This window comes from Malania oleifera, chromosome 2 (genome assembly GCF_029873635.1).
Source record: "Malania oleifera isolate guangnan ecotype guangnan chromosome 2, ASM2987363v1, whole genome shotgun sequence".
Lineage (NCBI taxonomy): Eukaryota > Viridiplantae > Streptophyta > Magnoliopsida > Santalales > Ximeniaceae > Malania > Malania oleifera.
Genome location: NC_080418.1, coordinates 140,395,742 through 140,539,920, shown reverse-complemented (window position 1 = coordinate 140,539,920; position 144,179 = coordinate 140,395,742). Strand labels below are relative to the sequence as shown.

Genomic DNA, 144,179 nt, shown 5'->3' with positions numbered 1-144,179 from the left:
AAACCCCCACCCAATACTTAATGGACAACCACACATCTGTACTACTCTCCAATTTTCCTTTAATTTGGCTTGTTTCGCCTTGGCTCAATTATGAGTTCGATTTGAGTTTGTTAATATGTTTAAATTAAAATCATTTATGAGCTAATTTAATAAGGCCAAATTAGACGTGACATTATAGTGAGCTTAAAAGTAGAGACTATTTGTGCATAAGATTATTTAGTTCAAACTCTATAACATGAATTTAGTAGGAATGCTGATGCTCAGGCCACTTTTTACCTTCTTACCTAACAAAATCTCTCGTCTCTCAAAATAAGACGTTTTAAGAAAATCAAACTAATTGTGAGCATTTCGACAGTTCAATTCGGTAAGAGATCGTGAAGTTTTTTATTTGTATAATAAATAAGTTTGAGCAAGTATATTAAAATTTAGTGTGAGCTCGCCTCAAACTCAAGTTCAATTAAAAATTTAGTGAGCAAGCTTGAACATGGTAAAGTTTGACTCAACTAGACTTTTTCCAGACCTAAATTACTTAAATTTACAAATTTAAAATTTTATTTGTTTAAATTTAGAAAAAACTCAAGGTGATTTTGTGCTATATTTTATTTGAATCTATAGAAGTTTAAATTTAATATTTTAATTTCATGCTCCCAGTTAAATCAAGAATATTATATATTATATGTGTGTGTGGCGCAAAACGGACCAATGCACCGAGAAAAAAATCAGTGCGACTCTTCTTCACCTACTACCGATTCAACTCAACTCAAAGCGACTCTTCTTCACGCCGGCTGTGGAAAATTGTGGAGCTATTGGTGCTGCTTCTCTTCCACAATGTGAGATGAAAAAAGAAAAGACTTCCATGTGATGATTTGTGAAAACCTAACAAAAAAAACATGACCTAAACTCTGTTTGAGAGAGCTTAAAAGAAAAGAAAAGAAAAAATTTATATCACTTATTTATAATAAAAAAATATTTGATTTCTATTGTAAGAAGCACTTAACATAAAAGGTGTTCTTTTCAAAATCACTTTTTTATTATGATATGTTATAAACATATATCACTAGCAAGAATATTGTTAATTAAAATATAATATGATGGGTGCTTATATATGTGGTTGAACCCAAGATCCAGTAGGTTTAAATTTTTGGGTCAAGTTACTGTTCACTCATGTGTATCAAGCCCACCATGAGCTCCTCTCCTCCTAAGAAGGTGCTGTTTAATTTTGGACAACAATGTTTCCCAATTGTTAATGTCACAAGGTTTAACTTGGTTAGCTCCTTTCCATTCTTCTTTGTCTCATCTATCTTGTTGCTCCTAATTTCTATAATTTTCTTCCTCAAACTCTTCATTGATATCAAACTACCAAAACTTGTGTAAGACTCTTATCTAACATTTTGGAGTACAAATTTCAAGTCTTTATTGGATTTGTGTTGATTTAAACAAAATCTAATATAAAATTATATTAATTTTTTTTCTAATCTACAAAAATCTAAATCAAAAGTTCAAAATTTGTATTCCCAAATACATTACTTTTGTTTTCTTTTACTCACCTATGTGGTGAGAAAAGTAGGTAGAACACAAGGGAAGATAAGGAGAGTGTTTCATAGGAAAAATATGGAGAGGATTCAAAAAAATATATGACATCCTTACTTTAGGCCGAAGATGAGAGGGGAGATGAAATTACAATGTCCTTTTGTAGCACAAATATAACCTAAAAATAAATATTTAAAGGACTAGCAACAACAAGAAAATCTTGATTATTTCTTCCATGTGATACCCCATGGTATCACATGGAAGAAAGGCTTAAAAAATGATTAGATGTTACTACTTATATCAACAAGGTGCATCATTCTTTTCGGGAGCCTTCCATAAGAACTCCACGGTTAAACGTGCTTGACTTGGAGTAATCTTAAGATGGGTGACGTTCTAGGAAGTTTTCTTAAGAAGTGTATAAGTGAGGACAAAACACACTGAAAAGGACATGTGTTGGTTTGTGAGGCCAGTCATTAAGTCCGATAAGGCCCACCCTCTATTGTCTGGTCCAATTGGAGGAGGAGAGACGTAGTGCTTCCTAGCAGACTTAGGTTGAGGCGTTACAAGAGAAGCTGAGAGGAGGTGGTGGATGGCGGTGAGTCGGCTTGAATCTAGTAGTATACGACATGTACAAGTTTGATGTTATACTAGGAATGGATTGGTTATCTTTTAGTTTTGTAGTGATTGACTGTCGTAGGAAAGTGGTGGTGTTCAGACCTCCTAGGGAAACGAAATATGAGTTCGTAGGATCGTGTGTGCGTTTGATGCCACAGATTTTGTCTGCTATGCAAGCGAGAAGGTTACTCTTGGACGGTTGTCAGGGGTACCTTGCTTGTGTGAAGGAACCACCACGGGATAATCTGAAACTTGAAGATATCCAAGTGATTAACGAATTTTTGGATGTATTCCCGGAAGACTTACCCGGTTTACTTCCTAATCATGACGTGGAGTTCGTTATTGAATTGTTGCCAAGCAAGGCACCAATTTCTAAAGCTCCATACTGGATGGCTCTAACTGAACTTAGAGAGTGAACGAGTGGCTACAGGAACTACTGGATAAGGACTTTATCTGACCTAGTGTTTCGCCCTGGGGAGCTCCAGCATTATTCGTGAAGAAGAAGAACAGGTCAATAAAAATGTGCATTGATTACCGTAAGATCAACAAGGTAATAGTGAAGAACCAATACCCGTTGCCTCGTATAGATGATCTATTTGACCAGCTGCAGGGAATGTAGGTCTTTTCGAATATTGATTTATGTTCAGGGTATCATCAAGTGAAAGTCAGGACAGGGGATGTTGCAAAGACTGCTTTCCGAACCAGATACGATCATTATGAGTTCCTGGTCATGTCATTTAGTTTGACTAATGCTCCGATGGAATTTATGGACCTAATGAATAGGGTTTTCCATGAATACCTGGATCAGTTCATAGTGGTATTCATCGATGATATTCTAGTATATTCTAAGAGTTTGGAAGAGCATAAAAACCATCTGAATTTGGTACTACAGGTACTACGAGAAAAGAAGTTATACGCCAAGTTGAAGAAACGTGAGTTCTAGTTAAAGCAAGTCGCATTTCTTGGCCATGTCGTTTTGGGATGTGGTATCTTAGTTGTTCTAGGTAAGATAAAAGCAGTGGTTGACTGGGTGAAGCCAAAGAGGGTGCAGGATGTTCAGAGTTTCCTAGGACTGGCTAGGTACTACTAGGGGTTTGTGGAAGGATTCTCTAGATTATTTGGCCCTTTGACACGATTAACGAGGAAGGATGTGAGATTCGATTGGACTGACGAGTGTGAACAAAGTTTCTAGGAGTTGAAACACCGACTAGTCATTGCTTTGGTTTTAACCATCCTATCTGGGGACGGGGATTTTGTGATTTACAGCGACGCATCGCTGAAGGGTTTGGGATGTGTGCTGATGCAACAAGGGAAGGTAATTGCTTATGCTTCTCTACAACTCAAGGAGTACAAGAAGAATTACCCCATGTATGATCTGGAGTTGGAGGCAGTTGTATATATGTTAAAGATCTGAAGACACTACTTGTATGGTGAACAGTGTGAGATCTTCACAAACTATAAGTTCCTTAAATACTTTTTCACGCAGAAGGAGTTGAACATGAGGCAGAGGATGTGGCTAGAACTAATCAAGGACTATGGTTACACCATTAGCTATCATCTGGGGAAGGCTAACATGGTAGTTGATGCATTGAGTCGGAAGCCAGAGCATGCAACAGTATCTATAGTGACAACTTAGCATTATATCAGATAGGATCTTGAAAGCCTTGGCATGTAGTTGGTGGATGGTAATCATCGGACTTTCATTGCTAGCTTAGTGATCTAGCCGACATTATTAGAGAGGATTAAAGTCGCGCAGGCTAATGATGAGGAGTTAGTCGAAGTTGTAGAGAAGGTGCAGCAGAGGCTAGCTGCAGATTTTAATATCTCCGAGGGAGGTGTATTGAGGTTTAAAAACAGAGTGTGTGTTCCAAATGACAAGGGGATAAAGAAGATGATTTTGGAATAGGCAGTTCTTTGTATATGGTACATCCGGGTAGCACAAAGATGTATCGGGATTTGTGCGAATCTTTCTAATGGAATGGCATGAAAAGGGAGATTGATCGATTTGTGGAGCAATGCCTAATGTGTCAGCAGGTAAAGGCTGAACATCAGAGGCTGGTAGGGCCATCACAACCATTGAGCATCCTAGACTGGAAATGGGAGCACATCTCCATGGTCTTTGTCACCGAGTTACCACTAGCATTACATGGGTAGAATGCCATCTGGGTAATCGTAGAAGGGTTGACCAAATATGTTCACTTTGTACCAATGAAGGTTAGCTACTCCTTGAGCGGTCTAGTAGATCTATACCTGCAGGAGATAGTCAGAATACACGAGGTACCGGTGTCCATCATTTCAGATTGAGACCCGAGATTCACTTCTTAATTCTGGAAGAGCTTACAGGAAGCACTGGTGATGAAACTTACTTTCAGTACAACATTCCACCCCTAGACTGATGAACAGTCAGAGAGGAGAATACATATCTTGGAGGATATGTTACGGGCTTGCATATTAGACTTCGGCGATAGTTGGGTTCGATTCCTATCGTCAGTGGAGTTCGCCTATAATAATAGCTTCCAAGCTTGTATTGGTATGACACCGTTATTGTATGGTCAGAGGTATTGACCTCCTTTGTATTGGGATGAGGTCGATGAACAGCTGGTATTGGGTCCCGAACTCGTACAACAGGCTTCTAAGAAAGTCAGATTGATTAGGGATAGAATTAAATCAGCTTAGAGTCGGCAGAAGAGTTACGCGGATGTTCGACGACGAGAGTTGGAATTCGAGGTAAGAGGTAAGATATTTCTGAGAATTGCTCTGATGAAAGGGGTGGTGAGATTTAGTAAGAAGGGCAAGTATATTAGGCCATTCGGGATACTTGAACGACTAGGTCCAGTAGCCTACAGGATTGCACTACCTCCGGTGCTCTCTCGGATCCACGATGTATTCCATGTATCCATGTTGAGAAGGTACGTGTCGAATCCATCACATGTGATTAGTTATGAACCCTTAGATATTGGGGATGCTTTGGTGTATGAGGAGATACCTACTCAAATTCTAGACTAGAAAGTTCAAAAGCTGCGTACCAAGGAGATATCGTTAGTGAAAGTGTTGTGGCGGAATCACGCGGTTAAGGAAGTTTCTTGGGAATTAGAGATAGAAATATGCTAAAAATATCCACATTTGTTCTGAGGAGTAATGTTTACAAGATCGGTTTATGTAAGTATTTGATGTTTTGTTATTTAGAGTGTTAAGGTGCGGTTAGTCTCTAGGAGGGTTTTGTGAAAAATGTGAACTCCTAGAACTCGGTGTATGTAACCATGGTATTCTTCTGCCATAAATGAGGGTATGTAATAAATTTGGGATGGAATTGTTACGTGGGTGGCCGTCGGCTCTTCCTAGAGTTGGGTGTGCGTTTGGGTTTATGACGAGTTAGCTTGTGAGAGATTGCAAATTTCGAGGACATAATTTTTGTAAGGATGGGAGGTTGTAAAAACCCAACCCAAAAATTTTGAATTAAATAAATAAGAAAAGGGAAGGAAATTTAAAAAAGGAAAATCAGCTGGGCTCGTCAATGAGATTCCTTTTCTCGTCAACTAGTTGCCTTCTACAGCTCGGCGATGAAATTCAAAGGTTCGTCGATGAGAGGATGCCAAGAAATTTTGGAAAATTCTGAAGTCTCAGACTCGTCAACGAGGCAACTTTGTTGTCGATGAACTCCCTTTTTATGCTCATTGACGAGGATGTTGTCTCGTCGACAAGTCTGGCTGAGTCAAAGGGGTTATAAATATCTATTCATTTCTTCATTGCTATGTAAACTAAAATCCCCCCCCCCCTCTCTCTCTCTCTCTCTCTCTCTAGGGTTTTGGGCCGTCTATTACCCGAATCAACGATCTAATGTTACCACGTGGATTAGGAGGGGAATCTCTACGTTTATAGCGGATTAGAATTTTGTTTCGAGGATTTTCAAGTTTTGATCCAAAATCGAGGTAAGAGTCCAATTTTATTTCTGGTTCGGTCGATGTGTAGTAGTTATGAATATATTGAAGTATTTTTCTTCGATTTTTAGGTTTTGGGGATTCCATGTCGTTGTTTTGGACGGATTAAGTTCGTGTTTCAATTTTCTGGAAAGGTAAGGGGTTTCTATTTATATCAATTATTTTTGTAATTTGAATCGGTAAAACTATGATTTACGATTCTGCGGATGTTTTAGTTACTTATTTGGGAAAATCTATCGAATGAAATTACGGGATTTTTAGGTTTACGATTTTTGGGAAAATTAGGGCTTTCGGGTATCATCTCGATTTCTCCCTTACTGAGAGGTGTCTCACCCCTATCATACAAATGTTTTTCAGGTCCTTCGAGTAGCCGACACTAGCGTCCTAGCGTATCAGGAGCGTGGTGGTTGGTTAGTTGTATAGGAGTACTTGTGTTAGTATTGATCCTTGGCCGGGTTATCATTTTGGGTTATGCAGATACTCAGGGTATGTTATGTATTTTGGGAATTAGATCCTATTTTGTATAGACTCTGGTATGGTTTTATGGATGTATTAGGTTGGGTTTTCCACTGTGTATATATTGTGTATGTGATGATGGATAGGGTACACGTGAACCCTATGAGGTTGGACCCTTATATTATATAGTATCATGGACTATTGTATGATATAGGGACAAGTTAGGTTACTAAATCACACACTGAGGCCCATTTTCGGGTTTGGAGCGTGACAACCTCATTCGACCAAATGTAGGGAAACTCAAAGTGTTGACTTGACTTCGGACAACCGAACCGGAACGAACTAAGTATTCTTGATCGACCGAACTTATAATCCTGACTTTTCCAATAACCCAGGCACTCAAACTTCACGGTCATTTTGACCTTGAGTGACCAAAAGTTGAAGTTTGGCAGACCGAACTAAGGCCTAGGCGACCGAACCTCGAGCAGGTTGGGAAATCGCCTAGTTCAGCCGACTGAACATGTTTTCAGGCACTCGAACATGAAATATTCACTTTTTCTCATCTATTTGTTTGGGCAACCGAACCTATGGCTCAGTCGACCGAAACTCTCGGGTTGGCCTAGTTTTACTGCGAGTTAATTGGTGTTAAACAAGGTTAATTTTATTAAACTCATTTAAAACAATTTTAATAATTCCCCTTATGTCCCCAACCGTCATAATTTATGTCATGTCTACATATATGTGCTCATTTGGTCAAATTAAGATGTGATTAGTATTTTTTTTTTATTAAGAAAAAATTCTCTGAAATCTTTCAAAACTCATTCTTCGAAGAACAAAGCCTATACACTCACCTTTGTTATTCATTTGCTAAATCTAGTTTGGTGAGAGTGCCTTAAGTGATTTTACATTGATTCTACTTGCTCAAACTCTCATTGGTTTTCTTGATACATTGATTTTTATTAAGAGGTTTGGTCTAAGTTTTTCCCACGGTTTATTTAATATCTTCATTGCATGGGGAAAACTTTGAAACTTGTGAGTCTTGGTATTTGTATTGCAAGACTCTGAGGCTTGTATTTTGATTGTGCTAAATTTATTTTTTGACAAGTCTATACTTCAAATATCTCTTGAGCAAATATTTTGAGATAATCATTTTTGAGATATTTTGAATAGGAACTCTTTGAAACCCTAGTTGATTAATATTGATACATAATTTCAAAGATAGATTGATTATACACACTTGAACTTGATTGCATATTGACATTAGATTGAGTGACAACACATATTGCACTGAACTTATAACTTCTATCTTCTTGATGTGCATTGATTGATATTGGTACAAATGTGCTTGTTGGAGAAGCATTCTGTACACAATTTGTATTTCATTGTTGTATTCCAGGTGTGGCCCGAGGGGGCGTTGATCTAGCCCGTAAGGATCGGTAGAGCTTTCTCCGCCCCCATAAGGAGAGTGTGTAAAGGTTGAGGTCAGCCCTAGTGTAATTTGACCTGGTTGTAAACGGTGTTGTTCCACTCATTAAGTGAGTAATAATGATAATCCTCGAGCTTACGACTTGAGGTGAGGACGTAGGCAGTATTGGCCGAACCCCAATAACATTTTTTGTGCCTGCTTTTAATTTCCGTAATTTGAATTTCAGCACTTGAATGTTTGTGATTTATTATTGTGAATGATTAAGTTTATAAGTGCATAGACAGACCCTAGGTTGCGTAACACTGCTGATTTGGATCAACCTAAGAGAAGAAATTTTTAAATACCTAATTCACCCCCTCTTGGGAATACACTAATTCCAATAGTATTATTATTATCTTTATTATTATAGTGGTTATCCTTTTTTATTATGTTTAGTTTATTGTGTGATGTTTATATTTACGTTTATATTTATTATTATCTTTGTAATTATGTGTTGGTATTATGTTTATATTTATTATCATGCCTATATTTATTATTACGTTCATACTTATTATTGTGTTTATCTTTATTATTGTATTATTAATTGTGTTTATATTTATTATTATGTTTACATTTACTATTAGGTTTATGCTAATTATTATGTTTATGTTCATTATCATGTTTAGTTTATTGTTATGATTCTTTTTATTATTATATATTGTGGTAGTTTAGAGTTTAGCTCATTATTACATATTGTGTTATTATGTTAGTTTAGTATTTTAGTTTATTATTGTATTATTATCTTTATTATAGGGCATTGTGTTTGTATTTTTTTTTTTAAAAAAAAAAGAGGGCAGCACCTCCATTTATTTATTAAAATACCCTTACATTTGGTGGAGGAATACCGTGGTTACAAGATAAAATAAAAGAGAGAGTACAGAAAAACCCTTCTAAAAAAAACCAACACCAGCAACCAACCAAATTAGGACAACAAAACTAAATATAACTAACAAAAAAGATAAAAACATAAGCACAACCAAAAACAAAACAAAATATACCAAATGAAACTCTAAAATTGAACTAACGGCGAATGGAAATGAGACTCCACCTATTCATTCGAAGAATACCTTTCAGATAACGTGGTAGAAGGTGTTATTCTTCGTAGATTACATTATTTCTCATTTCTCATTTTTTAGTAAGAAAATTAGCCGCACTATTGTCTTCCCTATATTGATGCATCACTATGATGTTCACTCTTTCTAATTCCACCACAAGTTCTTCCCAAAATTTCCAAAGATACCACAAAGTATCATTATTCTGTAGAAAGATAGTTTACTATTATGGTATTTTATTAAGTATTGTGGTAGATTATTATTATATAATTATTATTATTGTTTATGGTAGTTTCTTATTATGGTTGTATATATGTGAAATTATGGTATTTCAGTATTGTTACTATGTTTATATTCAGTACTACATGCTATATTATTTTTAGCATTTTAGTACATTATGGTATTCTTGTTATGGTATGTTTAGTATTACACATATATTAGTTTATTTCTATAGTAGTTTATTATGTAGTTTATTGTTATGATATTTTATTATGTATTATTTATTATTATTGTATTGTTATGTTATTATGTAGTTTTATTATGTATATTAGTATGGTGTTATTATGATATTATATACTACTATTATAGTATTGCATTGTGTTATTAATATAATATTATTAGTACAAGGTTGTTACTATATTGTTTTTAGTGCTGTTACTATTGTTTCTACTTTATTATTACTAATATTAAATATGTTTAGTATTTGTATTTATTTTTATAGTATTATTTATTTTCGTGTGTGTATATCCCTATGATTGTAACAAAAGGGTATGAACTTTTCAAACTCCCTGTGCCCAAGTTCTGAGGGAATATATATATTATATATATATATATATATATATATATATATATATATATATTTTGTGTGATTAATTTCTTTGCATGTATATTTCACAAATTCATGAAAGGGACTAATTTTAAGGATTTATTAAATTTAATTGGTGGGATAATTTTTGATTAATTAGGTATCGTTCGTAAGAACGAACGCGTAGAGGGTGCTCATACCTTCTCCTCGTATAACTGAACTCTTGATCCCTACTTTGGTAAAGCAGATTGATTCTACCCTTAATTGGGTAGTAATCAAGTGTTCTAATTATACTAAAAGGTTAGTGGCGACTCCATTACACCATTTTTCACGAAAATTAAACATCTATATTTTTCATTTGCCTCGCGCTCCGGGACGTTGCGACAACGATAATGACCTCATGGATGACTAAAGGATTTTTATTTCTATTGTTTTCCTTCTTGTTTAAGGCAAATACATACATACCCAATGGAAATTGTTAATTGTTCCTTGAATGAATATTATAGAGTGGTACATTCACTAATTTCTCTTCAAATGGTTAGTTAACCATCTACTTATGCACAAATATACTTTTGAAACTATTCTCTATTTCTTACAAACTTTACCCAATGTTGGTTATGTGGGAATAGAATGGATTTGGAGTGCAATAATGAGAAAATTATATGATGAATGTGTAAAATTATGAAGATTGATTACTTTCCATTCTTGTGCATCAAACAAACTATTGAGAATATTCTTTTGTTTTCTTTCAATAAATAAATAACTAAATAAAGTGGCAACTCCATTTTTAATTTTTACTTTCTTTTTGTCGCATCCTTTCTTTTTGCTCTTCTTATATAAGAGCCTAATTCCATTCTTGTTGGTACTCTAGGAAAAGTTTAGCATCAACGTATCCAAAAAAAAGCAATGGAATAAGAAGAGAAAATGTGTTTTTACGAGGTGTTTAACTAGTTTTAATATGTTATCTTAAATTTTATTTAGAAGTGTTAGAGAACTCATCTTCAAAATCTAGGTATTAAGGAGAGAGGGCTAAGAGGATCTTATACTGCCTTTGGAACTGCTCACAGAGACGATGTGGGACTGGATGCACATGAATACTCCCCCTCAAACCCATAGGGGAAATGATGCTAGGAGAGCCCATAGGAGGAAATGAGGTGAAGAAAAGTCCAACCCATGGAGGAGTCATGTAGCCCAAGGCCCAGCTCTGTTACCATGTTAGAGAGCTTATCCTCAAAACCTAGATATTAAGGAGAGAGGGTTAAGAAGATCTTATACTGGCTTTGAAAAGGCTTACAGAGACAATGTGGGACTAGACGTACATTAATAAGAAGTCTATTATTATTATAATAATATTGAAAAAAAATTCCTAAACTCTTGAATTAATTGTGTATATTGGTATATAATAATATTTAATAATACATTTTAATAGTAGTCATATTATTAAAGAAAGATAACAACAACAACAAAAATAGTAATAATAATAATAATAATAATAATGGACTTTGTCTAATAGTAATAGAGGTAGGGATATTTTTATCCTATAAATTTATTTCCATATAGATCTAAGACTATCTAATTAAGAGGACACTATGAATACAAAATACTCATGTTCCGAGAGTATCTTGCATTCATAACCCTCCTATGTGGAAGATGGGCCACCTATACAAATTGGTTTAGTTGGAGGTTTTTGTTAAGAAATTTAATAAAATAAAAAATAATAAAATATTAAAATTAAACACAAACAAAAATACAAATAAAACTATGATTCATAAATAGGCTAAGACACGTATATCTCGTTTTCTTTAATTAGATTCAAGCCCTTTATAATTTATTGGCTTAACCCATGAACTGGTGCAGCAAAACTCTTCAAGACTTGTCTCCCCCATGATACAACAGTCCGATTTGAATCATATGACTCTCTCCAATTCCACACAAACGGAGGAGTCCAAAGCTCCACTAAAAAAATACCTTTCTTTGCTTATTAAACTCTCTAAACTCAAAAGAATAATGATTTGATGAGAATGAAGAGAAGAAATTGTTGTGTTGTGCTAATGCCTCAAGGGTCTATTTATAGGCACAAAATAACCTTTCATTCTCCATGTACTTAATAAATAAGATATGTATATATTAAGTAGATACAACCCTAGATTCAAGGTACATTTATATAATTAATTTTATACATTTATGAGATACATGAATGAATGAACATAATTCAATCCAAGGTACATCTTCTTTTCCAAGATAACAATAAAATAACAATATAATAATAATATTAAAAATCACTGACAACTTTAACCAATGCCTAATTAGAATCACGCCTTAAGTGGAGGTAATTAAAACACATTTATGTTTAGGGTAGCCAACTTAGATATTATGCTAGAAGGAGTTTATTGACAAGTTTGTTGTGATTTGTTTGGAAGATAAATGATAGTTGTCGCGACGTCCCCACGAGCGAGGGTGCCCCGGGTGGGCTAAATAAAAAAAAAAAGTGATTTTAAGTTTAATTTCCATGAAAAATGGAGGGTGGACTTTGTTAGCTTTACCGTGATCCCAAAAGGGGGGAGAATTTGTATTTTTAAAATTTATCTCTTAGGTATTTCTCCTAACAGCAGTATGTTCACAAGTCTATGGTCAATCTAATGCAAGAAATATAAATGTATCAGAAATTAAGTAAAGCAATTTAATAACTCACACAAGCACCAGAAAGCAATAAAGAGAGTGTGACATGCAGATATGTTATTGAGGTTCGGCCAACTGCCTACATCCCGTCTTGGTTAACCAGCACAAGGATTATCACAATAACTTACTCACTTAAACGGGTGGAGCGACACCTATACAAATTAGGTCAATTCCAATCATTACCGGGCTGGATTACCGCCCCCTCAGGCCACACCTGGAATCACTCAGATATACAATTAAAAGGTACAATATAAAGGTACTTTCACATTAAGCAGATTCGTACCCCAAATGCGCACAATCATAAACACCACAGATGATTTAAAATGTAAGTTCAATGTGGTCTAAATAGTTCAACTCTCAAATGTATTTTCTATCAGTGTAATACGTACGTGAGAGTGTTAACAACAATCTGTGTATTTCAAGGTATTCAATCAAACGTGCTCACACAGAATATCAAACAAGCCTCAAGAGTATCGATCAACAGAATATCTCAATCACATAAATATGTATATGCTTTGACTTGCAAAATATATATGATCTTTGTTTTCAGAAAAATATATATGAGTGAATAAATATTGCAACAAAGATGTTTCACCTCAAAAACAAATATCTCCTCAAATAGTTTTCAAAATAAAGAGCAATAGATATTTGTAAATGATTTTGAAAATATTTCGCAACCAAAAGCAAATACAAGTTTCTAAAGATGTTGCAACGAATATGCAATCTCAGAAGATCTAGTAAAGTCTTCTTAGGATGACCTTATCAGCAAAGTCCCCTAAGAATCCTTTTCGTTTGGCTCTTAATAAAAATGGGTCAATGTCACAACAACGAGAGAGCAAACCTTCCTATCTAAACATTCAAGAACACTTACAGATGATTTAATGAGTTTTGAATGTAAACTAGAGTGTATTTGGAAGAGTATGAGCAATGAAAAATATTTTGCTTGAGAGAGAATTTGATTTTCTGTTTTTGCTAATCCTTCCTTAATTCTCCCAAATGAAATAGTATATATAGACATATTATAATTTTTGACCGTTGGGTACCTATTTGGGATTGTTAGAAAAGTTTAATGACGTTTAAAACATTTTAACCCTGTTTAAAAATATTAATTGCGGTAAAAAATTAGGTGCAACTCGAGAGATCCGATCGACCAGAAATGTTTCGATCGACAAAGTTTCATATGGTTCGATCGACTAGGGGGATTTTGAACTAAAGGCTCGGTCGACCAGGAGAAGGCGATTTTCAAATTTTCGAGGTTCGGTTGACAGGGTCATTTTGAAAAGCCTAGTTCGGTCGATCAAACCATTCGGATTTTTCCTAAGGATCCTTAGTCGACCAGGTAGTTGGAGTACAAAGAGGGCTCGGTCGACCAGATGGTCAAAATGTTGACCCAGGGAGGTTTTGGTCGACCGGAACTTTTTGAACTACCTAGTTCGGTCAACCAAGACCTTGGTCAATTGTTGACCTAGGACTGGTTCGATCGACCAGGCCAAAATGAATTGAGTTGGCCGGTCGACCAAAAGTGCACAATATGTGCATTTCAGTCCTATTTCAACAACCATTCACCTTATTCAAGTTCCTAATACATGTAAGTGTAGATGTGAGTGTCCTAGAGTCATTTATGTCCAATTAACGACACCGAAAAAGTCTGGTGTCGGTCGACCAAAGGGAAAACCCTAAGGTCTTTCTACGGTCATTTTTTAGTTCGTATTTGGTTTAAGCTTACAAAATAAACCATGCATGTGTTGTGTGTGTTTATTACAAACCAAATATCCTAATTATTATTACAGACCAATTTCCCTACTGAAAATATATATTACAACTGAAAAACTTGAATTAGTCTATAAGCTTTAAGCTTTCACATGTCATCGGTGTGTCTGCTAATATAGACTTGCACATGAACTAGATACCCATTAAATACATGAATATTTGTCATTATCAAAACCGGACATGACCTATAAGATCAATAAAGTCGCCACTAATCTTTTGGAGTGTGGTTAGAATACGGGATTGCTACCCAATTAAGGGAAGAATTGATCTGCGTATACCAAAGTAAGGATTGGGAGTTCGGTTACGTGAAGAGAAGATACTAGCACCCCCTACACGCCCGTTCTACGGACGGTACCTAATTAATTGACAATTATCCCAAATTAAATTTAATAGCCTTTTGTTTTACTTCCTTTGAACAATTTACAAAATGCACATGCAAATAAATAAACCACACAAATATTTACATAATATACATATTCCCTCAGAAGAGCCCATGCCCCCTTTTGAAATCATAGGAAAAGAAATTGAGAAAATATATTACAAAAATAAACTCCTAGAATTTTTGAAATCTATAGGATTATTTCTAAGTATGAAATGATATATATATATATATATATATATATATATATTAAATCTTGGGAGATTTTTGAACTCATTCGGGATGAAAATTTTACAAAATCACATTTGTGACCTCAAAAATATTTTTTCTAATTTTTCTCTAATTTTTCTGAATTGTTTGTGATTTTTCCATATTTTCTCAAATTTTTAAACAATTAAATAACATAATATGAAAAATAATTAAGGAAAATAAAGTGAACCAAGTCAATTTTTTTTTTTTTAATTTTCCCTTGATTTTTATGAATTGTTTGTAATTTTCCCAAAATTTTTAAATTTAAAACCAGATAAATAATATATTACAAAAATCATTAATTTAAGAAAATCAGAAGAAAAAAAAATCGGTTCAAAATCGGCTCTGTGAGTCAACTGGTTTAAAGGGAACCGGTCTGGATCAAGGGGACCGGTTCGGGTCAAAGCCGTGCCACGTGGCGGATGGGAGCGCATGGGTGAAGATCCCAGACGCGGCATCACCGTAGCCATTGCTAGGAAGTGCACATTGGATGGCTCCCTGAGAGCACTGTAGTGCTGGGTGTGTGTGGAGGTGGAGATGCCACACGTCGGCGGTTGAGTGGGGGAGCTCACGCGGGTGTAGATTGGTGACGTGGCTCAAATCCAAGCCGCTCCCAAAAGGCACAGATTGTGCGATTGAGGGCTGGTTCACTCAGACCGTGACGTGGCGATATCCTCACCGTCTTAAGAAAGCACAACACAGACGACCAAGATTTGACCGCGTAGCCCCTTTAATGAATGGAAGGCACTGCTCCACATGTCAACTTCCGGTGGCTCCATAGTCAGAGATATTTAAACTAAATTTTTTCGTTTTTAGCTCATTTTCCTCTTCCCTCTCTTGAAGCACTCACTCTCCCTTCTCTCTTCTCTGCAACCCTGCAAACCGTACCCTTACCTGCAAATCCCCCTCATTCATCTCTTCTCTCTCTCTCTCTTTCTGTCTATTCTCAAGCTCCGGTTCTGTTCTCCATCTTTGCAACTCTTGAAACCTTAGGGTTTCATACCTCTCTATAACTTCCATATCAAATATCCTTTCTTCTCTCAAGCAACACCACTCTGAAACCCTAGGGTTTTATACAACTCTAAACCTAGCCTCATCTCAGTTCTCTATTGCAAACGAAAAACCCTAGCCTCCTACTCCTTCTTCTCAACACTTCCTCGATGCTTCCTTTGAAGAGGGAATCTCAAAAACCCTAGCTTCGAAAACTCGCTTTGTTGAGATCTCAAACCCTCAAGGTCAGATCCATCACTTTGGGGCCCTTCGGTGAAACTATGGTGCATCAGCGAACACCTGGGGGGTGTTTCGAGATAGAGGATCAATGTAAAACTTTGGGAGGCTCCTTCAGTTTAAAAAAATGTCACAGGAAAAAGATAGTTTTTTTTTTTATAACTTACTTTTAAAATTTTTTTTTTTTATAATTTTTATATGTATGATCTGAGTGTGATGTTGTTTGTGATCTGTATGCGGCTTTGATGATCCTGGGTTTCAGATCTTGGATCTGTTAGGTTAGGGTTTGATTTTAGGGATGGGGTTGAAGACAAGTTACCTCGTCTCAATCCAGTGGGTCATACCATGGTTGACTCACAACCCCTAGGGTGTGTTTATTTTAAAATGGGCTTGGATTTTGAAAATTTAGTTTTGGGCCGATGGGCCCGGGTAGGTTTAACAAACGGGCTTGGGTTAATTTAAATAATGAAAAAAAAAGGGCCTCAGTTAATTAAAAAAAAAAAAAAAAAGGCTTCAGGGTTATTTTAAAAACGGGTCTAGGTTAATTTTAAAACAAATGGGCTTTAGGTCATTTTAAAAATGGGCCTGGGTTTGAAAATGTGAGTACAGGCCCGGTGCTTTTTAAAATAGGTTGTTGAGCTTTGGGTGAGTTTTAAATGGGCCTAAGTTGATTTTTGGAAACGGGCTTGTTTCTTTTAAAGAAGAGTTAGGCCCCGGGTGTGTTTTAAATGGGCTTGGTCTTTTAAGACAAAATGCTTTTAACAAAATGGGCTTTGATTTAAATGATAGTTTGGGCCTTGAGTTTTGTTTTCCTCGGGTATTGAAATAAAACAGGGCATGGTTCTTGGGTGGTTTAGAAGGGAAGTTGGGCTTTAGTCTGAGGGTCCGGGTATAGTTCAGGCTGAGGCTCAGGTGTGGTTCTAGTTGAGGCTCAGGTTTGGTTCAGAGGGCTTGGTAAGGGCTTGGGTTCCTGGTTCGGGTCAGAGGTTTGGTTTTGATCACTGTTGAGTCAAAGCTCGAATTTATGTATAAACCTGAAACCTGAGAGGATATACATGCCTGCATTCAAACCTACACACATAGTTATTGTTTGGATTGAACGCGACAAGAAGGAGAGTTTAGATTTCATCTTTCCCTTTTCCTCTTGTCCAGTCTTCTTCTCCAATGGGTAGGTGATTGGGCGTTAGCTCAGGATAAGCTTCTGGGCTTCTGCTTCTAGCCTTCCACTTCTGGGCTCTGGATTTTGAATAGGAAGGCACCACTGAGTGACTCTCGGTTTTTGTCTGTTTGCTCTTTCTCTCTTTCTGTTCTCTAGCTCACTGTCTTTGCTATGCTCTCTATCTCACGTGGTTCTCTCTAACCTTCTTTTCCTCAAGGCTTTCTCTCGCCACTTTTGCAGAGCTCTCCCTTCTTTCAACTTTGCAGAGCTCTCTTTATTGCTCTCTCTAATGCCTTATTTTCTGTATTTTTTTTTCTTTCTCTTTCTTTCTATTTTTGCAGAGCTTCTCTAATGCTTTCAAATTTTGCAGTACTTTCTCTCTTTTCTAATTCTAATTGCTCGTATCTTGCACTGTGCGAGACTCCCTAACAAAATTCCCCTCCCCTTTATTCTTGCAATGGAAGGGAATATTTTAACCACCTTCCATCACTGCGCACATGTGGATTTTTATTTGTTTATTTATTATATTTTCATGAATTTCATTTGGCAAGCTGACTCACTGATTCTTTTCGTGCCCAGGAGGCTTCGGTGCCTTCAGCTCTTCCAGCTGGCAACAGGGGATTGGGTCTATTTTGATTTTTTCATTTTCCCTGTATTTCTTTCAGCATTTCCTTGCATGCGGACAATTGTGACTTCCTGCATGCGTGCATATTTTTTTACTTACATTTTTCACTGTTTGTATTTTGCAACATCCCTTTGTATTCCAAACTTTGGGCACGTGCCTCTGCCCCTTTTAATAAAATATATGACCTCATGTGTGCATTCTAAATTTTGACAAGAATCCCATATCTACGTTTGACCAATCATGCATAAGAATTAACCGGTAATAAAGCGTGACTTTAGTTTCCAAGAAATAAGCGGGCTCGAAAAAGAAATAAAGGGACTTGATTTTTTTTTTTTCCCCTTAAAAGGGCCGGAACTCAATTTAAAAATAAGGGAACTCAATTTTGGAACTTAAAGGAACATCAACTAAAGTTTTAGAGGAGCTCAGTTTAAAATTAAAATTAAAATTAAAAAAACTTAATTTTGAAAATGCTGGACTTAATTCACAAAACATTGCCTAATAAAAGAACTTAATTTTGAAATTAAGGGACATCAACTAAAGTTAGAAAAACTCAATTTAAAAATAAAAAATAAAATTAGAAGGACTCAATTTTTGAAAATGCAGGACTTAATTGACAATTCTAAAAGAAATTTATTTTGAAATTAAGGGACCCAATTGAAAGTAACTGGTACTTGAGTTTGAAATAAAAGGATTCAATTTTGAAACCTTGGAATAAAGGACTTGATTTTTGAAAAAGGGTTTCATTTTGAAATAAATCGGAACTCGCTTATCGACGACTAGGACTTGATCAGATTTTTCAAAAAGAACCCTTCAATTTTCGGGATTTAAAATCAATTTTATTACACCAGGTTTTCTTAAAAAAATGGCATGGTTAAAATTGGGGTGTCTACAACTGTCTCTCTTTATAGGTTTTGTTGTTTCAATGTAACAGTAGCAATTCTCCTACGTTATTTATAGTAACAAGTTTGTAAAGATAAACGACATATATTTTAACTAGGCCATTTTTTTACAAGTCTGTATTGTATCCTATTGGGCATGTGCCTCTTTATACTCTAATGACAGAATTATAAAAAGAAATGCTGACTTCTTCTTTTTGCAGCCACATGCCCCTCCCCCTAATTTCAGGAATTTAACACTAGACTAAAAAATGGAACTCATTGGTAATTAAAATAAGAACTAGGACTGGTTTTTAAAAAAGTTCACATGAATTAGCCATGACTCAAAATAAAGACTTAATTTCAAAAATAAAGAAGACAACCTGGATATATTAACAAAAGACCCACTTTCGCCTCAATAGGCATGGCGCGGTGGAAAGACATCAGCAAGTAAGAAGAAGCATCGGAGGTTCAATTCCAGGTAAATACACTTACGGAACCAGCTGTACCTGTGGATGGTGAGAGTTTACTCTGTGAGCCAATAGGGACTGTGGATGGTGAGAGTTTGTTCTGTGAGTCAGCGGGGATCGTGGATGGTGAGAGTTCTCTGTGAACTAGTGGGGATCGTGGATGGTAATGGAGATGTGTCTCGGGGGTCGGGTTGGCCGAACGTCCAACTGATGCACAGAAACCGTATCCGCATTCTGAACTTTACCCTAATCAGCAAGACCTAAGAGTGGAGGACGCTGATCCGTAGGTTTGGTGTCGCACCAGGGGCTCCGAAGGGCTCGTTGGTGGTTGGTGTTCTTATGTAATAATAATAATAATAATAAAAGACCAAAATTCAAACATGTGACATTGATTAAATGAATAGGACTTAGCTAATATTTTGGCAATTTGGACTCGGGTATAATTAACATGGAATTGACTTAAAGAAAAGATGATTAAATGGATGACTCAAATGATGGAGACTTTAATAACGAGGACTTGTTCTCAAGGGTTCATAGGTGAGATTTTGCTTTCAAACCTAGACTTAGATGAATGTTCCAAACGGGAACATCAACATTTCACTGATCTTATGCACATCACCTAATAGGGAGAATTGTAAAATTTAGGGCGTCTACAATACTTTTTTATTTTATTTTATCATTTTAATAATTGGGTCTCGTCCTATGACAGGACAACCCAACAATTTATCCATTCTCCCACCCTAAGTGTTGATAAATTTAAAACATCTTTTTCCTAGTTTGGTACTAGTCTTTTAAACTTGGAAGTGATGACTATAACTTTATAATTTCGATAAAATTTGTATATCTAAATTGAGAGAGAAAGAATTGCAGATTTATTTAATTAAACAAATAAATAAACAAATAAAAATTTATATCTAGTGATCAAGAGTTGCAGCCATTTTTGACTCACAGTCTGAATGCGTGACACATGATTTCATGTTCTTTTTTAGGTTTCTTGTTGACTTGGGGGGAGAGTGCGTGGACTTTAGAGTTCAGGCTTCTCACTCAAAGATGTAATCTTATTTCTGCTGATGTATCACAACCTCAAGACCAGTTGTACTTGTACATGTTTAAATCCCAAAATGTCCTCATCGTGTGCGTTTGGGACCTTATTTGTGTTCGAGGACTGAAATTTAAATAAAACATAATATAAATTCATATTAATTTAGATATATGTATATTTGTGTGTATGTGTGTGTGTGTAAATTTAAGTTCAAAGTAAAGAAACATGAAGAATTAATGGTATTTTTATTGCAATAACTGAACCGTGAACACTAAGTGCATAAGGAGGATAGTAGCTGGGGTATTTAAACAAGTTTAAAATATATAGTTAACAATAAAGGAGATATCATAAATCTCATAAAATATGAGTTAAAGGGATATAAAATTTGCGTTGTGACATATATGCTCCTTCAATTTTTTTGAATCAATAGACTTTGATTTTTTTAGCATATATGATCCTTAGAAAATTGACTTTGGATCTTTGATGCTCCTCACACATTATTGTGATGATTTGCCTCAGTTCTTCGATATTTAAATCTGCAATCTTCGACATTTAAATTTGCAGCAGACAATACCGTCGACGGTTTCCTTCTAAGTTTGTTTCTGCCTGAAACCGTAGATGTAACCGTCAACAACATCACTCTCATTGAGGGTGCCAAGCTATGATGCATTGTTAGTACAAAGCTTGAAATGGTTTAAACACAACTTGGGCCACTTAGACAGTGTTTGGAAGTATAGATTTTGGGTCTTAGATTTAGATTTGCATATATTTATATATATAAAAAAAAAAAAACTCAATACAATTTTATATTTTATTTTACTCAAATCCAAATAAATTCAAATTCAAGTCATGAAATTTATCCTCTTAAAGGCAATGTTAGAGTTTGGACTTTAGATTTGGATTTGAATTTGTGTAGAATGTAGTACAAAATTACATTAAATTTTGTTTATGCAAAAAAATCTTACCCCACACATGCAATGATCCTACAACCGAGAGAAAAATAAAAAGGTTAAGAGTTAGGGAGGTCCATGGTGGCCATAGGGGTGGCATGTTTCAGTTAATTACCAAACTATACTTTTCCATTCATAACTAAATTTATTTTGATTCACTAGGAACCAAAGCTGAACCTCTTTAATGGTTATTCAAAATTCAATTGACAAGGTTTCATTGTTAAAAAATATGTTTATTTTTATTTATTTATTGTGGCTTTTATCACTGTTGTTGTTGGATCGTCTTTAAATCCAACGGTTGTGTGGTGGCATATATATGTATTCTTAACCTGTCAAAGGATCACACCCCACACTGGAACAATTTTAAGAAAAGGTTCAGTCCAAAATGGAATTCAAATGAAAATGAAGTTAAGATTCTTTCATAAAAGGAAAAGTAAAAGTTGCGGTAAAAGAGAAAAAAGAAGAAAAGGAAGAAGAAAGGAAAATAAGGAACATGCTACATATGTGATCTTTGACCAAATTACCCTTGATAAAAACAATGATTTTGAGCCTTATTTAACTCTTTTCTTTTAAAATCATAAGGAAAAAAAATCAAGAAAATATTTTAAAAAATACGCTCCCAAATTTTGGAAATCTCATAGGTTTTTTTTTATAGGAAAATACTAATATGAGAGATTTTAATATATGGTAATAGGGTAATAACCAACACATACCTATTAAAATATTATGAATGTAAAAATAAGTAATAAAATACCATAATACTATAAAACTAAATACTAGACATAACCTATAATATAATAAGCATAATAATAAAGTATATAACCACAACAACACCATAATACTAAATACTAGATATAACATATAATACACTAAGCTTAAAGTATATAACTACAATAATACCATAATACTAAATACTAGATATAACCTATATTATAATAAGCATAATAATAAAGCATATAACCACAATAACACCATAATACTAAATACATAGATATAACATATAATACCCTAAGCATAAAGTATATAACTACAATAATACCATAATACTAAATATTAGATATAACCTATACTATAATAAGCACAATAATAAAGTATATAACCACAATAACACCATAATATTAAATACTAGATATAACATATAATGTACTAAGCATAAAATATATAACTACAATAATAATAAAGAGGATGAACATGAATATTAATTATAAGGACAAATATCATAAATAAAAACAATAAAAATTTAAATATAAACAAAAATCCTGCACCCAAGAAGAATAAATTAATTAGTATTTAATATGCATAAACAAAAACAACAAAAATTTAAATATGAACAAAAAATCCTGTACCCAAGAAGAATAAATCAATTAGTATTTAATATGCATAAACAAAAATAATAAAAATTTAAATATGAACAAAGATCCTGCACCCAAGAAAAATAAATCAATTAGTATTTATACCAAATAAAAGGTTAAGCAACAAGGAAACTCTTTTTTTTTTTTTAAATGAATATTAATAAAAAGAAACCTACAACCCACACTTTTAATATAATAAACAAAGAAAGATTCAAGCTTTACATAAGGTGTGTGTCTGTTGCTGTTTCTGTGTGCGCGTGCATTTATATACAGCAGAGAGACTTACCACAGGCCGTCGGAGTTGCAGAGGGTGGAGACTAATTTGGCTGTTGGAGCGGGGAGTAGGTGGCCTCGGGTGTTGCTGCAGCGGCAGAGAGGTCGTGATTGTGTGGACGGTTGCAACAGATGGAGGTGGTCTGGCCAGATGGTGGCTCGCTGGCGGACGCTCTTGGAAGATGTGGATTGCTGCAGAGGCTCTTGGTGGCTGTGAGCAGGGAGCGGTGGCGGGAAGAGGGGCAAGGGGAGGCCACCGGTGGCTGTGCATGTTCGCAGCGTGGGCTGGAGGGGCTATTCCTGGTCGCCGGAGTTGTAGCGGTGGCCGGAGAAGATGGTGCTGTGGCCTGAATGGCGTGGCATGAGGCTGAGGGGTCCGTGGACTACTGGCAGCAAGGTGGCTGTCGGGTGTGGCTTTGGAGTGATGGAGCGGTGTGGCTGCGGCTGGGTGTGGCTGGGTTGTGGCTGACAGGGATACTCGGGAGAGCGACGGAGCTGTGGCCGTCGTTGCAGCAGGATAGGTGGTGGCTGAGGATAAAAGAGGGCGCCGCTGCTGTTGCAGAGAGAGAGAGAGAGAGAGAGAGAGAGAGAGAGAGAGAGAGAGAGAAATTGAGAGAGTTAGGCTTTTCTTTTTTTTTTTTTGCTTGGCTCCGCCTGCGCTCCCCTCAAAGTATGCGAGCCTAAAGCCTCTTTTATTGGCTCCCCGCAAACCCTAATACTACTACTACTACTACTAATAATAACAATAATAATAATAATAATAATAATAATGATTGTAATAATAATAATAATAATAATAATAATAATGATTGTAATAATAATAAGGTAATAAAAATATTGAATAATAATAATAATAATAATAATAATAATAATAATAATAATAATAATAAAACTAACAAAAATAACAATAAAAACAATAATAATAATAATTATGGTAATAATAAAAACAATAATAATAGTAATAAAAATAGTGATAATAATAATAATAATAATAATAAATATGTCCTAAATAATAATAGTAAAGTAATACTAATAATACTACTTGTAATAAATAAATAATACAAATAATTATAAGAAAGTAATAAAGATAATAAAAATACTAATAATAATAATAAGAATAAAATAAAAAATAAAAATAAAAAAATAATAATAATTATAAAAGGTAATTACAATAATAATATAATGAGAATGACCCCTTATTCTATTTGGTTAGGGTAAAAATAGGATGTCTATATTGTGAATTTAAGAATCCGAGCCGTAGCGGATACGATGATCCCAACCACATGACACAATGGTGGCTTGTTTCGAATGTAAGAATTCGAGTCATAGAGGATACAATGATTTAAGTCATACGACACAATGATGACTTGCTGCGAATTTAAGAATTCGAGTCATCACGGATACGATGATTTGAGCCACATGACACAATGATGGCTTGCTTCGAATATAAGAATCCAAGTCGTAGCGGATACGATGATATAAGCCACGGGACCCAATGATGGTTTCTTGTGAATGTAAGAATCTGAGCCGTAGCAGATACGAGGATCCGAGTCACAAGACACAATGATGGCTTGCTTCGAATGTAAGAAACCGACTCGTAGTGGATACGATGATCTGAGCCACCAGACACAACAATAGTTTTCTTCGAATGTAAGAATCTGAGTCGTAGCAAATATGATGATCTGAGCCATACGCCACAATGGTGGCTTGCTTCGAATGTAAGAATTGGAACCGTAGCAGATACTATGATCTGAGCCACTGGACAAAATGATCGCTTGCTGTGAATGTAAGAATATGAGCCATAGCGGGTACAATGATCTAAGTCATACAACACAATGGTGGCTTGCTTCGAATGTAAGAATCTGAATCGTAGTGGATACGATGATCCGAGCCACTTGACATAATGATGGTTTGTTGCGAATGTAAGAATTTGAGCCGTAGCGGATACGATGATTTGAACCACAAGACACAATGTTGACTTGCTTCGAATGTAAAAATCTGAGCCATAACGGAAACGATGATCTGAGCCATACGAGACAATGGTGGCTTCCTTTCGATTGTAAGAATCTGAGTCATAGCGAATATGATGATCCGAACCACAGGACACAATGATGGCTTGTTGCGAATGTAAGAATCCAAGCGTAACGAATACGATGATTCGAGCCATATGACACTGTGGTGGATTTCTTCGAATGTAAGAATCTGAGCCGTAGTTGATATGATGATCCAAACCATTAGATACATTGATGGCTTGCTGCGAATGTAAGAATGTGAGTCGTAGTTGATACGATGATCCGAGTCATACGAGACAATGGTGCCTTGCTTCGAAAGTAAGAATCCAAGCTATAGCGGATACAATGATCTGAGCCACTGGACACAATGATGGTTTGCTGCGAATATAAGAATCCGAGCCATAGCAGATATGATGATCCGAGCCATACAACACAATGGTGGCTTGCTTTGAATGTAAGAATTCAAGCTGTAGCGGATACAATGATCCGAGCTACGCGACACAATGATGGCTTGTTACGAATGTAAGAATTCGAGTCATAGCGGGTACGATGATCCAAGCCACACAACACAATGATGGTTTGTTACGAATGTAAGAATCCTAGCCGTAGCGGATACAATGATCTGAGCCACACGACACAATGATGGCTTGCGTCGAATGTAAGAATTTGAGCCATAGCGAATATGATGATCCGAGCCATATGACACAATGGTGGCTTGCTTCGAATGTAGGAATCCGAGTCGTAGTGGATACGATGATCTGAGCCACAGGACATAGTGATGGTTTGTTTCGAATGTAAGAATCCGAGCCATAGTGGATACAATGATCCAAGCCATAGGACACAATGATGGCTAACTGCAAATGTAAGAATTTGAGCTGTAGTGGATACGATGATCCGAGCCATACGACACAATTGTGGCTTGCTTTGAATATAAGAATCTGAGCCGTAGCGGATACAAGGATCCGGGCCACTTCAAGTAGTAATATGGTGAAACCAAAGTTTGGAAAATGGTTACTCTATTGGGGAAATGCACTTGGGTGTAGGGTGCTGATTTCAATGAATGTGTCCACTTGTCCCTAGGATGTGCTGCCTCACTTTCAAAATAAATCAATGCGTGTCTAGGGTCACCTGCCTCAGTTTCCAGGTAAATCAATGTATGCCTGGGGTCGGCAACCCCAGTTTCAAATATTATCACAACAGGAATTGCTTAGTTAAGGATGCCAAATGATCATTCAAAAGCTTATTCAACAAGACAAGTGTGAAGGGTGTTCTATGGCTGCTTGTGATGCCAGAATGCAGTGATATGTTCTTATATGTATGCATATTGCTATCTTATGATGCTAGAATGCAGTGATATGTTGCTATGTGTATGCATGTTGCTAACTTGCGATGCTATAATGCAGGGATATGTTTCTATATGTTGCTAACTTGTGATGCTAGAGTGTAGGGATATGTTGTTAAATGTATGCATTCATTTTTCCATTCAATGCATGAAATGTTGGGTGATGTATGAAATGCATGGCAATAACCCCATATTTTTTCTTGGCCATGTTATAAATTTTCCGCATGAAATCTGTCCCATTTGAATGGATTTGTAACTGATCTTGGTTCAATTTCTTGATTCATCCGGTCATAGAGGTGATTGACTTGGCTCAAATGAAGCTCAATCACAAAATCTGCCCCAGTTGAATGGATCTATAACTGATTTTGACCCTGTTTTTATATTACAATTCGATAAGAAGGTGCTTGAATGGATCCCACTGAAATTCAACTCGGAATTTGCCCTAGTAGAATTTATCCACCACTGATCTCGACCCTATTGTTGGATTCTTCTTGAATAAGTAGATCTCTGAAACCTGACATGACATTTGCTCCAGTTAGACTGCTATTTCTCTAAAGGAAACCACTAGTGATTTTGAAACCTTTTGACTATCCATCATCCTTTAAAGTTTCGAAGGGCAAGGAATTTTTTTTTTTTTTTTGTTTTGGAAATGATGAATGATTATGCAATTATGACATCAACTTGCTAAATCAAAAGGTCACCTGTACAAACTAAATGTTTTACCATATTTTAATGCTATTATAGGGAAAATTCATACCAGTATTCAAAAACCATATGACGTTGATGTTGATTTACCAGACTAAACAACTGTATTTTTCTTCAACTGCCCCATTTTTATTGAGGACCACTTCTCCCCCTTTTGTCTCATTCTACTATGAAACCACTGGAAATCTGTTGTTTACTTGTTGCCTTTAGTTTAGTCAAGTTTAGTCCTATGTTTTGATCTCAAGGTGGTCTTTAAAACTCAGGACGAAATGTGGGCTTAAGGATATAGGTTTTCAAAAGAAAAGGGAAACTAAGGCTAAAAAATCCCCTCCCGTGATAACATTTTTTGCCCCAATTTGAGTTGAGGCACTTTTCAAGATATTGACCGAACTTGTCATTTGAACAAACTGCCTATGTACCTTTTCAAGATCAGATCATTACTTAGCTCAGACTTAACATTGAGTCTGATAATTCATTTAGAGACAACAATAAATACCAATCTGGTTAGAACTTTCATTTGAACTGTAATGTAGGCTCGAGGATATAGGTTAAAGAAGAAAAGGATTAAATAAGACTCAAAATTATCGATTTTATAAAGGGTAAATTGGCCAAAGATCACATATGAAATATGTCCCTTGTTTCTTTCTTTATTTTTCCTTCTCCTCTTTTTTTTTTTGCATATTCTTCTTTTACTGCACTTTCTGCTTTTCCTTTCATGAAGGACTTTTTAGCCTTTTATTTGGACCTCATTTGGGAATGATCTTTTTAAAACTGCCCTAATGTGGGGTGTGATCCTTTTACGGATTAATCAAGAATTGAAATTTTTTTTTTTTTAGGCTCAAAAGGGTTTGCAAGGGATTTCTTCTTTGCCTTTCTTTTGGATAGTAGAAAATTGGCCTGCTATCCTTTTGGTAATGATTATTGTCTCAAATGACTTGTCAAACGCTAAGGGATCCAAACCCAGGTTAAATTTTTAGTGAACTGACTTTTAAGAAAATTTTATTTAAAAATCAGGCTCAAATAGGTTAACAAATGGTAAATCAATATTTGGTTCTTTTTAGGGATAAATGGTCGGCCAAAGATGAAATTATCGGAACAGCACAGCCACTTTGTTGAATTCCTTCGAGAGTACAATATTTTTTCCTGAAAATCTGAACTCATAAGGTGAGAACAATTATTTCATCTTCCTCCACTTCTGCCTCATGGCTTGAATATTCAAGATTAACATCAGTTTCAGGCTTATGGGTACTAGTATTGTTGTTTTCCCTATTCTTACATAAAACACAAGTAAACAAATTTTGGCAATTGACCTTATGATGCAAATGATATTTGGAAATGCATAATTCATTTTATCGATGAAATAAAAACTTTCGAGACAAGGGTATCAACGAATTACAAAAGGAAAATAACAATAAGGAAAATAAAAACATCCTATGAAGGGGACTAGATAATCAAAAGCTTGCTAATCCAGTATTTTAGCCTCTGCGGTTGACGAGTAAAACCATTGATTTAGGAATCTTCCAGATATGTTAATCACTTCCTTCCCTGTGATTGGGTAGAGGATTCCTCTGGACTCCTAGTTCCTTGTCGTCAAAAGCTAACCATCCTGCATCTTTTAATGATTGCACTTTATGCTTAAAGGCCTAGCATCGGTCAATAGTATGGCCGGGAGAGTTAGCATGGTACTCACAACGGGCCTTGGGATCATACCATTGTGGAGGAGGGTTCGTAACGGGCATTCCAAGGATTGCAGATACCATTACTTTTCGCAGCTGAGGAAATAATTCAGCATATGTCATGGGAATGGGGTCCACCCTTCAAAAGTTACTAGGTATGTTCTGGTCTTGTGCTTTCTAATTTTGAAGGGTTAGCATGAGCCTAGGAGCCATGAACTGAGACCTCATGCTTGTATGCACCATTTGATTTACCGCAGGTTCAAAAACAAAGTTTCTCTTTGGCCATTGGTTCCGACCTCTTGTGTACTGATTCTTCCAATTAAACTACCCCTGGATCATTTGTGTCTCTTCCTCCTTCTTCCTATTGGTTCACTTTTTGCTCGGACCGATTTCTGTGCCACCATCCCTGACTAGACCCACCTTGATGTCGACTTCAATTATCCCTCCTGTAGTCACAATATCCATGAAATCATGGGGAGTTGTTCCCCAAAGATGCGTGCGACAGGAGTCTTTTAGTGTGCTCACGAACAAAGAAATGGTCTCTCGGTCACTTACCGAGGGGTCCACCTAGATCAACATATCCCTTCACCTATAAGCATACTCTCTGAATGTTTCACCTGATTTCTTATCCATTTCTTGCAAAGTTATTTGGTCAGGTGTCATCTCCGTCACATGGCGGTAGTGAGTGACAAAGGCATTGGTCAAGTCCTTCCAAGTGCAGACCCAGGCCTTATCTTACTGAGTGAACCAATGGATAGCAAACCTGGTCAAATTGCTTTGAAAGTAGTGCATCATTAGCTTTTTGTCATCTGAGTAAGCTGCCATCGCTTGATAGTACATCACTAAGTGGGTTCAAGGACATCGGGTTCTGTCGAACTTTTCAAAGTCTGACATCTTGAATTTTTACGGTAGAGTGACCTTCGGCACTAGGCAAAGGTCATTAGGATTAATGAAGTCGAATGTATAAGATCCTTCAATGGCTCTCAAGCATTCCTTCAGCATGTCACAATGACACTCAGCCTTAGATTTACTCATCCCAATATCAGAAGCTACTACTTAGGGTGTTCCTGCCACTGGGAACCCCTGTGCTGGTACAGTAGGGATGAATGGAGATATATTTGGCATTGGACCCTCCATGACGACAGGTGGTGGAGCTGATGTTTGTCCATGATTTGGGGAGAACCCTGGAGGATGAGTGGGGTTTGCATCTATCTCAAGATCAACCTGCGCTGCTTTTCCTTTGTTCATCAGCAGCTCCAAAACCTTACTTATTTTATTGTTTATTTCCTTTTGTCCTTGTTCCACACCCATAACTTTGTTTTCTAGTTGTTCACTCATTTCTCTTGCCTTTCGCTTGGTGTTTTACGGGTGCGTAGTGGTCTCAATATTGCTTTTGATTACTCGGGCAGCTTCTTTCCTTAAGAGAGTTGCAGATCAAAACTTCCCTTTTTAGAATCACGAATGCATGATTAAGTAATGCATGAATGCGTCAGTATTTAATGCATGACCATGGGATGCAATGGGTGTTTATGCATGGGTGTAACTAGTACAAACATACATATAAATAGAGATATGAATATGCATGCAACCTATCGTGCATGGTTGTGTGTGAAATTATGCATGAAGTGGATGAATACAATGCTACCTAGATAACCACTTTGCCAGAATTCTAGAAAAAAATTCCACTAATGAAAGATTTCAAGATTAAGACGACCATTGATGGACCACTATTTCAATTCAATTCCTCCATCACCCATTCCTTTCCTTGAGATGGTCCATGTACCTTAGATCCTATGATGGATCAGGTTATGATCTGGGTTTGGGGTTAACTTGGGCGAGTCAACCCATTGGGTTAGTTCATTGTGGGCTTGTAGACTCTGATGTGCACTTGGACCTCAGTTATTTCAAAATATGGGCTTCAAACTATTTTTTGATGGGTCGAGGCCCGAGTTTAAAGAGAGTTGGGCTTGGATTGCTTTAAAAATATTGGCTAAGTGGTATGCATGTCTAAAATGGATGCAAAATGTGTGACACGTATAACACAAATATATATATAGACACACACACACACACAAAAGACTCGATTACATAATGTGAAGAAGGATGTGACTTTTCTCCTAACCCCAGTAGGTGACTTGCTAAAGTTTATCAAGGCTCTATCCTATGGAGGGAATCTTAGGGGTGATCACGTGTGGTTAGGTTCTAATCCCTATTGACAAAAGGTTCCCAATTTGACCCTCATCGTCATCCAAAAGGGGTTTGGACAAAACTGAAATTGAGCGGAGTGAAAGCGTGTGAATCCAAGTTTAGCATTATCTCGCTACCCCACATGCATGTCACACGCTTATTCACAATTAATCACATGCTTATTCAAACAAGGATGTAAATAATTATTCAAAAACAATGAAAGATATTTACATGCTTATTTAAACAAATATTCATAATTAATGAAATATATTCACATGCTTTATTCAAACAAACAAGGAAACAAATATTCTCATTAAATCAGGGATATTTTCAAATATGGGAACTAAATATTCATATTAAATCTAGAATATATATTTACTTAATATAATAGCAAATATTCACATAAAATCAAGGACATTCACAAATATGGAAACTGAATATTCACATTAAATCCATAATATTTAAAAATATAGTAACAAATATGTACGTCAAATCAAGGATATTCAAAAACGTGGAAACTAAATATTCACATTAAATCCAGAATATTTACAAATACGGTAACAAAATATTCATATTAAATCAAGGATATTCACATATATGAAAATTAACTATTCACATTATCTCAATGATACTTGTGAATATTCACATTAACTCAAAGATATTTACAAATATGGAAACATATACCCACACTAAGTTAAACATATTATAATTTTCACAAAGCAATTATTCAAATCTGGGAGTATATTATTTACAAAATAAAGTAGAGTAATTAAAAGACTTAATAAATTTAAAATTTGGGATAATTCCTAATTAATTACTAGCTCGACTCTCTAATGTCCCCAGCGGAGTCACCAAACTGTCGCGACGTCCTGGGGCGCCTATGCCCCAGGGTAGCGAAATAAAAATTGTGATTTTAATTTTTAGGAAAAATATGAATATTTGAGTCGCCACTAACCTTTTAGTATGGTTAGAACACATGATTTCTACCTAATCAAAGGTAGGATCGGTTTGCGTTACCAAAGCAGGGGTCGAAAATTTGGTTACGTGAGGGGAAGGTATTTATTAGCACCCCCTACACGCCCGTTCATATGAATGGTACTTAATTAATTAAAAATTATCCTACTAATCCAATTTAATAAATCTTTAAAATTACTCGCTTTTACAAATTTGTGAAATGCACATGCAAAATAAATAAATAAATCATACAAAATATATACGTCATATATATATTCCCTTAGAAATGAGGTATGTGAAGTTTAAAAAAGCATGTACCATTTCGTTCAAATCATAGGGATAAAAAATCAAAAATATTTAATAACAAAAATATAATAACACTAAAATAATAATAGGTTAATACAAATACTAAAAATAACACAATTGAATATACATATACTTCAAAATATAATAATAATAATAATAATAATAATAATAATAAAATAAAATAATAATAATAATAATAATAATAATAATAATAATAATAATAATAATATTAATATAAACACAATAATGGTGATAATAATGATAATAAATAATAGTAATAGTAATAATAATAATAATAATAATAATAATAATAGTAATAATAAATAATACAATAATAATAATAATAATAATAATAATAATAATAATAAAGATAATATACATATTTTAATAATACTTACCTCAATATTAACACACAGTTAAGGATATACATAATACACACATATGGAAGCAATTACCAAGATTAAGGAAAAAATTCAAACTTATGATCAAAACATGGAAACCAATTAAATCTAAATTTAGTGAGTAATTATACAATGGTAAGCAAATAGTGAAATTATGGAAACAATTTAAAACTAGTACTAATATGTAAATATTAATATGACCACTAAATGGGAAATTATTGAAATAAATCGAATAAAAAATTGATGTACAACCCTAAAAATTAATATGCTAGATATGAAATAAACACTAAATATGAACAATAATAATGAACATTATTTATGAAAAAAACCCTAAATACTAATGTTGAATAAGACCCTATTGTGAACATTAAGTATGACATACAATAACAAAAGCCCTAAATATATAAATATCAAACAACAACGCCCCTAATTAAACAAGTATAACAATAAAAACTATCCTAAATACACAAACATTAAACATACAACAATAACAAAAACATTAGTTATGCTAGACTGTGTGTGATGTGTGTGCGTTCAGTGTGTGTGTATGGTGTATGCGTGTTGTGCATGCGAGCCTAGGGAACTCGCCAGGGGGTGCAAGGACTGAGTATGGGTCACTAGAGTTAAGGCTAGAGCCGTGGTGGTGCGTTGGTAGTGGATCTCCTGTGGTTACTGTAGCTACTATAGGTCATAATGATCATGGGGACCAGATGCCGGAGTTGAGGCCGGAGCCATGGTGGTGCGTAGGTATTGGATCTCCTGCGGCTGTGCCTTCAGCGACTGTGAGGTGGGGAAAATGGTTGGGTTATTTCTGCCAAAGGAGAGGAAGAAGCTGGCAGTGGGGGGCCGGTCGTGCTGAAGGAAAAAGTGGTGACTGGGGGCTGTGAAAGGTGTGTGAAGATGGAGAGTGAGGGTGGCCGGCTGCCGTGAATGGAGAGGGAAAAAGCGTGAGAAAGAAGAGATCCGAGAGACGAGGCGAGAGTTAGGAGAGGAAGAGGAGTTGTGGCTAGGGTTTATTTTTTCTGTTTAGCCTCCCCCCCCTCCCCCCCTTTTCTTGTTTTGCTTTTTATTTATAAAGCCCAATGTATCTAAACCCTAAGCTCCTTCTTTTCTTTTCTTTTTTTTTTTTATTTTTTTCCTTTTTTGTACTTTTATGGTAATAATAATAATAATAATAATAATAATAATAATAATAATAATAATAATAATAATAATAATAATAACAATACTAATATTGCTAATAATAATAATAATAATGATAATACTAATAAAATGATAATAATAATAAAAAAAAATAATAATAATAACCCCTTTGTTATATTTGGCTCGGGAAAAAAATAGGGTGTCTACAATTATTATTATTATTATAAAGGTATTATACTATTGTATTAGTAATTATGTGTCATTAATATTATGAGATATATATGTGTTATTATCATAATAGTATTATTATTACAGGTAATGTGTTATTATTATGATAAATTAGTACTATGATTATCACATATTTTTGACATTTTTAACTATATTGTAATAACCCCAAAAATGATTATACAATATTAGTGGGGTGATTTCAAAGTTACTGGTAGTCCTTTCATGTATAGACGAGTAGAAGGTGTTATTTGCCCCATTTAAATTGACTGGGGAAGCAAAGCGCTGGTGGAGGTCGGTGAGATTATTGGAGAAGTAGAGGTTTGACCCTATAGTGATGGTGTGGAATCGCTTCAGGGAAATTTTCTTCGGGCGGTACTTTCCCGCTATGGTCAGGAGTGTAAAGGCATCAGAGTTTTTGTATTTGACACAGTGGCCTTTGACAGTGCAACAGTATGCAATGAGATTCATTGAGTTGTTCTGATTCACCCCATATCTGGTGCCAGATGAGGAGAGGAAGGCGAGGAAGTCTGAGAAGGGCCTGAGGCATAACCTATATGAGCAAGTGGTAGGCTTCCGGGCTCAGACCTTCTCAAAGATAGTACTCAGGGTTGTAGTGATTGAGAGCGGCCTATAGAGAGGCATAGCAGTGCAGAGCCAGAAGAAGAGGCCCGTGCCTCCTGATTTTTAGGCAAGGTCTAGTCGAGGGCTGTGGAGGAGATATGGTAGCAAAGGGGGATGATGATAGAGAGGAGGAGATCAAGTAGTACAGAGCATACATATGCCACTTTCTTGTCCTAGATGTTTTAAGAGGCACTCGAGAGAATGATGAGTAAGGGAGGTTGTCTGTTATCAGTGCCACCAGCCTAGACATATCGTGAGAAATTGTCAGACACCACTAGCGTTAGTAGCTGCCCCTCGACCATATAGAGGAGGCTATCAGGCACCTCAAGGCAGACAGCAAAGGAATACTGCTCCAGCGTGAGTTTATGCACTAACGCTGGGAGATGCTGAGGCGGTAGGAGATGTGATGATAGGTACTATTTCAATAATGTCATATAAAGCTACAGCCATGTTTGATTCAGGGGCAACTCAATCTTTTATCGCCTGGGAATATGTTAAGTTGCGTGGGTTTGAACCTCAGTAGTAGATATTAGTATGTCTGTTACTACATTGACTAGGGCTATAGGGATATGCAGAAAGGTACTCAGGGGCTTTCTAGTAAGTATTTAGGGGAGGTCTTTGTCAACTAATTTGATGGTTTTAGAGATGTATGAGTTTGAGGTAATCTTGGGAATGGGCTAACTAGCTTCCCACTATGCCAGCATTGGTTGTCATCAAAGAGAGGTAGTGCTCAAACCTCCAAAGGTACTGGAGTATAGATTCATGGGATCATGTGTGCGCACCCTACCTCAGTTACTATCCGCTATTCAGGCACATAGATTGCTTATTAGAAGGTTGTTAGGGATATTTAGCTTGTGTAAAGGCGGTGTCAGAAAGGGAGCTGAGGGTAGAGGATATCCCAAAAGAATAGTTGCAGGAACTGTTAGATAAGGGGTTTATTCGGCCTAGTGTGTTGCCCTTGGGAACACCGGTTTTATTTGTGGAGAAGAAGGATGGGTCAATGAGGTTATGCATCGACTACAGGGAAATAAATAAATTAACTATAAAAAATAAATAGCCCCTCCCTCGTATCAATGATTTTTTTATCAGCTATAGGGGACACAAATCTTTTCAAAGATAGACTTATGCTCTAGGTACCATCAGGTGAAAGTCAGGGCAGAAGATGTTCCGAAGATGGCATTTAGAACACATACGGTATGGTCATTATGAATTTCTGGTTATGTCATTTGGTTTAACGAATGCTTCTGTGGTGTTTATGGATTTTACGATCAAGGTCTTTCACCAGTATTTGGATCAGTTTGTGGTAGTATTTATTGATGATATACTAGTATATTCAAAGAGCCCAGAGGAGCATGAGGAACATCTGAGTATAGTGCTTCAGGTACTGTGAGAGAAGAAGTTGTATGCAAAGCTTAAGAAGTGTGAGTTCTGGTTGAGCAAGTTACCTTCCTTGGACACGTTATATCCAAGGGGGTATTTTTGTTGATCCGAGTAAGATTGAAGCGATAGTAGACTGGGTATGACCGAAGAATGTGCAGGAGATTCGGAGTTTCTTGGGATTGGTTGGGTACTATCGCAGGTTTGTGGAGGGCATCTCTAAACTATCAGGCCCATTGACCATATTCACCAGGAAGGGAGTAAAGTTTGAGTGGTCTAACGAATGTAAATAGAGCTTCCAGGAGTTGAAGCAGCAACTCATTACTGCGTTAGGGTCTCCTCCACCCATACTGGGAAGTTTTGCTCTATCACCTCCTACACTCATGTTACTGTTCCCTGGATCCATCTTACAAAGGGAACAACTAATCTCAGCACATAATTACTATCACACAACCAATACACTGCTATAACTCACAAATTACTCTTCTACGACTATTTCTCTCCACATCCTCAATTCCCATCTAAGATTCAGTCCCATACTGGGAAGTTCTACTCTATCACCTCCTGCACTCGTGTTATTGTTCCCCGAATCCATCTTATAAAGGGAACAGCTAATCTTAGCACACAATTACTATCACACAACCAATACACTGCTATAACTCACAAATTACTCTTCTACGACTATTTCTCTCCACATCCTCAATTCCCATTTAAGATTCAGTCATACCACTTAGAAACAAGACCCAGCGATGGTATCCATGGTTTTTCTAAAATCGTTACCCTAGGAAAAACACAGAAACAACCTAGGTACTCCTGTCTCTAGGCCACAAGATAAAACCCTAAATTCTCACCTCATCCTTTATAATGACTGACCCATATTTCAATCTACCCATCTCTTATTTTCCTCAAAATCCATTCCTATACTCTGGTATTGTATTCCACTATTTACTAAAGTCTGCAGAACCTAGCAATCTAGGCTCTAATACCAAACTGTGATGCCCCGATTTTTCATACCATTTTTTTTACATCATATTTATTGGACACGTCAATACCCTGATACCATACATATCACCTGACCCGCAGTGGGCATCAGTATACTGGTCACATTACATTTCAAATACTTTTCTGTGGAAGACAATATATACATACGCCACAGCAAATATACATACCAGAGTATAACCCATCCAAAAATACATACATTAATAAATATCCCAAAATAACAAAACTCTAGGGGAAACATCCATCCCTAGATCAAACACTCACCCTATATATCAGGGTCCCTACTTCACTCTATCAGGGAGCTCTATTACTAACTCAATCTCGGTTTCTTGAAATATTTAATACTTGGGTGAGACACGTCTCAGTAAGACTGTAATGACCCCGACCCATCACGTGGGCCCAAAATGCTACTTTAGTGACATCTGTGTATCTGATACCTTGTTCATCAAATATAAAACACATATACACAGTGGAAATAAAATATAAAATCCTCAAATTACATTACCAGAGTTCTTACTATCTTTATACACAAATATATCCATTTCTACATAACTACATCCTATAAAACTAAACAAAAATAAAATCTCTACCTACACACTACCTACATAAAATTTACATCACTAGCCTGGCTCCTCTAGCCTGCTAGACCCGATCTCTAGGATTCTCTAAAAAGACAGTTTGTAAAGTAGGGGTGAGGCACAGTTCCGTAAGGGAAAGACTAAGTTAATGTCAGTGATTGGCTAGCATGCATTTAGTGTATAGAAAATAACCAGTTCACCAAGCAGATAAACTCATTTATGAAAACATTCTTATTTCACACTCACACACACAATTAGCCGAGGATAGGGAAGATTACCCACCCATACAAGTAACTTCCCTCTACTCTAGTACCATTACTGCTACCAGGGTACTCACCTTTCTCAGTAAGCTCTCGAAATTATCTTATTAATTAACCGTATTCACATAAATTAACATATATGCATATAAGACACTCCTTGTGACAAACACGCCATTTACATCCCCATGGCATGGGTTGTGCAGCCCGAAGGTTGGGCTAAGCCTAGGTGATCAGTCTAAACAAAGTCAAATACAACATCCTAAGCAAACACATCTGCAGGCATCCACAGCAAAGCTGTAGGTCCGATGCCCTTACTTCAACCTCACGCAGGTAGTCGGCTGGACCCCCTACACTTCTATCCAGATAGTGTGGGTGCACATGGTCTAACTAGCAACGGTACCGTGCTCACAATACATTGGTCCCCAGGGTTCCTAAAGCATATAATGCAATTTGGATAATAAAAATCACCATTTAAAACATTAATTCATATATATTTCCTGTTATTCCAAACACCTGGCACTCGGCCACAAAATATAACCCATCAATTAAAACTTGGCCCTCGGCCATCAAATAATAATCATGGCCCTTAGCCAATCAAACAATACCTAGCCACCAGCCGTTAATTCAAACACTTGCATTTCATAAACAGTTCCAATATTTTCACAAGCATTTCCAGTATTTCACAAACAATTCAATATTTCAAAATCTCAAATCCATATATACAATAATCCATACAAATTAAATCATCTGCCACATGATTTTTTTTCACATTTTAACATATCCATATAAACAAACTAGCTTTCCACCGTTCATTTTATTCAAAAATACCATACCATATATCCTAGGTTTGTAAAATCCATTTGAACGGTTGGTTTCCAAAATAGCCTTTAAATTCCCAAATGAATAAATAAATAAATAAATAAATAAATTTATATAAACATAACAATTTAATTGATTCAATTTTCATAAAGTTACTGACTTAACTTAATCTTTTTACCTGATTCCTGAAAAAGTCCGATAACATCCCTACCTACGCCCCGGGTGTTCAAAAAACCCTGAACCCTAAAATTAAAATTTCACCATATTATTCATCATAATTCTTAGAGTAACTTTCCCTAAAATTTCCCTAAGTTTTGAATATCTTAAATAGCCTAATAAAATCCTAAATTATCAAACTTACCCCCAATTTATGATTGGTACCCCGGAGCTCAAATTCAAAAACTCGCTTCGGCTAGATTGTAGAGAATCTCCCCACGAATCTCCTGGTAATTTCCGTTTGTTAATGGGGCTTATAATTTAAGAGAAATTGAGGTAAGTTTGAGATTTGGCCTTACCTCAGGAGATATGCCTACGTCGCTCCCACGACAGATCCGCTCTAGTAGAAATGTCGGTGGCGGCGAGCAGAGCTTAACGATATTTTCGGATTTTCGATCAACCAAATATCGGAGACGAAATTGAGGATAGTGGGAGAGAGAAGACGGAGGAGACGGAGACGTGAGAGACGCCCTTCTCTCTCTCTATTTCTTTTCTTAATCTTGAAGGATCTCAGGATCCTTTAGGTTATTTTATATATACATCATTATAATATTATATTATTATTATTATTATTATTATATTATTTAATTAATAATAATTAATTTTTTTTTTAAATTTTAATTTTAATTTTTAATAATATTTTTAATTTTTTTAATTTTTTATATTATTTTTATTTTTATTTTTTTAAGGATCACTACATTCTCCCCTCCTTACAAAAATTTCGTCCTCGAAATTTGTTAACTATTACCAATCACATTTTTAACTCACGATCCCTGTCTGCAGAAGAGTCGATAGCCTCCCACATAGCGGCCCCGTCCCAAATTTATTAACTACCCTCACTTATGACAGAGGAGTATCGTGGTTACAATACTGCCTTTGGTAAATTACAATAATCATAACAAAGTTTCCCAAAGATTATCCATAATTAAAACTACCAACAATTAACTACACAACCTACTTTAATTCCTCCATATGTAACCACACTCTTACTTATCTGGCACTAGCCCTCGCTGAACAGCTGTGGGTATTTCTAGCAAATTTATGTTTCTAACTCTCAAGAAGCATCCTCAACTGCATGATTTTACCACAACACCTTTACTAACGGTATATCTTTAGTACGCAATTCCTGTATTTTCCAATCCAAAATCTGAATTCGTACCTCCTTGTATGCTAGAGTATCCCCGATCTCCAACAATTCATAACTGATCACATGCGAGGGGTCTGGAATATACCTCCTCAACATGGACACGTGGAACACGTTGTGTATCCTGGACAGCACTAGGGGTAGTACTATCTTGTACGCTGCTGAACTAATCCTTTCCAGGATCTCGAACAGTCCAACGTATCCAGGGTTCAACTTGCCCTTCTTTCCATACCTCATCACCCCCTTCATCGGAGCAATCCTCAAGAATATCATATTACCTACTTCGAATTCTAGCCCTCGTCAGTGAGTATCCATATAACTTTTCTACCGACTCTAGGCTACTTTAATCATTTCCTTGATAAGCTCGACTTTTACAGAGGTCTGTTGAACAAGTTCTAGTCCCAAAAATCTGCCGCTCGCCTACTTCGTCCCAGTACAACGGAGATCTGCACTGGAGACCATACAAATCCTCATATGGTGTCATCCCAATGCTGGCCTGGTGACTGTTATTGGATGCAAACTCAACCAACGGCAGATATTGGATCCAACTGCCCCCAAAATTTAACACACATGCTCGTAACATATCCTCGAGAATCTGAATGGTTCGTTTGAATTGTCTATCCGTCTAAGGGTGAAATGTAGTACTGAAAGTGAGTTGAAATGTAGTACTGAAAGTGAGTTGAGAACCCAATGCTCCTTGTAAACTCTTCCAGAAACGGGAAGTGAAATGCGGATCCCGATATGAAACGATGGACATAGGCACGCCACGAAACCTGACTATCTTCTGAACATAGAGTTCTACCAGCTTATCCATGGAATAACTGGTTCTAATCGGAATGAAATAGGCAGTCTTCATTAATCTGTTAACCACTACCCATATGACATTTTGCCCATGCAACGCTGAAGGCAATTTCGATACAAAGTCCATCGAGAGATGCTCCCACTTCCACGTAGGGATGTCCAGTGGCTGAAGTGGTCCAGCTGGCCTCTGGTGTTCTGCCTTTACCTGCTGACATGTCAAGCACTAACCCACAAATTTAGCAATTTCCCTCTTTATATTACTCCACCAAAAAGATTCTCATAAGTCTCTATACATCTTCGTGCTACCTGGGTGAACAGTATAGAGAGAGCGGTGAGCTTCCCCCAGAATCGTATTCTTTATCTCTACGTCATCTGGCACACACAATCGAGTGTGAAATTTGAGAACTCCATCCTCAGCAACATTAAATTCTGTGTGTTGTCCATCTTGTAACTTCTCTACAATCTCCATCAACTCTGCATCTTTCAATTGAGTTGTTCTAATTCTCTCCCGTAAAGTCGGTTGAACCACCAGACTAGAAATGAGTGCCTGATGATTCCATTATACCAATTCTACACCCAACCTCTCCAGATCCATCACGATATGATGAGAAGCCATAACTGCTGAGGCTGACGCACCCCCAAATTTCCAGCTCAATGCATCAGCTACCACGTTCGCCTTTCCTAGGTGATAGCTAATGGTGCAGTCATAATTTTTTATTAACTCGAGCCATCTGTGCTGCCTCATATTCAATTTCTTCTGAGTGAAGAGGTACTTATGACTCTTATGGTTAGTAAAGATCTCGCACCTTACACCATAAAGATAGTGTCGCCAGATCTTCAACGCAAACACAACTACTACCAGTCCATGCCCAGAATAATGTCAAAACCATGCATATCAAGGACTATCAAACTAGTAGGCAGCACTCTCCCCTGAATCTCTACTGGATAATCCCTGATCACCTTGCTACATATTAACACTGACCCTATCGGTGTGCCCACTCCTAACTCAGTCTCTAACAATTGAGCCTCTAACCCACATAGTTTAACAAATCTCGAAGACACAAACGAGTGGGTTGCACTTGAATCAAATAATATAACAGCACTATCTGACAATATGGAAATAGTACCTGTCACCACATCGCTGGCGTTCTCTACATCACCCGACGTAAGTGAGTATACTCGTTCCTAAGCCACACCTTGCTGGTAACCACCTCGAGGTGCCTGTGGACGTCCTCGATTCTGCGATTATGGCGGCATGTAGTTTAACACCGCACGGCAATCCCGCATCCGATGTCCTGCCTCTCCACATTGGTAGCAGACAACTGGTCCTCTCCTGCACTGGCCCTAATGCCTCTGATGACATCTAGAACATATAGGATGTTGGGAACCCCCCTAATGGCATTGGTACCCCATCTCCGGTTGCTGGTCCGAGAAATTACTAGGCAGCTTGTAAGAACCCTGGCTAGTGTTGGTCTGGAACCCTTGAGGCAAGGGCCTCTTCTTCTGGTTCACTACACTATCCCCTTCTTGAATGTTGGCCTCAACTACCATGGCCCGATCCACTAACTCAGCAAAGCTCTAAGTCAACAATGCCACCACTTGTGCGCATATGCTCTGTATCAGTCCCCTCTCAAACATTCATGCCTTCAGTGGCTCGTTCAGAACCATGTGTGGAGCAAAACGGGACAACTCCACAAACTTGGCCGCATACTGCTGCACAGTCATAGGTCCCTAAGTCAGCTGAAAGAATTCCTCAACCTTAGCTGCACGGGTGATAGTAGGGAAATACTTATCGAAGAAGACCTCCCTGAACCAGCTCCAAGTGATAGCCGCCGACTTTGGGCGTTGCTCCTTCACTAGTTTCACCGATCGCCACCATCTCTTTGCTTCTCCCACTAATTTGTAAGTAGCATACTTCACCTTTTGCTCCTCAGTACACTCCAACACCCCCAGCAGCTCCTTTATTTGTAGACTTCTTAAATAAAAGTTTCCTCATTTAACATGGAGTATTTAGGCAACTTTTCAAAAGATATTAAATCTTAGAATTATTTTTGAAAAGATTTCCGTATAGTTTGAAATTCAAGATCTCTGTAGAGTCAGTCGGCTGACTTGCTGATTGGGTCAACATTTGTATTGGTTAGTTAGTTGGACAGATGACTAAGGACATTCTGTCTACCAAAAATTTATTTCAAGAAAATGTCAGTCGATTGACTGAACCATGTTCAAAATGGTCAGTCGACTGGGCAGGCAAGGATCTCAATTGGTTGATTGATTCTAGTTCAGAAAGGTCAGTCGGCTGGATAGGTTTTCAAAATATAACTTGGGTTGTTTTCAAATATAACTTGTGTCAGTCGGCTGACTGAACCACGTTCAAAATGGTCAGTCGGCTGGGCAATCCTCTCTTTTCAAATATTTTTTTTTTATTTTTGATTTTTAAAATCTAACTTACTTGAAAAACTCAAATACAAATTTTAAAAAACATTTTCAAGGGTTTTTCAAGTGCTGGTCTTTAAGTCTTTGTATTTTAAGGGGCTTCACATATCTAAATAGTAATGACTTGAAGTACTTACAAATATCCTTCTAAGTATGATCTTTTTAATCACTAAGTCTTGTAGCCTCTTGAGGTTCAGTCTTTACTTCAAGTCCTGCTTAGCCTTTAAACTCTTCATTTGTCGTTCATTACTTCAATATACTGAGAAGCTTTCATTTGATTGACTTTTATTTCCAACTTACTTCCATGATTAACCATGAGTGTTCTTGTTATCATCAAAATAAGATTGAAAAACCCTGTTAGGCTAACAATCTTATCCTTTTTGATGATGACAAACGAGGAGCAAAGATGAGGGTTCCTATGAAAAGGCTCCCCCTTATTATAAGCGTTCTTTAACATGTGACATCAACTATGTATAGCATGTGGAAATGTTCAATATGCTCCAAATCAAGGATAACAATATGCTAAACATCGTTTAATATGTTTATCATAAATATTTCATATTCCATACACATTATCAATATAAAAATATTCCATGTGACATCAACTATGTATAGCATGTGAAAATGTTCAATATACTCAAAGTCAAGGATAACAATATGCTCAACATTGTTTAACATTGTGACGCCCCAAAACCCGCCAAGTGGGGCCCGGGTGCCACGTGTTCCAATCACCTGTATCTGATACCATAATTAACATGCACGCAGCGGCACATAAATAAATAACCTTAAATAAATACTTGAGTTCTATATAACAACCCAAAAACGAACACTACAACATCCAGATATCCATATCCACATCTAGCATTTAAAACATAACCCAGTACAAATACATTTGTATATATATATACTAGTATCTCACAATACCCTAAAAAGAAACCACCAAATACAATCCCAGCCTAGGCCTTCAAACTCGGTCTCTAGAAGAACTTGAAAAATTGTTAATCCACTAGTGTGAGACACTTCTCAGTAAGGGTGGAATAAATTATAATAGTGTGTGACAAATGAGTTTTAATATTTACATATCAAAATAAACTGCTTTTCACATAATATCAATAACAACTGATAAAATTTACCTTTAATAACATCCCTGACATCTAATATCATACACACATCTAATATGCACAAGTACATAATTTTTATGTAGGTGAAAGTCCTCGACGATGGGGAAGATTACCCGCTTATACAAGTAGCTTCCCTCTACTCTAGTACTAAAAACTATCTACCGGAGCACTCACCTTAATTAGTAGGCCCTCAGGTGAAGTATTACCTCGCCGCCAATACACACATCTTTATTATTTTAAAGGCAAAGATTTCTGAGGATCGGGATGTCTACCCGCCTATACAAGTAGCTTCCCTTTGCACTGATACTAAGAAACTACCTAGCAGAGCACTCGCCTTTCTTAGCATGCCCCCGGTGGTGTGTTTACCTTGCCGCATGCACACACATGCATTCACAATATGCTATGCCATTATTTTTATGCTATAATTAAATTCACATGCGCACAACACATCCATACAGGAATCACGCAACTTATACTTTGTCTTCCAATGTCCTCAATACGTGGTCCACACAGATCAACTGCGTACATATCAGTATGTGGCCCACACAGGTACCTACATACTTCTTATCTACACGTGGCCCATATAGGCACCACTACCCACACAGGGTACATAACATGACCCACACAGGCGCCATTATCCACACAAGATATAACGTGACCCACACAAGCACCACTAAGCACACAGGGTACATAACATGACCCACACAGGCGCCATTATCAACATAAGATATAACGTGACCCAAACAGGCACCACTCCAACTTCCGTGACACGTGGCCCACACAGGCACCACTATTCACTAATCCAGTCCCTATGACCTACCTGTCATACATCAGTAGAGCAAGCTCCTCGACCTACCAATGCCCTACCCCATACAAATTACAGTATGATGAGCTCCTTAACTTGCCAACGTCATATCATGATTTATATCTAGGAAATATAACAACCTCTTCATGCCAACGTTATATTGAGATGCATATGAATAACCACACCACTTAATTCACACTGATGCATCAATGCATTTCCACACAGGATTCCAATAGATCAATTCATTTCCCACACAGTATCCCAACAGATCAATACATTTCCATATAGGAGTAAAACATAACAATTTATTCATCATGTCATAATCATTCCAAACATTCCCATATGCAAACCCAAATGCCACAACAATTTATATTCAATTTATTAGGAAAAATTATTCCCATGTTACACGAATTTAATATCATATGCAATTATCCCAAATATAAATCTTAAACAAAATCATCATTTTCTAGTACTCAAGCAGTTCTAAAAATCATATAGATAAATAATAAATTTCATACGCTCATAAATAACCGGTTCACCTTAATAAAATACTGATATAATTTTATTTCCCCTTACCTGATTCCCTGGACCACGTCTGTAAAGCTCCCAAAATTATACCCGCAACACTTACCCAAACCCTGATTCAATCAAATCAACCCCAATAAAATATTATTTTAACCTTTCCTAATTTACAATAATTAAATAATAGTTAATTCCTAAATAATTCATTTATCCCAATTTTGGGGCTATCTCTACAATGATCTCACGAGAAATCTGCTCCGCTAAACTTGTGGAGCATCATCCCTAGATTCTCGTGGTGGTGTTTGATCATCAATTTGGCTTAAAATTTAAGAAAAATTGAGGTAAGAATGAGAATTCGCCTTACCCCAGGAGATATGCCCACGTTGCTCCTACAACAAATCCATTTCGATAGATATGTCGATGGTGAAGAATGAAGTCTAGTGGTATTTTCGGATTTTCAATTGGATGAGAATCCGTTGCGAAATCGTAGAGAGAAGAGGAGTGGAGAGCGTGAGCTGAGAGAATTTTTTTTTTCTCTTTCTTTCTTTCCCTGCTGTGTGTGCGTGAGAAGGAGTTTTTTTTTTTTTTTTCTTCTTTCCTCTCCTACTTCTCCACCAACTTAACCACTAAGTTTCCTTTTTTTTTTTTTCTCTTTCCTTTATCCTTTACTTTTACTTTTATATATACTTATATATACTTATATATATATATATATATATACTTACATATATACTTATATATATATATATATATCCAAAATCCTCAAATTTCTTAATTTAATTAATTTTCTTAATAATAATTAATTAATAATAATAAAATTTTAAATTTTTTTTTATGTCGTTACATTCTCCCCTCCTTAAAAGAATTTCGTCCTCGAAATTCACTAATCAATCTTTTTACAAAATTCTAAAATTACCTAATCATCATTACACCACAAATTTAATATACTCCACAATTCTAAGTAAGCATATGAATCTAAAATCAAATCAATCTTTAATATAAAACCATACTTGCTCCTGCACCACGAGCAATATCCCTATCAGCCGAAACCATGGTATATACACGCGCTGGACCACCATGAGGCAGTGGCTCATTCCTCTGGTGCTGATCAGGAGCAAGTGCGTTGTTCGGTAGTCCCTGACAATCTCGAGCCATATGGCCGTATCTGCTGCGCTGATAGCACTTTAATGTTCCTGGCTAGGCATTCTCCCCAATGCCTCAACTTACAATGAGCACAATAGGGAGGTGACGAATCGCTCTGACGTCCTTGATTACTTCTATTAGATCTCTGTCCCCCAACATATTTGTCCCTCTTCCACGAGCCCTGCCTGGCATCATAAGAAAAATTAGGAGGCATAGGCCTCTTCCTTTGCTCTGCCATCTCTGCACTCCTCTGCAGACTCAATTTTGCCATGGTGGCTCTATCCACCAGTTCTGAAAAGTTCTGTACCTTCAGAACTACCACTTCTTCGTGAATTCTTGGTTTCAATCCCCTCTCAAACCACCTCGCCTTCTAGAACTCATCTACAACCATAAAAGGTGCAAAACGAGATAGCTCCATGAACTTCGCAGCGTACTGCTACATAGTAAGTTGCCCCTAAGTCAGGTGGAAGAATTCCTCTACCTTCGTAGCCTTAGTGGTGACAAGGAAGTACCGATCGTATAAAAGCTCCTTAAATCAACTCCAAGTCATATCTGTGGGTACTGCTCGGTGTTCCTCTAGCAGCTTTATTACTTACCACTAGCGCTCGACCTCCCCTGTTAACTTAAAGGTAGAGAAGAGAACCTTTTGTGCCTCAGTGCAAGATAACACTGCCAACATTTTCTCAATTTCTTGCACCCAGCTCTCTACTACGAGTGGGTCAACACCGCCCGCAAATGCAGAAGGTTTTAGGTGAGTAAATTGGTCAATCGAACAGTCGTGGTTCACAGGTGGGCAGTTCTGTCCTTCAAAGTCTCACCTAATTTCTTCCCAAACCTGTCAAGCTAAACCCCAAAGTAGAGTGGAGGTGTCGATCTCTTCCTCATCGGTAGCTCCTACATCATTCTCCTCTGTAGTATCAACTTCCTTTCCCCTGGAATCCATCATGTAGACAGGACAGAGGCGAATTTAGAACCTTCATATCACATTAGATACAGTTATAGAACAATGAATCAGCTTAACATTTAAATCCTCAATTAAAACATCAAACAACCAGCTTATCTCCAAATCAACCTAACTCTCAAGTTCTAATTCTGAGTTCCAATCTCTCTGCTAAAAAACATCACCGTCAACGGATTTACTGTGGCTTTTTGAAACTGGCCAGATTCAGAAACTCGAAGAAGTCCATTAAGGGATTTCTGCCTCTAAGCTATGAAACAAAACTCAAAATATCTTATCAACATCCTAATATACCCATTCCTATCCTTAACCTTATTCGTACCTATACTTTAGTATTAATCAATCCTAAAGTCTGTAGAATCTATAACCTAATGCTCTGATACCACAACGTGATGCCCCAAAACCCACTAAGTGGGGCTCGGGTGCCATGTGTTCCAATCACCTGTATCTGATACCATAATTAACATGCACACAGCGACATATAAATAAATAACCTCAAATAAATACCAGAGTTCTATATAAAAACCCAAAAATGAACGCTACAACATCTAGATATCCATATCCACATCTAGCATTTAAAACATAACCCAGTATAAATACATTTGTATATATATATATATATATACCAGTATCTCACAATACCCCAAAAAGAAACCACCAAATACAATCCCAGCCTAGGCCTTCAAACTCGGTCTCCAAAAGAACCTGAAAAATTGTTAATCCACTAGGGTGAGACACTTCTCAGTAAAGGTGGAATAAATTATAATAGTGTGTGACAAATGAGTATTAATATTTACATATCAAAATAAACTGCTTCTCACATAATATCAATAACAACTGAGATAATGTATCTTTAATAACATCCCCGACATCTAATATCATACACACATCTAATATGCACAAGTACATAATTTTTATGTAAGCGAAAGTCCCCAAGGATAGGGAAGATTACCCGCCTATAAAAGTAGCTTCCCTCTACTTTAGTACTTAAAACTATCTGCCAGAGCACTCACCTTACTTAGTAAGCCCTCAAGTGAAGTATTATCTTGCCGCTAGTACACACATCTTTATTATTTTAAAGGCAAAGGTTTCCGAGGATCAGGATGTCTACCCGCCCATACAAGTAGCATCCCTTTGCACTGATACCAAGAAATGACCTAGCAGACCACTCGCCTTTCTCAGCAAGCCCTCGATGGTATGTTTACCTTGCCGCATGCACACACATGCATTCACAATATGCTATACCATTATTTTTAGGCTATAATTAAATTCACATGCACACAACACATCCACACAGGAATCATGCAACTTATATTTCGTCTTCCAATGTCCTCAATACGTGGCCCACACAAAGCAACTGCGTACATATCAATACATGGCCCACACAAGCACCTATGTACTTCTTATCTACATGTGGCCCACACAGGCACCACTACCCACACAGGGTACATAACATGGCCCACACAAGCGCCATTATCCACACAAGATATAACGTGGCCCACACAGGCACCACTACCCACACAGGGTACATAACATGACCCATACATCCACCATTATTTTACACAGGACATAACGTGGCCCACACAGGCACCACTCTAGCTTCCGCGACACGTGGCCCACACATGCACCACTATTCACCAGTATCCAATCCCCATGGCCTACCCATTATACATCCGTAGAACAAGCTCCTTGACCTGCCAATGTTCTACCTCATATAAATTATAGTATGACGAGCTCCTCAACCTGCCAACGTCATATCATGATTTATATTTAGGCAATATAACAACCTCTTCATGCCAACGTTATATTGAGATGCATACGAATAACCACACCACTTAGTTCACACAGATGCATCAATGCATTTCCACACAGGAATCCAACAGATCAATTCATTTCCCACACAGTATCCCAACAGATCAATACATTTCCACACAGGAGTAAAATGACAATTTATTTATCATGTCATAATCATTCGAAACATTCCCACATACAAACCCAAATGGCACAGCAATTTATATTCAATTTATTAGGAAAAATTATTCCCATGTCACACGAATTTAATATCATATGCAATAATTCCAAATATAAATCTTAAACAAAATCATCATTTTCTAGTACTCAGGCAGTTCTAAAAATCATATAGATAAATAATAAATTTCATACGCTCGTAAATAACCGATTCACCTTAACAAAATATTGATATAATTTTATTCCCCCTTACCTGATTCCCTGAACCACGCCTGCAGGGCTCCCAAAATTATACCCGCAGCACTAACCCGAATCCTGATTCAACTAAATCAACCCCAATAAAATATTATTTTAACATTTCATAATTTAAAATAATTAAATAACAATTAATTCCTAAATAACTCATTTATCCCAATTTTGGGGCTATTTCTACAATGACCCCATGAGAAATATGCTCCCTTAGACTTATAGAGAATCATCCCTAGATTCTCGTGGTGATGTTCGATCGTCAATTTGGTTTAAAATTTAAGAAAAATTGAGATAAGAATGAGAATTTGCCTTACCCCAGGAGATGTGCCTATGTTGCTCCTACAATAAATCCACTTCGGTAGACATGTCACTGGCGAAGAATGAAATCTAGTGGTATTTTCGGATTTTCAATTGAGCGAGAATCCGTCGCGAAATCATAGAGAGAAGAGGAGTGGAGAGCGTGAGTTGAGAGAATTTTTTTTTTTTTCTCTTTCTTTCTTTCCCTGCTGTTCTGCATGTGTTAATAATTTTTTTTTTTTTTTTTTTTTCTTCTTTCCTCTCCTACTTCTCCAGCAACTTAACCACTAAGTTTCCTTTTTTTTTTTTCTTTCCTTTATTATTTACTTTTACTTTTATATATACTTATATATATATATATATATATATACTTACATATACTTATATATACACTTACAAATATACTTTTATATATATATATATATATATATATATATATCCAAAATCTCAAATTTCTTAATTTAATTAATTTCTTAATAATAATTAATTAATTAATAATAATATATTTTTTTACTTAATTATTTTTTTTGGTCGTTACAAACATGTTCTTCATAAATATTTCATATTCCATGCACATTATCAATATAAATATATAAATATTCCATATAAACACCATACACATTCCATACACATCATAAACATCATAAACATTCCATATTTCATTTTCCATATTCCATACACATCATAAACATCATAAACATTCCATACACATCATATTCCATCTTTGCTTTTCACAACCTCTCCCCTTTGGTCATCATTAAAAAAAAAAAAAAAAGATGACAGAAACAAGCAAAACAACCAAGCTAAGTGTTTTGTCATACAACATATCAAAGTACAAGAAAAAAAATTACAAATGTCAGATTTTTAAGAAACAACATCAATTTTCATCATTAGAATAATGTTCTTCTTCAGCTGCATTCCCTTCTTCTTCTTTAGAACCATGCTCTTCTTCTGTGTCATCCATATCAGCATCATCTCCATTTTTGGAGTCCTCTTCATCATGTCCATCATCACTAGCAGGAGTGGAACTGATTCCATAGGATCAGTAGGACGAAAAGAACTGGCTAAGTGATTCTCGATACGACTCAAATAGTCATCAAGTGAGGAGTAGTTAGTTTGAAGAGATGAAAAGTTGGTTTAAAGGGATTGAAGCGCTGTTTGTATGTTTTGGCTAAAGGTGGTGAATTGTTGGTAGAATGGATTAAACCATGTAGGAGGAACGGTAACACGAGGTTGGCGTACTTGACCTCCACTTCCCTTAAGAATCCATCCATCTTCGTACTTTTCATACCCCATTAATTTAAGAGTAGTGGAATTGAAAATGTCATAATGGGTGTGTTTGACAGAGATCAGAAGAGGAGTATATTTGAAGTTTTGCAAAAAGCATATTTAGGATGTCTCCATAAGGAAGGGTAACTCGTCGTGCCTCTACACATGATAGCATCCATTTAAGCATAAGGCTTGGTAAGTATATTTTCTTGCCCTTAAGCAAGCATCAGAGAACAAAACAATTAGTATAAGAGATATATGCATAGGATCCATCTTGAGGGAGAATATTATATGTAATGACTTTTTGCAAAATTTGAGCTTGAAGATTCAAATATTTATATAGTGGAGGATTATAAAAAAAAATGGGCTCGGAATCTAATATCAAAGGAAGAAATTCTTCCGAAGTGAAATCTTGTTCTAGAATCCAAGACGTACCAAATGTAGGACATTCAAAATCTCCATCAGTGATTTTAAAAATTTTGGCAAGGGATTCAGGAGTGAGAGAGATGGATTTTCCCATCACTTTGGTCAAAAGTCCATATTCTTCTTTAACAAGATTTGCATAGAAAATTTTGACAAGATTCGGCAAGTGTCCCTTAGCTTGATAAAAAACAAAATTTTTCCATCATAAGGCTTTAAAAAAAAGAAATAATTTGCGGGAAATCAGATGTGAAAAAAGATGCATCAAGTACTTTACTTTTGATTGGGTCCATCGTATTTAGATGATTGCGGTAAAAGCTTTTTGGCGCGTGGGGCTATAAGCCATTGCTTAATGGACGGATCCTTAAAGGGTTGAGATGAGGTGGAAAGTTTCTTACTTCCTACAGATTTGATCCTTGGCATTGTGGATCTTTTCTTGTGGAAAAATGAAGGTGGTAGTGCTGGATTTGGGAAATGGAAGATCGAGTTTGGTGATTTTTGAAGGAGGAGGAACGGAGGGAAGGAAGAGAATGAGAGCACGGGAGAGTAGAAACCCTAAGTTAGTTGGCTGACCACTCGAATGACTCGTGTTTTATAAACGAGGCTAGGGTTTTTCCGTCTATTAGTCGGCTGACTGTAAGGTCAGTTGGCTGACTGCTCTTTGTTTTAGAAACCACAACTCAGTCAGTCGGCTAGGTCTTAAGTCAGGCGGCTGACTGCAATACTCTTCTCATTCATTTGTTCAGTTAGTCAACTGGGCCTATGATTAGTTAGCTAACTATTTAATCTTTCTTAATTTTTGAATTTTTGCTCTATTTCTCTACTGTGCAATAGGTTGAGCTCTCTTCTAATACTTATGAATCTATCTTCAGAAAGAGGTTTAGTGAAGATATCAGCCTATTGATCATTTGTATTGATAAATTATAGAATGATATCTTTTTTTTGAACATGATCTCTTAGGAAGTGATATCTTATGTCAATGTGATTGTTTCCCTCCTAAGATTTGAGTTCTAGTAGGACCAAACAAGTTTAAGTGCAGGAGTTCTAGGAGTCTACTAGTTGATATATGTTTCTTCCTTTTGAAGCTTGTCTTGATTTGTTTTCCTAGTTGACAGGCATCACAAATTTTATCTTTGATAAACTTTGTATTAGGCAAGCCTATAACTAAATTCTTTTTGGAGAGTTTAGATATGAGATCCATACTAACATGTCTTAATCTTCTATGCCAAAGCCAACTATTTTCACCCATGGCTGCTAAGCAAGTTATATCTTGAGTGATTAGGCTATCAAGATTTATGCAATACACATTATTCATTCTATGTGTAGTGAATAGTCTCTTATGATCCTTAGAATTATGTATTATGCATTTGTCTTTCTTAAACATTATTTCAAATCCTTTGTCTCTAAGTTGACTAATGCTTAATAGATTATGCTTTAGACCATCTACTAACAAGACATCATTAATAGTGAGTGAAGATTTTTTACCTATTTTACCAATTGATGATCTTGCCTTTTGCATTGTCACCGAAAGTTACATATCCTCGATCATTTTGAGTGAGAGAAGTGAACTTGTATTTATCTCCCGTCATATGTCTTGGACATCCGCTGTCCAAGTACCATTTTTCTTTAGACGGAGTAGACCTAAAGCAAATCTACAAGAGAGCATTCATGTGGTTACTTTTGGAACCCAAACTTTCTTAACTGTCTATAAATCTTGTTTAGTTTTTGTGTTTATCTTCCATTCATTTTTCACTTTGATGTACTTTTTCTTGAGTGGATGATTAAACATTGTATGTCCTTTATTTTTACACAGGTAGCAAGTAGTATACTCATAAATGTTTGTGGATGAAGTACTTGCATAGTGTTTAGATTGCTTTACAAAATACCCTATAAACAATTGTTTCTTTCTTTTGGTTGGTGTTCCATTATAACCAATTCCTTCTCTATTGTTAGCCATCCTTTGTTGTCCTATCATTTTTTCAAAGTTTACTTTACCTTTAGTGATGTTGTAAGTAGTATTTTCCTATCTTGAATTGAGCTTTTAGGATCAATTATTTCTAGCTCTCTCTTGCCATTTTCATTCACTTGAGACGTAACTAATTTCAGAGACATGTCATTTACTTTCTTCTCAAGATCATCAATTTTGAGTTCTTTTTATTCTTCAACAATTTTCAAAGATTCAACTTGATTTCTAAGTGTTTCATTTTGTTGTTTCAAGCTTATGTTCTTTTTTAAGACCTTGATGAATTTATTTTGAAAAGAGAATGATTCAGCTTGAAGTTCTTTATAAGAAGGCATACTTTCACATGAATCATTACATGAATCTACCGAAAGAGAGTAGTGTTAGCTTTGGTGCAATCCCAAGAGGGGGGGGGGGTGAATTGGTATTTAAAGACTTTATCCCCTAGGTCAATCTACTAATCAATAGTATTACACAAGCCTAATGTCAAACTAGTGCATGTAAAATAAATCAATGCAAATATACAATGGAATTTAAACTACAATAGAAATTTAATCAAGCATGCACACTAAAGTAGTAAAGGAGATGACACCCAAAAATTTTATCGAGGATATGCCAAATTGCCGACGTCCCTGCCTTGACTAACAAGCACAATGATTACCACTATAGGCTCACTTAACGAGTGAAGCCGCACTTAAACAACCAGGTCAATTATCATAGGGTTGACCTCAACCTTTATAACCAGGTCAATTAACATAGGGCTGACCTCAATCGACACAATCCTTACCGAGCTGGATTACCGCCCCCTCAGGCCACGCCTGGAAGTACAATAATATTCATTCAATCAAATGGTACAGTGATTGTGCTTTCATGTAAAACAGATATGTACCCCAATACACACTGTATAATCAATAAACTATCAAGAGATAGGATTTGATAAGCTTAATGTAGTCTAAGTGTCTACTCTCAAATAATTATATGAGCGATGTAATTAATGCTTGAGAGTGCAAATGATATGATCTTTGTATTACACAATATATTCAATCACAATGCACAAACAAAGATCTCAAACACACTTCAAATATCTCAACGAATAATTTTTCTCAGTATATTCCACATAAGATATTCAAAACATTGGTTTGTAAAAAATATTTATTTGATCTTTGTAATAATATGATAATTTCAATGAAAAAGTATAGTAACAAAGATCTTTAGCACGCAAGCAAATATCTCAAAATATTTCTCAAGGATAAGCACAAGAGATATTTGAAAGACGATTTGAAAAATATTTTTGCAACCAAAACACAATAGGAACTCTTGAGTATTGCAATGAAAATGCAAAACTCAGAAGCTCTAAGAAGTTTTCCTACGGAAGGCTTATTTACAAAGCCCCCTCAGAGAACTTGAAGCTTACTCTCTATGAAAAATAAATTTCTATCAGACCAACCAAGAGAGAGTTTAAGCTTGGTGAGATAAGCACAGAATACTATTACAAACAAGTATTTTCAATATGGACGAGTAAGAGGAGTAGTATATGGCTTGAATATGCAAAAATGGGCTTTTTGAGATTCAGAGGATATTTGCTAATTATTTTGTTAATCTCTTACTAATTTTTGCAAATGAAGGTCTTATAGAGATAGGAAAAATTATAGTCGTTAGGACATGTAAGCAATTATTAATATTATTTTAAACCAATTTAACCCTAATTAACCCCGTTTAAAAAAGTTAAAAGTGGTAAAAAATATGGGGCAACTCGAGAGCACCGGTCGACCAGGACAAGTTCGGTCGATGGAAGTTCTTGAGGTTCGGTAGATTGGGCATAATTTGAACTACGAGTTCTGTCGACCGGACTTGTAAGTCCAAAGGCAATTTTCCATTTAGTGCGATTCGGTCGACTGGGAGCATTTAAACTATTAAGTTCAGTCGACCAAGGCGTTGGGGCATCTCTTGAGGCCTCTCGGTCGACTAGAGTATTGGAGTACATTTTGGGCACGGTCGACCAGGTGGTCAAAAAGTTAACTTCCTAGGGGGTTCGGTCGACCGGATATAAATGAACTATATAAGTTCAGTCGACCAAGCTATGGTCAATATGTTGACCCGGTATCGTTTGGTCAACCGTCAGGGAATGAATTGGGAAGTTCAGTTGACTGGGCCATGGTCAAACTATTGACACGGCACCGTTTTGGTCGACCAAGGGAGTTTGTACTTGAACAGTACGATCGATCGAACATGCAACTTAAGTGCATTTCGGTTCTTTTTAAGCATGCAAACACCCTATTCAAATGACCATTCATATATATGCATGTGTGAGTGTCCTAGGGTCATTTCTAAGTCTTTTTGAAGACACCGAAAAAATCCAGTGTCGGCCGACTGAGTGTTCCCTAAGGTCCATCTATGGTCTTGAGCTTATCCATCCTACCATGCAGGTAAGACATTCATTATCATTACAGACCATTTCTTCTAATTATTATTACAGACCCAAATAAATGATTAAATTACAATACAACATAAAAAGGGTCTTCAGGTCTTCACTTCATATGCCGTGTGCATGCGCCATATAATAATTTCGATTGGTCCTGCACACAAACTCATTAACCATTAAATATCAGAATATTTGTCATAATCAAAACAGGATATGACCAATATGGTCAACAATCTTTCCCTTTTTGATGATGACAAATACTTGCCTACTTCTCCCCCTTTTGGTAACAGCAAAAAGGGCCTAAATAAACATTTAAGAGTATAGGCAAATAATCATCTGAATATAGGAAATGTTTGAGAAAATATTTTTAGAAAATTCGGCTGCATGCCATTTGAAAATAGAAAATTTCCCAAAAATTTCTGTATGCAAGTGACCTGATCGAGTAAAAATATTTTCAAGATATCCACAACTATGTACTCAAATAGTTTAGTATTATCAAATGAAATAGAAATATAACTCTTAGTCATTCAAGAGATAGAACAGTCATAAAATGCAAAATGAATGACAAAGATAACTTCAGCAATTTAGCACACAAACAACACAGCTGGTCATTTAAATGATTTAAATGACATGAAAAATAGAATTAGACTACAAATATGCACAAACCATTTCAGTTGACACATATCATAAGACCCGTGAAAGATTTGAATTAAAAACATACAACATATGATACCAAAAAGGAAGTTTGAGCATAAATACAACTTAACTAGTTCGCACACATTTTTATGTGTAGTTCTAAAACCAGTTATGCGACTTTAAAACATATATGTATATAATAATAATAATGAGGCAAGAGAAAAAAGTTTGAGTTTTGAAAATAGTTTTTGCCATAAAGTATTACAATAAATAAATATATGTATATATATATAAATATATATATCCCCCTTATGATGTTTGCAAAATGGTGCTGGGGGTTGCTTGCCAAAAACAATTTAAATATGATGCAAGCAATTTTTGTTGGTCAATTAAGCATATACAAGAACATAACTAGAAAACTGCAACCATGATGATCGTAAAGATTTAATAATTCACATGCAAGATCATATGGCAAAACACAAACAACTTGTGGCAACGCAATGAACATCAGCTTAAGATTATTTTATTTAAGCACATGCCACACTATGTTTAAAACACATCTAAGCCTCAAAAGTTTGTGAGCATAATATGATAGGCAATTTAAGTTTAGATGCTCCCCCTATCAATTTGAATTATTGCTTAGATACTATTAATTCCTTATACTTTGCGAGGGATTGATTTCATTAAATACGCCAAAGTATAAGTGAGCACACAAACCATTCTTCGACAACTATACTAGATATTTATTAACTTTATTTATGTCTAATCAGTATAGTCATCCCTATAGACAACAATTGAATTGGAAATAGATATTAAGGCACTCTATGCAATTCATGACCCAAGACCATTTCATATCAATTTATAAATATTTAAGTGCTGGATATAATGTTTAGGGTATTCTTAAGAGCCTCAATATTTCAATAAACAATAGTGATGCAGGTAATTCCTATAAGTTCTTTCTATAGGGTAGGTCTCTCTAAGTGCCTGATGATTATGCTAGGATGAAACTTATTTTTCATTTAGTTTTCACTCATCCTTTTAAAAATGTTTTAATATTAATTTTATCATAATCATCTTTATCACATGGTTTTATATGGGAAATCCTGGTGAAATTTTGGCAGCATGTCATTTGTATATAGGATATTTTCCCATAAAACCTGTACCTGATAATGGGTTATTTTTTTTTCTTTAATAGATAAGTCATATAAAGCAAGCAACAGCCTAATATCCACAACTAGCATGCAAATTATATCAATGCATCCGCCATGCAGGAGGCTTTCAACACAAGCATGCTTTCCAGTAGTTCAATCAACAACTCATAAAAGTAATGAACTATCCAATAGATCATATGAAAAATAACTAACTGAAGTTAGGAATAGTTTCCCAAGAGGGGGGGGGGGTGAATTGGCTTTTAAAAATTTCTTTTTAAAGTCCTTAATTTCTTTTAATATTTAACTAATTCTTTGACTTGTTTATCTATTTTGTCAATCAAACAAGAACTTGGTTTCTTTTTAACAATAAATCAACAACACAATTAAACATTCAATCTTCAACCACACTTTGAAAGTAAAAACAATCAAACAATTAATCACAATTTCCAAACCAACCCAACCACAATTTATTTACAAAATATAAGTTCACTGTAGCACTATTAGATTGATGAAATCATTCAAGATTTAAGACTCTTGGAATATAAAACAAATCTTTATACCATCTAATCACAATCAATATAATATATGTAATTTTCAGCTTTTGATGTTTTTCAACCCTATAATGAATGTGAGTTTTGAACAAAGCCCTGTATATATGAAATTTCTTCTTCAATATGATGTTCAATATAAAATCCAATTACTCTTTTCAAACTTCAGAATTCAAATAAACTCTTAAGTTAATTTATCTTTGGGATATTTAGCCAAGTAACGTACTCCCGTATGGTTTCCGCAAAAAATGGTTCAACCAATGTACTCCCTTTCGGTTTTCGCAACCCAAATCAAAATCAAAATTTAAAGTTTACTTGATTTCCAAATATACGTAGTTTATATGATTTTAAATTTAAACCATCCATGCAATTTAAATATGTACTGAAAATAAAGAATAGGGAAAGAGAGAGTGAGACAGAGGTTTTTACGAGGCTCGGCTTATACCCAGCCTACGTTCTCACCTTTGGAAAACCACCAAAGGATTCACTAAACATGTTCCTTTAACGGGTAGAATAATACCTTTACAACACTCTTTGGGTAAGGCTAGAGCCCGTCTTCTCCAAACGATATCCCCTTGTCCAGTCACTCCTTACATAGGCTAGAGCCCGCCTCTCTAAGTAATATCCCCTTGCTTAGCCAATGATCCAAACAACCCTTGGAATCGTCAATCTACAAGAAATAATTCAAATAGATGCGTACAAATAATGCTCACACAAAGAGCTGATTAATACACTTTAGAAACTAAATACTTCAAATTTAAAATATCAAAAGAATGAAGTAAGAAGCTCAATATAAATATCACTAGTTTACTTCTCTTTGATGAGGATCAAGAACTTAAATTAGATACTTTAGAGAAGCTATAAAAGCTTAGAGATTTCTCAAAAATTTTGCAGCAATTCAGAGCTTTAAAACAAATAGCAAGAAGCTTTGAGCAAAAGAGATCTTGAAAGAATTTTCAATGCTTGGTGTTTTTGTTTCTCATAAACTATGTATATATAGGCTTCAAAAACACTTTCATTCGTGCTCCCCAAGTTTACTTTGAGTGCCCCCAAAGTTTCCAAAAATATTAGGGCGCAAGTCAATTAAATTTGAATAAGAGAAGTTTGAAAAATTTGCCTGTTGCCGTACTTTAGTTGCCTGAAGTGCAACCTCAGTATCCTGAAGTAGGTTCAGGAGCCTGAAAACACAGGGTCAGGCACCTGAAGACACACTGTCTATTGTTATTTTCTTCAATAAAATCCTCAGTCGCCTGAGGGTAAAACCTTAGTCGCCTGGACAAAACAAAAATCAGATTCCTTCATTCTTTTTCAAAGATATTTGATTTCCTTACTTTCTTACTTTTGAAAAACATTTTTTGAGGTTTTAAAATAAAGTCTCTAAGTCCATCTTTATCCCCAAATGAGCTTCATTTCATTCACAATGACATTTTTAACTTTGAAGTACTTACATGAAGATTTCCTAACAATATGAACATTTCTTGTTCTTTGAAACTTCACGATCATCTTGAAGCTTTAGGTTCATTTCATCTTCAGATATCTTTGTGCTTCCTGGTTGATCACTTCATGACACACCACACACCTTTAAGCTTGTTGGTGATTTTTTGAAGCTTTGTTGAGTTTGGCTTTTTCAGATTCCTGAAAACATCATTACTTGAACACATAATGTCATTAACCTTTTCTTCATTTGTTATCATCAAAACAAGAGGTGAAAGCCTTGTTAGGCTAACAATCTCCTTCTTTTTGATGATGACAAATAAGGAGCAAAAATTTAGAAAAAACTTGTAGAACGCTCCCCCTTACATTAAGCATAGATTCAAGTAATATTTCCTAATATTTGCATTTGCATAGTTTATTTATATAGTTAATTTTCATATTGCATTTTTCAACATTCAGCATAGTATTTCTATAAATCATTTCATATATTCAGTTCAACATTTTATATAGTCAACATATAATGTTTTCAACATTCAATTTCGTGCATATTCAATTCAGCTCAATATTCCATTCAGCTCAAATATTCAATTCATATTCTTGCTCTCTAAACCATCTCTCCCCCTTTGACATCATACAAAAGGGTTACACAATTTTAATACAAAGAGCAAAGAACCATATAGATATGCATCTAGAGAACCATAAGTAGTACAACTCAAAAACACATACTAATATGTGACCTATAGTAGTACAATGCATCACAAAAAGAGCTGTTTTTAAGTTTACATCTTAAAGCTAAGAAATGTCAATCATCATGTCCTTCCAATTTTAAAATATAATGCACTACATCAATTGATTAATAGCAAAATGATTATACACATGTGATAAATCATAACACTCCCCCTGTCAATCAGCATACTCAATAATTTCTTTTAAGTCATAAATTCAGAAGGTTCAAAGTTTCAGATTTAACATTAACATTAGAACTTATAGTACATCAAACTTATAACAAAACATTTCATAGGTTTAGAGTTTCAGAGCTAGAAAAAAATACATGTAAAGACTCATAGACTTTGCTAACACATACTTCCCCTTTTTACATGAATAAAAAAAAAAAAAAAATACATTCAGAATTTGAGCAAGTGTAGCATATAAAATAACAAAAACACCATCAAAAGTCTATGTATCAGAGTTAGTGTCACTATCTTCAGCAATTCCTTTTCATTTGGATTGCTGTGAGCCTTCTTTTTCATTACCATCTTCCTCTTCTTCTTCATCATCTCCTTCTTTCTCTTCTTCAGATTCTTTAGCTGATGAATCATCACTACGGGGTATAGAGCTGGTGCCCATAGGATCATCGTGTGAGGAACTACCCCGAATCTTCTCAATGTGCATAAGACGTTGATCTAAGGAGGAATAGTTATCCTTTAGAGTTTTAAAACCCTCGCTCATATCTTGGCTAAAGGAGGTGAATTCATTATAGAATGGTGTGAACCATGAGGGAGCTTCAAAGGCTGAACCTTCTGGTTGATCCTGAGGTGAAGGAGGAGATGCGGTAGTTGCCCTTCGTTGTCTACCTCCTTTTAAGAACCACTCTTGATTTCATTTTTCATATCCCATCTATTTGAGAGTGGTTGAGGTAAAAAGTTCATATCTGGTCCTTTTTATTAAAAAGTCTGATGAAGATGTGATATTCTAATTTGCAAAGATCATATTAAGAGCTCCCCCGTATGGAAGAGTGACTCGTTTTGCATCCATCTTGCCCACATCCATTTCATAATAAGACTAGCCAAATCAAGCTTTTTCCATTTTAATAGACACCACAACACAAAACGGTCGATATACGAGAGATGATCATATGGTCCAGCTTATGGCAAAATGTCATTTGTGATGATCTTTTGAAGGATTTAGGCTCTCAAATTTAGCTGCTTATAGAGTGGCAGATCTCCAAAGTAGATAGGTTCATTCTCCATAATTAGTGGAGAAAACTCTTCTAGTGTAAACTCTTGTTGAAGTATCCAAGAGTGGGCAAATGTAGGACATTCAAACTCTCCTGGAGTAATTTGAAGAATGGGAGCCAACGATTGAGGAGTGAGAATTATTTTCCTACCCTTGACTTCAGTTGATAAGCTATTCTCTCCTTGAACTAAATTAGCATAAAATATTTTGACAAGATTTGGAAAAAGTCCTTTAGCTTGGTAAGCAATGAAGTTCTTCCATCTTATGGTTTGAAACAATAGCAGAATATTTGGAAACTCTGTGTTAAAAAGTTGAACATCAAGGACCTTACCAAATATAGGATCTATGGACTAAAGACGGGTTCGATAAACATGCTTTGCATAAGAGGATACCAGCCATCAATCGATATTAAGATCATCTCTACCAAAAGATGAGCCACGATTTGTCGTTTGCTTAGTTCGAGGCATTGTGAGGTTTTCTTGGAGCAGCAGAAGCCTTCTTTTAAACCCTAGAATACGTATGATTGAATTGAGAAGGTTGGAATCGAAAGTTTTAGTGTAGGAGATTAAAGGAGGTTTGGTGTTTGGAACATCGGGTGAGTGATAGAACTTGGTTCAGGAGCCTAGAGTTTAGAAAAAGTAGGGTTTCGCGCATTTAAAATATATGGACTCCGCAACTTCAGGCACCTAAAGAATAAGTACAGGTGCCTGAAGAATTTTCTAGGCTAAAATTCAACAGGCAATAGCTGTTCCATTACTAGAGGTCTGGATCCCAGGCGCCTGAGGTACATGTAGGAGCCTGAAGTTATCAGCTCAGTCAACTGAAGTTCTTCAACTTCTGAAATTTCCTTATTTCCTTGTTTTGAACCTTTCTAACTTATTTCCCTTATTGTATAATGGTTCAAGTTTCTCTTTTTATTGATGTATACCTATCTTTTAACGACACTTATGTTATTAGCTTTTAGAGTTTCTTTTTGTTTCATTTAAACATCCAACCTTTATTGATCCTTTTACTCTCTATTTTATTTTTTTATTATTTCATTTTTGGCACCCATATCTTCTTGGTTCCTTTCGATTTGTCAAGGGATGTTTCTTTTATTTTCCACACCTGTTTAGTCTTCACACTTTTTCTCTTAAATGGATATTCAAATTTGATATGCCCCTTTTTCTTACATTGATAGCATATTGTATTAGAGTAGGCATTGCTAGATGTGGTAGCATAGTCTTTGGATTCTTTTGAAAAATAACCCATATAAAGTTTCTTTTTCTTTGTATTTTCAACCCCGTTAAAACCAATTCCTTCTTTATTTAAAGTCATCCTTTGTAAGCTTATCATTTTATCAAAATTAGCCTTCCCTTTAGTGAAGTTATGAATGATCTTCTCTTTATCTTCAATTTGATTCTTGAGATAATTTATTTCAATGTATTTCTTATTATCAACCTTTTTTTGTAATTTCTCTAATTCTAAAGATAATTTTCTTACATTATCCTCTAATTTAGAAATATATATGTCTTTCTCATATACCGTAGAGGATAAGGATCGAAGGTCTTCTATCATTCTTTCATTCTTGCTTTCTAATTCTTTGATTTCCAAGTCTTTTTCTTTTTCAACGAGATTTTTGGATTCTAATTCTTTTGTCATAGATTCATTCTTACTTTCGATTTTCTTGATTCTAGAATCCTTTTCTCTTTCTGCAACCTTAAGGGTTTTTAACTCTTTCATTATACCTTCATTCATATTTTTCAATGAAGTATTTTGTTTAGTTACTTTAACTAGCATCTTATGAACTTTGAATAAATCATTTTGAAGTTCTCCATATGATGACATGTTCTCATCATCAGATTCACTAGATGAATTACTACAAGAATTATCTAAGGGTTTGGATGAGTAGCTTTCCTCATTGTCTCAAGCCATAAAGCATGTATAAGCAACCTCTTGGTCACTTGATTCATTTTCTGAACTACTTGTACTCATCATGTCCCAAGTAGTGGCTTTCATGGCCTTTTTCTTTTTCTTCTTAGATTCTTTCTTTAGTAGTGGATATTTTAGTTTTATATGTCCAACTTTATTGCAATTGTAGCACGTAGGAGTTTTGTTTTTTGATTTCTTGCTAGCTTCTTCTTCTGATTCATTTGATTCACATTTTTTATTTCTTCTTTTGAATTTGTTTCTTCTTCTTAGTATTCTTGTTAACCTTTTAGATATGAAGGCTACTTCATCTTCATCCATTTCTTCTTCACTACTTGAATTGTCTTTTAAGGCTTTGAAGGCTATTGAATCTTGGGTTTTGGATTTTCCATTCTTTTCATTCATAGTCATTTCATATGTAAGTAGAGAACCTATAAGCTCATCTAAGGAAGTGGTTTTCAGATTTCTTCCTTCAGTTATGGCAGTGGCTTTTGGTTCCCATTTTGGTGGCAGCTCTCTGAGAATTTTCCTAATCATCTCATAAGTAGTGTAGGTTTTTCCTAATGCATTTAGGGAATTGATTTTGTGAGTGAACCTGGTAAACATATTAGTTTTGGATTCATCTGGGTTCATTTTAAACGCTTCATATTCACTTGTAAGCATATCAATCCTATTATCCCTAACATCTATAGTTCTTTCATATGTTACTTCTAGTTTGTCCCATATCTCCTTAGTTGATTTGCAAGCCATTATTCTATTAAATTCATTGGCATCTAAAGTACAATATAGAGCATTCATGGCACTAGAATTTACTTGTAGCATCTTATAGTATAAGTCTATCATATCAATTTTCTCCTTAGGGACTTGTTTACCATCAACTATCTTAGTGGGAATTTGGTCACCTTCCACGACAACCTCCCATGCTTTCCAATTCATAGTTTGAAGATATATTTGCATTCTCTTTTTCCAAAATGTATAATTGTGTCCACAAAAGAATGGATGCCTAGTTGAAGATTGTCCCTCTCCAAAGGGAGCTACGCTTAAGTTAGCCATTACGATCTTTTTATAGCTACTAATTAAGATTTGCTATAACCCCGCTTTGATACCAATTGAAATTAGGAATAACTTCCCAAGAGGGGGTGAATTGGTTTTTAAAATTTTCTTTGTAAAGTCCTTAACTTCTTTTAATATTTAACCAATTCTTTGATTTGTTTATCTATTTTGTCAATCAAACAATAACTTGGTTTCTTTTGAACAATCAATCAACAACACAATTAAACATTCAATATTCAACTACACTTTGAAAGTAAAAACAATCAAACAATTAATCACAATTTCCAAACCAACACAACCACAATTTATTTATCAAATATACGTTCACTACAGCACTATTAGATTGATGAAATCATTCAAGATTTAAGACTCTTGGAATATAAAACAAATCTTTATACCATCCAATCACAATCAATATAATATATGTAACTTTCAGCGTTTGATGTTTCCAGCCCTGTATTGAATGTGAGTTTTGAACAAAGCCCTATATATATATGAAATTTCTTCTTCAATATGATGTTCAATATAAAATCCAATTACTCTTTCCAAATTTCAGAATTCAAATAAACTCTTAAGTTAATTTATCTTTGGGATGTTTAGCCAAGTAACGTACTCTTGTATGGTTTCTGCAAAGAATGGTTCAACCAACGTACTCCCTTTCGATTTTCGCCACCCAAATCAAAATCAAACTTTAAAGTTTACTTGATTTCCAAATATACGTAGTTTATAATTTAAACCATCCACGCAATTTAAATATGTATTGAAAATAAAGAATAGGAAAAGAGAGAGTGAGACGGAGATTTTTACGAGGTTCGGCTTATACCCAGCCGACGTCCTCGCCTTTGGCAAACCCCCAAAGGATTCACTAAACCTATTCCTTTAACGGGCGGAACAATACCTTTACAACACTCCTTGGGTAAGGCTAGAGCCCGCCTTCTCCAAACGATATCCCCTCTTCCGGTCACTCCTTATATAGGCTAGAGCCTGCCTCTCTAAGTAATATCCCCTTGTTTAGCCAACGATCCAAACAACCCTTGGAATCATTAATCTACAAAAAATAATTCAAATAGATGCGAACAAATAATGCTCACACAAAGAGCTGATTAGTACACTTTAGAAACTAATATACTTCAAATTTAAAATATCAAATGAATGAAGTAAGAAGTTCAATATAAATATCACTGATTTACTTCTCTTTGATGAGGATCAAGAACTTAAATCAGATACTTCAGAGAAGTTGTAAAAGCTCAGAGATTTCTTAGAAATTTCACAGCAATTTAGAGCTTTAAAACAAATAACAAGAAGCTTTGAGTGAAAAAGATCTTGAAAGAATTTTCAATGCTTGGTGTTTTTGTTTCTCATAAACCATGTATATATAGGCTTCAAAAAAACTTTCATTCATGCTCCCCAAGTTTACTTGGAGTGCCCCCAAAGTTTCCAAAAATATTAGGGTTCAAGTCAATTAAATTTGAAAAAGAGAAGTTTGAAAAATCTGCCTGTTGTCGTACTTTGGTTGCTTGAAGTGTAACCTTAGTAGCCTAAAGTAGGTTCAGGAGCCTGAAGACACAGGGCCAGACACCTAAAGACACACTGTTTGTTGTTATTTGCTTCAATAAAATCCTCAGTCGCATGGACAAACCAAAAATCATATTCCTTCATTTTTTTTCAAAGATATTTGATTTCCTTGCTTTCTTACTTTTGAAAAACATTTTCTGGGGTTTTAAAATAAAGTCTCTAAGTCCATCTTTATCCCCTAATGAGCTTCATTTCATTCACAATAACATTTTTAACTTTGAAGTACTTTTTTGAAGATTTCCTAACAATATGAACATTTCTTTTTCTTTGAAACTTCATGATCATCTTGAAGCTTTAGGTTCATTTCATCTTCAGATGTCTTTGTGCTTCCTAGTTTGATCATTTCATGACACACCATACACCTTTAAGCTTGTTGGTGACCTTTCAAAGTTTTGTTGAGTTTGACTTTTTCAAATTCCTGAAAACATCATTACTTGAATATATAATGTCATTAACCTTTTCTTTATTTGTTATCATCAAAACAAGAAGTGAAAGCCTTGTTAGGCTAACACTAATAATGGATAGTTATGGGATTAGTGCAGAGTTGTTCTCACAAAGGCATACAAATATATAAGCATAAACAAAAATTTAGAGCATTTAATATATATAGATATGAAAGATAAATGCTCCCCCTCAATTATGCACTCTACTCATTTAATGTTTTTTTTTCTTATTTTTCGAATCATTTAGCCAAGAGATCTAGATTTTTAATGATATATGCTTGGCTTTGAGTTCTTAGGCTTAACAGACCAAAAAGTCACAATTGTTATTTCTTCGAGAGTTCTAAGCCTATATTGCCTATATTGATATGAATTTCAATGCATGTGAGAGGCCTAAGTTCAAATGGCTTTGAATGTTAAGGTTCGTGCATAGGTTTCTTTGAATTTAGTTCTATTTTCTATATTGAAACGTATAATAATCATTTTAGCCATTTAACTTAATTCACAAAGTTGAAGCTCTAAAGAATTTGATTTAATGTTTGAGAGCTTATAAAAGAAATTTTGAATTAATACTCTTGAAAATTAAAATTTATGTCATGTTCAAAGAGTATTTATTGTGAATGGACATGATTCAATATATTTGCATGGAAGAGGAAATGTCTAAATAATTTAGATAAAGAGCAACTAGAAGAATATGAATTTTGGAACATTGCTCTTTGGTGATTGAAAAGTATCCTCTAGGTATGATCACAAATTTGGAGCAAGGATACAAACCAATGAGAGGATGAATCTTTACTTGATGTGATCATAGTTTGGTAAAGATTTCCTATGGAGGATATAAACCAAAATTAGAGGATTTATAATTTAAGCTCAAAGGGAACTTTTTAATTTAACAGTGAAACTTGAATCCCCTAGTGGATGCCTCTAGTTTTGATAATAATAAAAAATGTCTTTTAATAAGCACCAAAAATATTTGAAATTTATGATCAATAGTGCTTTAAGCCTAGAATGATGACTAAACATTTTATTAGGCATTTTAGGCTTTCAAGATGAGTTTAGGATATAATTTTTAACTTCATTTCCTAAAACTCAAACTTATGCAATGGACAAAGTATGCTTAACATTAGATATTCATATTTAAGCGTGAGTTAAGCAATTTGAAATTTAAATACAAGGCAAACATGCCATGTCCATTTGGAAGTGAATTTTTATTTAAACATCCAATAATTTCATATTTCAACCAATGAATATATGCATTAATTTCAGATTGGTTATTTTGCTTGAATTTCTGAATTGGCTTGATTTTTCAAAATACTTAGTATGTAAGATTTTAAATAGTGGAAAAATACTACGATTTTACATTTTTAGATCGAACCACTTCCTAAGCCAATAGTTGACACTACCCCCTATGGCTAATCCTAGATGCTAAGGAAGAATTATGTGATAATGTAATTCCTATTTGAGTAAATTCTTCCTTGAGTTTCAAAGGGTTTGCTTTCTTGACAACCTATACCGTTTTTCTATCTCTGATTTTTGAAGAGTTAGGACTAGGTGGTACTTTGACTCTCTAGACTTGTTTAGGTTTTACACCTTTTCTTTTAAATGGGCAATCAAATTTTGTGTGCCCCTTCTTTTTGCTTAAGATGCATGTGGTGTGAGTGTATGGACTGGAGGAAGTACTAGCATAGTGTTTCGATTCTTTTACAAATTACCCCATGTATAGGTTCTTCCTTTTCTTATTTTCAACTCCATTAAAACCTATACCGTCCTTATCTAAGGTCATCTTTTGTGAACCTAACAATTTTTCAAAGTTTTCCTTGCCTCTAGTGAACGAGCATATGATCTTAGATTGGTCTTCTATTTTCTTCTCTAGATCTGGAATTTTTGAGTTTTTCAATTCTTTGCAAGCATTCTAAAGTTTCATGAGTTCTTTAGACATATTGTTTGCTTTATTTTCAAGATTTGCAATCAAGTGGTTCTTTCTATCATCATTAGAAACTTTAGATTTCAAAACATTTAATTCCTTTTCTAATGATTCATTCTTGCTTTCTAGTCTTTTGATTTTCAAATTATTTTCTCTTTCAGCAAGAACTTTTAAGTCACATTCTTTAATGCATGCATCATACTTATTTTTCAGCACAGAGTATTTCTTATTTGATTTAACAAGTAACTTATGAGTCCTAATGTACTCAACTTGTAGTTCCTCATAAGATTGCATGCTTTAACTATCACTACTATCATATGATTCATAATTAGATACATCATTAAAATTAGCACATGAATCATTTTCATATTTATCTATTAAAGCAAAAGGAATAGAGATAACCTCATCATCAGTTAACGCAATAAACAATGGTTACCTCCTTTAAGATCAGTGGAGCTTGAGTCGCATAGAGAGATGACATCCTTTTGCGTGGACGCACCATATCTCCTCTCAAGTTCATCCCATATCTGCTTAGCATTGCTACACGCCATAACCTTATATAAAACATTAGAATTTAAAGCATGCAGCAAGGTATTCATGGCATCAAAATTTACTTATACTAAGTTCCTATCATGATCATTCAGTTCACACTCAAATTTAGGAACATTAGTACACCCAATAGATTTCATAGGCACACAATCACCCTGATCAATGACATTCCAAAATTTCCAATTTAAAGTTTTCACATACACAGTCATTCTGAATTTCAAGATAGCATAATTATCACTACAAAATACTAGTGGGTGTGTGACCAGTCTTCCCTCACATGAAGGGGATGCACTAATACGAGACATTATGATCTTTTAACTAAATAACGTCTAAGTCTAAGTTACGAGACTCTGATATCAATTGTTAGCTTTGGTACAATCCCAAGAGGGGGTGAATTGATATTTAAAGATTTCATCCCCTACGTCAATCTACTAATCAACAATATTACACAAGTCAAAGGTCAATCTAGTGCATGTAAAATAAATCAATGTAAATATACAATGGAATTTAAACTACAATAGAAATTTAATCAAGCATGCATAATAAAGCAGTAAAGGAGACGACATCCAGAATTGTTATCGAGGTTTGACCAAATTGCCTACGTCCCCGCCTTGGCTGACAAGCACAAGGATTACCACTATAAGCTCACTTAATGGGTGGAGCAGCACCTAAACAACTAGGTCAATTAGCATAGGGCTGACCTTAACCTTTACAATCAGGTCAATTAACACAGGGTTGACCACAACCTACACAATCCTTACTGGGTTGGATTACCGCCCCTTTAGGCCACGCCTAGAAGTACAACAATATTCACTCAATCAAATGGTACAGTGATTGTGATTTTATGTAAAAGAGATATGTACCCCAATACACACAGTATAATTAATACACTACCAAGAGATAGGATTTAATAAACTCAGTGTAGTCTAAGTATCTACTCTCAAATAATTATATGAGCGACGTAATCAGTGCGTGAAAGTGCAAATGATATGATCTTTGTATCACACAATATATTCAATCACAATGCACAAACAAAATCTCAAACACACTTCAAATATCACAACAAATAAATTTTCTCAATATATTCCACATAAGATATTCAAAACAATGGTTTGTAAAAAAAATTTATTTGATCTTTGTATAATATGATAATCTCAGTGGAAAGGTATAGTAACAAAGATCTTCAGCATGCAAGCAAATATCTCAATATATTTCTCAATGATAAGCACAAGAGATATTTGAAAGAGGAATTGAAAAATATTTTTGCAACCAAAACACAATATGAACTCTTGAGTATTGCAATTAAAATGCAAAATTTTGAAGCTCTAAGAAGTTTTCCTACGGAAGGCTTATTTACGAAGCCCCCTTGGAGAACTTGAAGCTTACTCTCTATGAAAAATAAATTTCAATCAGACTAACCAAGAGAGAGTTTAAGCTTGGTGAGATAAGCACAAGAATACTCCTACAAACAAGTATTTTCAATATGAATGAGTAAGAGGAGTAGTATATGGCTTGAATATGCAAAAATGGGCCTTTTGAGATTCAGAGGATATTTGTTAATTATTTTGTTAATCTCTTACTAATTTTTGCAAATGAAGGCCTATATATAGAGATAGGAAAAATTATAGTTGATAAAATATATAGGGTATTATTAATATTGCTTTAAACTAATTTAACCCTAATTAACCCCGTTTAAAAAAGTTAATTGCGGTAAAAAAAATGGGGCAACCCGAGAGCAGCGGTCAACCAAGATATGTTTGGTCAATGGAAGTTCTTGAGATTCGATTGACCGAGCACAATTTGAACTATAAGTTCGGTCGACCAGACTTGTAAGTCCGAAGGCAATTTTCCATTTAGTGTGGTTCAGTCGATCTGAAGCATTTGAACTACTAAGTTCAGTCGAACAGGGCATTAGGGCATCTCCCGAGGCCTCTCGGTTGACCTGAGCGTTCGAGTACATTTTGGGCTCGGTCGACTAGGTGGTCAAAAGGTTGACTTACTAGGGGTTCAGTCGATCGGGTATAAATGAACTATATAAGTTCGGTCAAACAGGCTATGGTCAATCTGTTGAGCCAGTATCGTTCAGTCGACTGTCAAGAAATGAACTAGGAAGTTCAGTCGACCAGGCCATGGTCAAACTGTTGACCCGACACCAGTTTGGTCGACCAAGGGAGTTTGTACTTGAACAGTACGGTCGATCGAACAAGCAACTTAAGTGCTTTTCAGTTCTTTTTAAGCATGCAAACACTATATTCAAATGACCATTCATATATATATATGCATGTGTGAGTGTCCTAAGGTCATTTTTAGGTATTTTTGAAGACACTAAAAAAATCCGGTGTCGGTTGACCGGGTGTTCCCTAAGGTCCATCTATGGTATTGAACTTATCAATCCTATCATACAGGTAAGGCATTCATTACCATTATAGACCATTTCCCCTAAAAACTATTACAGACCCAAATAAATGATTAAATTACAATACAACATAAACAGGGTTTTAAGGTTTTCACTTCATGTGCCATGTGCGTGCGCCATATAATACTTTCAATTGGTCCTACACACAAACTCATTAACCATTAAATATAAGAGTATTTGTCATAATCAAAACGGAATATGACCAATATGGTTAACAAGTAGTAAGAGTTTACCTCTTCATTGTGTGCCATGAAGCACATGTTTGCTACTTCTTGTTCGCTGGATTTGCTTTCCAATTCACTCGAACTTGTGTCATCCCAAGTTGCTTTCATTGCAGGCTTCCTTTTCCTTTTTTCCTTCTTGAGTTGTGGGCAGTCCGACTTGATGTTTCTGGTCTTTTATAGTGATAATAGGTGGGTGGTTAATTTTTGCTCTTGTATTCCTTTTTTATTTTTTCACCTTTTTCATTTTTTGATCTGTTGAATTTTTTAGTGAATTTCTTGTTTCTTTTGAAGAATTTTCCAAGCCTTTTAGTTATGAAAGCTAATTCTTCATCTTATAATTCACTAGATTCATTATCTTCTTCACTTGAATGTTCTTTCGAGGCTTTTAGAGCTATATACTTCTTATTTTTTTTTTCAGTTCTTCTTTTTTTTTTTTTTAAAGCCATTTCATAGGTTAGAAGTGATCCTATGAGTTCATCTAATGAAGTTGTTTTCAGGTTTCTACCTTCTGCTATGGTTGTGGCTTTTGGCTCCCAAATTGGTGGAAGTGCGCTTAGAATTTTGTGAATCATCTCATGAGTAGAATATGTTTTTCCTAAGGCACTTAGTGAGTTTATGATATGCATGAACCTAGTATACATGCTTGTAATGGTTTCATCGGTATTCATCTTAAAAGTTTCATACTCACTAGTCAACATATCAATTCTATTGTCTCTAACATCTACTGTGCCTTTGTAGGTTACTTCTAATTTATCCCAAATTTCCTTAGTTGTTTTATATGCCATTACTCTATTGAATTCATTTGCATTGGGTGCAAAATATAGGGCATTTATTGCATTTTGTAATATGATTCGAATAGTTCTTTTTCTTCTTTAGGTACTTCTTTTCCATCTACTAGTTTAATAGGGATCATATTTCCATTTTTGACAACATTCCATGCCTTCCAATCCATTATTTGAAGGTAGATTCTCATTCGTTGCTTCCAAAAGGTGTAATTGAGTCCACAAAAAATGGGCGGTCTACTTGAGGATTGACCCTCACCACAGGGAGCTACTCCTACTCCTATAGGTGCCATATAGATCTTTATATAACTACTTGTTAGGATTTTCTATAACTGCTCTAATACCAATTGAAACCTAAGGTGTAGTCCCAAGAGGGGGGTGAATTGGGTTATTTAAAATTTTTCTTTTAATTCCCTTTTCGAAATCTCAACCTTTTACAATTCTTTTTTAAGACTTCTTATTTTCTTGTTGATTAGGCAATCCACATGAAAATCTTACGTATTCTATTCAATCCACATCCACAATATTAACAACCAAATAATCAACTATTCAAACCAATCAAACACAATACAAGAAATTAATTAATGTATGCTTTGCAGTATTCAGCTTAATTATTAGTAGCCCTATATATGAATGTGTAAGTCCTGTAGTTGGCATTTGATATGAAAATTAAAATAACATCCAATCACTCTCAGATTTTAAATAAACCCTTATTTAAAAGAATTTAGGAGTTGATTAACCAACGTACTCCCTTTGGTTTCCGCAATCAATGATGATTAACCCAATCAATTTTTAATTTTAGGTTTATTTAATATCCAAGGCTGTTTGTAACATTAACACATCCACGTAGTTTATATTGTTGCTGAAATTTAAAGAGAATAAGAGAAGAGAGTGAGACGACATTTTTACGAGGTTTGGCTTACCCCAACCTACGTCCTCCCCTTAGGTCAACCACTTAAGGATTTCACTATACCTTGTTCGTTCCGGGTAGAACAAAACCTTTACAATAACCAACCTCTTTTCCATGAAGAGAAACCTCTCCAAGCAACAACGTATGTTTGGTGCAACGATCCAATTACACCTTGAACCTTCAAAGATCTAATAGAAAGGAATGTGTACCTACGTACAAAAACAATCTCAAACACAGAGCAAGTTGTACAAGTTAAATCACTAATCATGCATCAAAATCAAAACTAAATAGAAAATATGAAGCTAAAGGTTAAGAATTCACCAATGGTTCTTTCTTATTAATATAGAAATTTTAGTTGCAAATCAGAACCAAAGCTTTTTAATCAACCAGCAATTTCATAGAGTTTCCCCCAGCAAGAGTGTGAGTAAGTATGAGCTTTAGGAGAATTTTAGCGTAGAAAGCGTGTTTTGCTTGAGCATATATTTTCATTAAGTAATGGAGGTATTTATAGACTTCTTAAAGAAAAGTTTCCTCATTTAACATGGAGTATTTAGACAACTTTTCAAAAGATATTAAATCATAGAATTAATTTTGAAAAGCTTTTTGTATAGTTTGAAATTCAAGATCTCCATAGAGTCAGTCGACCGACTCACTCGACTGGGTCCATATTTGTATTGGTCAGTCGGCTGGACAGGCGACTAAGGACATTCTATCTGCCAAAAATTTATTTCAAGAAAATGTCATTCAATTGACTGAACCACGTCCAAAATGATCAGTCATCTAGGTAGTTCTCTCTTTTCAAATATTTTTTTTTATTTCTAATTTTTAAAATCTAGTTTACTTGAAAAACTCAAATACAACTTTTCAAAAACATTTTCAAGGGTTTTTCAAGTGCTGGCCTCTAAGTCTTTGTATCTTAAGGAGCTTCACATATTTAAATAGTAATGACTTGAAGTTCTTACAAATATCCTTCAAAGCATGATCTCCTTAATCACTAAGCCTTGCAGCCTCTTGAGGTTTAGTCTTTACTTCAAGTCCTGCTTAGCCTTTAAGCTCTTCATTTGTCATTCATTGCTTCAATATACTGAGAAGCTTTCACTTGATTGACTTTAATTTTTAGCTTACTTCCATGATTAACCATGAGTGTCCTTTTTCTTAGACCTGAAATAAACCCACTCAACAACACATGTTAAACCAACCTTTATTTGTTATCATTAAAACAAGATTGAAAAACCCAGTTAGGACAACAAATACAATACTAATGAAGTTGGTTAGTCAGCTATGATCAGTGATTGAACATTGTCTGGCAACATAAATCTTGTGTGAAATTAACTAGGAAGGAAAATGTGATATTCATTTGTGCTAGAGAGTTGCTAATGGTAGAATGAAGAATTTCATTACAAAGTTGGAGTTAGATTTTGAAGATGGCTTCAAAAGCCAGAATCAACTGTAGATCACCATAGAATATTTCACATTAAGTTGTATACGAATAAAATCCCAATCGAGCCGATGCCTAAGCGATAAAATTAATGTCCCATTGCCAAGTAGGAATCGCATAGAATTGAGCAAAAAGATAAAGCTCCAGGTCCTGACATGCGTGGTTTTCTTTTTGGATAGCAGTTTGCTAAAGGTCCAAGTGTCATTATGATTTTTATTCTAGGTAAGTTACTAAAGATGATTCTGTTAGGTGTTATTTGGTTCATAGGACCCTTCGGAATACTTGGCAATGTGATGCCCATGACATCTTGTTCTCTTGTTTGTTTTCAAATTATGGTGATAACATCACTTTCTAGGAAATAAATATTTTCCCCAAAACATAGGAGTCCAATTGTTGCCCACTTAGTATCTTACATTCTTATGGTCATCTTAATTTTAGGATTAAACTTTCCCCACTATTTTGACCGACTTATGAAAATATGAAAATATGTAGTCGATGCACATTCTCATTGACCCATCTTTCTTTTTCACAAACAATACCGGTGCTTTAGAAATTGGCGCTGTCCCTAGAACTAAATCAATAGTAACCTCCACCTCACGATCAGGAGGTGGTCTTGACTGATCCTCAAGGAATATATCAGGAAAGTCCCTCACTACCAAGATATCCTCTAATCTAAACTTCCCTTCTGGTGACCCCCGTCGGGGTGCCTAATTACCTCCTCAGTACGGATGTTGTGGAGGTGGATTGTTCAATGTCGCGCGACGGTACCACGCCATATGTCCAGCCCCACCGCACCGATAGCAGATAGCTGATCCTCCCCTGCACTTGACCTAATTCCTTAGATGGCATCTGAAATAGATAGGACGTTGTGAACTCCCCTGACGGCCTTAAGATCCCGAATCCTTTTGTTGGCTCAAGAAATTACTATGTCACCCCCATGAGCCCTGACTAGTGTTGGTTTGAAACCCCTGAGGCAAGGGCCTCTTATTTTGGTTTGTGGCTCTTTTCTCCTCCAAACTATTGGCCTTAACTGCCATGGCCTTGTCCATCAGCTCAGAGAAACTCTTAGTCAACAACACCACCACCTGGGCACATATTTCCTACCTTAGACCTCTCTCGAACATCCGAACTTTCCTCGACTCATCTAGGACCATATGAGGATCGAAATAGAATAGCTCCATGAACCTGGCCGCATACTACTATACAGTCATGGGTCCCTGGGTCAAATGTAGGAACTCCTGAGCCTTCACCTCTCTAGTGGCAATAAGGAAGTATCTATCAAGGAAGACCTCCCTAAAACGGCTCCAGGTGATAGATATATGCCCTGGATGCTGTTCCTCAACCATCTTCGTCGATCCCCACCACCTCTTCACTTCCTATACCAATTTAAAGGTGGCAAACCGCACCTTCTTCTCCTTTGTGCACTCCTACATACCCAGCAGTTCCTCTATTTCCTGAACCCAATCTTCAGCAGCGATCAGGTTCGCTTCTCCTACAAAAATCGATAGATTTGTCCAGATAAACTACTGAAAAGTGCAGCGCCGACCAATCGGTGGCTAATCCTACTCTTTAGAGTCCCTTTGGCTCTCCTTCCATGCCTGCTGTGCTATACTTTGTAGCATTACTGAAGAATCGACATCATCCTCACTAGAAGTATCCACATGATTATCCCCTCCAGCTATGATGTCATGTCCTTGGGAATCCATCCCGAAGATAGGATAGAAACCGACTTGGAAACTCCTCATTTATCATAATTGAAGCAAGTATAAAATGAACAAACTACTAATACGTATGAATTCTTGGCTTAAAGATTCATTCCCTTAGTTCTGTCACAAAACTGACAAAATATCAGTCTCCAACGTGACACTAACTCCACACACGTACTCAACTGTCCTAACATACCAACCTAAATTTCTAAGCTCCAATCTCTCAATCCAGAAATGAAACCATCGATGGATTTACCATGATTTTTCTAAAATTATCATTCCAGGAAAAGCACAGAAAATTGCCAAGGATCTCTGCCTCCAAGCTGCTAGACAAAAACTCGACCTAACCTACCCATTCCTATCCTTAACTTATCTGAACCTATACTCTGGTAATTATGAACCATCAAAGTTCGCGGAACCTAGCAAACCTAGGTTCTGATACCACCTGTAATGCCCTGACCCGCCACGTGGGCCCAGGGTAATACTTTAATGACGTCTGTGTACCTGATACCAAACTCATCATATAAAATGTAGCAAAAATAAAAGATACAATCGCCAAAAATCCATTACTCGAGTTCTGTACTACCTTAATACACAAATAAATCCATTTTCTCATAATTACATCCTATAAAACTAAACAAAAATAAAATCTTTATCTATACACACTACCTACATAAATTTACACCACTAGCCCAGCTCCTTTAGTCTGCTAGACCCAATCTCTAGGATTTCTTGAAAATACAGTTTGTAAAGTAAGGGTGAGGCACAACTCAGTAAGGGAAATATTAAATTAATTTCAGTGTGTGACCAACATGCATTTAGTGTACAGAAAATAACCAGTTCACTAAGTAGATAAACACATTTATGAAATCATTCTTATTTTATACTCACACACAATTAGCTGAGGATAAGGAAGATTACCCGCCTACACAAGTAGCTTTCCTATACTCAAACACCATTACTACTATTAGGGCACTCACTTTTCTCAGTAAGCCCTTCAAGTTGTCTTATTAATTATCCGTATTTACATAAATTAACAGATATGTATATAAGACAATCCTATGACAAACACGTTATTTACTTCCCCCATGACACGGGTTGTGCAGCCCAAAGGCTTGACTATTGTCCTAGGGGATCCACCTAGATAATAGTGATTTGTACTCTCCGCCAACATACTCCGCAAGTATATGCAGCTCAACTATTGGTTTAATTGCGCTAACAATGGGGGGTACATTCTCCTCACGTAGCCAAATTGGACAAGGCCACCCTACTCTCAGCATAGGTGTGGGCGCACATGGCCACATAATAAATCACTAGTAACTGTACCGTACTCACAATACACTGGTCCCCCAGGTACCTAAAGCATATAATGCAATTTAGATAATAGAAAATACCTTTTTATACATCAATTCACACATATTTCTTGTTATTCCAAAAACTCGACCCTCGGCCACAAATACAATTTGGCTCACAGCCATTTAAAAAAAACCCCGGCCCTCGACCGTCATATCAAATCCTTGCATTATTCATAAGCATTTCCAGTATTTCGCAAATAATTTCAGTATTTCACAAACAGCTCAGTATTTCAAAATCTCAAATCCAGATATATGATAATTTATACCAATTAAATCATCTGCCACAAGATTTCCATATTTTAACATAACCATGTAAATAAATAAGCTTTCAACCATTTATTTTATTCAAAAATACCATACCATATATCCTAAGTTTGTAAAAATCCATTTTGAACTGTTGGTTTTCAAAATAACCTTTAAATTCTTAAATAAATAAATTTAAACATAACAATTAAATTGATTCAATTTCCATAAAATTACTGACTTAACTTAATCCCCTTACCTGATTCTTGAAAAACCCGATAAAACCCCGTCCTATGCCCCATGGCATTCAAAACCCCTGAAACTCTAAAACTCAAACTTTACCACATTATTCATCACAATACTCAAAGTAACTTTCTCTAAAATTCTCCTAGGTTTTGAATACCTTTGTTGACTTAACTGGAGTTTTCAATCCTATTTTGATGATAACAAAATGAAGGATGCTTTAACATATGATGTTAAGTGATGTGTTTTAGGTAAAAGAACTCTCAAGGTTGATAAGTTGAAGCTCAATGTTAATCTAGTGAAAGCACCTCAGAATATTGAAGGCAATGAATAACAAATGAAGAAGCTTAAGGGCAAGCAAACCCAAAGTCAAAAGTAAACCTCAAAAGGTTGAAGGAGGCTGAAGGATTTAAGAAGACCATAATTAGAAGAACTGTTAATTCTACAATTCTGGTAGATTGAAAATATCAAAGTTCGGTTCCGGGTTGCAATTCCATTTCTCTTTTAAACGAACCATTGGTGACTTCTAAAAACTTTAGAGCTTCATATATTCTATTTTGTTTTGGTTTTTTTTGAAGTACAATTTACATTTCAATTTGTACAACCTGCTCTAAATTTTGGGAGTATTTTTTGTACGCAGAATTTATATTATATTCTTGTAGATTGTGACGATTCTAGGTTTGCTGGATCGTTGGCTAGGCGAGGGATTATCGCTTAGAAAGGTGCTGCTCTAGCCTTCTGAAGGAGTGTACAAAGGTATTGTTCCACCCGGTAAAGGAACAGGTTTAGTGAATCCTTTGGTGGTTTTGCCAAAGGCGAGGACGTAGGCTGTGTTGAAGCCGAACCTCGTAAAATCCTGTGTCTCACTCTCTCTTTCCCTTACTCATTATTTTCAGCATATTTATATTGCGTGGATGGTTTAAATTTGAAATCATATACACTACGTTTATTTGGAAATCAAACAAACTTAAAGTTTAATTTTGATTTGGGTTGCGGAAACCGAAAGGGAGTACGTTGGTTAAACCATACTTTGCGGAAACCATACGGGAGTACGTTACTTGGTTAAAACACCTAAAGAAAATTAACTAAGAGTTTATTTGAATTCTGAATTTTGGGAAGAGTGTGGATGTGTGATTGTAAATCATATAAAAGAAGCAAATTTATTTTAACAAGCATATCATTCAACTATAAGGCTTGATTCATATTTATAAGGCATACATAAACAAATAATCATCCTAATTTCTTACTACTGTATATCTTAATTTTGGTTTGGTTGTTTGCTTTCAAATTGTGTTTGGTTAGTTTGGATAGTGTGGTTAATTGAAAGGTTGATTGGTGATTTAGTTGTTTAAGTGCTTGTGTTGTTGATTCTATAAAAGAAACCAAGTTATTGTTTGACAAATTAAACAAACAAGTAAAAGAATTAGATAAACAATAAAAGAAGTTAAGTATTCTTAAAAGGAATTAAAAAGAAAGTTTTTAAATTCCCAATTCACTCCCCTCTTGGGAAGCTATCCTAATTTCAATTGTTATCAGAGCCTAATTATAGCAAAACCTAACAAGTAGATATATAAAGATCTAAATGGCACAAATAGGAGTAGCTCCCTTTGGTGAGGGTCAATCCTCAACTAGGCCACCAATTTTTTGTGGAATAAATTACACCTTCTGGAAGCAACGAATGAGAATCTATCTTCAAACAATGGACTGGAAGGCATGGAACGTTGTAACAAATGGAAATCTAATCCCCACTAAACTACTCGATGGAAAAGAGGTACCTAAAGAAGATAAAGAACTAAACGATTCAGATTATAAAATGTTGCAAATTAACTCAAGTGCAATAAACGCTTTATATTGTGCACTTGATGCAAATGAGTTCAATAGAGTAATGACATGTAAAACAGCCAAAGAGATTTGGGATAAATTAGAAGTAACCTATGAAGGCACAGTAGATGTTAGGGAAAGTAGAATTGATATGTTAAACAGTGAATATGAAGCCTTTAGGATGAACTCCGATGAAAGTATAACAAGCATGTACACTAGGTTCACCCATATCATAAACTCATTAAGTGCCTTAGGAAAAACTTATTCCACCCATGAGATGATTCGTAAAATTCTAAGAGCACTTCCACCTATTTGGGAACCAAAAGCCACAGCCATTACGGAAGGAAGAAATCTTAAAACAACTTCCTTAGATGAACTCATAGGATCTCTTCTAACCTATGAAATGATATTGAAAGAAAGAAGCACTGAAAACAAAAATAAGAAGTCTATAGCTCTAAAAGCTTTGAAAGAATATTCAAGTGAGGAAGATAATGAATCTAGTGAATTAGAAGATGAGGATTTAGCACTCATAACTAAAAGACTTGGAAAATTCTTAAGGAGAAACAAAAAATTCACTAGAAAATTTAACGGATCAAAAGCTGAAAAAGGAGAAAGTAATAAAAAAGAATACAAAAACAAAAATGATCCTCCCACTTGCTATCATTGTAAAAAGGTAGGGCACATCAAACCGGAATGCCCACAACTCAAGAAGGACAAGAAGAAAAAGAAGCCTGCAATGAAGGCAACTTGGGATGACACTAGTTCGAGTGAATCGGAAAGTGAACCAAGTGATCGAGAAATAGCAAACATGTGCTTCATGGCGCATAACGAAGAGGTAAACTCTTATTATTCCCTCTCTGAAGATTCGTGTAATGAATCTTGTAGTAATTCGTGTGAAAGTATGTCCTCTTACAAAGAACTTCAAAATGAATTACTCTTTTTACATAACAAGTTTATTAAAGTCTCAAAAAGAAACATTAGTTTGAAACAACAAAACGAGGCACTTAAAAATCAACTTGAATCTACAAAACTTGTTGAAGAAGAAAAAGATTTAAAGATTGAAGAACTTGAGAAGAAAGTAGATAACTTATCTAAAAAATTAGCTGAGTCTCAAGTGAATAAAGATAGCAACATTATGCAAGAAATAAATAATCTCAAAAATCAAATTCAAGAGAAAGAAAAGGTCATCTATAACTTTACCAAAGGTAAGGATAACTTTGAAAAGATGGTAGGACAACAAAGGATGACAAACAACAAAGAAGGAATTGGTTATAATGGAGCCTCAAACAAAAGAAAGAAAAACTTGTATATGGGATATTTTGTAAACCAATCTAAATATAATGCAAGTACTTCATCAACAAATATTCATGAGCACACCACATGCTACATGTGCAAAAAGAAAGGACACATAATGTTTAATTGTCCACTTAAGAAAAAGTATACAAAAGTAAAATATGAGTGGAAGATAAATGCTAAAAATAAACAAAATTTAAAGAAAATTAAGAAGGTTTGGGTTCCAAAAGTAACAACTTGAATCATTTCTTGTAGGTTTGCTTTAGGACCACTCCGTCTAAGGATAAATGGTACGTGGACAGCGGATGTTCAAGGCATATGACGAGCGATAAATCTAAGTTTACCTCTTTCACTCCAAAGGATGGAAGATTTGTAACCTTCGGTGACAATGCAAAAGGCAAGATCATCGGAATAGGTAAAATAGGTAAAGACTCTTCATTTTCTATAGATGATGTCTTGTTAGTAGATGGTCTAAAGCATAATTTACTAAGTATTAGTCAACTTAGCGACAAAGAATGTGAAATAATGTTTAACAGAGAAAAATGCATAATACGAGATTCTAAGAATCAAAAAACGTTATTCACTGCACTTAGAATGAACAATGTTTATTGCATAAATTTTGATAGTTTAATCTCTCAAGACATAACTTGCCTAGCAGCCATGAGTGAAAATAGTTGGCTTTGGCATAGGAGGTTAGGACATGCTAGCATGGATCTTATATCCAAACTCTCCAAAAAGAATTTAGTTAAAGGATTACCTAAAACAAAATTTGTCAAAGATAGAGTATGTGATGCTTGTCAATTATGAAAACAAACCAAGAAAAGTTTCAAAAAGAAGAAACATATATCAACTAGTAGACCCCTAGAACTCATACACTTAGACTTGTTTGGTCCTACTAGAACCTAAAATTTAGGAGGAAAACAATACGCCTTTGTAATTGTTGATGATTACTCAAGATACACATGGGTGTTGTTCCTAGCTAACAAAGAAGAAGCTTGCAACTCATTAATCACTTTATGTAAGAAGCTTCAAAATGAGAAAGGGTATTATGTCTCAAATATTAGAAGTGACCAAGGAAGAGAATTTAAGAATCAAAATGTTGAAAATTTTTGTAATGAATATGGCATAAATCATAACTTTTTGGCACCTAGAACCCCACAACAAAATGGAGTTATGGAAAGAAAAAATAGAACCCTCCAAGAAATGGCAAGGACCATGCTTAATGAAAATGACCTACCAAAATATTTTTGGGCCGAAGCTGTAAATACAGCTAGCTATATAATTAATAGGGTTTCCATTAGATCAAACCTAAACAAAACACCCTATGAATTGTGGAAAGGAAGAAGGCCTAACATAAAGTACTTTCATGCTTTTGGATGTAAGTGTTTCGTCCTAAATAACAAAGACAACTTAGGAAAATTTGATGCTAAATCGGATGAAGGCATTTTCCTAGGATACTCCACAAATAGTAAAGCCTATAGAGTTTACAACAAAAGAACTCTAACCATAGTTGAATCGATTCACGTAGACTTTGATGAATCTAGCCCTCTTTTAAGAGAGGTTAAAAATGAAGAAAAAGATTATGTATTCAAAAAGGAGGATGAGATAGAAATCAAGGAGGAAAATGAAATAATCAAAGAAAAGTCAAAAGATGAACTCATAGAAAATATGGAATTTCCAAAAGAATGGAAATATAAGAAAGATCACCCTCAAGAACAAATTATAGGTGAACCATCTAGAGGTGTGACTACTAGATCTTCACTAAAGAACCTTTGCAATCATTATGCATTCCTATCCCAAAATGAACCTAAAAATATTGAAGAAGCCCTTAAGGATGAATCTTGGATAGTTGCAATGCAAGAAGAATTAAACCAATTTGAAAGAAGTCAAGTATGGAAATTAGTACCCAAACCGGAAAATCATTCGATCATAGGAACTAAATGGGTATTTAGAAATAAAAAGAATGAAAATGGTATAATCACTAGAAACAAAGCTAGACTTGTAGCAAAGGGGTACAATCAAGAAGAAGGAATAGACTATGATGAAACCTTTGCCCCTGTAGCTAGAATGGAAGCTATTAGAATGTTGTTAGCCTATGCTTCCTATAAAGAGTTTAAGTTATACCAAATGGATGTCAAAAGTGCATTCTTGAATGGATATATCAATGAAGAGGTATATGTTGAACAACCCCCTGGTTTTGAGAATATTGAAAATCCTAACCATGTATTTAAACTAACTAAGGCTTTGTATGGACTTAAATAGGCCCCTAGGGCTTGGTATGAAAGACTTAGTGGATTTCTAATTGAGAAAGGATTTTTAAGAGGAAAAATTGATAGCACCTTGTTCATTAAAAATAAGGAAAATAATATACTTTTAGTTCAAATCTACGTAGGTGATATAATATTTGGTGCTACAAATGAACATTTATGTAAAGAATTTGCAAAATGTATGCAAGAAGAATTTGAAATGAGCTTGATGGGGGAATTAAACTATTTTCTTGGACTGCAAATTAAACAAACAAAAAATGGGACTTTTATAAGTCAAACAAAATATATAAAAGATATGATACAAAAATTTGGTATGGAAAATAGTAAACCCATAGGCACGCCTATGAGTACCTCCATCAGCCTAGACAAAGATGAAAAGGGAAAATCCATAGACACAAAGCACTATAGAGGCATGATTGGAAGTCTATTATATCTAACAGCTAGTAGACCTGATATAATGTTTAGTGTGTGTATGTGTGCACGTTTTCAATCAGCACCTAAGGAATCACACCAAGTTGCTGTTAAAAGAATCCTAAGATACTTAATAGGCACAATGGACTTAGGACTATGGTATCCTAAAGACACTAGCTTTGAAATGATCAGTTATTCAGATGTGGACTATGCCGGTTGTAAGATAGATAGAAAAAGTACTAGTGGCACATGCCACTTCTTAGGAAGATCTTTAGTTTCTTGGTTTTCTAAGAAACAAAATTTCGTGGCTTTGTCAACTGCTGAGGCCGAATATGTAGTAGCTGGTAGTTGTTGTGCACAAACTCTTTACATGAAACAACAATTAAGAGATTTCAATTTAAACTACACAACTGTACCAATTAAGTGTGATAACACGAGTGCGATTAACATATCTAAAAATCCTATTTCACACTCAAGAACAAAGCACATTGACATAAGACATCACTTCCTAAGAGATCATGTTCAAAAAGAAGACATAAATCTGGAATTCATCAATACAAATGACCAATGGGCTGATATCTTTACTAAACCACTCTCAGAAGATAGATTTATAACCATAATAAGAGAACTTGGTCTACTACATAGTAGAGAAGTAAACTAAAAGGAACTAGACTTAAAGAAATATCTACAATCTCTAAGATCACTTAGGGTTTGTCTCTTTTAAGTGATCAAAATTTGTTTTGGCATGTACTTCGATGTGTTGTATAATTCAACACTGAGTTTGAATTGCTTTCCTTGTCTCTTAGGCTCATGATATGTGATATGCAGCATGCTACATGTGGATGTTTAAAAAAAAATTGGTATCTTTAAATTTATATTTTGGAAAATCTAAGCATCAAAATTACTAAGTTGAGCACCATATGCATGATTGAAAATTCAAAAATGTCACAACACATATGAAATAAGAATGCCCAATTTGAAATATGATGTTGAATCTTGGCATGATTAAGGAGTATGTGGTCATATGTACATTTTAATGTTTACCCTTTTTGATTGATGTCAAAAGGGGGAGTAGTATTTGAGCAAAATCTTGGCATGATTGTAAGCTTGATGGGCATGATAAAGATTAAATTGATTAAAAGCATGATAAAGCATGATATTGATAGTCTGATATTGAAACTTGAGCATGTTGAGTATGATTAGAATGAAAAATAAAAGCGATAAGAAAATTGAGCAATGAGCATGATTGGACTTGAATTTACAAATTGTTAAAGAAATGCTTATCGTAAGGGGGAGTAGAATAAAGCAAGTTGTAAGGGGGAGATTTTTTATGCTTATTCATATTTTTTTGCTCCTCATTTGTCATCACCAAAAAGGGGGAGATTGTTGACTTAACTGGAGTTTTCAATCCTATTTTGATGATAACAAAATGAAGGATGCTTTAACATATGATGTTAAGTGATGTGTTTTAGGTAAAAGAACTCTCAAGATTGATAAGTTGAAGCTCAATGTTAATCTAGTGAAAGCACCTCAGAATATTGAAGGCAATAAATAACAAATGAAGAAGCTTAAGGGCAAGCAAACCCAAAGTCAAAAGTAAACCTCAAAAGGTTGAAGGAGGCTGAAGGATTTAAGAAGACCATAATTAGAAAAACTGTTAATTCTACAATTCTGGTAGATTGAAAATATCAATGTTCGGTTCCGGGTTGCAATTCCATTTCTCTTTTAAACGAACCATTGGTGACTTCTAAAAACTTTAGAGCTTCATATATTCTATTTTGTTTTAGTTTTTTTTGAAGTACAATTTACATTTCAATTTGTACAACCTGCTCTAAATTTTGGGAGTATTTTTTGTACGCAGAATTTATATTATATTCTTGTAGATTGTGACGATTCTAGGTTTGCTGGATCGTTGGCTAGGCGAGGGATTATCGCTTAGAGAGGTGCTGCTCTAGCCTTCTGAAGGAGTGTATAAAGGTATTGTTCCACCCGGTAAAGGAACAGGTTTAGTGAATCCTTTGGTGGTTTTGCCAAAGGCGAGGACGTAGGCTGTGTTGAAGCCGAACCTCGTAAAATCCTGTGTCTCACTCTCTCTTTCCCTTACTCATTATTTTCAGCATATTTATATTGCGTGGATGGTTTAAATTTGAAATCATATACACTACGTTTATTTGGAAATCAAACAAACTTAAAGTTTAATTTTGATTTGGGTTGCGGAAACCGAAAGGGAGTACGTTGGTTAAACCATACTTTGCGGAAACCATACGGGAGTACGTTACTTGGTTAAAACACCTAAAGAAAATTAACTAAGAGTTTATTTGAATTCTGAATTTTGGGAAGAGTGTGGATGTGTGGTTGTAAATCATATAAAAGAAGCAAATTTATTTTAACAAGCATATCATTCAACTATAAGGCTTGATTCATATTTATAAGGCATACATAAACAAATAATCATCCTAATTTCTTACTACTGTATATCTTAATTTTGGTTTGGTTGTTTGCTTTCAAATTGTGTTTGGTTAGTTTGGATAGTGTGGTTAATTGAAAGGTTGATTGGTGATTTAGTTGTTTAAGTGCTTGTGTTGTTGATTCTATAAAAGAAACCAAGTTATTGTTTGACAAATTAAACAAACAAGTAAAAGAATTAGATAAACAATAAAAGAAGTTAAGTATTCTTAAAAGGAATTAAAAAGAAAGTTTTTAAATTCCCAATTCACCCCCCTATTGGGAAGCTATCCTAATTTCAACCTTAAATAACCTATAAAAGTCTAAATTTTACCCCCAATTTAGAGTTGATGTCTCGAAACTCCAACTCGAAAACTCGCTCCAACTAGATTGTAGAGAATCTCCCCACGAATCTCCTAATAATTTATGTTCGTTAATTAGACTTAAGATTTAAGAAAAATTAAGGTAAATATGAGAATTGACTTTACCCCAGGAGATATACCTACGCTATTCCTACGACAAATCCGCTCTAGTAGGAATGTCGGTGGCAGAGATAGGAACCCAATGGTTCCTTTGGTTTTCTAATCGGCTGAATATTTATCGAGAAATTGAGAAGAGTGAGAGAGAAGAGACGGGGGAAAAACGAGAGTGAGAGAGACACTTTGAGAGAGAAAGTAAGGTGCAGAGAGAGAACGTCTCTCTGTTTCTCAATTCTTCAGGTAAGTAAATTTCCTGAAGGTTATCAAACCTTCAGGAAGTTTATATAAACATATATATAATTCATTGTTCATTTTAATTTTTAATTTAATTTTAATCAATTAATTTTTTTCAAAATTATTATTTTTATTTTTATTATTTTATTTTTTTGGAATCACTACATTCTCCTGTAATGATTATTTTTGGGGCGTTACATGGTATGTGCGAGTAAATGTGTGTATATAAATATAAAATTTATTTTTTATTTAATTGCTCATAGCTTCTAAATATAATTATTTTATTTTACTTTATACTATTATACAGGAAAGGTTATTTTATGGACAATATAATTAAATTAAAATAAGATCATTTTAAAAATTTTTAATCATATAAAGGTGATATATGTGTGTTTTTTTTTTTTTTTTTAAAGTTGATTTTTTTTAAAAAAAATTTTGGGCGAGACTGATTTGGATCTCTAAAGGAAGATGTATCTCATAGTTAATGAAGTGTAAATTGAGACAAATAATACTAGATAGATGCGAAATTGATTGTATACTTTTTGTGCACCTCCTCTAAATGTGATGATGATCGTTTAGTTAGGACACTCGTTTTAAAAAATAGGTCTTCTAGGTAAGATGAATCACATATTGCCTCACTTCATAAGTTACTAAGTGGAGAATCATTTAAAGGAGACGTAAGTCAAACATTGTAGGTAACAGAGAAGTCACCTAAGGGATGAAATCGTTTATCACCCATTGATCTTCATAATTTTACATATCCAACATATAATTTTCTCATTACTTTACACTTCAAATCCATTCTCTTCCAACATAACATACATTGGGTAAAGTTTACAAGAAATTGCATAGGGGTGACTCATAACCCCTTTTGCAATCATGCATTGTAGCACTGGGCTCATAATGAAAAGTGCAGTTCATTTCTAATGGAAGTTTCTTCAATTAATCATCAACATCTCAGTTGTCCAAGCATATCTAATTCCTCCAAGAAGACTTGACTTGAGAGAAAAACACATGAATGAGATCCCTGCAATACAAGGTGAAACATTATTTTTGGAAGTGAGTATTCATCTTAGATATTTTCTCCTTTCTTAACTTTCATCATTCTTGATTGTTAGTCCTTTTCGTTCATTTGTATGGTTGAAATGACTTGACTTGTTCATTTTTATGTGCATTTTGAATGAGTCTGTTAGTATGATTAATGAAGTCCCATAATAATCTAACTTCTAGGGACAAAAATATTCATACTGTTCATCATTTTGAATAACATTATTACAATTATTTAAATTCTATAATTAATAACAACTAGTATAACTATTAATACTATGTTATTTTAATTAAATGATACTATTAAAAATTGTTATAATTATTTTTGTTTTATATATGTATTCAAGATTAGGTCACTTTTCTCTTGCTAATATTAGATTACTATGATAACCTAACTTTATGGGACAAAAATAACTCTATTATTCGTTGCTTTCAATTAAAATTATTCAATTAATTATTTTTTAAAAATATAATTAATAATAACAATTACTCAAAATAACCAGTACTAATTTATTACTGTTTTAGAAAATGTATTATTAAAAACTATTTTAATTAGCAATTCTAAGTAACAATTGGCTGCTCACCGCTTTATCACTTTTCATTGTTCTTCATTTTTGTAAAACAATAAGGGGTGGCATAAAAAAATTTATATAATATGATATTTACACCACATTTGAGCTTGAAATTTAAATTTTAGGTTTAAATTTCTATGAGTATAGATAATATATTATAGTAATTGAATTGAATTTCATTTTAATTTAGACAAATTTATGTCCATTTTTATTTTTTAAAAAAGAAGTCATATTTCTAAATACAACCTTAGAATAAGCATATCAAAGGCTTCTTAAATTATTTTTGAATAATGCACTGCGGCATTAAAGGGAAAAATCTCTTTCATGAAGAAATTTTCTAAATATTGCATTTAATTTCAATGACCTATAAGTCAACACACTTCACTCTCTTCCTTTAATAAATGTAGTAATTATATTTCTACATTGATTCCATTCCTCTATTGAATCCATTCATCATAATCGATTCCTGCTTTAATTTCATTCCGCAAATTGCAGGAACTTCTACTTGATACATGCAATATTATATAACAAGTCAACACACTTCACTTTCTTCTATTAATAAGACGCGTTATGGTCCCCTTAGTAGAATGAAAATGAATTGATAAACAAATTCACATAAGAATGAAATTATGAAATGAATTTGGTCATGGTTGAAAGAAAAGTATATTGTATTTGACTAGTAGCAAAGAATAACTATGGTAAATTGAACTTTTTTTTAAGTGTTTTTTTTCTTTTTATTTTATTTTATATATTGAATATTATTGGAGTGAGAAAAAATTATTTTCAAAACTCCCATGATATAAAAATATTTAATTTATAATTTTGTTAATATATGGATACAGCTTATTTATTGAAGTTTTTTTATTTTCTGGATCATGATATTTAATATATTTAATAACAATAATAAATGATATTTTTATTTGACTTCTCTTGTTGTCTTTTAGAAATAAAAATAGTGACAATTACAATTATTATTATTATTATTATTATTTTTTGATTACATAGGAACTCCAGCCACCAACAAGCCCTTCAGACCCTCTTGTGCGGCACCAAACTTACGGATCAGCATCCTCCCCTAAGGTCTCGTTGATCACGTAAAGTTCGGAATGCGGACATGACTTCCGTGCATCAGTTGGACGTTCAGCCAACCCGACCTCCGAGACACATCTTCATTACCATCCACGGTTCCCGCTAGCTCACAGAGAACTCTCACCATCTATAGTTCTCACTGGCTCATAGAGCAAACTCTCACCATCCACGGTCCCCGCTGACTCACAGAGTAAATTCTCACCATCCATAGGTATTGCTGGTTCCATGAGTATATCTATCTGGAATTGAATCCCTAATACTTCTTATGTGTTGATGCCTTTCCACCGCTCCATGCTCGTGGGGGCTACAATAACAATTATTCTTGTTGTTGTTGTTGTTAGTTTTTATGACTACCATAATAATTTATTAAATTTTACTTTAATTTTATTTTAATTTCGTTAAATAGTACTCTCTATGCCAATTAAAATGCAAAGTAATTATTTTTAGATAGTTATTATCGAATTAATAATGGTAGTTTGGAGTCCGTTCTTGGAGATTAGAGATGTATATAGAATCAAACAGGTGAATATCCTATCTTAATTTGTTTTACTAAGAAATATTTAGTAGGTCTTAGAAATATTAAGGGCAGTTATTGGGATCACTTTTGTGAACCCAACAATTTGAGGCAATAAGTAGAAATTGTATTCTTAGCTTGAATTTTACCTTGATCAGCAAGACCTGAGGGCGGAGGACGCTGATCCGTAGGTTTTGTGTAACACCAGGAGGTCTGAAGGCTCGTTGGTAGCTAGAGTTCCTATGTAATAAAATAAAATAAAATGAAATAAAATAAATATATGTGTAGACATCCCAATTTTAACTAGACCCCTTTCTCGAGAAAACTAGGTGCAATAAAACTGATTTTGAATCCTGAACAACCCCGAGTTCCAAAACATAAGCCCTTGGAGTCCTAAGTTTAAATTTGAGTCCTTTTTTTAGAGTCCCGATTTATTTCAAAATAGTCTTTCTATGTTCGAGTCTAAGTCCCTTTTAATTTTCATTTTAAACCAAGTCTTACAAAATATAGTTTGTGAAATCTTCAAAATCAAGTTGTTAGATCAGGTTTTTAATTTAGTTGCAAAATTAATCTCTTTCATGGGTTTATGTCCTAAAATTCAAAACCAATTAGGCTAGGTATGGCAGTTTGAGTCCTAAAATATAAAAAAAAAATCCAAAAAAAAAAGAAATAAAATTTTGAGTCCCTTTGAACAATAGTTTCTCTAACTTTAGAATTTGTTTCATGTATTAGGTTTAAAAAAAAAATCGAGCCCTCATAGTTGAGTTTTTTGAAGTTTTAGTTGAATTCTTTAAGTTTCAAACATTCAGTCCTTTTGCTTTGTCAAATTGAAAATCGAGTTCTCCATTTCTTTAGTTTGAGTCGAGGAATTTTTAAATTAAATCATTCAAATTTTTGAATTGAGTTTTAGATTTTAAAATCGAGCTTTTCAATTTTTGAAATTGGGTTTTAGTCAAGTCTCAAAGTCATTTTTATTACTAGAATTTTTCTTTTAAAAAGTTGGTCAACTACTGATTTGGGTTGCTAGTCAAATTTCAAAAGAAAGGAACATTCATGGTATCATATTTTGTTAGGAAGGTGCACATGCACTCTATGAGGGTGTAAAGAGAGCCTGCAAATTATGGTACAAATACATTAGCAAATAATACCAAAGTGAGCAAACAAGAAAGTTACAATTGAGAAAATACAAAAGGAAACAATACAAAAAGGCTGATCTTTAGTGACGAAACTATTAGTTTCGAATTCAATTTTGTCACTAAAAGTGGGTATTAGTGATGGTTTTATCAATTGTCACTAATATGGTACTATTAGTGATGGATTTGTGTTAGCTTTGGTGCAATTCCAAGAGGGGGGGTGAATTGGTATTTTAAAATTTATTGCCTTAAGTCAAACCACTAATAACAGTATTACACAACCTTAAGGTCAATCTAGTGCATGTAAAATAAATCAATGTAAATATACAATGGAATTTAAACTGCAATAAACGTTTAACCAGGCATGCACAATAAAGCAACAAAAGAGACGACACCCAGAAATGTTATTGAGGTTCAGCCAAATTGCCTACGTCCTCGCCTTGGCCAACAAGCACAAGGATTACCACTATAGGCTCACTTAACGGGTGGAGCGGTACCTAACAATCAGGTCAAATTAACACAGGGCTGACCTCAACCTTAACCAGGTCAATTAGCGAGGCTGATCTCAACCTACACGCCTTAACAGGACAACGCACCTAACTTTCCTAACCGGGTCTGAGCCAATCCGAGACTATTCCAGGGCTAGTCTCCCTCTTCAGGCCGTTCCTGGAAGTGCAACAAATGTGTATAAAATTTGTACACGGAAATATGCTTCTAAAAAAGCAGATGTGTGCACCAATACAGCTTAATCAATAAAGTAAACACGAATGATATGTAGATATGCTCAGTGCTCTAATGTGTGCTAAACACTCAATCAAGTATGATAATCAATCAAGATCTAGAGTGTGTATCTAAGTAAGATTTGAAACACAATATTCGAATATCACAAAATCAGATCAGGGTTTTAAATATGTTAAACAAGTAGATCAAACAAACTCAATACGATATTTCAATGTCTAAAGCATAATGGAGTTGTTTGAAAGATTAGCTTTTCACAAAATGATTTTTGCACACAAAATCTAGGTTTAGGTATCTTGCAACAACAATGCAAGAACCACAACCCTCAAAGTCTTCCCACACAAGATTTATCAAATGAAATCTGTGGAAGAACTTTAGGCTATACTCTCAAATAAAATCAATCAAACTTTATACCAAAAGAGAGTATTAGCTAGAGAGATTACACACTATAGCCTTATAGAAATACTCACAATGCTTAGAGAAATAAAGATTGAAGAGTATGTGAGTGTTTGTAAGAAGTTTTTGGCTAATATAGGGTTTTGAGAGTTGAGAGAGTTTTGCCCTAATCAAATTTGCTAATCCCCACTAATAATGATAAATGAATGGGTATATATAGGCAAGGAGGTATTTTTGACCGTTGGGGACTTATTGGGCATTATTAAGAAAGTTTTAAATCATTATAAAATAATTAACCCTGTTTAAAATATGTTTAACCACGGTAAAAATCAGGGCAACTCGAGAGGTCCGGTTGACCAGAAAGGTTTCGATTGACCAAGTTTCAAATGGTCCGGTCGACCAGGGGAATATTGAACTAAGGTTTTGGTCGACCAAGAGAGGGCGATTTCCCAATTTTTTGAGTTTCGGTCGACCAGGGCATTTTGAACTGCCTGGTTCGGTCGACCAGACCGCTAGGAATTCTCTTGAGGACCCTTCGGTCGACCAGGTAGTTGGAGAACAAATGTTCTCGGTTGACCAGATAGTCAACTATTGACCCAGGAGGGTTTTGGTCGACCAGGGCCTTTTGAACTACCAGTTTCGGTGGACCAGATGGTCGTACTTTGACCCAGGGAGGTTTCGGTCGATCAGGGTTTCTTGAACTACATGTTTTGGTCGAGCAGGTGGTCAAAATGTTGACCAAAAGGAGTTTCGGTCGATCGGGGCCTTTTGAACTATCTGTTTTGGTTGACCAGATGTTTCGGTCGACCGGGGCCTTTTGAACTATCTGTTTTGGTCGACGAGATGTTTCGGTTAACCGGGGCCTTTTGAACTATCTGTTTTGGTCGACCAGATGTTTCGGTCAACCGGGCAAAAATGAACTGGCTTTGCTGGTCAACCGAAAGTGCACCATGTGTGCATTTTGGTCCCATTTTGAAACAAACAAGCCCTATTCAAGTACCTAACAAACATATGTGTAAATGTGTGTGTCCTAGGGTCACTTGGGATCTAATTTGAAGACATCGGAAAAGTCTGGTGTCGGTCGACCGAAGGTCGACTGAAGGGAAAACCCTAAGGTCTTTCTATGGTCTGTGTAGGTACCCAATGTCCAACTAAGATCGATTTGAGCATACCTACCTATCATGCATGATGCAAATTATTACAAGCCATATGAGTGTACAGTCCATAATAAAATTACATCCCAGAATGAAGAAACTAAATAATAAATACAAATACATCACAAGATTCTTCATTCATCGACACGAACACCGCACGCCATCATGATAAGTCTTTTAGTCCTGAAGTGCGCACAAGGTGAACCTGCATGCAGTTCTCAGTACAACCATCAGTACCAAGAGTATTTGTCATTATCAAAACAGGGCGTGACCAATCAGGTTAACAATTTGAATCTGTCACTAATAGTTTTGTCACTAAAACTCGAAAAAAATCGTGAGAAAACATTTTTTGTGCAAAAATTATCTCGAAAAAATATTAGGGACGATTTATGTGGTATTAGTAATGAATTAAATCTATCACTAAAAGATAAACATTAGTGACGATTAAATAACCGTCAGTACTATTATTTAAAAAAAATAAAAAAAAATTATTCAGAGTATTAGTGACAAATTTACAAATTCGTCACTATTGACCCATTATTAGTGACGGAATTCAGAATTATCACTAATACTTACCTTTAAAAAAAAAAAAAAAATTTAGTTCAAATTATTTGTGGCGAATCTGTAAATTCGTCACTATTGGTCCATTATTAGTGACGGATCTAAGAACCGTCACCAATACTTTCCTTTTTTAAAAAAAGTAAAAAAAAAAAAAAGTTCAGAATATTAGTGACAAATTTCAAAACTCGTCACTATTGGCCCATTATAAGTGACGGATGGGAATCGCCACTAATACTTCCCTTTAAAAAAAAAAAAATTAGTTTAGAGTATTAGTGACGAATTTCTAAATTCGTCACTATTGGCCCATTATTAGTGATGAATTTGAGAACCGTCACTAATACTTTCCTTTTTAAAAATTAAAAAAAAATATTTTACTTCAGAGTATTTGTCACGAATTTGTAAATTCGTCACTATTGGCTCACTATTAGTGACGGATTTGAGAACCGTCACTAATACTTTCCTTTTTAAAAAAAATAAAAAAAAATTACTTCAAAGTATTAGTGACGAATTTGTAAATTCATCACTATTGACCGCTTATTAGTGACGGATTTGGAAACCGTCACTAATACTTCACTTTTTTTAAAAAATAAAAAAAATTTATTTGAAACTATTAGTGACTAATTTACAAAATCGTCACTATTGGCCCTTTCCCCCCAATCTCTATTTCCCTGTCTTTTCCCCCAATTTTTTTTTATTCCTTCAATTCTGTCGCAGCCCCTCCCTCCCTCTCGATCCTCCCCTCTCCCGATCCTCCTCTCTTTGTCACTGTTCACCGTTCCCTCGCCCGTCACCGTTGCCTATCGTCGTTGGCTAGTCGTCACCGTCACAGCCCAGCTTTCGTCTTTCGTTGTTCGCTACTCCAACCGCTGCCACCATCGCTCCTCGCCAAGATTTAGGTTTGCTTCTTCTTCTTGATTATATGTATCACTTATTTTTTTGACACTGGTGAATCAGTTGCCATCATGTTTAATGATCTTCTGGAACATCAACTTTGATTCCTACATCATAGAATATTTTGATTTAAGCTTGGAGCTCCAATTGAGTTTTTAGAATATGGATTCTAGTTGCCCAACCAGGTATAGGAGCCACTATTTAGTTATTTATTCATATTGGGATTGTCTAATGTAATAAAACATAATTGGGTAGACTTTAGATGGAGTAAAGTAAAAGCATGTAATTTGGTATTCAGACCTTAAGGGAGTTCCTAGAGGAGTCTGAGACACTGAGTGAGAATGCATTGCATGGCAGACACTTGAGATTGTTGGTGGATTCAAGGAAATTATTGTTCGACTTATTTTCATTCAATTTTAATTATTTTTGTATCCTATATAATTTTCTTATGTATAACTTTTCAATAATTAATATCTTACATTTCATTAAATGTACAATGAAGCAAAATAAATTTTTTTAACGATTTTTCTTGACAAAAATGATGTTTCTAAAATAACGTTATATATTATTTAATGCCACGTTAGTGATTTGCATGTAGTTTTTTAAACATGGGTGAAGATTATTCAGGTTGGCACTATCAATTCATTCTCTGTCTTTAATTTCCTATTCACTAATTTCTTTATAAATGCTTTTGCCCATTGTTTCATAGGCATTGTTGCTGATTTTATATGGGTTGGAGAAATTTTTGTTTAATTTGTGATAGGTATTATTATTATGTAGACATCGTAGATTGGTAGAAGTCTTTAGTTTTACAGAACTTAATTCTTTACTCTTCCTCCAACTTCTCAGAAATTAAAAGCTTCCCTTTGTAATTTTTGTTAAGTTTTATTAATTTTTAAATTTTAAAGTTCTTAATTTTTGTGTGTTCAAACACATAACCTTATACCCATTTGACAAATATTATTAAATATGCACAAGTAATATTATTGTAAGGATTTAGTTTGTAATGCCTCGAACCCGCCACGTGGGGCCCAAAGTGTTATGAAACTAACACGCATCTCTGATACCATTCACGCAGCGGAATTAATTAAATAACCTCAAACAAAATACTAGAGTTATATATTTGCATAAGCAAACCCAGAAAGTACAACCACGTTCTCCATATTACATGACCAAATTAAATAAGCATAAAACTATACATATCTGTTCTTTTTATTTACTCACAAAACTACCCCGCCCTGGAGCTATCCAAGCTCGATCACCTGGAAAACCTGAAAAGATTGATAAATCAAAAGGGTGAGATACCTTTCAGTAAGGAAGAAATAATTTACAACAGTGTGTGGCTGAAATGTTTAATATATATAATTAAAATATCCATACAATTGCATTTCACCACTAATAGTAGTTAAGATAACGCGTTCATAATCACAAAACATTGTCAATTTCTCTATCACCCAATCACATGCCCACATACATAATTATTCTTACTGATAATTCATGAAAATAGGGAAGTCTACCTGCTCATACAAATAGATTCCCTCTACTCTAGTGCTAATACTAGGGCACTCACCTTTCTTAGTAAGCCCTCGGGTTATGTATCCAGGTAAATTCTCCAAAAATAGGGAAGGTCACCCGCCCATACAAGTGGCTTCCTCTACTCTGGTATCCAAAAACAATCACCAGGGTACTCGCCTTCCTCAGCAAGCTCTCGGGTGGAGTAATCTACTTTAGCATAAATACTTAAGTAATTAAAATTACACGCAACCAATAACAATTATTTTGTAGAGTTCCACACATATATGCATACCACAATCAATCCACACAGGATAATCCACACAGTCATTAATCATACCCACACAGGGTCCATGAACACATAGAATACAATGTCCACACAAGACTCTAATCCATACAAAACACGTGTCCACATAAGACTGGTCCACACAAGACTATCAACCATACAACATACATGTCCACACAGGGCTGGTCCATACAGGGCTATCAATCACATAGATTGCACTGTCCACACATGACTAATCATCACACATATTATAGCACAAACCATTTTATTCATGGTAAATAGGTAAACAAACTCCTCATACCACTGCCAATGTTTATCTCCAATATAAACGCCCATATAACGACCTCGTCATATCACTACTAATGTTATATGATGCTTATACCAGGTACGATATAACGACCACCTCATACCATTGCTAATGTTATATCGCAATTTACATGAACCACAACACAATTCAATAACAAATCCAACCATTCAAACTTATTCACACAATTACCACAGTATACACAATCAAACAGTATTTTCAACCAACCAGAATTTGCAACCCAACAATATTCGCAATCACAATAATTCATCATTCCATAGTACTCACAACCATTTAATTAGCAAAGTTGGTTTCATGCCACACGGTTTTTCTCAATAAAATATATAAACAAAACCATATTTTCATTTCCTGCACCATTTAGTATAATTTACCTAAATATATAAAATTTTACACTCAAAAATTATCTAGTTAAAAATTAGTAAAAATATGTTATAAAGTATTTCCCCTTACCCACTCCTTGAGATTCCTACCTAAACTGAACAAAACGAGACCCGGTATTCCAAATATCCCAACTTACTCAAATCTTAGAAAAATACCCATTTAATACTTCCTAAACTCCAAATAACTATATTTATTAAGAAATTTCCAAAATAACTCACTTACCCTAATTTTGGGATGTTCCCCAAACCTCTCAAATCAAAATTCTAATCCACCTATGTTGAAGAGAATCTTCCTAAGAGTCTCGTGGTAGTTTACGATCATCAAACTAGTTTAAATTCGGGCCGAATTTGAAGAGAGAAGGCAGAGGGGCTGTTTTTAGAGAGAGAGAGAAACTGAAGGACAAATGAATTTCTTTGCTATAATTCTGATTTTTGCCTATTTATAGGCAACTTGCCACGTGGCCTTGTCGACGAGACATTAGGACTCGTCGACGAGCCCAAGAACACCGCTCGTGGATGAAACTGGGAACTCATCGATGAAATTTAGAAATACTGAAACCTCTCTCAAAAAACCCTTGCCGACAAGACATGCATACTCGGAGATGAGGCTCAAAAGATTGCTCGTTGACGAGAAAATCCAGTTCGTCACCGAGTGCCTACATGTTTCCTTTTTAAAATTTCTTTTCCCTTTCTTCTTTTTCCCCTTTTCCTTTTATTATCTTTCTTATTATTTTAAATAGTTAAAATTTTTCGGGTCGTTACGTGTTCATTGGCTCTTTTCCTTTGATAGCCGTTGTGATCTTTGCCCTATTGTATCTTGTTGAGCTAGTTTGGAACATATGGTGGGATCAAACTAATAAAAATGGTAAATAAAATATAATAAAAATCAAGGAAGAAGGGTGTTGGAGTTGATTATTGTATAGAGCATAAATGTTTGGTTGTCATGCTAAACTTGTATTCAAAATTAATTTATGAGTCTTCAGAAGACTCCTATGATGTGTATAGCTTAACTTCCAAATCAAGCAAAAGTATTTTCAAAGTCATGTCTTGACTTTGGGGTTACTTGTTTTCAATTGAGTGGTTTTGATATAATTTTTTTTTCTTAATTTTTTTTTTCGTAGGTGTCTTTATATAACTTTTTTTTACAAGTGTTTACGTGTGATATACTTTTTATTTGCATTTTTTTTTTGTGTCCTCTAAGGAGCATCTCAGCATAAGACTTTAAAATTTTTATATTGTACGTTTCAAATTTAGATCTTTAAAGAGACTAAGAAGGGTATCAAACCATAGAGATAATCCTCGATCTACATCCTCCAGATTCCAAAGTTTGTGCCATCTAACATGTTTGCAGATTAAATTTTGATCTAATTTTAGACCATACAAGCTCTTTCTCAGTTTGCAGATTAAATTCTCTTGTCCTTGGACAATGAACCCTTTTGGCTGAATCATGTAGATGTCTTCCTCCAAGTCACCATAAAGGACTTCCGTTTTCACATCTAATTGCTCAAGATGTAGATTTTCTGCAACCACCATTCCCAATACTAGTCTAATTGTCGACATCTTCACAACTGGAGAAAATATTTCTGCGAAGTCAATGCCCTCCTTCTATTGGAACCCTTTGACAATTAATCTGGTTTTGTAGTGCTTGCTACCATCATGTTCATTGTTTATTCTGTATACCCACTTATTGTGCAAAGCCTTCTTCCCTTCTGGCAATTATGTCAGTTCCCATGTTTGATTCCCCAATAAGGAATCCATCTCATTCTTCATGGCTAACTCCTACTTGCTTGAACTTTCATCCTGTAAGGCTTCATCATAACACTCTGACTCACCACCATTGGTTAGCAAGAGATAATTTAGAGCAGGTGAATAACACTGTGGAGGTCTAATGATCCTGAAAGATCTACGGACCGCAACTACAGGTGTATTATGATTTACCCGTGATTTTACATTCTCCTTATCATCTTCACCCCTTTCTTAGATAGTACTTTTAGTTAACTTATCTATGTTAAAAAACTCATATTTTTTCTGATATATATCTGTGACATCTGACACTACAGTTGACCTGTCCTTGTACATAACCTGTTTATTAAATTTCACATTTCCACTTCTGATGATTTTCTTATTTTGTTCATCCCAAAATCAACAGCCAAATTTCTCATCACCATAGCCAATGAAATAACATATTTTGGACTTTACATGAAGTTTACTATGAGCATCAAAATCAATATGAACATAAAAAACACAACCAAAAACTTTTAAGTGAGAAAACTTTACCTCTTTATCGCTCCAAACCTCTTCAATAAGTCTAAACTCCATGGGAACTGAAGGTCCTCGGTTTATCAGATAAGCTGCAGAACTAATAGTATCAGCCTAAAAAAGTTTTTGATAGTCCAGCATGCAACCTCATACTCCTAGCATGCTCATTGAGAGTTCTGTTCATGCACTCAGCCACACCATTTTGCTATGGTGTCTTAAGAATGGTCTTTTCCATTTTGACTCCATGTGTAGCACAATACTCTCTGAACCCTCCATTTATGTACTCTCCTCCATTGTTCGACCTCAAACACTTTACTTTCAAACTTGTCTCTGTCTCAACCATAGCCTTCCACTTCTTAAAAGTTTCAAAGACATCATATTTAATTATTTTTCAGAAAATAGACCCATACCTTTTTGGTTAAGTCATCAATGAAAGTAACATAATACCTTGAACCTCCAATGGATGCAACGGGAGAAGACCCCCACAAATCTGTGTGCACTAACTCTAATTTCAGCCTTCGGTGTTCTGCCACTTTTTAAGAAACTCACCCTTTTCTGCTTTCCTAAGATGCAGCTTTCACACAAGTGAAAATCAACGGACTTTAATTCTGGTAGTTTCCCTTTTGATAGCAGCATCTTTATCCCTTTCTCACTCATGTGACCAAGTCTGTGGTGCCATAAGCTTGTATCAGTACTTGCTTCAGCAACTGCAATTGTGTCTCTTGGACTTGAGGTCATGTATAGAGTACCAGATTTCATTCCACAAGCCAATACTCTGGCTCCCCTTATAACCTTCCAAGTGCTACCAGCAAACAACATTGCATGCCCTTCATCATCAAGCTATCCGACAGAAATCAAATTCCTTCTCAGGTCAAGAATATGTCATACCTTCTCCAGTAACCAAACAGACCCATTGGGCAACGACATCCGAACGTTTCCTATACCACAACATCCAAGGCTGTACAATCAGCCAAGTAGACCTTATCAAAATCTCCTGCTACATAGTTCTGTATGATTTCATGGTGTGAAGTGGTATGAAATGAAGCTCCTAAGTCCAAAACCCAATCATCAAGTGGACTTTCTACTGCAAGAAGTAATGCATCCTGCACCTCTTATGTTACAGCATTAGCAGAATCATCCTCATTCTTCTTCTCAAGACTTGCATTGTCTCCTAAAGTGACATATTTTTCCACAGTTCTAGCATTGTCTGTTTTGGCCAGATCTAGATTTACTTCTATTTCGATTATAGTTTCTGGATTTTGATCTACCCTGATCTGAATACCTCTGTCTCTTATCTCAAGGTTTAGGGCAGAACCAGATCATGAGGTTTCACCTGCATCTCTTCTACAAATCTCTTCAGCTAGAATTAAATCTCATATATCATTATACTTTAGTTTTTCTTTTCCAATAGAGTTGCATACTGCCATCCTCATTGCCTCCCAACTGTTTGGCAATGAAACCAAAACGATCAGTGCACATCAAAATCAATTTCTACAGACGATAATTGATTTGTGATAGTATTAAACTCATTAAGATGTTGTGTCACTAATGCATTCTCTACCATTTTCAAATTAAACAATTTCTTCATCAGATGTATCTTGTTATTTGCTGACGATTTTTCATACACACTAGACAAAGCCTTCATCAGATCTACTGTAGTCTTCTCCTTCACAACCTTGTGTGCAACAGACCTAGACAGAGTTAATCTTATAACACCTAGTACCTATCTATCAAGGAGAGTCCATTCCTCGTCCCTCATAGTAGCAAGGTTTTCTCCTAGAAGTGGCAGATGTAACTTCTTTGCATAGAGATGATCCTCGATCCGCATCCTCTAGAATTCAAAATTTGTGCCATCAAACTTTTCTATTCCAGACGTCTTTCCTACTTCCTTTGCCATTGCTCCTACTCGAACCTAACCCTAGGCTCTGATACTAGTTGTTGGGAATTAAAAATAATTTCCTAAATCCTGTGAGAAGCAAAATAGAGAAAGAATACACGCCAAAGAAAAATTAATCACACACACAAAATAGTATTTACGTGGTTTGGGAATTTTGCCTACGTCCATAGAGTTGTAGGATTCATATGAGAAAAAAGACAAGAGGCGGCGTACAATACTCCCTCTCTCTCTCTCTTCCTCTCTCGTATTACTGTTGGGAATCTGCCTCTTCCTAGAGTTGTAGGGATTTCACTATTATGAGGAAGAAAAAGACAGAGAGTGCGGCGGTACAATACTCTCTCTCTCTCTCTCTCTCTCTCTCTCTCTCTCTCTCTCTCTCTCTCTCTCTCTCTCTCTCACGAAGTGTAATCGCATTACCCTAATCACCCAAAAATAATAATTTTATATGCTGCGCATAGGGTTTCGAATGGGCTATAAAATGGGCCCAAAAATGGACTAAGTTTTAGGATAGAAATCTCTCATTAAAGAAAAGTCAGGTCATCATCCAGATTGAATGAAACTAGGCTCCACAAAAGCCCAACAAATCTCCCAAACATGAGGTCCTCCTAAGTAGTGACATTGTTGAGGGTAGTTGCATCATTAAGTCTAAGCCATTAATATTCACGTGGTTTTAACATCTCTATCTATTTCATGATTTTTTTTTTTTTAATAAAGATAGTACTAACATAGCTTTTTAAGAACCTTTTTGATATCATTGTGGTTCTCTTTGTGTTTCTCCATAATGAAGAAAAAAAAATTATAAAAACTAGTTTCTTTATGTTATTAGTTTTCTATTTCTGTTACTAGTTTTCAACTCTTTGCAAAAAAACTAAAAATCAAATTTTATGATTTTCATTTATTTTGACAAACTATTATCAGAAATTTTGATATTCAAAAATATTTTCTTTGGATTCAATTGTTTATTTTATACACTTTTAAATTAAAATCAAAATAAAATGAACATATTAATCAAATACAATTGAAAAAATATATACGTGCATTTCAAAAAATAATAATAAAGGCAATTACAAAATACTTTTACTCTTTTTCAATTGTCATGTCCAATAAATTTTATTGTAAAGCAAATTTTGAAAATAGAAAAAATTACATAAAATAATTAAAATAAAGTTTATTTTTATTATATTATTTTTCAACGTGGATTATTTGTAATTTTATGATTTTGATCATATTTTTATAATATTATTTGATTTAAAGATGAAAATGAATACCTTTTTAATTAAAATTTTAATTACTATTAGTGTTATAAATGTTAACCAAAGGGGTTGATGGTTTTAAATTTTTAGTTTTTGTCTTTGATTTTTAATTTTTATTTTTGATTTCCGTTTCTCTAACTTTTGTGTCAATACATGAAAATTTAATTGAGAGCACATGACATTTAATTTCAATGACCTAGTAACTTAAGTCTTGATAAGAGATGTGGAATTGAAGCAAGTAACAAAGGAATTACAGAAACAAAATTAAAAGGTCCGAATGAATCTTTGTTGTATGGTGAGCATTGCATTTAAATTAATAACACAAAATGATTGTTAGGATTCTTTATGGACGCTTTATATTTTTTAATAGCGACTATCATGAAAATAGAAAATGTCATTTTTAAAAAATAATCCTAATACAAAATTATTTAATTTTGTAATTTATCAAAAGTATTATTTTAATTCAACCTTATTTTTTATTGAAAATTTGTATTTCCTCTGGATCATAATATTTTTATATTTTAATAAATATTAGCAGTAATAACAATAAAAAAAAAAAATGATATTTTTGCTTTGACGTGGATGAGTGGGTTTTAGCTAATGAGAGCATTTATCATTTGAATGGATTGCTTTTCAATTGAGTGGTCTTTATATAATTTTTTTTAAAGTGTTTACGTGTGATATATTCTTGATTTGCATTTTTGTTTTGTGTCCTCTAAGGAGCATCTTAGCATAAGAGTTTAAAATATCATGAAGGAATTTTCTAAACATTGCACTCAATTTCAATGACCTGTCCGGCAACACACTTCACTCTCTTTTGCTAAGGTCCCCTCAGTAGAATGAAAATAAATTGATAAAAAAATTCTCATAAGAATGAAACTATGGCATGAATATGGACGTTGTTAAAATAAAAATACTGTATTAGACTAGTAGCAAAGAAAAATTATAATAAAATTTAACATTTTTTATTCAGAATTTGTTTGTTCTATTTTGTATTTTTTTTTTGATAATGACTATTAATGGAGTGAGGAAACTTATTCTCAAAACTCTCATAGTATAAAAATATTTAACTTATGATACTGTGATTATATGGATTCAATTTAATGTTATTTTATTGAATCTTTTTTTTGAGTATTTGTTTGCTCTACGACTTTTGTGTTTTAATTTTTTGAGAGATACGAACTTTAGAATGGTCAAAATTGGGCTTCTTTGCTGGGAAACAAAAAAAAAAGGGAAAAGAAAAAAAATATATATATATAAAATACGTGGATTCATATTGTCATGGATAAATTATAAGAATGTGTATGTCTGTGCGCACGTGTGTCTGTGTGTGTATTAAGCATTTATAGAATCTTAAGATCGAAAATAAAAAATAGGAAGAGAGGGAGGTAAAAAGAAAAGACTATTACCACTTAAGTTGGAATCCTGCTCCAAACTCTAGACTTGCAAACGGCTAGTGTCACACAAAATCGGTCTTTTGTATCTATCAAAAATTGGAAGTAGGCATACCTCCAAGTAGGTTTGAGCAATAAACTGCCGCAAATTGCCCAAAACCCTGTGATGAATCCAAGCGCCATACTCACATAGAACCATGGAGTTTCATATTCGTCTTCCTCATCTTGAATGCTCCCATCTTCATCGACGCTGATAGCTTGGCATTGGTATGGAAGTGGGAGGCCACAAAGTTTAGGATTCCCCTCGTATGCAGAAACATTAAAGCTTTGAAGTTGAGTGCCCAATGGTATTGCTCCTTGAAGATTGTTGTATGAAACATTAAACGTTGATAAAAAAGTGAGAGCTTCTAATGACTGTGGGATCTCACCAGAAAAATTGTTTTTGGAGAGGTCCAACTTTTCTAAGTTAGAAAGGTTGGACACTTGATGTGGAATGTTGCCAGAGAAGTTGTTTTGAGAGAGAATCAAGTACCGAAGAAACTTCAATTGACCAATCTCAATGGGGATATTGCCACTCAAGCTGTTGTTACTCACATCAATTACTTTTCCCATGTTCGAGAGTGTATTGTATTGTCTAATACCACTTTTTAAAGGTGAGTTATTGACAAAAAATAAAGGCACAAGCATTTGATCAACTTGTTCAGAAGCCTGCTTAATTGTTAATGTAGGCAGTCTAGTAAGTTCCGGTGGAAATTCTCCAGAAATGAAATTATTTGACAAGTCAATGTAGAAGAGTCGTGGCAAAGTACCTAAGAAACTAGGAATTGGACCTCTAATTTGGTTCCCTTTTAGTATGAGAATCTCTAGCTTTCTAAGCTTTAACAACCATGTCGGCACTAGTCCAACGAGTTGGCAGAAGCCTATACTCAAATATCGAAGATTTTGAAATCCAACTGAATCAACCAAGCTGTTATCATCTGGCATTATCTCATTTACAAAGCATTCTGCAAGCGAAAGGACCCTAAGGTTGTGTAGACCCATTAGAATTTTGATTGCCTCTGAGATGTTGGTTAACTTAATTGCACGAAGTGAAAGGAATGAAAGAGATTGCAAAGCAAGAATGTCAGGTGTGATCTGTCCTTCTATCATGTTAAAGGCAAGTCTAATTGCTTTCAGGGACTTGCATGTGTAAAGGCTTACTGGCAATTGACCTGTGAAGAAATTAGCGCCAAGGTCAACAATGACAAGTTTGGGAAGCTTAGAGAAATTAAAAGTGGAGATATCACCTCCTAATTTGTTGTGCAACAAACTCAATGTTTTCAAGTTGGTGCAAGTCAACAAGGAAGGTGGTATTGTACCACTTAAATTGTTCATTTTGAGGAGCAGGTGTTCCAAGTTAGAAAGCTTCCCGATATTTTGAGGGAGCATGCCATTCAATTCATTGTTGTTGAGCTCAATGATGGTGAGGTTGATGAGCCGAACGATATCGCTGCCAATCGGTCCCGAGAGATGATTGGAAGGTAAACTAATTTCTCGCAATTCTGACATGCGATAAATGTCAGCTGGAAGCGATCCAAATAACGAGTTGAAACCTGCACGAAAAACCTCGAGCTTGGAGCATTTCCCTAGTTCACGAGGGATTTGGCCACTGAAATCATTGAAAGAGAAATCCAAGAGTCTAACAAGGCTGGAATTGCTACAAATGGAGGAAGGGATAAGGCCAACGAAGTCATTTTTGCTAATATTAAGACTTGACAAATTCCATGCTGCCTGAAGAAATGGAGATTGGAATAATGACCCTTGAAAGTAATTGTTGGACAAATCCCATATTTGGAGGGAGATGGGTGAACCATTTGATGTAACAAGTGACGGTAATTCTCCATGCAGTCTGTTGAAGCTGAGATCAAGGATCTTGAGGTGATTTAAAGATGAAAAGAAATCATCTGGAAGTGGTCCAGCAAAGGAATTGTGGGAAAGATTGAGGTGAGAGAGTTGTGTGAGGTTTCTTAAAGACGGAGGGATGCCACCGCTGAGGCTTCTAGAGGGTAGCCAAATATGGGTGACCCAACCATTATGATCGCATGCAATCCCTTCCCAGAGACAGCAATTGGCATTGGATGGCCAATTCAGAGGAGGAGAGAAGCTGGGAGAGATGGACAAGAGAGAGTTCCGATCATGTTGGTTGCAAGCATAGCTCAGGGAAGGAGGGATAAGGCAAGAGAATAAGATCCATGGGAAGATGGAGAACATGGGCAATCGGTGATGATGCTCAAGCATGGCTCTCGTTTGATGACTCGCAACCCCTGTTGCAATCATGAACTGTAATGAAAATTGCAATTCATTTCTCATAGAAATTACTTTTGAAAGTGACTATTCATCCCAGATATTTTCTTCTTTCTTAACTTACATCATTTTTCATTATTAGCCTTTTTTTTTTGGGTTCATTTGTGTGGTTGAAATTACTTGACGTGTTCAATTTATTTAGCAGAACAATAATGGTGCATTGCTTTTGAAAATGACTTGACTTGTTCATTTTTATTTCATTTTGCACATAATAATGAATGCTGGCTTTTTAACATGGTGCCTTCTTTCTTGAAATGAAGACTCCGTATAGTTAACTTCCAAATCACGCAAAAGTATTTTCAAAGTGTTTGCGTGTGATATATTCTTGATTTGCATTTTGCTCTAAGGAGCATCTTAGCATAAGAGTTTAAAATTTTTATATTGTACGTTTCAAACTTAGATCTTTAAAGAGAATAAGAAGGGTATCAAAAGGGAGATGAGCTTGCTTATTTTACAGGTTAGGCTGATCGGCCTCCAATGAACTGGGGAAAAAAAAAAAAATTCTTATTTGGTGCGTCAACATTTTGAAATGGTGTGTGCGCATTCCATGCATGTGGTTAAAAAAATATATAATCTAAAAACAACATGTAATTATATTAATATTTGAAATACGTAATAAATTTGTTATAAGATTATATAGCAAGTAAATTTTAATGCCAAAATTAGCAATTGATTGTAGACTAAATTAAAGAAGACAACTTGTATGCTAAATTAAAATTATTAGGTGAGAAATAATAACTTTTCATTGTTCTTCATTTTGGTAAATAGTAAGGGGGTAGCTTTATAATTTCTATGTAATATGATATTTACACCACATTTGAGAGCTTGAAATTAATTTAAATTTTAAATTATATATAATTGAATTGAGTTTCATTTGAATTCACACAAATTTAAGTTCAATTTTTTTTAAAAAAAAAAAATTCATATTTATAAGTACACTTCACTTTCTTCTGCTAATAAGACCATTAAGTTTAAATATTAAATAGTAATTAGCTTTGAGTGTTTTTATAGTAATCTTACCTTCAAACTTCTTCTTATTTCAAAAATGCCACAAGTAATAAACTGTAGCAGCCTCTAGAGTTGTTGGGGACCTTGTCATTGTTGAAGATTAAACTTGAAGACCGGCAGCCCACCTCCATTGAAGACCGGCAGCCCACCGTTGTGGACATTGGAGATTTGCAGGCAACCTACTCCACCTACCAGCCCACCTCTATTGAAGATTTGCACCCACCATTGTTGATTATTTGATTTCTATAATTACTATAAATAGCTGAGTTGTGTGTGAGTAAATGTGAGCAATGTGGTGTGTGAGAGAGATTAGCCAGTGAGCCGTGAGAGAGATTTTATTCCTCTGTAATTTATTTTCAGATTGAAATTACTGATTTGGCAATTTATCCTCACTGAGTTTCAGCCACAACCAGTGGCTGAGTGCTCCTCTCCACCCATCAGTGGTATCAGAGCATCCAGGTACGTCGGAATTCACCAAACAGAGGTGAACACAGAAGAAATTCAAGTTTCTTCTCAGTTTTGAAGTTGCTCCAAATATCAAATTGAGCCTACCATTGTACAATTCAGCTCGAGACGATTCCAACGGTGAAAATCACGTCTCAAACGGACACAGGGAGATCTCCCACGCGCCCCCACGCGCCTCCCACGTAAGCACCGTTCTTCCCACGCGCCGGCAAGACTCCGGCGACCGCGACACGCGCCTGCACGCGTCTTCCTCGCCCGATTGGCGAGATCCTACCCGCAAAGCGACCCGCGACCCGGATCTACGACCCGCGACCCGGTCAGCGACCCGCGTGCCAAACCCGCAACCCGGATCCGTGAACGAGGTCCGACCCGCCTCCGACCCGCTCCTAAGCGCCGACACGCGGCGCGCCCAGAAAGCGCCACGTGGCCTAACGGAGGGGTTAACGCCGTTTAAAGGCCGTTAAGTTAAACCGGTTAGTTCAAAAATTCACCAGAATTTTCCTATAGCCGGTTCGGTGATTTTTAGACCGGTTCTTTGCAAACCAAAACCGGTTCCTAAGGTTTTTCAATCTTCTGAATTTATTGGTTTCATTAGATTTACCAAAATCAGCCCCCATTTCTCTGTTTTTTATATATTGAATTCGATGGCTAACGGTACTATTCAATCGGTCATTCCAAAATTGACCCGAGAGAATTATGACAACTGGTCGATTCAAATGAGAGCCCTTTTAGGTTCTCAGGATGTCATGGATATCGTTGAAGATGGGTACAGAGAAAGCCCATCAAAAGAAGTCGAAGCAGCTATGCCCGAAGCTCAAAGAACGACCTTGCGAGCCGATCGAAAGAAAGATTGCAAGGCAAAATCCATAATCTACCAAGGCCTTGATGAGGCCACGTTCGAAATCATTGCCTCCGCGAAGACATCTAAAGAAGTCTGGGACTCTCTCCATCGAACACACAAAGGTGCAGATAAAGTAAAAAAGATTCGTCTTCAGACATTGCGAGGTGAGTTCGAATCTCTTAAAATGAAGTCTACTGAATCCATTTCAGACTACTATACACGAGTAATGGTAGTATCAAATCAATTAAGAAGAAATGGAGAAATTCTCAATGACGAGAGAATTTGTGAAAAAATTTTGCGATCTTTAGATCCAAAATATGATTATATAGCTGTGACCCTAGAGGAGACAAAAGACTTGGAAACAATGTCTGTAGAAGAACTTGTGGGCTCACTCCAAGCCCATGAGCAAAAAGTCAATAGAAGAAGTGATGATAAAGCACTGGAGCAAGCTCTCCAAACGAAGTTGTCCCTCACTACAGATAGATACGACAAAGGGGGGACGTCACAACAAGGAAGAGGACGAGACCGAGGATCTCGTGGAAGAAATTCTGGAAATTTTAACTCCAGAGAAGGTGGCAGAGGCAGAAGAGGTCCCACTAGAGGAGGACGAAATCAACAGAGCTATGTCCCACAAGGCAGAGGACAAGGAAGAAGGGGAGGATACAAAAATCGTTTTGAATGAAGATAAAAGAAACATTCAATGCTATAATTGTCATAAGTATGGGCACTATAGTAATGAGTGTTGGGGACGACAACAAGAAAAGGTTAGCGAGGAGGCCAACCTTGCCGAAACAGATCATGCAAATGGAGAGTCATTGATGCTGATGGCACACAATGCAACTCCTCAGGACCAGAGTGTTTGGTACCTTGATTCTGGAGCCAGCAATCATATGACTGGCAGAAAGAACCTATTTTTTGAACTTGATGAGAAAGTTCAAGGGGAGATCTCTTTCGGAGATGATTCAAAAATCTCAGTCCAAGGGAGAGGAGATGTTTTGATCAAACAAAAGTCCGGAGATCATGCTTACATCTCCAACGTCTACTATGTGCCAGCCATGAAGACTAATATACTTAGTCTTGGACAGCTCGTGGAGAGAGGCTATCGAATTAGCCTCAGTGATAAGCAGATGGTGATAATAGATGCTCGAGGAAAGCTTGTTACTCGAGTTCAAATGGCAAAGAATCGAATGTTTCCGCTCGCCATCCAACATGATACGCCAAGGTGTTTGAGTGCTATCATCAAAGACAAAGACTGGCTATGGCATCTAAGGTATGGGCATCTAAACTTTGAAAGTTTGAAACAATTGGGAAGCAAGAAGATGGTGAAGGGCTTACCCAATATCCATCATCCAAATGTGATATGTGAAAGCTGTATTTTGAGCAAGCAACATAGAAACAGCTTTGGAAAGCAAGCCGACTGGAGATCAACCATGCCGCTCCAGCTAATACACACAGATGTGTGTGGTCCATTAAGACCATTTTCGAATGGACAGAATCGATACTTCCTCACCTTTATTGACGACTACAGCAGGAAGACCTGGGTCTACTTCTTGAAAAGGAAGTCAGAGGTATTCGATAAGTTCAAAGAGTTCAAAACTCTTGTGGAGAAACAGAGTGGCTTCCGCATCAAGTCACTCCGGTCAGACCAAGGAGGAGAGTACAAAGACGAAGCTTTCCTGGAATTCCTTAGACAACAAGGAATTCAGAAACAGTTCACACCATCATACACTCCCCAGTTGAATGGTGTAGCCGAAAGGAAGAATCGCACAATCCTTAACATGGCTAGAAGCATGTTAAAGGATAAAAATGTGCCCAAGAGTTTTTGGGCAGAAGCAGTGTTATGTGCAGTCTATCTGCTAAATAGGTGTCCGACGAAGAGTCTTGATACAAAGACACCATATGAAGCCTGGAGTACTCACAAGCCCAGTGTGAGTCATCTTAGGGTGTTTGGCTCCATAGCCTACGCCAAGATCCCAGAAGCAAGAAGGACAAAGCTGGATGATAAAGGAGAGAAGTGTATCCTTGTAGGATATGGCGATAGCACCATGGGATATCGACTTTACAATCCCATTAATAAGAAAGTCTTTCACAGTCGGGATGTCATCTTTGAAGAAAATGAATCCTGGAAATGGGACCAGGTTGAATGTTCCAAAGATGCGGAATTGACACTTGAAGGAGAAGAACCTACACAGACAAGAGAAGTGGTTATCGAGCCACAAATTCCTGAGCTGCAGACACCTCCACATGGTTCACCACAGAGGAATGAAGCTCCATCACCAATTGAGCGTGAAATCTCAGACATGAGACCTAGAGGAGCTCGAAATCTAGCCGATCTGTATGAAAATACAGAACCAATGGAAGAATATATTGCTCTAAACTGCCTGTTGCTAACTAGCGACCCAATTAGCTTTGAGAAAGCTAACGAAGAAAACAAATGGAGAAAAATGATGGATGAGAAGATACAATCCATCAAGAAGAACAAGACTTGGGAGTTGACAAATCTCCCGAAGAGCCACAAAACTATTGGTGTAAAATGGGTCTACAAGACCAAGAAGAACACTCAAAGAGAAGTCCAGAGATACAAAGCAAAACATGTCGCCAAGGGTTACAGGAAGAAAGAAGTGGAATTGATATCTTGCAGAACGTATGATCAGATTGCTGACATTTTCACAAAACCACTCAGACATGATATTTTTGCAAGACTGAAGACAATGCTCGGAATGACAAAATTAGGAGAGTCAAGTTTAAGGGGGGATGTTGAAGATTAAACTTGAAGACCGGCAGCCCACCTCCATTGAAGACCGGCAGCCCACCGTTGTGGACATTGGAGATTTGCAGGCAACCTACTCCACCTACCAGCCCACCTCTATTGAAGATTTGCACCCACCATTGTTGATTATTTGATTTCTATAATTACTATAAATAGCTGAGTTGTGTGTGAGTAAATGTGAGCAATGTGGTGTGTGAGAGAGATTAGCCAGTGAGCCGTGAGAGAGATTTTATTCCTCTGTAATTTATTTTCAGATTGAAATTACTGATTTGGCAATTTATCCTCACTGAGTTTCAGCCACAACCAGTGGCTGAGTGCTCCTCTCCACCCATCAGTCATGCCCAACCAACAGGTTTTATTTATATCTTCCACATAAATACTGTCTGATGTGGCCAACTTACCCTTTGCACATAGCCAAAGAATGAAGGAATGGCACTATTTTATTCTTATGAAATGACACATCTCAAACCAAACATAAGGATTAAAAACCCTCTCAAAACTATTTTTGAAGTTGATTTATGATGGATTTTTTTTTTTTGAGTGTTTGTATTTTAATCAATAAATTTATTTGTTACGGTGCATTGACATTTTGTTAGAAAAATTAATTTGTTACATATGATCATAAATAATGGAAAAGAAAACCTTGAATTCTATGTTTCATGATGCCAATTAATATTGTATGAAAATTATGAAAATGTTGTATGTGCATTTTAGCTAAATAAAGAGTCTAACTAAATCACTTAAGATATAAAGTAGGAAAAAAGGTATCCGAAAAGTAAAGTGTATTCCCAAAAGAGGGGGTGAAGTGGGTTTCTAAATTTCTCTTTGAAACCTCTTTATTTTACGAGTTCCTTTAGTTAAGAGTTAACCTAACAAATTAATATTCAGCAATCACACAATTACAAGGATATTGATTTGCAACCTCACAAGTCTAACTAACAATCCTTTTGAGTATGTCAATCTAATCAACAAGGTAAGCTTGATTTTCAATATGAAACAAAATAAAAATTTCAGTAAGCTTCCAAAATTCGGATTTTGATATCAAATAAGTTACTTGAATTTAATCAATAAGTTAATGAGTTTTTATATTTATCAATCAACGTATTCCTTTAAGGTTTCCGCAAACTTTGATATTTATGAATCAACGTACTCTCTTTAAGGTTTCCGCAAACTTTGATATTTATCAATCAACGTACTTCCCTTAAGGTTTCCATAATTCCCAATAACAAATTAATTTCCAGCAATTAAGTAAGCATCTACACAATTTATATAAGCAAAAAATTAAAAAGATTTAGGTAAGAGAAAGACACCAAGATTTTACGAGGTTCGACTATACCCGCTTACGTCCTCGCCTTAGGTAAACAATCTAAGGATTTCACTATACTGCTCCCTTAACTGGGCGGAACAAACAGTTTACACACTTTTTCAAGTAGGATGGAGCCCTCCTCTCCAAGCGATACCTCATGCTTGGTAGTCCAACGATTCAACAAACCTAAACCGGCAAGAACAACAAGAGAAACAAAAACAATTCTTGTGTACAAGAAGCACTCTTAGCTAGAGTAGATTAGTACAATGAATACCACAATATACTTCAATCAAATATCAATATAGAAATATGAAGCTCAAGTGTATATCACCGGGTTCTTTCTTAGATTGAAAATTTCAAGTAGAGGATAAGAACCGTAGACTTTAATCAACAAATTCTCAATAGAAAACTTCAGCAAGAGTGTTTTAGCAAGATGACTTTTGAAAAGTAGAAAGTATTTAGCTTGAGTGCTGATTGTATGCATTGGTATCTTTAATCCTTTGATATAACATGTATTTATAGATGAAAAATATTAATTTTCATATTCCCCAAGTTACTTGGAGTGCTTCCTAAGTTTTCGTAAAGTTTGGAGGTCAAGCAATCTAATTTGGAAACTTTTATTCGCTGCTTAAATTTGAATTTTATGAAGGTCAGTCGACAAGACTATCGGGGTCAGTTGACTAGACTATCGGGGTCAGTCACCTGATCTTTAAAAATCAACGAAAATTCAAAGTGAGAATGGTGTCAATCAGTTGATCTCAGAGGGTTAGTCAACTGGGCTTGTTCTATATGTTCAATTAATTCAGCATAAAAATGTCAGTTGACTGAACTAGCGAATTTCCCCAATGTTTTAATTTTCAAGACTTTGATCCTTTAATTTTTTGAAATACTTCATACATCTTTAAAAAAACATTTTTCGGGGTTTTCAAAAATTGGTCTCTAAGTCAATAAAAGATTCCTAAGAGCTTCATTCATTCATATTGAAATGTTTGAAGAACTTACATGAGACTTCTTAAACTCTGACTCTTCTAATTATTAAGTCTTCATGTATAACTTCCATTCTTCACATTGAGCTTAGCTTTAAGCTTCATCATTAACTTCATAATATCTTGTCCCCTTAAGTTCAATCTTTTTGTCAAGCACTTTGATATTTGTCACTTAGGTCACTTGCGCTTGATACTTGAGTTACATGAAACATCATCACTTAACCAAACATTTTAAGTTTCCTTGATTTGTTATCATTAAAATAAGATTCGTAAGCCTTGTTAGGCAACAATCTCCCCCTTTTTGATAATAACAAATAAGGAGCAAAAATGAGTAAGCCTTAATAAGACTCCCCCTTACAATAAGCATCAACTTAACAATATTTGCCATATTAAGATCAATTTCAATATCATGTTCATATATCAATATTAATTATCATGCTCATATATTTGATTTCATAGTTGAGCCAATATACATGCTTAGGTATGCAGTGTCATGCTCAATTTTTGTCCAAAAATTATCCCCCTTTTGACATCAATCAAAAAGAGTAAGATATCAAGAAAAACATATAAATACAAAGGCATTGAGCAACCATAAGCATAAGTATAGATTCAGTGAAGACATAAAACAGAACTTTTGCATTCATCATGCATAAAAAAAATAGACAATAAATCCTAAAAAGCATGAGAAAATACAAAAGATTGTATATCATATTTTTTCAATAATTTCTAGTAATGAACAAAAATCATGACATTATTACTTAACAAGTTTAACCACCACCCCCCCCCCCCCCCGGCCGGGCCCTTGAATGAAATATATTTCATATTCAATAAATTCATAATTTCATTCTTGAAGGACAAACTCTGTATCCATGTATAGTATGAGAGTAAATATCATGTGAAGCTATCATCATTATCAGTCATCATTAGCAATCATCATTATCAATCATGCTTTTAAATTTACCGTCTTTTCATTTAAGTACAAATTTATCTTTCTCAATTCCTAATAAGAATGACTATTCCTAAGATCTATGGAGGCCTTGGTTTGTGAACTAAGTTTTCATCTTGGTACACATACTTTCTTAGGTCTTGATGGTTTAACAAGAGATGTTTCTTTTACTTTCCAAACTTACTTAATTTTCACACCCTTTCTCTTTAATGGACATTCAAACTTAATGTGTCCTTTCTCCTTACATAGAAAACATGTGGTATGTGTGTAAGCATTTGAGGAGGTACTAACATAGTCTTTAAAGGCTCTTACAAAGTACCTCATGTAGAGGTTCTTTTTCCTTGTGTTCTCTACTCCATTTAATCATATACATTCTTTATGCAAAGACATTCTTTGTGATCCAATCATTTTATCAAAGTTCTCCTTTCCTTTAGTGAAATTGTAAATTATTTTATCTTGATCTTTAATTTTACTTTGGCAAAGTATTTCTGAATATTTTATTCCTTTGCACTTTGCTTGCATTCTTACTAGTTTTTTAGTTATCTGATTTATTTTGCTTTCAAGTTCACCAATGACTAGGTCCTTTTCTTTTTCAATAGAAGTTTGAGATCTTAAATCTTCTAGTTCTTTCATTACTTTTTCATTCTTACTTTCCAATCTCTTGACTGTTAAATCCATTTCTCTTTCAGCAAGAATTTTTATTCTAATTCTTTCATTACAGCTTCATTCCTATTTTTCAATAAAGTATATTGTTTAGTTACTTTAACTAGAATCTTATGAACTTTGAATAATTCTATTTTTAGTTCTTCATAAGATGGTTTACTCTCATCACTGGATTCATCAAATGAACTAGATTCATTGTATGAATTATCACAAGATTTGGATGAAAAGCTTAATTTGTTCCTCATGACTGTCCCATGCCATAAAACAACCATTTTCAACCTCTTGATCGCTTGATTCGCTTTCTGAGCTACTAGAACTTATATTGTCCCATATAGTTGCCTTTATTGCCTTTTTCCTCTTCTTTTTAGAATCTTTCTTAAGCTGTGGATAATCTAGTTTTATGTGTCCAACTTTCTTGCAATTATAGCATATAAGAGGTTTTTTCTTTGTTTTCTTTTCATTAGGTTCTTCTTTACCTGATTTGGAGTCCTAGAATTTTATTTTGTTTTTCTTTCTAAGGATTTTTGCAAGTCTCTTGGTTATGAGGGCTACATCATTCACATACATTATCTCTTCATCTTCATCACTAGAACTTTTATTTGGAGCTTTAAAAGCGATACATTCCTTGGCTTTAGATTTTCCACTAGTTCTTTCATTTATTGTCATTTCATAAGTAAGGAGAGATCCAATTAATTCATCTAAGGAGGTATTTTTCAATTTTTTTTCCTTTCGTAATTGCAGTAACCTTAGCTTCCCAAATTGGTGGAAGTCCTCTAAGAATTTTCCAGATCATTTCATAAGTTGAGTAATTTTTCCCTAAGGCATTAAGGGAGTTTATTATATGGGTGAACCTAGTGTGCATACAAATAATGGTCTTATAAGGGTTTATACTAAATGCTTTATACTCGCTAGTGAGCATATCGATTCTACTATCTCTTACATCAATCGTTCCTTCATAGGTTACTTCAAGTTTATCCCAGATTTCTTTAGCTGATTTACATGTCATGACCCTATTGAATTCATTAACATCAAGAGCACAATATAGTGCATTCACTGCATTAGAGTTTATTTGCAACATCTTAAGGTCATTATCATTCATCTCTTTTTCTTCCTTAGGTATATCTTTGTTGTCGACATTTTTAGTAGGGATAAGGTCACCATGTGTGACTACTTTTCATACTTTCTAATTCATAGTTTGTAAGTATATCCTTATTCGTTGTTTCCAAAAAGTGTAGTTTACACTGCAGAATATAAGTGGTCTATATGAGGATTGACCTTCAGCAAAGGGAGATACACCTAGGTGTGCCATAGGGATCTTTATGTAGCTTCTAGTTTAAGATTTACTACAATCCCGCTCTGATAACAATTGAAAATTAAGGTGTATTCCCAAAAGGGGGGGTGAATTGAGTTTTCCAAATTTTCTTTGAAACCTCTTTATTTACGAGTTCATTCAGTTAAGACTTTACCTAAAAAATTAATATTCAAAAAACACACAATTAAAACAACATTGATTTGCAACCTCACAAGTCCAACCAACAATCCTTTTGAATATGTCAATCCAATCAACAAGGTAAGCTTAATTTCTCAATATGAACCAAAATAGAAATTTCAACAAGCTTCCAAAATTCAGACTTTGATATCAAATAAGTTACTTGAATTTAATCAATAAGTTAATGAGCTTTGATATTTATCAATCAACGTATTATTGTTGACTTTTTAAGTCCAATCCCTATTTTGATGCTAACAAAGCACATGTTTCTTATGTGTGTATTTAGCATATAAACAGGTCCATTAATTTAACACACACATAAGACAACGGCGATGGAAGCTTGCAGGACTTAAAGACTATACGATCAAACGCATTCTATGATGTCAGAAGAGCAAAAAGACGAAGACATTTGTTTTTAATTTGTACATGCATTTATTTTTTATCTTTGGTCTGTAATATTGCATGCATCTGCATGATGTGTTTGAATGCTCAAAATGACCATAGATAGACCCTAGGAACCACCACATCTCACCAAAAGTTTTTTTTTTTTTAAATAGACCAAAATCATACAAAGTTTTTGGAATAACTTTAGGGTCAAACAGGGTGATTGTTGGCTCAAATAGGACCGAAATGCAAAAAATGTGCACACTCGGTCGACTGAACTACCATGTACAACATGCCCCAGTCGACCGAACTCGGACCAGGTCAACTAGTTGATCACAGTCCGATCGACCGAACTGTGTAGTTCATTTGGCTCCGGTTGACCGAACTCCTTTGGAGTCAACTTTTTGACCACCTGATCAACCGAGCCCAAAATGTACTCCAACGCTCTGGTCGACCGAGGGTCCTCGGGAAATGCCCCAACAACCTGGTCGATCGAACTTCTTAGTTCAAAATGTCTCGGTCGACCGAACCTCGCTGTTTTGAAAAATCACCTCTTCCGGTCGACCGAACCTTTAGTTCATTTTCACCTTGGTCGATCGAACCGCGCTAATTTGGAAAAATCGCCCTTCCTGGTCGACCGACCCCGAAGTTCAAAATTGGCTCAGTCAACCGAGCCATATGAACTTCGGTCGATCGAAAGTCTTCTGGTCGACCAGTGCTCTCGAGTTGGAATATTTTTTAAGTGTTTAAAACGTCATTAAACTTAATTAAACTTTTCCAAAATTCCGAGCGTGTGTCCCCAAAGGTCATATTGTCCATAAACTCTATAAATAACCCCTCATTACTCTAGATTAACAACTTTGATTAACTCTAAATTTCTCTCTAATCTTCTATTAATCAAAGTTCCCCCAACTTGTTTTTATTGCAAAATTTTTTTCTTTGGGGCAAAATATTTTATTCAAATCTCTCCAACTCTCTTTCACTTGTTTTATCTCAAAATCACTTTCAAAGATAGTATTTTATTTTGGGCTTTATATTTGTATTTACATGCATATACTCTCTCTTGTTACTTACTTTTTGAAAATCAATCTTTGAGAGTATTGCTTGCATTTCTCCCGGATTATTTCCTTGATAAATATTCTTTGGGAGAAAATTTATTTATTGCATAAACATTTTATTGAGCTTAACTCTTAGATTCTCCAAGTATTTCTCACTTGCATAAATCTTTGTTAGAGAACATCATACACATTTTTCATATACATTATAGTTGTGCAAAAATCATTGAAAGAGAAAAACCCTAGGTTCTCCTATATTATTAATATTAAAATATCTTTTTGGAGAAAACTTTTTATTAGAGTTTAAATGTAGTTAAGCACCCTTACTCCCCTGAGCATTATTTCACATCATTGGAGTGTGTATTTGTATGAGCTAAGTGTGTACGTCTCTGCTTGTATTTCAAAAACATATTTTCATGTACAAAAATGGTTTTCATGTAACGGTTGGGTTCAGCCCGTAAATTGAACTGGGGAGTCTCAGCCCCGCAAGTGAAGGTTCGGTTCAGCCCGAAATTGAACTGAGGAATGTCAGCCCCGCAAGTGAGACTAGATTGGTTCAGCCTAGTAATTGAGCTGGTGTTTTCCTCGTCCCGTAAGGAGAGGATGTAAAAGGCTTTTGCTCTGCCCGGTTAAGTGAGCAGGTATAGTGGAACCATTGGGGGTGAGCCCAAGGCGGGGATGTAGGCTGGTTTGGTCGAACCTTGATAACAAATCTGGGTCACTCTTTCTATCTTATTTAAATTCCTGCATTTTAATTTCAGCATGTGTGTGAATGTTTATTTAATGTAGAAATTATTCTCATGCGCACATTTGATTTAAATAAGATACTGCACACGTGTATGTTTGCTTTTATTGTTAAACTCACTTTACATACACGTATACATGTTGAATGGAATATGATACTATGATAAATCGACGAATTGTTTAAATTAGCCAAAAAATTTTTAAAACCTAATTCACCCCCCCCTCTCTTGGGATCACACAAATTCCAACACAAACTTTGATATTAATCAATCAACGTACTCCCTTTAAGGTTTCTGTAAACTTTGATATTTATCAATCAACGTACTCCCTTTAAGGTTTCTGAAATTCCCAATAAAAAATTAATTTTCAGCAATTAAGTAAGCATCCACGCAATTTATATATATAGAAAATTAAAGAGAATTAGGGAAGAGAAAGACACTGTTAGTTTTACCGTAATCCCAAAAGGGGGGTGAATTGGTATTTTCAAATTTTATCCCCTAGGCCAATCCCCTAACAACAGTATTACACAACCCTAAGGTCAATCTAGTGCAGATAAATTAAATCAATTTAAATGTACAACTGAAATTGAATTGCACAATTAGATTAACCAAGCATGCACAAGAAAGTTGTAAATAAAGATGACACCCAAAAATGTTATCAAGGTTTAGCAAACTGCCTACATCCCCGCCTTGGCTGACGAGCACAAGGATTACCACTATAGGCTCACTTAATGGGTGGAGCAGCACCTAAACAACCAGGTCAATTAGCACATTGTTGACCTCAACCTTTACAACCAATCTTTATCGGGCAAGATTATCGCCTCCTCAGGCCATGCCTGGAATACGATAATATTTTTCACAATAGAAATTACGTACAACAAATATGCTTCTCAATTAAGCAGATTATATACCAATGTAATCAATACACCACCAAATGATATAATGAAGTAAGCTCAATGTGATCTAAATGTCTACTCTCAAATATTTATGCAAATGTTGCAATCAGTGCATGAGAGTGTAAATGATATGATCTTTGTGTCAAGATAATGATTTCAGTCACAATGCACAAATAAAGATCCTTAGCACACTTTCAATATCTCAACAAATATTTTTGTACAAATATAAACCTCAAGAGATATTCAGAATTAATTTGTAAAACGATTTGATCTTTATGTTCAACATAGATAAACCACTACAAAAAATCAGGCTATTAGTGACGATTTTAAAATAGTTGTTATATGTGCCGTTACTATTAACTTTTAGTGACGAATTTAACTTTCGTCACTAATAATGGAGTATTAGTGACAGATATACTCCGTCAATAAAACCCTAACACCGTCACTATATAGTATAGAACAACTCAACTCAAATTCATCACTAATAGTTGGGGTCTTAATGACGAAATAGAAATTCGTCACTAATAGTAGAGGTATTAGTGACAAATTAGAAATTCGTCACTACTAGCATGATATGACTGACGAATTTCTAATTCGTCACTAATAGAAACAATATTAGTGACGAATTAGAAATTCGTCACTACTAGTATGGTATTAGTGACGAATTATAAATTCGTCACTACTAGTATGGTATTATTGACGAATCAGAAATTCGTCACTAATAGAAGCGGTATTAGTGACGAATTAAAAATTCGTCACTACTAGCATGGTATTATTGACGAATCTGAAATTCGTTACTAAAAGTAAGTTATTTGTGAATGATTCAAATTCGTCACTAATAGTAGGGTATTAGTGACAAATTTGAATCTTTTACTAATAATTAGAAAAATAGAAAATCTTTTTAATACTAATTTTTTTAATCATGAATTCTTATATAAAAATCTATAATTACATTTTCGAATACATAAACCGAAACCATAATTACTACAAAATTTGTAAATCATTCAAAAATTCGAATTTAAATACAAATTCAATTAAAATGAAGAAATAACATATGTTCAGATAACAACAATTATTTTAAAAAATATTCAAAATTTAAATACAAATACTTGTACGAATTCAAATTAAAATACAAAAACTCCATTTGTTCAAATAACAATAAAAATTATTAAGAAATAGTCAAAAGTTACATCTGACGACTATAGTGCATGCAAGCATGACATCGTGCTAATGTTATGACAGTTGCGAATCCTACAAATTAAGAGTCATTAAAAAAAATTTAGTATACCAAATCGAGGAGAGATGACGCTGAGTATAATCAGGAAAATTAATTATATGATATAACAAATTTGCAAAGATTTCATAATCATGCATATTACATAATTTGTACGGTAGTAATATCAATAATGAAAAATGTAACATTGCGTTTGAGAGTATAGATTTCGAACATTTTGAATGGATTTGGACAAATTTTAATACAATTTTATATTACATTTTATTTAAATTCAATGTAAATTCAAGTCCAAAGTGTCTCTAAACATGGGGAGCATAAAATTATATTGAAATTTATTAAAGTCTATTTAAATCTAAATTTAAGATGTAAAATGCATGCTCTAGAACGCAGCATGAGATTAGTTTATGGGGGATTTGCACAATGACTCAATGAGGTATTAGCATTGTGAGGGGAAAGGGATGCAGGGAATAAATCCAGCCGGGGACATGTGTCCAATTAGCATGCTTTACTGTTTCGTAGACAAACATTATTGTTCTACTTGAAATAAAACTCTAAACAGTGATTGTGGGGTTTGCAGGGGAGGGAAATGGGAAGATTCATGGAGAAAAAGGTCATGAACTGGCATGAGCAAGTATGCATCTATTCAAGTCTTAATGAGAAAATATTAGAACTAAGTAAAATATGTCAATCAAATGGACATGAAATTGGTCATTTGTTTGGTAGCTGAGAAAATCATGGAAAATAAAATATGCCCTATGATCTCGTGCATGGACCATTTTTTTCCACTCTTTTTTTGTTCTTTTCTACAATGACATTGCAACCCATATGTCCAGACAAATCCCTAATTTATGTCACATCTTCGCATTCCTACGGATTTTCAAAACTAGAAATTTGAAGCATAGATAGAGGGAGGGTGAATGTGACTACGTGGACAATATTTACATTTACCTATCCACTTGTTAGACGAATCCAACCTAGAATTTGTCCTTACCTGTGCAATGATTTAATTAGGACTGATGGAGATGTCAATCCAATCGTTATTACTTTAACATTTGTTTTATCATAATTATCGGTGTTCATAGTTTTTCTTTTTGTTTGGGAAAATTTTAACCAAATTATGGCAGCATGCCATCTGTAAATTGGACGTTTTCCTATTAAACCTGCACCTGATAGGTTCAAATAGATCATTTATAAGAAGATGAAGGCGCATGAAAACCTATCTCCACTACTAGCATACAAAAAACATCAACTGCATCCGCCATGTAGGAGGCATTCTAAACTAGTATGCAATCATGTAGCATATTCACGAAAGTAATACATGTTACCATATATTAAATTCAGAATATAAATAGTAGAGAACAGTGGATAGTATTGAGTTCAGTGTAGTATTGTTATTCATCCAGGCATTTGGACATGAACGATATGAGATGATGAGACCATTTAATTGAAATAATTATGAAAATGATGCTCCCTCTGAGTTATGTATATATTCAACTTATGTCTTTTTCAAATTTTCAAATCCTCAGCCAAGTGTTTACAATATTTTCAATGATTTCGGCTCGACAATGAATGCTTTAAGCTTACTGGACCAAAAACATATAAATGAATGTTCATTCTAAATGAACTAAGTCTACATTGCCTCATTTATTATAATTCCTAAGTTTCACTCATCCTTTCAAAAATATTTTAACATTAAACTAAGCCTATATTTTCTTTTCGTTTGGAAAAATTTTAACGAAATTTTGGTAGCATGTCATCTGTAAATTGGACGTTTTCCCATAAAACCTGCACCTGATAAGTTCAAATAGATCATTTATAAGTTGAAATCACACAAAAACCTATATTCACTGTTAGCATGCAATACACATCAACTTCATCTGCCATGCAGGAGGCATTTTGGACTAGCATGCAATCATGTAGCATATTCACGACAGCAATATATGTTACCATATATTAAATTCAAAATATAAAAAAAATGGTTATTTCGAGTCATCCGATGATATGCTCATTAAAAATATTTTAAATGACCTAAACATATCCTGAAAAATTGACGTGAGACCCAAATAGAGCATGACAAGAACACATCTCATGTCAATCTCACCTGCATAAGACATGAATCTGCTTTGCCACTATCGTACTCTATACAAAATAACATGCCTCCGAATCATCTGATTCACTCCTCTCGTATCAGTAACAATTAGTAAAACATCACTCAATTGAGCCTAATTAAGTTATTCGTACTTTTAAGCTGCACAAATACAAGAAACATGACAAATCATTTTTTCATGTAAAATCTATACCCATATAAGTATGAAAACATAATTTAACATGAAACTCAATTGTGATCATAATACCTTATAATTAATGAGTTACAAATCTTACACGATGGATCCAAACATTAAAAATGATGTGGGGCATATCAAAATACAAAGAGAAAAAGGGCAATGAAGAACCCTGCTCCCATACAAGTCCCCATATTGGTGCCTATTTTAAATTTCTCCTGCCATCAAAATAATATTTCATGTCCCTAGATCCCCACCTCCATTATTATACATAGATAAATAAATATTTAAGATATTTAATGTGTAGTATTATAATCATCGTCATCATTAAGCTATAAGTACCATACATACCTTTTAAGCAAAGGGGCCACCCACATCATTTCGTCCAGATTGGTGCATCATTTCCTCAAACTGCGTTTGCATATCCATAATGGCTTGCATCTGAGCTTGAAAGTTGGAGACCGTGTCTCTCAATTGCGCATTCTCCATTTCCATCATCTGCATCCGTCGCGCCATCTCCTACTTATCATACTCGGCCTCTCAACGTTGTCGTTCCATCTCTGCACGAGCTGCCACACCCATGGATGATGATGCTGTTGGGATGATGTATCCACTTCCAAGACCTTTCACCCAGCCCCCCCACTTGTTGCCCAAGCACCTGGGAAGTGATCTCAAAATTTGTCATGTGTTGACTCCCCTCTGAAATAGGTGCATCCCTCAGCTCGACCATCCGTGCCTAATTTCAGTCATGAAAATGATAAAAAGGAATAAGTAAGACTACAACTTTGATGTTTTGAATAAAGTAATAAACTAAATCTTTTGTTTCACTTACATGTTTGTCCTGTGCACCCTCGATCCACTCCCCCGATCGCCATTGGTGTGTTCTCTGATGCAGATCCGGTAGTAGCTCCTCTGCACCAGTCTCGGGATCATGCTACATTATCATATAATACTTCATTAGTATTATGTCATGTAATGGTCAGATAATTTTATATATAGTAATTACCTGGCGATGATTTACGAATAGCCTCGATCCACCGCAATGGGTCGTAGGGAATTTGTTGCTGTTTGCAGCATTTGTTTCACATATGGCCTATAAGGAAGATGTAACGACTACTTATTAGCGCCATTATTGTGAAAAATTAGTGATTATAATACAAACACATCACCTAATAGCGTGGGTCGCGGAAATGGCGACACACCACCTCCCAATCCTCTTGGGATATCTTACCATACGACCGCGCTTATGCTTCATCACCCATTGCTCGAAAATGGGAGCGCATTTTTAAGCAATAGCTCTTAAATTTATTACACAATTGGACATCGACCGCCCTCCTCATATGGTCATCCGTGAGGATGTCCATATCAAGCTCCTCTTGTATATATAGGTAATACTATTACAATGTTAGACGGTTGTTAACTGCTAATATATCAAAAGTTAAAAAACATTTAAATTAAAAAAAACTTTATAGGGTCTCGGAACTTACCAAAATGCGCATGTAAAGAACCATGCACTGCTCCTGAGTCACTTGCGGCCAACTGAATGCGGCAACTGGAGCATACTGTCGGCATATAATGTCGAGCTCCCTCGTCTATTTGGTGCACCAATTGTTCAGCGGGGTGGTGTATCCTCGAGGAATGTTGATCCAAATCGGTTGTTTTGTCCTATCCAGGTGCTTTTTCAGTGACATGTTCTTCGCTACACCATGGTATGACCTGACCGTGGACATAGATGCTAAAAGTAGAGTTAATTTAAGAACAACATTATAATCATACATGTGAATAACTATCATCAACAGTTGACATGTAAATAAATTAATCATATCCATACCAACACTGCTCATCACAATCGGCAACTTTCCCTGCATATCAGTCGCATAAGTGGTATCTATGTCTGGCCGAGGTGCTGATGGCTCAGAAAATGGTGCCGCCGCATCAAAACCACAGGGTCTGTCGGTCTGGAGGATGTCAGATCTTCCTCATGCAATGTATTCATGTGCCTGAAAGGATTTCTCCAATGTCGGCCTCCTGGTGCCATATTTGCAAATTAATAAACAAGTAAATATAAGAAGTATGAATATTAGATGGACGTAGCATACATCTATTTTTAAGTTATTTACACATGTTAGATACATAGTGACAAAAATAACATGCTTACCCCCCCTATATGTCCTCAATATCGGTATCATCCTCACTTTCTAAAGTGTCTTCCTCTTTACTACAGTACTCGACCCCTGCTTCATCTTCCCCATCAGTTTCCTCATCGTCGATGAAGTGAACGTCTACAGAAGGTTCAATTGTAATGTCAGCAGTCCCTACGTGTTCTGCTGTGGCACCATCCCTATGCAATGGTATAGGATCGGCGCCTTCTTCGACAACATCTGTGATGACCCAAAAAAAAAATATATATATATATATATATATGATTAAAGTACAATAATAATAAAATAATAAAAATAGTCATTAAGTTAATATCAATACAGAAGTGTTTTTCTGTAGGATCCTTGATTCTATGTTTGATGCCTAAGAAAGACCTTGTCTTAGCGAGTGCTCAGAGACCATTGCGGCTCAGTCGCTCCCTGGAGGTCGGCCTGGTCAAAATGGAATTTCATAGGATAAACAGGATAGACACTATTTGTATACGTAAATAAGTATATATACATAAAATAGTGTTTTGACAGACATAATTTGTAGAAATACATAATAAGATGATAATAATATAGGTATCATATGTGGGGCCCACAAGACTATGTGGGGTCCATATGAGTCCCGGAGCCACAAGACACTGTTTATATACGTAAATGAGTACATAAAACAATGTTTTAACTGATATAATTTGAAGAAATATATGATAAAATAATAATAATATAGGTATCCTATGCGGGGCCCACAAGACTGTGTGGGGCCCACATGAGTCCCGAAACCGTATGAAGGTTTTCACAAGTCTCAAAACTATGCAGGATGCATAAAATCGTATAAGAGTTATTGGAATTACGTACGATCCATTTGGGTCTCGAAATTGTGTGGGGCCCACAAGACTACATGGGGCCCACAAGACCATGTGGGGCCCACATGAGTTTTTAAAATTTAAATTTAATTCTTGTTCAAAAATAAAATAAAATAAAATAAATACTAAATATAGTTTAAAATTAATAACAATGATAATAATAATGATTAAGAAAAATAATAAAATAATAAAATAATTAGTTAGGTAATGGATTAATTAATAAGGTAAGTAATTAATTAAAAATTTATTTAGTGAGAATGGTGGCAAGCACCCCCAAATGGCCTCCACTCAAGTTTAAAATTAATAACAATGATAATAATAATGATAATAATGATTAAGAAAAAAATAATAAAATAATAAAATAATTAGTTAGGTAATGGATTAATTAATTAGGTAAGTAATTAATTAAAAATTTATTTAGTGGGAATGGTGGCAAGCACTCCCAAATAGCCTCCACTCAACCCATACCTTGCCCATCCCTTGCCCATTCTTTAATTTTTAAAAATTTTAATTTCACCCATCTCCCCACACTTTTATAAATTCTATTTCTTCCCCAAAATTTTCCTATAAATAGGGAGCTCTCAACCTTGATTTTTCACAACAATTTTCCAAGGAAGAGAAGGATTAGTAAGTGAAAGAATTTGTGGTGGAGAGAGAATTTTTGAATAAATTCTTAATCACCCACTTTTTCCGATCTCATTTCTTAAAGATAATTATTGTGTTCGTAGCACACAGTAAAAGAAGAAGGTAAGTAAATTTTGATTATGTTAGTTTCTTTTTTATTTAAAATTCATACCCGAATTTATTTTGTAAGTAAAATTTGATTATGTTAGTATTTTTATTCAAAATTTATACCCGAGTTATTTGTAAGTAAATTTGATTATGTTAGTATTTTTATTCAAAATTTATACCCGAGTTTATTTGTAAGTAAATTTTGATTATGTTAGTTTCTTTTTATTTTAAATTCATACCCGAGCTTATTTTGTACGTAAATTTTAATTATGTTACTTAGTTCCACAAAATTTCCATGAGTTTATTTTTACGCATATTTAATTATACCAGTTCTATCTTTAATATACTTGCATCTATTTTTGGGTTAAGAAATGTTCCAATCCCCTCGGGTAAATTTTCAGCATTTCTTTCTATTCAAAAATAAAATTATATATATTTTTAACACAAAAATTGTGTGGCATGAGTTTATTTCTACGTTACATTTTTTTTATGTAAATATGAGTAAAGATGAGATTTTTAACGATATTATTTTAAATTGCATAAATTATAATAAGATGATTTTCAAACCCCTTATGGCAACGAAAGTTCAAAGTTACAGATGCTCGGTACCGCAGCTTAAAGTTTATACGGATCAGAGTGCACCCACACTGTTTACAGAGTGGTTATTTATGTTAGTGGATTTCTCCTGAGTGCACACCTGGTTTAAGTCCAGGACTTAATAAGGAAAATCTCACTTAAAGTTTACGTACGTTGATTTAGTTTGGTCGGCCAGCCAGCTAAGTCCAGTCTTCGGACCGCACAACCCAGTCATGGGGGTAAACATGACTTACGGCAAACAGGCCTAAGGGTGGTTTTTACAATATATGTTTATACATATTTAATTACGTGTACAAAGTTACTGATAATTTGAAGGAAAAGTGTAAGTTTACGTGAAAAGGATCATTTTGGTGCTTATATGACGATCTAAGGAAAACGTATAAGGAAAAGTATATGTATGTTTATCATTAAATATTTTTACAGTTTTAAAGTTAAAAGTTTAATTTAGCAGTTATAGTATATGATTTAAAAATTTACTGTTGAAATTGATGACAAAAGTTTTATGCAGAAATTGTTAAATTTATGTTTATTCTATAAGAAATCTTGAAGTTATAGTATTCATTATTATTTTACGAAATTCTTTAAAAACTCATTTTGGCCACACACTAATAATAATCTTATTTACTTACTGAGCGTCGTCTCACCCCAATCATATTTGATTTCAGATAACTCTGAAGGACATGTCGGAAATCAGGCTTAGCAAGCATGCGGGTGGGGATTAGAAAAATAAAAATTTACTAGAAATATTAGTATGATTTCAGATATTTACGTTTGTGTAATTTTCTTCTTTTGAAATAAGTGATTGTAATATGGATGATTAGTGCTCTGGTGTAATAAAAATTGAGTTTATTTTGCTTCCGCTGTAAATTAGTAGTAAAAAGTTAATATCCCAGGCCCCTCGGGGTCGGGGTGTTACATTTGGTATCAGAGCAATAGGTTATAGGTTCTGTAGACTTTAAAGAAATAATTTTACTAGAGCATAGGATATAGGTTCTGCATAATCTAATATATATCAGAGCATAGGTATAAAATATGATTTGGGTAGGATTGGGTAGTTTAGAATATTTATTGTAGTTTGTTATATTATTATACGTTAATAATAGATTTATGATTTTAAAATAACATTTGATTATTATTTAAGGATTGATCCTAAAGATAGTAGCATTGGAGGAAATGAGATTTACGTGAAGGCTCCCAAGGATAGGTAATAATTATAAATTCTCTGAGAAAAATAGTAGTATTATTGAAGACACGTTAATTAATTTAAATATGTTATTTATGTTTGTAGAAACACGTACCCGTATTGATAATTCATAATTAATTGTCAAATGCAATTGATAATTTAAATTTTTTTTTTTAATATATAAATATAATAATAATATCTGAGATTTAATTATTTTTACTGTTGTTATTTTCACTAAATTTATAAGAAATAACCTATTAGACCCTACTGAATTTAGAAGTGCTACACATACAAATAGATATGAGCAAACGGTCTATTATGAAATCTGAATTTACCCAAAATTTCTTTGCATGTATAAGTTGGATATGAATATGTATTTTTACATTACATATTCAGTTATCAACAAAACATTCAAGCTTAATTTAGGAATATATATTTTGACAAAATCTTTAATTTTTATTTTGTATTAGTATATAAGGAATTAAATATCATTTAAATATTACTTATTATATTTAAATTCAATATATATATAATCCCTTAGCATGTGCAAGTTAAATATGTATATCTATTTTTTTTCCCATTACATATTCAATTTCCATCAAGTATCCAAGTTTAATTTAGGAGTACAAATTTTGATGAAATCTTTAATTTTGTATAAATTTATAAAAGTTAATACAACTTAAAATTTTCTATAAAAAAAAAATATATATATATATATTTTTAATGAAAGCAATATAAAAATTTACTAATTTCCTTCAAATAACTAACCAATGTCAAATCATTAATCGGCTAAACATGCCCAACATTTATTTGATCTAATAATAATAATACTAATGTTAATGGAATATATATATACATATATATATATATATAAGGGGTACTCTTGTAGTTATATATAAAAAAAAAAAGGGGCCTCATGGGTGGAAATCATCGGCTATAACTCACTTACCCCCGAAGCAAGGTCAGGGCATGAGACCACTTGGGCGTAGTGGGGATTCGAACCCGCGATCACATGGATGCACGGCCGGTTCCTTACCACTAGGCCACCCACCCAAGTGGTGATCTAAGGATGAAATTAATTATAGTTAAAGCATTAATAAAGATGTAAAAACATAAAAAGAACCTAGAGTTTGCAAATTTTGCAATACGTGTCACTCGCTCAATTTCCGCGACACATGTCGCTATCCCTCGATTTGTGCAAAACGCGTTAATCGATATCTGTGACACGCGTCACCCCCTCTCGGTTCTCACGACACACATCGTTATCCCTTGATTTGTGCAAAATGCGTTGATTGATATCCATGACACGCGTCGCCCTCTCTTGATTCTCGTGACACTTATTGTTCTCTCTCGATTTGTGCAAAACGCGTTGCTCAATATCCGTGACACACGTCGCTCTCTCTCGATTTCCACAACACGCGGTCATCCCCTTATAAAAAGGGTACGCCCTCCTCGAACTCTAAGCATCACAGTTTTCTATCATCTTGAACAATCACATTTCGGTTTGTAGTGATTAGCTCTTCCCAACTTGTCTCTTAGTTGTCTCATTACTCGAAAATGTTGCCAAATCACCCAACTCCCGAAGTTGCTGAGAGCAGCACTAGATCGTCGATTCAAAGATGGAAACCCGGTAAGGCACAGCTGGAGATTCTAGAGGAGGTCTTCCACAACAGTCAAGGGGAACTCCCTTCAGTGGAGCAGACTATCTTGCTTGCAGCACAACTCCGACGGTATGGTCCAATCGAGCCGAAAAATATACGCTTTTGGTTTGAGAACCGTAGGCGTAGGCGGGGATCAGTTGGAGAAGCCACTATCTTAACTACTGCCCCAACAATTCTCCACATTACCTCCTCCGCCACTACCGACCCGAGCAGTGCCCCTGCCATTCTTCCAACCCTCTTCCCTATCGAGAATATTCCGACTGTGAAACTTACAACTAATATCTCACCAATGAGTCATATCCCTTACAATGGCAATATCGCAGTCACCACACTAAGGGTTTCGGATAATGCTGGTCTACTTCACCATTTCAAGGAAACCCGATTCGCAATGAGACTCATATACGGTCCACCAATAACTCGGGAAGAGAGCATCTCTTCCTCCTTCGCCGAACAAATGGGCGTCCTCTCCCTTTTTCCGACCCAAGCCGGCGACATTATAAGAGGTCAACTTTGTCAAGAAAGAACCCAAGTGGTTAGCAGTGACACCGCTAGTACTACGATAGATGTTGACGTTGATCTAAGGCTCTAAAGGCCAGATCTCGTATATTTTTATTTATTTATAGGACATGTATAATATGTATACATATATATAATTATCCTTTTCCACATCTTCTGAATTTCTTTTCCATTTCAACCATTATTAGACCGACGATTCACACTTCAATTCCCAAAATAAAATACTTCGTCAAATTGACCCACAATCTATTCTAAGACTTAATTAAATCGTTAATCAATTTACTCTTTCTAATAGCGCAAACCAATTATATAGTACTCATTTTAAATTACCAAATTTCGAGGACGAAATTTTTATAAGGAGGGGAGATTGTGATGACCCAAAATATATATATATATATATATATATATGATTAAAGTACAATAATAATAAAATAATAAAAATAGTCATTAAGTTAATATCAATACAGAAGTGTTTTTCTGTAGGATCCTTGATTCCATGTTTGATGCCTAAGAAAGACCTTGTCTTAGCGAGTGCTCAGAGACCATTGCGGCTCAGTCGCTCCCTGGAGGTCGGCCTGGTCAAAATGGAATTTCATAGGATAAACAGGATAGACACTATTTGTATACGTAAATAAGTATATATACATAAAATAGTGTTTTGACAGACATAATTTGTAGAAATACATAATAAGATGATAATAATATAGGTATCATATGTGGGGCCCACAAGACTATGTGGGGTCCATATGAGTCCCGGAGCCACAAGACACTGTTTATATACGTAAATGAGTACATAAAACAATATTTTAACTGATATAATTTGAAGAAATATATGATAAAATAATAATAATATAGGTATCCTATGCGGGGCCCACAAGACTGTGTGGGGCCCACATGAGTCCCGAAACCGTATGAAGGTTTTCACAAGTCTCAAAACTATGCAGGATGCATAAAATCGTATAAGAGTTATTGGAATTACGTACGATCCATTTGGGTCTCGAAATTGTGTGGGGCCCACAAGACTACATGGGGCCCACAAGACCATGTGGGGCCCACATGAGTTTTTAAAATTTAAATTTAATTCTTGTTCAAAAATAAAATAAAATAAAATAAATACTAAATATAGTTTAAAATTAATAACAATGATAATAATAATGATTAAGAAAAATAATAAAATAATAAAATAATTAGTTAGGTAATGGATTAATTAATTAGGTAAGTAATTAATTAAAAATTTATTTAGTGGGAATGGTGGCAAGCACTCCCAAATAGCCTCCACTCAACCCATACCTTGCCCATCCCTTGCCCATTCTTTAATTTTTAAAAATTTTAATTTCACCCATCTCCCCACACTTTTATAAATTCTATTTCTTCCCCAAAATTTTCCTATAAATAGGGAGCTCTCAACCTTGATTTTTCACAACAATTTTCCAAGGAAGAGAAGGATTAGTGAGTGAAAGAATTTGTGGTGGAGAGAGAATTTTTGAATAAATTCTTAATCACCCACTTTTTCCGATCTCATTTCTTAAAGATAATTATTGTGTTCGTAGCACACAGTAAAAGAAGAAGGTAAGTAAATTTTGATTATGTTAGTTTCTTTTTTATTTAAAATTCATACCCGAATTTATTTTGTAAGTAAAATTTGATTATGTTAGTATTTTTATTCAAAATTTATACCCGAGTTATTTGTAAGTAAATTTGATTATGTTAGTATTTTTATTCAAAATCTATACCCGAGTTTATTTGTAAGTAAATTTTGATTATGTTAGTTTCTTTTTATTTTAAATTCATACCCGAGCTTATTTTGTACGTAAATTTTAATTATGTTACTTAGTTCCACAAAATTTCCATGAGTTTATTTTTACGCATATTTAATTATACCAGTTCTATCTTTAATATACTTGCATCTATTTTTGGGTTAAGAAATGTTCCAATCCCCTCGGGTAAATTTTTAGCATTTCTTTCTATTCAAAAATAAAATTATATATATTTTTAACACAAAAATTGTGTGGCATGAGTTTATTTCTACGTTACATTTTTTTTATGTAAATATGAGTAAAGATGAGATTTTCACGATATTATTTTAAATTGCATAAATTATAATAAGATGATTTTCAAATCCCTTATGGCAACAAAAGTTCAAAGTTACAGATGCTCGGTACCGCAGCTTAAAGTTTATACGGATCAGAGTGCACCCACACTGTTTACAGAGTGGTTATTTATGTTAGTGGATTTCTCCTGAGTGCACACCTGGTTTAAGTCCAGGACTTAATAAGGAAAATCTCACTTAAAGTTTACGTACGTTGATTTAGTTTGGTCGGCCAGCCAGCTAAGTCCAGTCTTCGGACCGCACAACCCAGTCATGGGGGTAAACATGACTTACGGCAAACAGGCCTAAGGGTGGTTTTTACAATATATGTTTATACATATTTAATTACGTGTACAAAGTTACTGATAATTTGAAGGAAAAGTGTAAGTTTACGTGAAAAGGATCATTTTGGTGCTTATATGACGATCTAAGGAAAACGTATAAGGAAAAGTATATGTATGTTTATCATTAAATATTTTTACAGTTTTAAAGTTAAAAGTTTAATTTAGCAGTTATAGTATATGATTTAAAAATTTACTGTTGAAATTGATGACAAAAGTTTTATGCAGAAATTGTTAAATTTATGTTTATTCTAAAAGAAATCTTGAAGTTATAGTATTCATTATTGTTTTACGAAATTCTTTAAAAACTCATTTTGGCCACACACTAATAATAATCTTATTTACTTACTGAGCGTCGTCTCACCCCAATCATATTTGATTTCAGATAACTCTGAAGGACATGTCGGAAATCAGGCTTAGCAAGCATGCGGGTGGGGATTAGAAAAATAAAAATTTACTAGAAATATTAGTATGATTTCAGATATTTACGTTTGTGTAATTTTCTTCTTTTGAAATAAGTGATTGTAATATGGATGATTAGTGCTCTGGTGTAATAAAAATTGAGTTTATTTGCTTCCGCTATAAATTAGTAGTAAAAAGTTAATATCCCAGGCCCCTCGGGGTCGGGGTGTTACAACATCTGCAGCAGATTGCGCTGCTGCACGGATAGATGGCTCATTTTCTTGGAATGTAGTCTCACTGGCACTCATCTCACTATCTACAACTTTTGCAATAGCATACAAACTTCAGGGAGGAATCTTTTGGGCCACATGCTAGTCACCCTTCAATTTGGTGTCTTTAAGGTAAAACACTTGTTCTGCCTGCGTCATAAGCACGAAAGGGTCATTTTGATACCAGGTCTTGCTAAAATTGAAACTGGTAAAGTAGGCATCGATGTTTATCCCAGTCTTTTTATTGCCGATTTCCCGACAGGTACACTTGAATAGGTGGATGACTCTGTTTGCTCCATAGTTAAGCTCTATAATGTCATCCAGCACACCAAAGTAGTCAATTTCTTCATCTCCTTCTGTGCCTAGCACTTCAACCCCACAATTTTGGGTTCTTCTATGCAGTTCGAGGAACTTTGTGTGAAATTGTAACCCGTTGAAAATGCAACCGCTGTAGCGGTTAACTCGTTGAACGGGGCCACATGCCAACGCGTACAAATCTTTACTTGCCGTTGGTTCCTTATTGTAATACATGACTGTCATATATTAAATAAATAGGAGTTTAGAAGAATAAACCATCCATAGTGAAAACATACATTGCTTCTCACTCAAGCAATTTTTGTTACTTACATGACTCCCAAACCAATTGATAAATTCCTTCTTATGTCTTTCGTCAACATTCCGTTCATTTTGGGCTAGGAGTTCAGCTTTATGTTCGATATATGCAACAGTAGTACATGTTAATGTCAAGTAAGTATATAATTATGCATACGTAAATACAATGCAAAGTAAGGAGTTTGGAACCACGTACTCGATATATGGAACAGTTTCATCACAATTGTTGAGAACGTAAAAATGAGCCTTTTTTAGGTCGTCCATATCAATGAAATCGTAAACTTGTGCACCGAGAGGCCAAACATTTTCTCAAAATATAAAACTTCTGGATTCTTCATTTTGGCATTAATAGCATGAACGTCTGCATTTCACTCCTCACGAGTGAACATTGTATCAATATCATGTAGATACATTGAGCAAAATGCAAGACATTCACTGTCAATGTATGCCTCAATGATTAAACCTTCCGGCCGTCCCTTATTGCACACGTACCCCTTCAAAGTGGACAAGAAACTATGCATTTTACGTAGCATTATAGATTTGTAGACACAATAAAGAAAAATAAATAAAAACAAGGAAATCACGTGACCATTATACAAGGACTTTATACTTTACCTCTCAATAGGATACATCCAACGATATTAAATCGGTCCTCCAATTATGGCCTCCCTCCGTAAATGGACAGCTAGGTGGACCATCACATCGAAGAATGCTGGAGAAAAAATTTTCTCCAGCTTGCATAGTATGATCACGATGTCATCTTCTAACCATTCAAGTACATTTACGCTTAATTTTTTTGGGCACAACTGCCGAAAAAAGAATCCCAGCTCAATCAGCACCGAGCGAACATCTTCAGTTAAGTTTCCACGAAGGAAAATGGGTAGAACCCACTGTAGAAGGATGTGACAGTCATTACTTTTCATTCCTAGCATCTTCTCTTCCTTCGTGTTTATGCATCGAGCTATGTTCGATGCATATCCATCAGGGAACTTCACTGATTTCAACCATTAGAAGAATTTATTCTTCTCATCCTTCGAAAATGTATAACAAGCTGATGGCATGAGAATTTTGTCCCCATCACGAAATAGGTGTAGCTCAGGCCGTATTCCCATATCTTCTATATCTCGGCGAGCATTTGCGGTGTCCTTTGTCTTCCCGTTTATATCAAGCAATGTACCAATGACATTCTCACAAATGTTCTTTTCGATGTGCATGACATCCAAGTTGTGGCCTAGTAGAAGACCTTTCTAGTATGGCAACTCGAAGAAGATGCTTCTTTTTGTCCAATTCAACTCTCACTCAGCGCATTTTCATTTTCTACTGGTAAGTGATTTTTCAAATTTCACATCTCCGATCAACCTTAGATGGTTTAATATCTCTTCCCCACTTAGTCGCTTTGGGGGCAACCTTTGTTCAGGTTTTCCATCAAAGCTTCTGCACCACGAGTCCTCCAAGGATGCCCAATTCGTAGAAAACGGCAATGACACATAAAGCATAACTTGCGGCCATGCTTTAAGGATAAGGACCCAACATCCTTATTACATACTAGAAATTCTAAGTAACCTTTTGTTCTCCAACTTGATAGGTTGTCATCTGCGGGGAAACCATTACTTGTCCACAAGACTGCAGCATGTATCCGAAAGAGTGCACAATTATACCTATGCGCATATATTAGAGTGTAACCGAGACCCAATTCACGCATATATGTCTTCGCCTCATAAAAAGACTTGGGAAATGTTTCACCATCAGGCAGTGTTGCCTTAATGAGGCTTAAATGCATGTTGAATGCGCTCTGAGATAACCCATGCATTGTCCTTGCATGAAGCAACTTTATCAAAAACTTTAATTTTGAGAACTTTTTGCAGTTCGGATATAGGAGCACCCATGCATCCCTCATAAGATTAGCAAATGGTCCACCGAGTCGATTCAACGTACTAGCATCGCAAGGTACAGTATTTGCTAAAGTAGGTTCATCACCAGTACGTGACACAGGCACATCACTCGTGTCCATTGCAATCCCCCTTTGCAAGTCACCTAACATTTCAATTACCCCTTCCAAATTGGTATCACCACCTACTATATTTGCCCCCTCATCTTCATCGTTATCATCATCGCTCTGAACTGCGTAATCTTCACCGTGGAACACCCATGTTGTATACCTTTTCTCCATTCCAAAGTCTAATAAATGTAAATGGACCAAATTAATGTGTTTGAATGTTATGTTCTGACATTTCTTGCAAGGACACCTTATTCTACTGGCTTTGTCTGCACGAGGACGCGCAAACTCTATGAAATCATGTACCCCTTTCATGTATTCTGGCAAAAACTTACTCCAAGCATTCATCCAACTCTTATCCATATTGATTAATTACCCTATAATATGTTCAAGTAAATGGTGTTCATTATATTCTCATAATGTTTATCATGCATGTATCGTGAATCCTATAATCAATCATCATACTCTAAAGGGTACGGATCCTATTCAATTCAAGAATGTTGCATTTACATTGCGATCAATCGCTCAAATTCTTTCGTCGTAGTCGTTATAAATTTCGGCAGCATCTCCCCATGGCTCTCTAAGTACACAAGATGGGAGAAGTGAAAATTTTACTATTTTTCCATCACTAACAAATTGTCACGACACCCCACTATGCACCCAGAGAACACAAGTAGAGACGTGCTCGAAATATATAATGACAATTGACAAAGCGTGAACGATGAAAACAATATAAATACAACTTCCTGAACTGTCCACATTGGACAATCCAAGAATGGTTGAAATATAAACATTACTAATTGTAAGTGAAACAAATGATTAATATGTTCAAGTGATTATTAGTCAACATAGTATGACTAATAATCAATTGAAATATAACAATTGATTTGTCTCACATGTACGATTAGGAATGAATGTATAGTAGCTGTTCTTGGACGGGTCTAAATTTCATTGAATACATGAAATGGCAGTAATTAATTTGGCATTTTACTTCATATTCCATTTAGTTCTTGACCTTTCATTATACACTTACGATTGTTGTTCTTAGTCAAGTCTTTTTTTCTTTCTTTTTTTCAATTATAAGCCTAAGATCATCTCTTTTCTTACGAATTTCAACACGTGAGAGACGCTAGTTAGAATGACTTTAAGTTTTAACTGATCATGCATATATTTCTTTGTACGTAGTTTTATTATGGACAAACTTTAACGAAATTTCAGTAGCATGTCGTCTGCAAATTGAACATTTCCTAAAAAATTCCTGCACTAAAACTTAATAAATTCAAGCAAACAAATCACAATAATACGCATCATGCAGATACCAATGAGTTTGAGCATGCGAGAACCTAATTCTACTATCAGCATGCAATTCACAATGCACTGCATCAGCCATGCAATTGGCGTTCAACACAAACATATATTTCAGTAGTTCAATTTGAAAAATAAAGCTTCATCCGAACTATTTTAAATAATTTTAATTAAAATAAAATTAAACTTGAAATGAACTCCAACGATCTCTTTAAAACTCATATATTAGCCTCATTTTCTTTCTAATTTTTTATATTATACATATTATAATTGATTTATTAGACAATGAAAAATATAAAAAAATCTACTATATTAATTATGATTTGATTTTTTTTTTCACTGTCATTTAACTACTTTTAACTTGAATCAGGCCTTGATTTCATATATATAATGCATTGCTTTCACGCTAATTCATACCATAATATATATATATATATATATATATATATATATTCATATTCGCATTTAAAGTGAGTTTATCCCAAGAGCTAGCCTACAACAGGCTGTTTATATACACGTGTGTGTGTGTGTGTGTGTTGTGTGTGTGTATGCAGGAGGTAATTAATAAGTGTAGAGTAATAGAAAATAGGTCAGATGTGGCATTCGTCATCAATCTTGTTTATTGTGACATAGTTAATTTGTGTTCATCCAACTACGAATATAAATCACCAAAGTTGGAAGTATCACATGCATGCGCCGCTATCTATTGCCTGCTTGCATATCATATCAATTACCAATTATTCGCATGTTTATTTCCTAATGTTTTAGAGGAATAACTACGAATAACTCCTACACATTTAATGCATTACCATTTATCAATGACTGATCATAAATTGCGATTTCAAGATAAGAGGGAGATAGACAACTCAGATCCCCCCCCCCCCCCACCCATACAGTCTGTCATATGCAATCTTGTTTTATAAGTATTGAGTGAATTATTTTATTCTAGGTGCCTCCTTTAGAAATTTCTAAATTAAATATGAGTTTATTCTTTTATATAGTAAATTATATTAGTTTACAAGTTGTATTGAAGTTATATTTTTCGGGTTGAAATTTACTTTTGAACCTAAATAAGTAGAGAAAAAAAGTAAGGCTCTATTTACTTGTGGAAAATAAATTCTTTTCTAATTCTATTTTTTAAAAACATGAAATTAGGTTTTAAAGATTTGTACTAGAAAACTGAAAAATTCAGCGAGTACATTTTCATTTTTCATTTTAGATTTTCAAGCAATTACAAAGAAAACTCTTTACTTCTATCTTTTTAAAAGAGATATAAGAAATAAAAAATTTATTTTTGTGTTTTTATACAAGTCCTAAGAATTTTTTTTTTTAAAGTTAGTTTTTTTTTGTAAATCTTTGGAAAATTAAAGATAAAATTTATTTTCCACAATTAATCCTTCTTTAAGCTTTCATTCCATGAGGAATGAACCTGCAAAATTCCTTCACGAGGAAACCTAGCATGAAGAATATTTGCATTTTATGCAGGTTACTCAAATATTCAACCAAATGCCAAAAAATCCAAGAAAACCTAAATCAGCATTTGGACAAATCCACCACAATCACACAGAAATGCACGGTCCATGATTGGCCAGCATAACAGCGATGCGTTGAAAGGTGGAGGTAAGCCTGCCCTGCTGCCAAAGTCTCGCAGGTGGTGCAACAGTCATATAGTGCAGGGATGGCAGAGGCAGCGGAGACGACATTCTCCACACAACCAGACTTGTCATGGTTGGCGGCAGACTGCTAGAGGGCAAGGGGAAGTGCAGAGGCCAACTGAGGACCTGAGGCATGGCGGAGATCTCAAATGCAGTCTCGTTTGTGCATGTGAAGATTAACAAAGGGAAGACGAGAAGGGATTTGGGTGAGAAAGGGAATGGGAGCGGGTGAGGAAGGCCGATCAAATGCAAGACAAACCTAAGACCTTGCTCAAGAAGATCACAGATCAAATCAAAATGAGAATGATCAAATCCAACTGATCAAACTGATACGAGTGCTGAAGATGACCAACAGAAGGCAAGGAGCCATTACCTTGAACTAATCAAGGAGACTGAGGAAAAAAATGGAAATCAAAAAGCATAAATGGGTATACTTGACAGTTCGAGTGCACGATCTGTAAGGAAAAGCCAGGATTTTTTACTGTTACTTATTATCTTAATTAAGTGATTTTCCTAGAGTACTATATTGATACAATCCAACCTTATTTGCATCCCTACTGCTTATTTTTAAGTGAAAAAAAGCTATAGGAATTTATTATGAGGTATTGCCAAACAAACCCTTGAAATGATCATTTTTTAATTCTTCATAGAATTCTCTTAGATGAAATGTACTGCTATCACAGTACTACTGCATGGAAAGAAAACGGTGCAGAAAGCAAGGTGTTAAGAATGTATCTGTCACATCAGTGTTTACCAAAAGAAATCGGATGTTATTTTTATTTGACTAATATATTAAATTTTAGAAAATATAATAGCGAAAATTAGATTTTAATACAGAGAAAGAACTTGTAATATTGCACATATCACATATGATACAATTTACATGAAAATACCCAGCAAACTAAATAAAAAGACAAGAAGACGGACTTTAATACTGAATAAAAAAACTAACACGCGCAATGAGAATAGAGAGTATGTACAGTACTTGGTTCGTTTGGTGCAGCAAGTTCAACCATCCAAAATAAAATATATTGTAATTGGCTTGGAGTATCCACTCCTCCATGTCCAAAATTTTTCTTCATTAGGTTTTCTCAAGGCATCAATAGTAGGAAAAAACTACAATGTGCCTAACTAATTGACCTTTTACTAGTCTAAATAAAATTTTCACATAACCAAACCCCATGGCAATACTAATACTTATAAAACAAGGTTGCATATGACAGACAATTTTTTTACACAATAATAAAATTTGTTAATCTTAATTTTCATGTGTCTCAACAAACACAGTCCCTCAATTTTGTTTGGCAAGATTTTTTTTTTTTTTTTTTTTTTATGGGGGAAAATCACATATTTTAATTCATTATATGGAAAGAAATCAAGGTAACAAAATAAATTTATATGACATTCAATATATTCAAAGCGAAAGAAGAAAGCCATATCAGACCAAACCTAAGATGTCTCGCAAGATCAATGGTGTCAGTCGGCTGGGAATAGCGGGAGACTGGGAAAGGGGTTCGACGGGGGTCGCAGCGGGAGACTGGGAGAGGGTGTACCAGGCCATCAGTCCACTAAGAGGTTTGCGGGAGCAGGAGACTGAGATGTTCGGCGAACAGGGCGCACTAGGTGAGAGTAGTGGGAGACTGGGAGCTAGAGAGGTTTGCGAGAGCAGGCGGAGGGGAAGAGGCCAGTTGGAGCAAGAGGGGAAAGTGTGGGAAAATATCCCGCAAAAAGGAATAAGGGTTTTTGGGCATTAGTGACAGTTTCAAAACTGTCACTACTATTCTCCGTCTATTTTTTTTATAAATAACATAACATTAGTGACGGTTTACAATTCGTCACTAATAATGGCCTAGTAGTGGCGAATATAGAAATTCATCACTAATAAGGGACCAATGGTGACGAATTTATAAATTCGTCACTAATATTCTGAGTTTAATTTTTTTTAATTTATTTTTTTTAAAAAGGAAGTATTAGTGGAGGACAAATAGTGATGAATTCATAAATACGCCACTAATATTCTGAACTTAAAATTTTTTATTTTTTTAAAACAAGAAGTATTAGTGACGGTTCTCGAATCTGTCACTAATAAGGGACCAATGGTGACGAATTTACAAATTCATCACTAATACTCTGAACTTAAATTTTTTTTATTTTTTTTTTAAAAGGAAGTATTAGTGACGGTTGTCAAATCCGTCACTAATAATGGACCAATAGTGACAAACCTACAAATTCGTCACTAATACTCTGAACTTAAAATTTTTTATTTTCGTAAAAAAATAGTACTGACGGTTATTTAATCGTCACTAATGTTTATCTTTTAGTGACAGATTTAATTCGTCACTAATACCACAAAAATCGTCACTAATATTTTCTCGGGTTAATTTACGCGCAAAAAATATTTTCGCGTGATATTCTCGGATTTTTAGTTACAAACATATTAGTGACGAATTCAATTTCGTCACTAATAGTGCCATATTAGTAACGGTTACAAAAATCGTCACTAATACCCTACTATTAGTGACGAATTTGAATCATTCACTAATAATTTCGTCACTAAAAACCTATTTTTTTATAATGAAAATTAATCAAAGGATATTTCAACAAAGATCTTTTTGCATTTGCATAAATATCTCAACAAAATATTTCTAAAAGTAAATCACACCAGATATTTAAAGATGATTTGAAATATGTTTTAGCAATTAAAAAGTAATATGAACTCCTTGAGATATTGCAATGAGAATGCAACCCTCACAAGCTCAAATGAAGTTTTCCTAAGGAAGACTTATCAATAAAAGTCTCCTAAGAAAAACTTAAGGCTTTGCTCCCAAAGAAAGTAATCTCAATCAACCAAGCAAGGGAGAGCAAAAGCCTAATAACAAGAACACTCAAGCACACACTTACGAAGGGACTTTTGCAATAAGAACTAGCAAGAGTGAGTGTAGGAGGCTTCAAAATGAGTATATGAGAATTTTGAATTTCAGAGAAGTTTGCTAATCAAGATTGCTAATTAGTGACTAATCTTTACAAATGAGAGGGTATATATAGAGTACCCCATAATTATAACCGTCCAGGACACACAGGGTATTATTAGTATTATTTTAAAACATTTTAGCATAATTAACCCCGTTTAAAAAGTTTAACTGCGGTAAAAAAATTTTCCAACCTGAAAGCCTCAGTTGACCGAACTTGAGGTTTGATTGACCAAGTGACGAAGTTTGGTCAACCGGGAGAAATTTAAATTGAGAGTTCAGTTGACCAGACTAAGGGTCCCAAAGGCGATTTTTCATTTTCGTGTGGTTTGGTCAACCAGATGA

General features: G+C 35.0%; 1 protein-coding gene across 1 annotated transcript; it reads right to left on the bottom strand.

Moving 5' to 3' along the window:
- Positions 1-51,053: 51,053 nt before the first annotated feature.
- On the bottom strand, positions 51,054-125,016 carry LOC131148414 (receptor-like protein 3). Its single transcript, XM_058098115.1, has 3 exons — positions 124,876-125,016; positions 105,205-107,408; positions 51,054-51,204 (listed from the first exon to the last, which is right to left on the bottom strand). The coding sequence occupies exons 1-3, from the start codon at positions 125,014-125,016 to the stop codon at positions 51,054-51,056; spliced, it is 2,496 nt and encodes an 831-aa protein (XP_057954098.1).
- Positions 125,017-144,179: the final 19,163 nt, after the last annotated feature.

Coding starts and splice junctions, on each gene's coding strand:
- LOC131148414 (XM_058098115.1), bottom strand. CDS start 125,016: ATGGCGCGACGGATGCAGATGATGGAAATGGAGAATGCGCAATTGAGA. Junction 107,409..124,875: donor ACCAATCTGGACGAAATGAT/GTGGGTGGCCCC, acceptor TTTTCATTACAG/TTCATGATTGCAACAGGGGT. Junction 51,205..105,204: donor TTGCTCAAACCTACTTGGAG/GTATGCCTACTT, acceptor CTATGGAATCAG/TTCCACTCCTGCTAGTGATG.